Raw genomic sequence first — 110,896 nt, forward strand, 5'->3', positions numbered from 1 at the left:
CATGAGCGGCTGTGAGGGCGGAGGAGGAGGAGGCAGAGGGTGGCTAGCCGGCCCCATGAGCGGCTGCGAGGGCGGAGGAGGAGGAGGAGGAGGCGGAGGCAGAGGGTGGCCAGCCGGCTCCATGAGCGGCTGCGAGGGCGGAGAAGGAGGAGGAGGAGGCAGAGGGTGGCCAGCCGGCCCCATGAGTGGCTGCGAGGGCGGAGGAGGAGGAGGCGACGGAGGCAGAGGGTGGCCAGCCGGCCCCATGAGCAGCCGCGTGCGCGAGGGCGGAGGAGGAGGAGGCAGAGCGCCCGTTGGCCTCATGAGCGGCTGCACGCGGCCATTCACAGGGAGCACGCAAGGGCCGAGGTGGAGGCGGAAGTGTGTGGCCGGCCAGGTGCATGAGCAACCACAACCATTAGGAGGGCGCGCGCGAGGGTGGAGGAGGAGGAGGGTAGCTGCAGGCAGGACAAATCCCGCTTTTAGTGCTAACCAGACCGGGACCGGGCCAGTACCGCCAAAAGCAGGATTGTCCCGCCTGCAGGCGGGTTATGGCATTCCTATCTTAATGTCAACCCCCCCCCCCCCCCGCTTTGTCAAATCACAGAAGGCCCAAATCCAACTGGGACTCTGGTGCGGGCAACATGTTCAAGCCTCCCTCTTACCATAGTCTTAATCTATTTGCATAGATGCAGGTATCTGATTATGGCTGCATCCACACTGCAGAAATAATCCAGTCCGACCCTGCTTTAACTACCATGGCTCAATGCTATGGAAATCTGGGGTTTGTAGTTTTGTTAGACATTTAGCCTTCTCTGTCCAAGAGTTCTGCTGCCACAACAAACTACAGTCCCCATACTTCCATAGCACTGAGCCTTGAAATTAAAATGATGTCAAACTGGATTATTTCTGCAGGGCAGATGCAGCCTAAGAAGATCTATATAAGGCTCAGTTGCATGAGCAATATGTCTAGCTTGGCCCTGTGTATACACAGACAACTACAGGTTAAGTAACACTTATCTGAAATGCTTAGGACCCAAAGTGGGTTTTTGATCCCCCCACCCCTCCGTATTTTGGCATATTTCATAGAATCATAGAGTTGGAAGAGACCCTAAGGGTCATCCAGTCCAACCCCCTGCCATGCAGGAACTCTCAGTCAAAGCATCCCCGACAGATGGCCATCCAGCTTCTGTTTAAAGACCTCCAAAGATGTCTTGGAGATGAGACCCAAGGCTAAAGATAAAATTCATTTATGTTTCTTATACACCCTGTAGATACAAGCCCCACATGTGGGACATCCAAGTCTTATGTACCATACTAGGTCTAAGAGGACCAACAACTTGCTTACTGCGACTGGATGTCCCAACATACTACATGATATATTTTACAAGGCTGTAATATCAGTTTACCATGAACACTGATGAAGACTTCTAGTTGAAACGCGTTTGGTCGTTGTTAGTTCATTCTTTCAATTGTAATGGGCGTACTGTGCTAGCCCTTTTATTTACCTTTTGGGAGATGTAAAGAAATTTATCTGCTATTGCATTAGCACTTTGTATGTTTGACACCTCCTCATGTTTGTTATACTATTTGAGATTTGCAGTTCTCAAGCCTAGTACTTCTTGGCAACACTAGTCTTGTTAACATTAGGGTGTGGCATACAGGCCAACACAAGCCTGTCTGTCCACAGGATTGCATACATTTTATCTTCTCTTATTCCTCTTGCTTCCTATTGTTTCATTTTGTTTTAATAAAATTACTGAGCTTTCCACTTTTATCCCCCATAGACTTTTTGTCTCCATACTTGTTTTTTTAGGTTTAGGGTATCACCTCTTAGTTTTCCTCTTATACACCCTGTACACATAGCTGAAGGTAATTTTATACACAATATTTTTAATAATTTTGTGCATGAAACAAAATGTGTGTACATTGAACCATCAGAAGGCAAAGGTGTCACTAACTCAGGTATCCATGTGAACAATTTTGGAATTTGAAATATTTTGGATTTTGTAATTCCAGATAAGGGAGACTCAACCTGTTTACTCTGTCATGTGCGTGATTTTATATCTGAACATCCCATTGGCTTATCCAACCTATTACTGTCTATTCTAGTTAGCAACAACAGACCCCTAAGGTGGTTGGTCCCAAGATGTTTTGAGCTTCAACTCCTGGAAGCCTCCACTAATGGTAAGGGATCGTGGGACATGTAGTGAAAAACATCTGGGAGGTCAAATGTTGTTCCTGCCTTCATTAAGGTCTCTCACCCATTTAATTTAGCAGGAAAAACACTACTTTCTGAGCACATTCATATAAGCACCATTGCTTACGGTATGTGAAAGTGACTTGCAGTATAAACCCTGTGACTTAAGATGCAACTCTCTCTGACATTTTGGCTGTTTTTTACTGTTCCTTGGGGCCAGCCCAAGACATTTTGCTGCCTGAAGCATCCCCTTTACATGCCTGTACATCAGCGTATGTGACACTCAAAGCTAGCCAAGCGCTTTTGGCACAGTGGGCAAGAAAAAGATCTCTCAACAAATAAAAAACCTGTTAATCACTGAGTGACCTTGGGCAAGTCACACTCTCTCAGACTCAGGGGACAGCAATGGCAAACCCCCTCTGAAGAAACTTGCCAAAAAAAAACTCCAAGAAAACACCTTAGGGTTACCATAGGTCGGAAACAACTTGAAAGCATATAACAACAACAACAAAGTAAAAATAGAATAACAACCTATTTTTTAAATTTGTCCACTAATGTGCAAACTTATAGAACTGGTGTGGTGTAGTGGTTTGAGCACTGTACAATGACTCTGGAGATCAGAGTATGAATTACTCCTGGGCCATGGAAATCCACTGGGCAAGTCACACACTCTCAGCCCCGGAAAACCTTGTGATATGTGATCAGTTGGCCTTAGAGTTGCCATAAATTGGAAATAACTTGAAGGCACACACAACAACAGGTATCAATATATTTCAGAATATCTCTTATTTGATTATTTAAGGAAGAGAAAAGGAAAATATAATGGCCACATAAAGGAAATAATCTGGAGGGACAAGTCCAATTTTTAATTGAAAAAGTCAAAGTTGAAAAGGGGCACACCGAAGTTAGGGAAACTATTAATAAGATATTCTACATTGTAAGTACTGGGTACTAATTTACAGCTGGACCTTCGTATCCATGGAGGATCTGTTCTAGACTCCCCCATGGATACGAAAAAGTGCAGTCTTGTTGTCCCAAATGGCTCAATGTGCATGCCCCACCACTGGGGACAACAGAGCATGCCATCCACGGATGCTTAAATCGGCGAAAGGCAAGCCCATGGATGGCTAGGTCCCACTGTACTTAGTGATAGCCATTGGTGCAAGAGGAGAGAGGGAAGAGAGGTATTGAAAAGTATGTTGCGTAATAGTTATAACATTTAGAAATAATTTATTATACTGTATATGTTGTATGGTATTACGGAGCATAAAACAAATAAATGATGTATTAACCAACAATAACAACCATAATTTGCTATACTTTCACAGCATCCAGAAGCTGCCTGCCTGTGGTAGATCTCTCATTCTGCCTACTGGTTGTGCCAGCTGTGGAAATGACATTATTTGCCATTGTGCTCACCTTTCTGGCCCACTTGCATTCTATTCCCACCACTGGTGTCCGCACCACATCAGCATCTTCTTTTCGCCTTGCTTTGCTGCTTGTTTTGTGTCTTGAGAGTCCCAGCCTCCTTGGACTGTTGCTTCAGTCCTTCCTCCTTGGGTTGACTTTGTCCATCTCACCGTTATGTCCAACTACGCCCCTATTTCTACACGGGAAGCCACCACCACATCCTGCTCTTGCTGTGGCTGCTGCTCCATGCGCAGTGTTTGGTTCGCAAAAGCCACCCAGATCTTTTTCTCATGTCAAACTTCCGTGCATCTCGCCACCCACGCATCCCAAAACCTACTAAAGGAGGAGGCAGGTGTGGGAAGCTTTCTCTTCCCTTTATTTGCTCAGCCTTCACTTTCTGAAGCCACTTCTCCCTACAAAAGTTTCAAGAACTACAGGGAAAGGGGCTTCAGAAAGTGAAGGCTGAGCAAATAAAGGGAAGAGAAAGCTTTGGGCCTAGTTCCTCACTGGGTTTTGCAATGTATTGTTTACAGTTGTTAAACATCAGGGCCTCGCCCCGAGTCTCCAGTTTTCATAGGCCATCTCCAGACCAGTGGCGCCACTAGGGTTGGTGTCAGACACACACCCATTGACCTCCTCTCATTTCACACCATGCAGAATCCCTAATCATGCTTTTTTGCACTAATGTTACTCATAAAATCGTAATTCCCATATACCACTGAATGTAAGGCTAATTAGTTGTGACATAAACAACTTGCAAAATTAAAATTATACCTTCAAATTACAATATCATACGCACAACCTAAATGTATTTACATATACATAGTGAAGATTTGGTTAAAATGTGATGTTTTAAAAGAAAAAATTAAAAGAATTTTAAAAATTTAAAAATAATTTAAATTTTTGAACATTTAAAATTTTGAAATTTGAAATTTTAATTTTAAAAAATTCTAGGGCTTGTCCTTTCTTCTCCCACTGAGCTTCACCCAACTCCCTCCATCTCTTAAAGCATATTAAAGGGAAGCAGGTGAATGTCACTGCCCGGTTCTGCCAAAGGGTAGGTGTTTGAGGAGCAGTGGTGTCACCCCTCCTTAAGGTGTCACCTGGTGCACTCCGCACTCTCCGCACCCTCCTAGTGACTCTGTTGCTCCAGGCAGTTGTTGTTGTTGTTGTTGTTGTTGTTGTTGTTGTTGTTGTTTTGTTCCTTCAAGTCGTTTCTGACTTATGGAGACCCTAAGGCAAACCTATTATGGAGTTCTTCTGGCAAGTTTCTTCAGAGTGGGTTTGCCATTGCTTTCCTCTGAGGCTGAGAGTGTGTTACTTGTCTAAGGTCACCCAATTTTTTTTTAAATGCTGAATTGGGATTTGAACCTGATCTCTCAAGTGTCCTATGCAGCAAGGGTGCAAATTCTCCAGTTTTGGGGGGCTCAGCTGCTGGTATCTACAAATCCTCAACTTGCTACATTTTGCTTCATTAATTTCTTGCAGCACATCTGTGGCTGAATCTGCAGTGAAGAAATAATGCAGTTTGACACTTCTTTAACATCTATGGCTCCATCCTGTGGTATCCTGGGAACTTTGTTGTGGCACCAGAGCTCTTTGACAAAGAAGGACAAATGTCTCACCAAACTACAAATCCCAGAATTCGATAGCATGGAGCCATGGCTGTTAAAGCAGTGTCGAACTGCATTATTTCTGTCTATGTATTTACTTATTGCTAAAGCCCATTGCAGAGATAACACAGTTCCTCTCTGTGTGCCTATTTAAATTATAAGCTGTGAGCAACTGTGGTTAATATTTAATGCATTATGCATTTATGACATAACCAACGGCCGCCCCTCAGTCTCAGGTTTTGTCTGAGTAACATCAGGTCCTGGGATGATCCTAAACCAACTCTAATTATTATATATTATTATGTATTAATCTATCAAGTATTATCAGCTGGAGTTTTGGAGCATCATTGCTTTGAGTTCTGTCCAAGAATCTAGGAATCAGTAAGATATAATTGGGTAATGTAGCCCATCCAAAACACTGTTGATTTTTTTATAATTTTTCTATCATTTTCTATAATTGGACTATTATGATCCTGTCTATGTGATTTAATTCAAACGTTATGGAGTGACCAGGCAGGCCCAGCTCCATCAGGGCTAGCCTGAAGAGCCCTCCCTCCCGTCCATCTGCCTTGATCCAGGCCTCAGAGGGAGAGAAGAACCACTGGACCTCATCCCCTTCCCCACCACCATTCCCTTCTCCTTTTGTGTCGTGTCTTTTAGATTGTAAGCCTGAGGGCAGGGAACCATCTAATTAAAAATAATAATTGTAAGCCACTGTGATAGCCTTTAGGGCTGAAGGGTGGGGTATAAATATAAATACCATAAATAAATAAATACCATAAATAAATAAAAATAAATAAATATTGGTCCATTTGAAATTGCTCCCAGATTACTATTGGAACCACCATTAGGTTCCCCCCTCCCCAGAATTACTGAATCTCAGTTTGTAAATTTCACTCTTTCATAATCTTTTCCTTCTTGTTAGGTGTAGGAGTGGGAAGAGTAGCCATGGAAGAACCAAACAAGATGCTAAAGTGTAAAGGTATACAATTGAGCACTAAAGTAAGATTCATACAAGCCACTGTATTCCCTTTCACTATGTACAGATGTGAGAGGGGGACAGTGAAGAAAGCAGACAGGAAGAAAATCAACTCCTTTGAGATGTGGTGCTTCAGAAGAGTGCTGAAGATCCCGTGGACAGCCAAGAAGACAAACAAATTGGTCCTAGAGCACATCAAGCCTGAAATCTCTCTGGAAGCCAAGATGACAAAGTTGAGGTTGTCGCACTTTGGCCACATCATGAGACAATAATGCAGGAAAGGTAGAGGGCAGAGGAAAAGACAATAATGCAGGAAAGGTAGAGGGCAGAGGAAAGAGAGGAAGACCACACAGCAGATGGCTAGACTCAATCAGGGAGGCCAGGGGATGAATTTGCAGCACCTAAGCAAAGCAGTGGAAGACAGCAGGTCTTGGAGATGTCTCAACCACCAGGCCACCATAAGTTAGGTCTAACTCGACAGCAGTTAACAACAACAGGGACAACAACAGTGTGAGATTGAGTTTACTTCCTTGCTGTTGTTGTTATTCCTTCACATTTTCCCCACTTGAAATGTGGAAGTACACGTACTTACTTTGTTGTGTGCCTTCAAGTCATATCCGGATTATGGTGACCCTAAGGCTAGACTTGATTCAAAACCTGCTCCTTTTTCTCCCCGACCTGCTCCATCCATTTTGTAATCTTCTTCTACAGTTCTTCCAGGTCCAACACTGAAGGAGGCCTCCTTGGCATGCCTTGTCAAACCATTAATAGGAAAGGGGAGACATGCTTAAACAGGCACAGTGTAGATTGCGAATTGGCTCAGCGAAGAAGCGAATATAGGAAGCTGTTTTGTACCCAACGCCAGAGGATCTGTATTACCTGCTATGATTGGCAGTGCCTAGCGCAAGCCTCAGGCAGAAATGTGAATGGCACTGCCCTGACCCATCCCCGCCAGTCAAGGTGCATGGCATTCAATGGTACTCAAATTATTTTGGCACCTGAGGCAGAAACTCCCACAAACACCTCTCCCTGGGAGTAAAAAAAAATACAGTAAAAATAAATTGAACAAGTTGTAATTTGCTGGCCTCTCATAACTTTCAGAATCAGCTGCCGGAGGCATCCACTTTACTCTGTCAAATGGTACAGCAGGACCTGCTGACTGGCTGGCACTGACTCTCCAGTTTTCCCATCAACCAGGGCTGGTGATTTTAAACAGGAGACGTTAGGGAATGAACCTGGAGCTTTCTGCAGAAGAAGCGTTTGTCCTGTCACTCTCTAAATCAAGAAAGTAAACAGCACAGGCCCAATTGAAGTTTTCTTTGGGCTTAATCTCTACAAAGTTGTCCTCCACAGACATTGGATTACAACTCCCATCATCTTCCAGCCCACTGGGGAGCTCATGCGAACTGCAGTCCAACACTTCTAGATGGCAACTGGTTGCAAATGACTGCTAGATTTCACTTCTCCTATTTCCGAATGTTGCCAGGTTTTCAAAATAGCAATTAGGGAGCAGATATGTTTCAGATTTCAAATTTTCTTTAGGATTTTGGAATACATGTATTTGCATAATGAAATATCTTGGAAAAGGTACCCAAATCTAAATTCATTTATGTTTCATATACATTTTCAACACTTAGCCTGAACATAATTTTATACACAATATTTTTAATAATGTCACATGAAACAAAGTTTGTGTACATGAAACCATAAGAGAGTAAAGGTATCACAATTTCAGCCATTCATGAAAAATGTATTTCGGATTTCAGTTTTCAACCCCATCCTATCATGGGGTTTTCTTGGCAAGATTTGTTCAGAGAATGTTTCTCCCCATACATTCCGTCCCACACCCTCAGAACCTCCGGGCAGCAACTATTTAGGGTTCCGGGGGCTAGGCTTACCTCCACTACGAGGAAGACATTTTCCATCGCCGCCCCGGCCCTTTGGAACACGCTGCCCACAGAGCTCCGCTCGGCCACCTCCCTGGCCCAATTTAGAAGGGATTTAAAAACCTTCCTTTTCCACGCTGCATTCCCCGATTAAAGTCCTATTAGGCCTCCCTTCCTCTTTCTTGGCAAGGAGACTGGCTAACGGGGTTTTTATTCTGTTTTTATTGTATTGTGTATAATTTTGATGTATGTTCTGTTTATTGTACTGTTTTTAATTATGCTGTTAACCACCCTGATCTTTGGAAGGGCGGTATAAAAATAAAAAATGTATTTATTTATTTTATTTTAAGATAAGGGAGACTCAACCTGTATTTATTTCATCCAAAATTCACAAAACAGTGATATCAGTGGAGCTTCGAAAACTTGCATCATGTATTTTGTCCATTTTGGTTTATGCATCCATAAACTACATGATGTTGTTGTGTGCCTTCAAGTCATTTACCACTTAGGGCAACCCTAAGGTGAACCTATTTCTTGGCAAGTTTCTTGAGAGGGCATTTGCCATTGCCATTCACTGAGGCCGAGAAAGTATATATACCCAGGGTCGCCAGTGCATTTCTGTGGCCAAACCAGGATTCAAACTCTGTCCTCCAGAGTCATAGTCCAGAACTCAAACCACGACATCATGCTGGCTGTCTATAACTACATAATGCACACAATAAATATTTTTTTCCTTTATGAAGGCCCCACACCCCAAAATACAGAAATTTATGTTTTTCCCATCTCATTGAAACAAACCCTGAGTCCTTCAAATAGGGGGTATCCCTAAAAATAGGGGATCCTTGGCAACCCTATAAGGAAGAAGTTTTCTGGCCTTCATTAAAGGACATCCCTTAAGATACTGGGCAGCCCTACCATTACCCTAGACGATTAGGAACATCAGAAGAAAAAGGTGTTACGAATAAACATTATTATTATTAACTGCACTGGATCAAAACAAAGGCCTAAGTCAGTGCCAACCAAATGCCTTTGGACAGCCCAGAAGCAGGCCATTAAGGATAAGAGTGCTCTCCTGTTCATATTCTCCACCATTTGTGATCAGCCAGCTTTACATTTTCAACATTGCACATGTCCCAAACATGTTGCCATGTTGTTCTGTTTGTACCACCTGTGGGTCTGTGTGGGTGGATGAGGGAATGGCTGTGGACCAACTTCACACATACCAGCCCATAAGACACACATGCAAGACTGTGTGAAATGGCGCACTGGGCTTAAACTCAAAAGTCGCAAGCTTTGGTGTTAATGTGTGGGCTACACAGCTTAATTCTGGCTTTGACACAAAATACTCTGGCAAGTAGCCTGGAGGTCAATTGCTGGCCAGGCTGTTTTAATTCTTCTTTTTTTCTAGTTCCCTTTTGCAGTGTGCTTTTTGTTTCTTCTCAGAAGGAGGATACTATAAAAGCTGGGTCTTACCCCTGGGATGCATTTTCTCCAGCACTGTGTTAAATTTTAATGAATATACCAGTCAAGGTGAGCCAGTGTGATATAGTGGTTTGAACCTTGGACTCTGGAGATCAGGGTTCAAACCCCTACTTGGTCATGGAAACCCACTGGGTGACCTTGGGTGAGTCACACATTTTCAGCCTCAGAAAACTCTATGATCGGTTTACCATAGGGTTGCCATAAGCTGGAAACTACTTAAAGGCACACAACAACAATGGTGAAGGTGGCAGAAAATTCGGTTGCAGCACAAAACTCGTCCTTCTGTATCCATGGATTCTTTATCCGTGGATTCAACAATCAATGGTTTGAAAATATTTTTTAAAATATATAAATTCCCAAAAGCAAACTTTGATTTTGCCATTTTACATAAGGGACACCATTTTACACTGCATTTAAGGGGACTTGAGCAGCCACAGATTTTAATATCCACAGGGGAACTAAAACCCAAGAACCCACTGTATGTAAAACTGACACAGAGCAGGTGGTGTTAAAAGATTTTTCAAATAACAAGGAATCCAGAATGATTTCTGTGTATGTTTATGAATGCTGGACAGTGTAGAAAGCTGAGAGGAAGAAAATAAACTCATTTGAAATGTGATGCTGGAGAAGATTTCTATGGAAACTGTAGACTGCTAAAAAGACAAAGGAATGGGTTTTAGAGCAAACCAAGCCTGAATTCTCACCAGAAGCCAAGATGACTGAACTGAGGCTAACATCCTTTGAACATACAGGTTGTGTCTCCCTTATCTGGAATTCTGAAGTCTGAAATATTCCAAAATCCAAAATGGTCCACATGGGTGGCTGAGATAGTGACACCTTTACTTTCTAATAGTTCAGTGTATGCAAACTTTGTTTCATGCACAAAATTATTTAAAATATTGTATACATAATTATGCAGATAAGGCATCTAGGAAACATACATAAATGTTATATTAAGACTTAGGTCTCATCTCCAAGATAGCTCATTATGTATATGCAAATATGCCAAAATCCAAAAAATTCTGAAATCTGAATCACTTCTGGTCCCAAGCATTTGGATGAGGGAGACTCAACCTGTACTGTTGGTATCTGTTGAAGTTTGGTTCTAGGACCCCCCCCCCCGCCATGAATACCAAAATCTATGGCTGCTCAAGTCCTGTTATATATAATGGAGTAGTAAGATGGTATCCCTTATATAAAATGGCAAAATCAAGGTTTGCTTTGGGGAATTTATATATGTTTTGAAAGCTTTCATGCCATGGATGCTTGAATCAGTTGATAAAGAATTGAATCAGTGGATAAAGAATACATGGATACGGAGGACTGACTTCATCATGAGATGGTGTGACTCACTGGAAAAGAGTTCTATACTACAGAACTATAAGTTGAAATTTTTACATCAAAAAAAAAAATGCTGGGCTGTGGAGGATGAAGAAGGGGGAACTCTCACACCTCAAGACTTATTTGCCACCTGGCTTTCTCCTAAGTAGAAAGGTAGGTGGTGGAGGAAAAGGAAGAATGAATGCTTATCCCTCAAGATTCCTTTGCTACCTGTCTGCCCACTCTTGGGTGTTTGCAACTGGCCCACTTGTCTCCTTCTCCTCCTCCTCGCCACCTTGTGTGAGGAGATAAGTGGCCGGCTGCAAACAACTGAAGGTGGATTGGTGGGCAACAAATCAGGACCATGCTGTGCTCCAAGTTTTGCCCTCGACTTACCCACAGGTCATGCTGAATTCTATTATTTTGGCTCCAAAATCTGCCCTCAATTTATACATTAGGTCAACTTATAGTTGAGTTTATATGGTAATAGTTGGTAGTTGTTATTAATAACTGTTGACGTGGAAGGCAGTAGGAAAAGAGGGTTACTGCACTACAGTGGGATTGATTCAGTCAAGGAAGCCACAACATTGGGTTTGCAAGATGTGAGCAGAGTGTTTGGTGACTGGTGGTGCTCTTGATCATCATTAAGCTGAAGTCAATTGACAGTGAATAACAATAAAGACAAATAAAATGAGTTAACCAAGGAAATTGTGTCCTGCATCCCTCTGGAGTCATTCACACATCGTTATTTTTAGCATGGTGATGCGAATAATCTCATTCATGCATTCTGGGTTTGTTATTTACACTATGGTACAGCATCTATGGGCATCTCTGAGAGTTCAGTTGCTCACACGTGCCAGCACTCGAATAAAGATGGTGTCAATGATGTAGATGTATTCAAAGCACGTTCAAGGCATTCAGAGTTTTAACCCAGTTTGTCCTGGGTCTATTCGCATCGATTATTTACACAGCCAACGATGCAAATCTTTTAGAAAATTTAGAAAAAAAATGCAAGGTCAATTGTTCCAGATTAAGCAGGGTTTTGACAGCTGCCCCCCAACTTAATTGGATGCATTTGAAATGCATGTGAACAACAAAGATTTAACCTGGATTTTTTTTTTTCACTGTCTGAGTAACCTCTGTGATAGCAAAAGCTTCACCTGTTGAATTTCTGGTCTGATGGACATTTGATCCTGTTTTCAGCACAGCTTTGTCTCCACAACTGGAGCTGAGAGCAAGCCTAGAAAAGATGGCTCAGGCATCTAGAAAAGAGAGAAGTGTGTGTGAAGACTTATTGCTTCGGCTGCCCAGCCCACCCAGACTCCCAGCCAGCTCCTTCATGTGAAGGCACTGTGGGAGACAATGCGTGTGGCTGTAGCCAGTTGGTTTGTTTTAAAGGCTGACATCTGTGGGCGATATTTTCCGTCACAGCCTGGAACCAGTTCCTGCCTTTGTCCTATTGTAAATGCCCAGACAGTGCCCCCTTTCCAGGCGCAAACGGCATGGTACCTCCTGCCAGAAGCAACACCCTCAAATGCCAGTGCACAACTGCCCCCCTCTCTGCTCACCCAGCCCCAACTATCCTGGCCTTGTTTCGGGGTGGGGGCAATATCTCCCCATAAGGCCCCTCTATCCCATCCCAGGAACCCTGAGAGTGACAATGGAGGGGTTTGTTCTGTGGGGGAGATGAGGAATCCTAAGAGGGTGGAGAAGGGACAATGGAGCCCTGTCTGAGGCACTCGCCTTGTTGGCGGGTATGGGGTCGGGGGGCTGTGACTCATGCCAGGAGATGAAATGCCAGGGGGCATCAGCCAGAGGTGGGTGGGGGCTTTGCTGCTACTGCAGGGGTGTATGGATGCCATCCAAGAGAGGTGGGGACTGCTTGGTGGTTTCACATCACACACAGGACACACATACAGAAAGTCTAGCTGGAATGCACAGACAGAGTTGACAGCCATCAGACTGAAGTTTTTTGGGGAGCATTCAGATACATAATTGGGAATAACCCAAAGCTGAGACAGAGCAAAAGAAACAGGTACACTGTGTGCATGTATTTGTGTGTGTGTCTATGAAGGCAGGAAGAAATGTGTTGTGGTGTGTACTAAGATAATGTGTATATGAAACAGAGTTTGGGGAACTTGCCTTAGAAGTTTTGAAACAGAGGCTGGACGGCCTTCTGTCAGGAGTGCTTTGATTGTGAGTTCCTGCATGGCAGAAGGGGGGTTGGACTGGATGGCCCTTAGGGGATCTCTTTCAGCACTATGATTCTATAATTCTATAACTACAACTTCCAGGATCTCCCACAGTGATCTTCAGCGTTGTATGCAAAGGAATCTTGCAGCATTTTTGAGACTAATGGAAAACAGAAGTTGGTTGCATGAGTTTGCATATATATGAGCCTACTTTCTCAGATGTACAGTCAGCCCTCCTTATCTATGGATTTTTTATCCACGGATTCAAGCATTCACTGCTTGAAAATATTCCAAAAAAGTATAAATTCCAAATAGCAAACCTTGATTTTCCATTTAGTATAAGGAACATCATTTTACTATGCCATTGTATTTAATGAGACTTGAGCATCCATGGATTTTGTTATCCACAGGGGTTACTGGAACCAAACCCCAGTGGATAACAAGATCTCACTGTATTTGGAGCTGTAGTTCAAGATGGTAACTTTGATGTAAAATGCACCGAACCTTCCAATGCTAGTACAGTATAGTATCTTACAAATAATGCTGTTGAAAGGTTGCCACATTTTTACAGCCACCTGTGCTTCTGTGTCTTTAGCCACAGCTTGACAGAGACAAAAAGCGTATGTAGAAATTTTTCCTAGCCTGCAGAGAAATGATGGGGAGGAGGGAAGCTTTGGATTTTAATCTTTTCTATGTGTCAAGGTGCTGTGCAGTGCAAAAGACAGAAGGACAGCGTAAAAAAGATGTCAGTCCTTTTTACGTATGTTGTTTGATGTTGTATGCATTCAAGTCATTTCCAAATTATGGCACTCCTAAGACAGGGTGTTCTTGGCGAGTTTTTACAGGGAGGGTTTGCCATTGCTGTTTTCTGGGGCCGAGAGAGTGTACCTTCTCCAAGGTCAACCAGTGGGTTTGTGTGGCTGAGCAGGGGGTTGAACCTCAGTCTTTAGAGTTGTAGTCCAAGCCCTCATTCCCACTAACTTTTAAACCAGATCGCAATTCGGTTTGAACCAGTTCAAACAATCCTGGTTCCCACTTAAGTAGATTTGCTGAAGCAATTAGGTGAGGAAGGCCATGCACCACAGCCATTTAACTCGTGTCTTTTGATGCTGATTTTTTTTCTGGATCTTTTTCACCAAATCAATTCAACACAAGTGGAACCACAAGTGGATCAGAATCAATTCAAATTTGCCCTTCAGCCGGCTGGAGCTGAATAATTTTTGAATCGATTCATTCATGAATGCAAACCACAAGTGGGTTATTTTGATGCCAGAAAATGACAGAAAATGCAATCGGGGCAAGTGTAGTGTGAACCACGATCTGATGTCGAATCGATCCATAGATTCAGATCGCACACCTATTTATCTGTGAGAATGAGGCCCAAGTAGAAATGTGAGGGAAATTTGGATGAGATTGGGTCCCCCTCAACTCTCCTCATATACAGATTTTGAAATCTCCCCTGATGAAGAGTCCTTTCATTAGGACTATCAAAGATAGATAGATAGATAGACAGATAGATAGATAGACAGACATCTCCTTTCTATTTTTTAGCAGTTGTGTTTGTTCTGCAAATTCTGAAGTTATGCTGCCTTACTTGCAAATTTGTGCCCTGTTTCTCATTCTGGATCATCTAAGACAAGATAGGAAGTTCTATGACTAAAGAGTTTGGGAGCCTAGGAGACCTCTTAGTAATTGTTTCTTAAGTAATGTGTGGAGGGTGGGTGAGGAGGGAGGGAGAGAATGTGGTGGGAGTGTGGCTCCAGACTCTCCAGCTTGCTCCATCACACTTAAAGCTTCCTCTTCTTCCCCACAGCTTCTGAGGTTTAGACCCTTTTCTGCCCGCCTTGAGATGGGGAAACTGGGAGTTGTCCTCACAGCCTTCCTCTGTCAGCAACTCTTCATTGTCTTCCTCCTAAAAGAAGCAGCTGGACAGACAAAACAACCTGAAGGGTAAGGAGAGTGGAACTGGAGGAAAGCAAGGGTTCACAGAACTATTGAATCATGGCAGAGGTTTGGTCTAGTTGACCTTTGTGTTCAACTAGTCGAACCCTCTAGTTCAACTCAACAAAGGTCAACTAGTCTAACCCTCTGCCATGCAGGAACACACAACTAAAGCACTACTGAAAGAAGACCATCCAACCTCTGCTTAAAGACCTCCAAAGAAGTAGTTTACCACATTCTGAGGAAGCACTTACAGTCACGAAATACTTCGTAATGTTTAGGTGGAATCATTTTTCTTGTAACTGGAATCAATTACTTTGTATTCTAGTCTCTGGAGCAGCAGAAAAGAAGCTTGCTCCATCTTCTACATGACATCCCTTCTTATACTTAAAAGACAGCTATCGTGTCACCTTTCAGTCTACAGTGGTGCCTCGGGTTACGAAATTAATTCGTAACGCGGCCGCTTTCGTAACCCGAAAAGCCTTCGTAAGCCGAATTGCCATAGGCGCTAATGGGGAAAAGCCGCGATTCCGTGCGAAAAAGCCGAAAAAAGCACCAAAAGTTTTTTCGTAACCCGAAAAAACATTCGTAACCCGAAACAATAATTCCCTATGGGATTTTTTCGTATCCCGAAAATTTCGTAACCTGGGTATTTCGTATCCCGAGGTACCACTGTCCTCGGTTCTTGTTGTTGCATGTCTTCAAGTCGCTTCTGTCTTTGGTGCCTTTGGCCAAAGACAAACCATCTATCATGAGGTTTTCTTGGCAGGGTTTGTTCAGAGGAGGTTTGCCATTGCCTTCCCCTGAGGCTGAGAGTATGTGACTTGTCCAAGGTCACCCAGTGGATTTTATGGCCGAGGCGGGACTCGTCTTTCAGGCCTAATCCAACACTCAAAACACTACACCATACTGGCTTCTATACTTCAAGCAAAACTTACCCAGCTCTCCCAGTCAGCCTGCAGTAAAGCAGAAGAACAGGCTCAATAGCAAAAAAAGTGTAGATACCTTAGAGAAAATTTATTTATTTATTTATATAACACCATCCACATACGTGAAGCTTTACAACAGAATAAAATGCTTTGAACTGCTTCAATAATATAAAATATTAAAAAGCAATACTACAATACAATACTAAAAATGGAATACAGTAATAAATGTGCAAATAGTCTTTAAAAGAATGGCAATTTGGAGATGGGAAGTTACAGAATAGGAGGTATTTTGAACAGAGAAAGTGTGAGGAAGAGTAGATGCTGTATTGGGCATTTCTGCAAAGCTTATCATTCTGAGTAAACTAAAAAGCAGTTAGGAAATCATATGACTAAAGAGTTTGGAAGTCTAATGGGGGTTGCCTAAACAATTGAAATACTCCTTGTGCTAGTTGAATAGAATGGCAGTTACTGCAATGCTACAGGTTTGCAGACCAAAGGAAAATTTAATTGACATGGCAGAGTTCTTACTCAAGGGAGTAATGCCCTACTTTTGCTCCTTCATAGCTGCACCCCTGAAAAAAAATCTGTTTGTTTGTTTGCTGAATTTCTATTCCACCTTTCTCCCAATTTGGGACCCTCGGGGTTATTTTTACTTCTTGTATCCACAGCCGAGTCTGTGCCCGGAACCTATTACGGATTCCCTTAATCTACAATGAGACCTATGCCAAGCCACAGCATCATCCCTACTTAAAACTGTGCCCTGGACCTCGGGTATGCAGCACCTACAGGTATCTATGAAGCCCTCCATTACATGGGTTGAAGAAAACATGAGAATGGAGGCAGGGGTATATGGATTTCTCTGCGCCTTTTGGGTCTCTTCCAACTCTACGATTCTATGATTCTATGAAAGGGACTGAGGCCCAGGATGGGTGAGAAATTTATTTCACTTCATTACTTGATAAGAATTGATTAGAAATCTACATACAAATGTACATATTCAGGATGGGAAGAAATTATATTGGAAATATATTGATACAGGTTATACAAATGGATATATAAATGGAATATAGGATATACAAATTGGATATATGAATGGATATAAGATATTGGAAATACAAATGGGGGTGTGTGTGAATGAAACCAAACAGATGTGTTCTTGCAATGCTTTGACATTGTTTAAATGTTGAAACTCTGGATTTGGATCTTTGTGTATTCAAACATGTTGGTGCTAAACTAAGGATGCCACCTATTTTTTTTTCCTGATAGATAGTTTATTTTTTCTATATGGGAAGGCAGTACAGTGAGCCCTTGGTATCTGCTGGGGTTTCATCCCAGGACCCCTCTGTGGATACCAAAATCTGTGGGTGCTGAAGTCCCATTAAATACAATGGATAGTAAAGTGGTGTCCCTTACATAAAACTATATACATTGTTTTTTGGAATGTATGTAGTTTTTGAATATTTTCAAGAAGTGGATGCTTGAATCCATGGATAAAGACTCCATGGATATGGAGGGATGACTATACAATATGGTCCTTTGCATGTTGGGATTAGCTATCATTGCTGGCCATTTTTAGCTGGGTTAAATGAGGGAGAATTTCATTACAATTTGTAGCTGAAAAATTAATCAAAAACTGTATTGACTGAAGTGGCTGTGGCTTTGACCATCAAATGCTTGAAGGTGGAGTAGAAAGCCAACACAGCAAAGCCAGTAGCCAAGTAGCCAAGGCCAAGTGAAATTGAAAGCAAAAGACTGATTCTTCATGATGATGATGCAGTGGTAGACAAAAAGGAACTAGTGGTTTCAGCAGGAAGCCCCTATGGGATTGCTGGAGGTGGGCAGGGCTACCTCCAAAATGCTTCTACTAAGTTCTGGAAGGTTCCAAATGGTGCTCTGTGCAAGAGTAGGACCAGTGGCATCCCTAGAGTTGGTGTCACCCAGTGTGTGTGTGGCGGGGGGGAATGGAGGCGGACTGCCATGGACTCTGGAGGGCCGTTTGGGGTCCAGTGTGGCTTCAGCCATGACTGAGTCCAAACAGAAGGCACCAGTCCCCCCAGCAATCTCTGCTGCTAGAATGGGCAATGCTACGACCTTCAGAGGGACGTCTGGCATCTGGTGTGGGGTCTGGCAGCCATGCTGGAGCCCAAACAGAAAACACTGCCCCCCAGCAGCCTCCACTGTGGAAGAGGGGCAGTGCTCTGGTGTGGCTGCTGGGCAAGTGAGAAATGGATGCAATGTCCTTTCCTGCTCACCCAGCAGCTGTGCCAGTCCTACTAGATGTACCACCCCATCAAATGTACCTCCTCTGGAGTGTCACCCAGTGTGGTCCACATCCCCCACACCCCCGTAGTGATGCCACTGAGTAGGACAACCCATTTTTATGAGCCACAGAGACCATGAAGGAGAAGCAAAAGACAGATTTCCCTATCCTTAATTGAACCTTATGAAATCAGATGTAATGTTATGTCACACAGTGTGAGCTGTGATGTTTACATTAGATTGTCTCCTCTCTTATGAGAGCACCAGGAATTCAAGATGTTCAGAGGAGGCCCTGTTGTGCTTCCCAACACCTTGTAAGGTTAGGTTGGTGGGTACACCTAAGAAGGCTTTTTCTGTAGTAGCACCTCGAGTGCAGATCTCCTTATCCAAGGAAATTAGGCTGCTGGCGCCATCACTTTTAAGTGTATGGTGGGCAGCCAAAAGAGTGTCGTTCCAAGTGGCATTCGGTGTCTGAAATTGCCTTTTCAACTGTTTCAAAACTGTGTTCTAGGATTGTTTTAAGGCTCCTTTTAAAAGGATATTTTCATGTATTTTTAAAATGCTTTTATCTCTGTATTGTTACAGTTAGTTTTTATTTGTTCTTTGCCTCAGAACTCCTTGTGGGCTGGAAGGTGACACAGAAATACCTTAAATAAATAAAAAATGTAGTACTTAAATGGATCGTAGAGTCTACTGCTTCTTTCTGCCTCAGCTACTAAGCTGCAAGCAAAACTTCAAAACGTTACTTTTCAGATGACAGCTCCCAGAACACCACTCCTTCCCGCACGAGCTCTAGGACTTGTAATCCATAAAAGGAGTGTTTCCTAGCTCTGGCTGCAACACAGGATAAGTGAAGGTGGAAATCAAGATGTATCTCATAAGTTAGGAAGGAATCATAGAGCCACAGAGTTGGAAGAGACCCCAAGGGTCATCAAATCCAGCCCATTCTGCTATACAGGAAGACATACCATCCAAGCACCCTTGACAGATGACCATCCAGCCACTCTTTGAAAACCTCCAAAGAAGGCGATGCCACCACTTTCCAAGGCAGCATTTTCCAGTGTCAAACGGCTCTCACCCTCAGAAAGTTCTTCTTAACGTTTAGGTGGAATCTCTTTTCTTGTAACTTCCTGAGGGTAAGAGCCATTTGATAGTGGAATATGCTGTCGCAGAGTGGTAGCATCTCCTTGTTTGGATATTGTTAAACAGAGACTGGATGACCATCTGTCATAGAGAGTGACTTGATTCAGTCTTCCTGCATGGCAGGAGGCTTGAACTAGATGTCTCTTGTGATCTCTTCCAATTCTACGGTTCTATGAATATTGCAGAATATCATCTTCATAATACAGTACTCACATAGAAACATCCATTTATATGACTCCATGCTGACAGGACTCTGCCATGAAGCGTTTACAGTTTGAAATGAAACATAAGGTTTGGCAACAGAGGGAACAGAATATAAGTGAGTGTCAGCAGGGCAAAATACATGTCTGCCTGAATTCAGTGGGAGCTACCTCCCACAGGACTGCAGCCAAAGCTGAGGAGTGTAAAAAGAGAAAGCAAGCATGTAATAGACCTTTGAAGATCCATCTGTTCCAAATGGCTTTTAAGTGAAGGAATTTTCTTGGCCATTAGATATGCTGCTTATCATCTACAATCATTGCCATGTATGTGTCATGTATGTACACTAATATTATTTTTCAGATTGACTGAATGTTGTCTTAATTGTGGTTACTAGTTTTTGGTGTTTTGCAATCTGTACTTTTTTAAAAAAATCATTTTGTTGTTATGCTATTTAATTTTATGATTTGGTATTTCTTGTAGACCACCTTTAGAGGACTTGTTCCAAAATATTACATAAATCTGTGGATGCTCAAATCCCATTATATACAGTGAAATAGTAAAATAGCTCCCCTTATATAAATTGGTGAACAAATCAAAGTTTTGCTTCCGATAATTTTAAAAAATATATTTTCAAGCTTTGGTGGGTTGAATCCATGTATGCCAGAACCTGTGGATACAGAGGGCCAATTGTACAATCAAAAATAAAACACAGATTGAATCTCCCTTATCCAGAATTCCAAAATCCAAAGTATTTCAAAAACCATAGGTGGCTGAGAGAGTGACACCATTACTTTCTGATGATTTAATGTATGCAAACTTTGTTTCATGCACAAAATTATTTAAAATATTGTATAAAACTATCTTCAGGCTCTGTGTATAAGGTATACAGGAAACATAAATTAATTTTGTGTTTAGACTTGGGTCCCATATCCAAGATAACTCATTATGTACATATATGCAAATACAGCTATTCCAAAATCCAAAAAAGTCCAAAATCCAAACCATTTCTGGTCCCAAGCATTTCGTATAAGGGAGGCTCAACATGTAGTAAACAAAAAAGGTACAGGGTTGAGGGCACTAAATTCTGGTCCCTTGGCTATGGGTAGAATGAGGCAAGACAAGGACATTTGGGTTCTCTCTTGTAGGACTACCTATCGAGTGGCCACGCGCCAGGTACGAAAAGAGATCCTGCAGACCAACGTCATCTGTTGCCAAGGATGGAAGAAGCGGCACTTGGGAGACACTAAGTGTAAGGAAGGTGAGTCCTGAATCATATGCAACACCATGGGAAGCCCAACAACAATCAGAATGATGTAGTGGATAACCTCCTGCTGTCCCAGTTTGGCAGGGACAGTCCTGATTAGTCCCCTCCCCTGTCACTTTTTATGATTATGAGAAATCCAGCTGGCTTCTCTCTCCTCCTCCTCCTCCTCCTTTTCCCTTAGTCCTTAGGTTACATCATTTGCTACAAACTGAGAACCAAAACACACTGCAAAAATAATCTAGTTTGACACTGCTTTAATTGCCCTGGCTCAGTGCTAAGGGAGTCTGGGAATTGTAGTTTGTTGTGGCACCAGAGCTCTTTGACAGAGAAGGCTAGATGTCTCACAAAACTACAATTCCCAGTATTCCATAACATTGAGCCAGGGCAGTTAAAGCGGTTTCAAACTGCAGCATGTTTTGTCCCTGAGTTTAAAGTGCAACAATAGTTTGCATTCTGTTAACTCAGCAACTGAGAGAGGAGAGAAGGGGGAAGAACTGTGCCCTTCCCAACAGGCTTGGGCAAAAGCAAACTGCTGCAGCCTCTCCTGGCTCATGTCTTCTTCCTCGTTGGTAACTTTTGCCATTTTGATCCTCACCCATGTGTCCTGTTTTTTGCCTATGAAACGCTGGAGGTTACAGCAGTGATTAAAGCAGGGGTGTTGTGGAGCCAGAGGCTGCAAGGTTGGACCCTTTTCAGACTTTTTGGCATGAATTTTGGCACCATCCACCAGCCCCCTTGGATTCTTCTCTGAGTTTAGCTGCAGTTTCACAGTCAGCTGCATTTTCTAAGCAAACATGCATTGTGGTGAGCTATCCTTGTTGTAATCCTTTTTGAAGGGCTTGGCCTTGAATCAGTGAGACTTATTAGCTTCACAAAAGACTTGCTCCAGGCAGAGATAAGAATTTCTAGTGTTGTTCTCCCCCCCCCCCCCCCCCCATGTACTGATCAACACAGCCCTTTGCATTTCTGGATTCTCCTGGGTTTGTTGCTAGGGGAATTCAATTACATACCCTGCATGTACTGTGTTACTGGTTTGAGTGTTTGGACTGGGAAAGGAGAAGAAGCCTGGTTGCACTTGAGCCAGTCACTCTTTCCGCATGACCTTCCTATCCCCTCCCTCCATGTTTCATAGAACATAGAATCGTAGAGTTGGAAGAGACTTTGCGGATTTGATTATTTATGATGTTATATTAGTTTGTTAGGAATACCTCTCTAGGTCCTCCAGCATAACTCTATGGTCAACTTTAACCCAAAATTGCACTGAGAACCTAGAGAGTAGCCTTCCAGGCAATCTAGGGTCAATATCTGGCAAGAGATAGAATCTAAGATTCTAGAGAGGGCTCTCTCAGGTATAAAACATAGTGCTTTTGTTTTTTGTAGTTTTTCCACATTCACTGGGTCCTGTGCCTCTAACCCAGCTGTGTGGAGGTACAAGTGTATTGTGAAGATAAAAAGGGGAGAAGGAAAATTAATGCACAAGGCTTCGAATTCATTGGAAGAACACTGAAAATGGATGTAACAAAACAAGCTTGCAGTTGCCTCAGGTGGCAGATGACGCAGTGCCAAGCAGCACAGAAAACCGTGCACACACAGCTATGGCACCCTTTCTATGGTACAAAAAAGAACTGCTTTTTGTAGCCTCTTTTGCGCCACGGAAAGGTCAGATCAGGGCGGCAGCATGTAGTTGCCATGGCCACGATTCGGCAAAGACAGAGGTGGCTGCAAGCCACCCCTTAGAGGTGGTCTTTTAGCCCCTGGTAATTTTAAAAAGGAACTTACAGGTTGGGGACTCCCTAATTCAACCAGAGTCCTGCCTAGCTCAATTTTCCCTCGTGTAAAATAATTGCAAGACAAGGTTTATCAATTTCTCTCACCAGCTATTTGCCACAAGCCATGTCAATGGAGGTATTGTGCCCAGCCAAACCATGCCAGTGCCAACCAGGATGGGGTGGACGGTATTGCCATGTAGGGTAAGTGCAAGCCAGGAATTATGCTCCGGTGGTTGAGGAGAGTATTTCCAATATGCGGCCTCAGAGTGTGGTGGAGTCTCCTTCTTTGGGGTTTAATATGTTGGAAGGACTTTGTGCGTTCCGAGCGGCAGGAGGTTGGATTGGAGTGTCCTTGGGTCTCTTTCGACTCTATGATTCGTATGAAACCCTGTTGTCTCTAATCTCTACCAACTCTCACTCCAGTTCGTGGATCTCATTCTGTCATGCACAAAGCGTAGCTGAATCCATTACATTCTCATGGCATTGCCAGAAATCAATCTATGGTCTGATAAATGAAAATGTCAAGTTAACAAGGATGGAGACCAGCTCCTAGCCCCTAGATTGGCAGAGAGTGTTAGAAAACTGACAGCGCAGGGGCTCCATCAACATCGTCATCATCATGGTCATAATCATAATCAGTCTTCCAACATATTATGTTATAATATCAATTCATATCTCGCCATTCTCCTGCTAAGAGTCCCAAGGCAGCTTACAAATTTAAAATAAAATTCCAGTAAAATTGACTATTACAAAAGTTTTAAAACATTAAACTCACTACTTTAAAAAGCACGTGCAACAGTGTAAAAGACATTTTAAAACACACTTATTGTGTAAAATCATTTTTTACTGACAAATTACTGCCAGGCGGCCTCCTCCGGGGTGTCGGAGGGGCGCACCTGCGCACCGCCCCGGGAGAGCCGCAGGACTGGAAAGGGGACTCTGTTTGTTTGGCCTCAGCGTTTGCGGCAGCCGGAAGAGGGCTCTTAAGGGACACCAGGGGGAAGCAAGAAGAGGCTCACTGGTGAGAGCGGTGAGCATAAAAGCCGGTAGAACCGGACCTTCCTGCCACGCCCCCTTTGCTCCTCCCCCTGGACCACACGCTGCCAAAGCCGCGTTCTACCGGCGGCCTCCTCCTGGGGTGTCGGAGGTGCGCACCGCGCACGCCCCGGGAGAGCCGCCCACGGACTGGAAGGGGACTCTGTTTGTGTCTGGCCTCGGCTTTGTGCGGCAGCCGGAGAGAGGGCTCTTTAAGGGACACCTTGGGGGGAAGGCAAGAAAGAGGCTCACTGGTGAGAGCGGTGAGCATAAAAGCCGGTAGACCGGACCTTCCTCCACGCCCCCTTGCCTCCTCCCCACCGACACACCGCTGCAGAGCCGCGTTCTGCTGGGCGGCCTCCTCCCGGGGTGTGGAGGTGCACACCTGCGCACCGCCCGGGAGAGCCGCCCACAGACGGAAAGGGACTGCGCAGCGCTACCACACGCGCAGTTGCAAAGCTGCGCAGCTTTATAGGGCTTAGGGAGGCTGTGTGTTTAGCCATAGAGCAGAGGATGCCTGAGGGGCTAACCTCTGCTCTGCAATTGCTGGGAGAAGGGTGGGGGGAGGTATGGATGCGGGGATGCATGGGCTGGGGAAGGGGGGGGAATAACATCATTACGAGCGGAGCTCCTATTGAGGTAGTGGTGGGGCAGGGGGAGGTATGGCGGCGGGAGAAGGGACTTGCGTTCCAGGGGAAGGCGAGATCGATGCATCAGATCTATCCCCCTTCCTGTCCCCCTCCCAACCTAGGGACCTGAGGGTCACTCCAACCGTGCCACAAACCCTGTCGCTGCTCCTGTGCAATGCCAGATCGATAACAACAGTCCCACATCCTCCATGACTGTTGGAGGATCATAACCGATCTGCTTGCATACGAACCTGGCTGGGCCTGAGAGGAGACGCGTGTGGGCTCAGGCCCTGCCTGCTGGGTTCTCGGTTAAGGACCACCCAGTTTTAGGTGGGCGGGGGGTGTGTGGTGGCCTTGATACATAGGAACACCTGTCCCTCACCAGGAACCACATCTGACAGATGCCTATATTGAGTTATTTACCTGACCCTAAAGGCTAGGGCAGTCAGGGATTCTGTTGGTTAATCGGCCACCCGTGCACTTCGGACTCCCCTTAACGAGTGACACAGCGGTCGTGAGCTGATGCTGGAGACCCCAGGCTACTGTCTGGGTGACTTCAACATCTCCTCACGGCCAGCAGTTTCCATCCGGTGCGGCTCAGAATTCATGGATACCTGGCAGCCATGGGCCTGTCCCAGCTGATTTGGGTCCTACGCATTTTGCGGGTAATACCTTGATTTGGTCTTCTGTTCGGATGCGGAAAATCCGTGGGCGGAAATAACTAATATTTCCCCCTGTCATGGACGAATCACTTCCTGGTGGAGGCAAAAATCAAGGTCTCTACCCAGATCCCCCCGGGGTGCGGACCTATTAGGGGTCCACCTCAAAGGCTGATGGAACCCAAAAGGTTCCAAGAAGCTTTAGAGGGTTACAGGTTGGAAGTGACGGCGACTCTGTTGATGCCCGGACCGGTATCTGAATACCAGTCTCTCTAGGGCTATACACGGTATCGCTCCAAGCGCCCTCTTAGGGCCCGCTTCCAAGCGTAAGCCCTGGTATAACGGAAGATCTCCGGGCAAGAAGCGGGAAATGGCGACGGCTAGAGTGCCGTTGGCAGGAAACACCTTCGCTTAGACACAAGGCTCTCCTAGACCAAGTGTTAGAGGACTACGGAGAGGCGATACGAGCAGCTAAGAACTCGTTCTATGGTGCTCGTGTTGCGTCCGCGGAGTCGCATCCAGCAGAGTTGTTCAGGTGGTCAGGGAGCTGACTCAGCTCCCTCCCGCCCCGAACCAGATCTTGAACCTACTAAAGGCCTGCTGTGACCAATTTAATAACTTCTTCGCGGAAAAACTCTCATAAGCGAAGTCTATTACGCCGACATCGTGCAGAACCTAGGGTAGAGGCATCCAGAGCCGTGGACTCCATTAAACTGGATCGGTTTGGTTGGTAAGTACCGATGTGTGGACAAAATCCTCGGAAGTGTTCGGAAGACAACCTGCTCTCGACCCTGTCCCTCATGGCTAGCGGTTCAGGGGGGACCGCGAAACTTTAGGTTACGCCGGATTATTAATACATCCTTGAGGGAAGGGCAATTCCATCTGATCTAAAATTGGCCATTGTAAAACCTTTATTAAAAACCCTCCCTCGACCCCCTGGTACTAATATTACGGCCAGTTTTCGCTGCTGCCATTTTTGGGGAAGGTGATCGAGGGGCGGTTGCAATCCAGCTTCAGGCGGTCTTGGATGAAACGGATTATCTGGACCCATTTCAAACTGGCTTTTCGGGCGGGCTACGGGATTGAACGGCATGGTCGCCTTGTCGAGACTCCAGCTGGGCATCGACGGGGGAAGCGTGTTCCCTGTTGATGCTCTTGGACATCTCAGCGGCCTTTCGATACCATAGACCATGGTACCTTCTGGGGCGCCTGGCAGAGGTGGGAATCGGGGGCACTGCGCTCCAGTGGTTCCGGTCCTACCTCTCTGGGAGGTCCCAGTGGTGCAGTTGGGAGACGTGTGCTCCGATGAGAGGGTCCTAAACTTGGGTCCCTCAGGAGCATTCGGTCTCCCATGCTATTTAACATTTACATGAAACCGGGGAGAGATCATCCGGAGACATGGGGCACGGGGTTATATACGCTGATGACACCCAAAAATTTTCTCTATGTCTCCGACTGATGCAGTGACCGAGGATGGCGTCTCCTCTCTCCGTGGCGTGCTGGAGTCATAATGGGGGATGAGGGAAAACCGACTCAAACTGAATCCAGAGAAAACGGAGGTACTTGATAGGTTCCCCTGGTCCAGGAAGGCGGTGGTTCCACCTGTCCTGAACGGTGTCACGGTTCCTGTGAAGGACTCCGTGCGCAGTCTGGGGGTGCTCTTGACTTCACGCTTCACCTGACTGCTCAGGTGATGCGACGGTCAAGAACACCTGCTATCAGCTTCGGCTTATTCGCCAGTGCGCCCATACATGGCCCAGAGGACCTTGAAACTGTGGTACATGCTCTGGTAACCTCGAGATTGGATTTCTGCAATGCACTCTACATGGGCAACCCTTATACCAAACCCGGAAGCTACAAATGGTACAGAATATGGCAGCCAGTGGTCATGGACTTCCAGGGCCAGCCATATACACGGTGCAAAAGACCTGCATTGGGCTGCCTATTCGCTTCTGGGCACAATATAAGGTGTTGGTTGATTACCTATAAAGCCCTAAATGGCTTGGGCCCAGATACCTGAAGGACGCCCTCCCTACTTCCGTCCCGCACCTCAGAACCTCCGGGCAGCAACTATTTAGGGTTCTCGGGGGCTCGGCTTACCTCACTAAGAGGAAGACATTTCCATCGCCGCCCCGGCCCTTTGGAACACGCTGCCCACAGAGTCCGCTCGGCCACCTCCCTGGCCCAATTTAGAAAGGATTTAAAACCTTCCTTTTCCACGCAGCATTCCCCGTTAAAGTCCTATTAGGCCTCCATCCTCTTTCTTGGCAAGGAGACTGGCTAACGGGTTTTTTATTCTGTTTATTGTATTGTGTATAATTTTGATGTTGTTCTGTTTATGTACTGTTTTTAATTATGCTGTTAACCGCCCTGATCTTTGGAAGGGTGGTAAAAAATAAAATTTTATTATTATTATTATTATTCAACAACTAAACCAACAAAGAACAAAAATTAAAAACAAACCTAACATATAGTACACCTATCCCCCCTATCCATTAAAATCACTTTCCTCTGACGGTATTTTATAAACTTAAATGTATTAATATAATGTAATACATTTAAGCATAATATGTATTATTTATCCAATTTAAACCCTGCCTCTCCTGCCAAGCTGTATTTTTCTATTTTGCCCCTCCGTCATGAGCGCCTAGCATTGAGGCTTGGTTTGCATCTTAAGAGAGGTGTACAACTGCTTAACATGAAATATACACATCAATGACAATAATTAGGAACACAAGCCCCCAGAACTAATAGTAATGCACAGAAATCCATAGAGCTCCAATTGTTACCCATCTCAGATGTGGATGTAATGCCACGCACCATCACCTTCTGTCAACATCGTTGTGTGTCAACACGCAGGAGCTACCACTGCCAATGCAACCCTGGCTATGCCGGAACCAGATGGCAAAAGCTGCCAAGTACTTCCCACAGCCAGGCAGCCCCTTTGCTTGGCAGCAAAGGTGGGTATCACTGGATGGCGGGAGGTGTTTAGAGTAAGAGAAAGTTATAGTGCATATCATTTTAGAGCTTAGCATAGTTATTTCCAGAGCCTTTGTGATGTATGGTTTGAGGGTTGACTACAGGTGATCCATACTGCAGATAAGCAGTTTGATACTACTTGTCTTGGACCAGTGCTGTGGAATCCTGGGATTGTAGCCACTTGAGTGTCAGAAGGTGTGCTCAAGCTGCCAATACATCATTCTGCAGTTCAGTAGACTATGAAGACTGTCAACAGGAGCACCGGCACTCCAAAACTTAGCACCATTTTGTCCCGGGTTTGGGTAATATTGGGCTGGAGGGGAATAAACAGTCATCTTCACATATTTGGGATAACAGTAACATTGATGCAGGAAAATATGTATTTTCTTTGTGGCTCCTGGGGATGAGCAGTGGTTTCAAAACACAAGAAAAGAAATGTCAACTAAATAGTGAGAACTCCCTGTAGTAAACTGAGGAAAACTGGTGCTTCATAAGGGCTTGTTCTGCACAGGACTGAATATCCAGGTAGCTGGAGTATTCTAGCCCCAGAGGTGCCTCAGATTACCCTGTTACTTGAACCCTGGGTTGCAACACCAGGTGGCTTTTGCACATGCGTCCACTGGTGCACTTGGGTACGCCATCGCTAGTGCACATTGCTTACTCGTGATTTCACAACAAGGTGCCCAGCATCATTCACATGGCTGGGCACTTCATTCGAGTCACAGAGAGCAGCACACCTAGTAGTGCCACCGATCGGGCAGAACAGCAGGACACAGTGGCAAATAGCTGCCCAGCATCACAACAGAGGCTATGAGCTTCTGGGAGTTTGTAGAGCACAAGGTGAGTTTTCTAAACTTGGATTTGGTGCTGAACTGGCTGGACATTGTCCAGACATGTGAAGTCAAAGAAATTTATGGAAGCGCATCCATATTTTTGTGTTTTTTCTGGGCTATGTGGCTGGTTCTGGAAGAGTTTATTCCTGATATTCACCAGCATCTCTGGTGGCATCTTCAGAGATACTGGCTGGAAGAGAGTGAGGTATATATCTGCGTGACCCTTGGCTGAGAAGAAATGATTACATGTATCTGTGTGTCAGTCTGTGTTGAATGGCCAAGGCCCAGGGTGTCTATATTTAGTGATAGTGAACAGGGTCGGGAGTTTTTCCCAAACTCTTCCAGAACATGGCCACATAGCCTGAAAAAAACCCAAAAAACCTTTCTCCAACAGACTTGCACTGAACTGGGGATTGGACCAAGAGGATTGAGGAGGACATTGTATTTGGCCTGTGTGGACAACTCCAAGGGGGTTTCCTGCACAGAAGGGTTTACAGGAGTAACTAGATTGCTATGAGAGCCAATAGGTGTACTGCTTTGATTTTGGACTATGACGCTAGGATCAGGGTTTGATTCCCGGCTCAGCCATGAAACCCACTGGGTATTCTGGGCAAGTCACTTGCTCTCAGCCTAAAGGGAAGGCAATGGCAAGTTTCCTCGGAACAAATCATGGTAAGAAAAACCCATGACAGAGTCACTAAGAGTTGCCAAAAGTCAGAAATGACTTGAACACTCACAACACACACTAGATAGCCCTATTAGGGCTGTTGCAGCTGTGGCATTCCTGATGTGGGGGAATAGGTGTAATATGCCTGTTGGATATTATGGGGTTTTCTTGGCAGGATGAAGGTGTGTATTTGTGTGTGTGGTGTCAGGTTTCTTCTGAGCCTGAAGAATGATTTGCCTAAAGTCAGCCAGTGGGTTTCATGGCTGAGCAGGGATTTGAAGCCTGCTTCCCTGAGTCATATAGTTCAGCACCAAACCAAGACAATATGCTTACTGTCATATACCTAGAGCTTGCCCTATTTTTCTTTTATGCTTTTTTCTGTTTATAGCATCTGCAGTGCAGATCGTGTGAGGTTGAATATGTGTATTTTGCTTAGAGCGCTGGTTGTTGCCATGAGTGAGAGGGTGGTGTATTTAGTTACCACAGTTCCTTGTCTCTTCTTACAAACAGTTATAAGAATTTCAAAGGTTACAGAAGTAGTAATCAGGGTGAAACAAATATGTGCATTCACAACTGCACTGTTGTTGTGGTTTTAAACCTTTCACCTGTCTGCTGGGGAGAGCGTTCAGCATCCCAGAAACCCCCAGATTCCCTTGCAAAACCAGGTTTCTAGCCCTTTAAGGCTGTGGTATAGAGCCATGGTTGCAAGTTGGTCTAATCACACTGCAGAATTAATACAGTTTGACACTGTTTAACTTCCATGGTTTAAACCGCCATGGATTTGCAGTTTGTGTGTGGCAGCAGAGGTCTCTGCCAAGAAGTCTAAACATATCACAGAACTGCAAGTCCCAGAATTCCACAGCATTCAGCCAGAGTTAAAGTGGGGTCAAACTGCATTATTTCTACAGTGCAATTTGACCATGTCATGGTGTCTTACTTCGTCTGAACCTTCTTGGGTTAAGTGTTTAAAATAAGGTGAAGCTGGAGAAAAGCAACAGAATTTGGGGGGGGGGGATGGCTAGATGTTTGTCTCCTGAAATTTGCGATAAACAATATCAAGATGGAGGATACAGGCTTGAGGAGTCTTAAGACATCAGAGGAAATCAGTAAAATTTTTAACAGAACTTAGGAAAAATATTTTTAGAACTAACAGCTTTCAGAATCATCTACTAGCCATGCTTCCTTGTTGGAGATTCTGGAGTTATAATTCAAAGAGATCATTTCCCAGGCTTTGCCTCTGATTAAATGTTAGGATAATAGTTTAACTCCCAGCCCAGCTCAGTTTTCTATTAGGACTGGAGGTAAGGGAGAGAGGTACCATATGAATGACTAGAATATTAAAGACTAATAAGGTTTTTTGGCATAACCCTCTTGTGGATTCGGCCCTGTATGGCTGGAGGTTCAGACACTACTGAAAGACCGTATTCCCCACTGAACCTGTCAAAGTTGTTTTATTGACAAATATTTGTTCAGAGGGGGTTTGCTTTGCCTTTGACTTCTCAGGTCACCCAGTGGGGTTTCCATGGCTGAGTGGAGATTTGAACTCTGGTCTCCAAATGATAGTTTCAACGCTCAGACCACTATACCACTCTTTCTCCTCCAAAGCTGAGGCCCTGGCTCAATTTATCCCCCTACAACATGTTTAGGATTAAGAGCCACCGTGTATTCCAGCTCATTCACACTTCCCCTCATACCCTTCTTTCAGGTCAAGCTTAGCAATTCAAGAGAACGATCCCCAATGAGATTCAGGAGCGTCAAGCAGAAAGTGGAGAAGCTGGAAGAGGTGAGATCCTGACCCCAAAGCCATTTACAAGGCGCTTTTTTTCAGAGGAAGGAAGGAGCTGAAGAGCGATGATGGGTTCTTCTATGTGTTTGTTTTTGCTGCGTCTGTGCCTTCAAGTAGTTTCCAATTTATGACACCTAAGGTGAACCTATCATGGGGTTTTTTGTGGATTGAAAGTGTGTGATTGCTCACCCATCTACGTTCTAGTGGCCAAGTAGGGAAGGAACCCTGGTCAGTGTTTCAAACCACTTCATCACAGCCAAACCATAAATAAGGCAATTAAACATAATATTTGGAAAGGTGGGGAACATCAGGCCATAGGGCTGAATCTGCCCCTCCTGGGCCCAATCTTGCCTCCTTGGCTTACCCCAGTTGGCCACATCCTCTTTCCAATTACATCATGGTTTGGTAGTTTTCCAACTTTCATGTAGGGTTTTCTCTGTTCTAAAGGTTGAATATCTTTGTCAATGTTTATCCACTGGGGAATAAGACTTTAAGATAAACCATGATGGAAAACAGGGGAGACAAAGTGCACTACAGGTGGAGGGACTCAATCAAGGAAGGCACAGCCCAGAGTTTGCAAGACTGAGCAGGCAGTAGATGAACAGGGATCTTGGAGATTGCTCATCTCATAGAGTCGTCATAACAGTAAAGGGCTGTTCGACAGTGGAAATGCACTCCCTGGAGGTGAATAGAGTCTTTCCTTGAGGTCTTTAAACAGAGGCTGGGATGGCCATCTGTCAGAGATGCTTTGATTTGGATTTCCTCCTGCATTGCCAGGGGTTGGACTGGATGGCCCTTGTGGTCTCTTCCAATCTACCATTCTATGATTCTATGATTCTATAAGTTGAAGTTGACTTGACAGCTAATAAAAAATCTACCACCATACACGTTACATATCCATTTTGTACCTTGGGCACATACAAAAGATAGAACACTGCATATTACAACCACATAGACACAGTTGCACTGGTTAACAGTAGTTTCCTGGTCACCGTCAAAAGTCAGGTGATTGATACTTAAATGACTTGATGCAAACCTCCTCCTGTACCATCCTGCTTGCACCCAAGATTTCACAGGAAAACCCTTACTGTATCCTGTTCCCAACACAAGAGACAAGATGTTTGGGCATGTAGCTGAACCTGTTGTTGTTATTGTTGTTGTGTGCCTCAAGTCATATTGGATTCATGGTGACCCTAAGTTTGTTTGGCCCATGTAGCTGATCTGTGGTTGTTGTTGAGTACCTTCAAGTCATTTCCACTTATCATGCAGTTTTCGTTGACAAGTTTTGTTCAGATGGGTTTTTGGCCATTGCTAACTCTGAAGCTGAGAATGTGACTTGCTTATGGACCTTCATTGTTATAAACTTTCTGTCGGGTGAAGACAAATTAGTTTTTAGTCAGTCACATCGCTTTTCATTCATTTATATAGCATGTGAAGAACAACACTGAGAGGCTGGGGAACCACATTGCCATTTTGTTTTGAACTTGAAATGCACTTCTGGAGGCATGAGAGCTGCAAAAAACAGCAAACAACACAGGTTGCCCACCCATGATACAGAATTAGGCAATCTTTTCTATATCTGACAGGATACAAAACATTGCAAAATGGGGCACAGACAAATTGGGCATCTTCCAGCTCTGTCTGGTCCCTTTACACCTCATCCAGTAGCCAAATTGGCTGGGATGATGGGACCATTGATCCAGCACCTACCAAAAAACCAAAAAACAAACAAACAAACAAATACCCAGAAGGCTTGGATACATATCTCATAATTCTATGCATTTGACAATTAGGTTGTGGGCACCCCCTTTTGCAGTGTTTTTGTGTTCCTATTGAAAAAGAAATGTCATGGAGGGAGGGTGGTTGGAGAAGGTGTGCATTGGTTGGCAAAACTTTTGTTGTTTCAAGAAAAAGCTGGCATTAAAATGCCCCTTCCCGTTCACCCACAGCGCCTAGAACGTGCCATCTCTGTCCGGCCTTCACCCCTGGAACCCACCCAGCTTAAGGAGTTGGGGAGTCGCCTTCAGTACCACGGACCAGGTGGAGTCACTCAGCGACCAGCTCCTATTCCTTGAAGAGAAACTGGAGACTGTGAGTATCCAAAGGACCATGGAGTATTAAAAGGTATTGAGTCGGGCAGAACTTGAAAATTCCAATTTTTTGGAATGCTGCTGCTTAAAGAATTCTTTGGATGCAGGGGGGATTATGGGGATAGGTTGGAGGATTTTAGTCTCAAATAAATAAATAAATAAATAAATATCATCATCATCATCATCATCCTCATTTTCAAGTCTTAGTCCCTGGTGGAGTTTGGTCCCACACTACCACCTCGCATCATGTGGTGTCAGAGTTGGAGGTAATATTTAATTTCAGGCACCTAAAGGTAAGCTTTAAAGCACCCTGTGTGTGTAGTGACAGTGTGTAGTGGCTAGTGGTGGCCTAGGATTTGGGAGATGCAAGTTCTAGTCCCTCTCTGAGGGCTGAATGTATCCCACCACACACCATTTGGAGACATTGAGGCTTTCATCATTTGGTGTAATGGATTAATTTTTGGCAGAGTCAATGCAAATTTGTGCAGTCAAGTGAAGACAATTAAATGTGCAGCAATTTGCATAATACACTTACATGGAGACTACCCTGAGCCATAAACCTAGTGATGATTTTTGGGTCGTCATTGTCTCTTTTTCTTCAGCCCAGCCTATCCCACAAGGTTGTTATTGTGAAGAACGGAGAAAGGGGAAGTCATAGAATTGGAAAAGACCACAAGGGCCATCCAGTCCCAACCCCTGCCATGCAGGAACTCTAAATCAAAGCATCCCTGACAATGGCCATCCAGTCTCTGCTTAAAGAGCCTCCGGGAAGGAGACTCCACTATCTCCAAGGAGTGTGTTCCACTGTTGAACAGCCCTTACTGTCAGAAAGTTCCTCCTAATGTTAAGGTGGAATCTCTTTTCCTGTAGCTTGCATAAAGTGTGACGCATGAAGCATGACGATAACCACCATGAGTTCATTGAAGAGAAAGCAGGATATAAATCCAATTAATAAACAAATGCATAAAAACAGGAGCGGAATCTTACATAATCTTTATATAACATAACTTCATGTATGCAGTTTGAATATACTCATCGGAGGACCTTCCAAACTAATAAAAAAAAATGGTCCACATTAGTAGTTGAGAGAGTGACACCTTTGCTTTCTGATGGTTCATCACACAAACTTCATTTTCATGCAGAACATTAATTAAAACATGCACATAAAATTACCTTTGTGTTATGTGTATAACGTGTATAGGCCTGTTACAGACAGCCAAAATAAAGCTGCTTCGAGTCACAGTGGAGGTATGGTCTTTTCAATGAGGCGGCACCTAAGAGCCAGAAGTCACACCAAGCCATGCTCCAGAGCTGGAGCATGGCTTTGGTGTGGCTTCTGGACTTTAGACGATGCATCATTGAAACACCATACCTCCACTGTGACCGAAGCAGCTTTATTTGCTGTCTGTAACAGGCCAATGAAACATAACCAAATTTCATGTTTAGACTTGGGTCCCCTCTCCAAGATATCTCATTATACAGATGCAAATATTGCAAAATAGGGGGTGGAGGGGATCAAAAACCCACACATTTCTGTTCCCAAGCATTTTGGATAAGGAGACTCAACCTATAGGGACTTACAATTCCTCCCCCCCATTCCCTGATTTTATTAATTTATGCTTTAATAACTTTACTGCTGGGCTTTGGTTCTAAGGCCTCTGTGGATACTAAAATCCACGGGTGCTAAATCCCACTAAATACAATAGGGTAGTAAAATCAAGGTTTGCTTTTTTGGAATTAATATCTTTAAAAGACATGGATGCTTGAGCCGTGGTTTTAAAAAATCTGTGGATATGGAAGGCTAACTGTATATGCAAATATCCAAAGTCCAATAAAAAAAATAAAATATGAAATCCCAAACACTTCTGGTTCCAGTATGGATTCGGGAGTATTTCAGAATTCCAAATAAGGGATACTCAAACTGTAGTGTCTCCTTCTCTGATGTTTTCAGAAAGAGGCTGAACAGCTACCTGCTGGGGATGCTTGTAGTTGCAGATCCGTGCTGTGGTAAAGGTTTAGACTCAATGGCCCATCCTGCTTTCTCTCCAGTGAACTAAAGGCCCCTTTCAAACTATGTTTCTGTCTTGTATAGAAGGGCTCTTGCGGCTTTAAGGGAAATTAGACAAAGTTGACAAGAGGAAACCTCTATTGTGGAGGAAGCATGTCTCTCCCCAATGGCCAGGTCAGCAAGAAGGGCTTGTTGTGTCCATATTCTCTTGACAGCATTCCACAAGCAACTAGTATGCTGGGGCACCATCTGTTCAGAATGCTGGACAACACAGTCATTTGCTCTGATCCTGCATAGCCCACCCTATGTTCTTAAACCCTTCTCTACTAAAATAATGTAAATTCCTGTAAGATTCATAGACAAGCTTCCTTCCAGCATCCAACATTACATAGGAGTGAGCATCTATTTCGTGCTTCTTGAAACCCACATTTCTTCCATGCCTTTACTCCCAGTGCCTGTCAAAATGGTAAAAATGGCTTCGGTTATACATCGCCCCGGTGATGCCTGCATCCTTGGACTCAAGAGCGGGATTGATGGCAAGCCTGCCTGCCTGCTGACTTCTAACTCCATGCGATGGCTGCGCGTTTTCAAAATTCATGTTAATGCCTTAGTTATGCTAGTGGACACCCATCACTAATGAGAGCAAACCACACAGAAGGGGAGGATCGTAACATGTATGTGCCTTCCAGTTGCCTGTTGAATTTCCTGTGGTTTCTTAACCAAGGAATACTCAGATGTGGTTTTGCGCTGTTCCACCTCGTGAATATAGCCTATGACACTGGTGTTTTGGGAGTCTCCCACCTAATTACTAACCAGGGCTGACCCTGCTTAGCCTCCAGGGTCGATAGGATCTGATGCCTTTAAGATATTAGGCCTTTACAGGGTTAATTAATGCATATGCTGGAAGTGCATCATTCACATCCAATTCAAAAAGGAAAGAAAGGAACCACAAGGCACAATGGTTAAGTATTTTAGGTGGCACAAGATTACAATCCTTTATGTATGCTCAATAGCAACACTATACTGTAGCGAGAGAGATCTTGCAGCACCTTTGAGACAACTGAAAGAAAGAAATTGGCAGCATGAGCTTTTGTAGACTTCCATCTACTTCCTCAGATGCATTTGGTGGGGTGCATCTGAGGAAGTTGACTGAAGTCTAACGAAAGCTCATGCACCAATTTCTTTCTTCAGTTAGCCTGAAAGGTGCTACAAGATCTCTCCTAATGTATAGATTCTACAGACTAACATGGCTATATCTTTTAATTCTATACTGTATTGAGTTTCACAGGTGTATAGGATTGCAGGTGTTTAGTTTGAAGATCTAAAAATGAGTAATTATAGCTGAATTGTATCCCATTTTAAAGACATGAGATGCCCTGCCTAAAGTGTTATTTAACTAGCCATGCTGTTTCTTTAGTGCCCCACACTACCTGTGGTTTCCTTGCCAAAATGTATATTTCTTTGTGAAATTTCGTCCCCCAAACACACTGCCTCTCCTTGTAGTTGCTCAGCTTTCCCCCCCCCATCACTCTGTGTAAATGGAACTATTTCTTCTGATGCAGCCAGACATCCTGTTAAGGTAACTCAACCCGTAGTTCCTCTTTAACTCCTTCAGTCTGAAAGTACCATGCTCTTAGACATTTCTCTCCATATCCTACGCTGTCTCTGTTTATCATATTTATTTAGCTTTAGACTCCTGGCCAGAAAGAGGTTCTCTATAACTCTTCCAGCCACTCATGAATAACTAGGAATGCACCATTATTGGCTTTCAAGAGTGTGCCCATGTGCTGAGACTTTTACTAACCAGCAAAGGACTGCAGATGGGGTGGGAAATCTCTGACCAAACATGACCTGCAGTAGGCCCTATATGAGCCAGTATGGCATAGTGCTTTGAGTTTGGACTATGATTCTAGAGACCAGGGTTCAATCCTGGCTTGACCATGAAACCCATTGGGTGACCTTGGGCAAATCACACGCTCTCAGCCTCAGGGGAAGGCAATGGCAAACCTCCTCTGATCAAATCTTGTCAAAAAACCCCATGAGGTGTCACCTTTGGGTTGCCATAAGTCCAGAACGACTTGAGGCACACAACAACAACAACAAAAGTCCCTATACAGCCCACTTTTTTTTTCTATTTATCCCACTAGCCCTGAACTTCTCGTATGAGTTTATCACACGAAGGAGATCGGGAGTTTATCCTGTGAATATCCGGGAAAAATTGCGTAATTACGCAAAACATGACATTGCACAAAACCTGCCTTAAAGTGGTCACAAAGAAACATTAACAGCAATTTTGCTTTTTTGAGATTTCAGTGACAATGCATTTTTGACATCACTTTATTTGCACAATTGCATGTGATCATCATTTGTGCAATTACCACATTTTCACTTTATTTGTGGGATGCTTTAAATGTACTTTAATCTCTCTTAATGTCAAATTACCCCAGTGTGATAAACCCCTTACTGAATCAGCAGCGGATCAAAAATAAAAAAATATTTCCCCTTTTATATTCAGTTTAAAAAATTGCATCAGACTGGAGAGATGGCTACTAGAGAGGACTGCCCTACTAAAAATTGATTCTCCCACAAAAAGGTCAGGGAAAATATCATAGGCAGCTTTTTAAAAGCTGTACGCAGAAAGGAGGGCATGCAAGGTAACTCCTGAGGAGGAAATGGCAAACTCTTCCCTCTCTAGCACTGCAAGGCCCTCTCAGAAAGTTGTCCTTTCCATCTGGCAGCCAGTGTTTAAAAGCCTCCATTTGTGCCAAATGTGATTGGCCCATGCCCAACAGTGACTTTTTAAAAGCTGTGCATACTGTTTACCTGTCTGCTTGGGCTGCATCTGCAGTGCAGAAATAATGCAGTTTGTACACGACGCTTTAACTGCTGTCGCTCAGGATATGGAATTCTGAGATGTGTAGTTTGGGAGTTATTGAACCTTCTCTGTCAGGGAGCCCTAGTGGCACAATGATTAAATGTTGGCACTGGGCACCACAAGGTTGTGAGTTTGACACCAGGGGACTCCAAGGTCCACTCAGCCTTCCATCCTTTCGTAGGTCAGTAAAATGAATATCCGTTTGTTGGGGGCAATTGGCTTACAGATTGTAAAATACTTAGGAGTGCTGACTGCACCGATAAGTGGTATAGAAGTGTAGATGCTATTGCTATTGGTCAGAGAGCTCTGGTGCGACAAGACATTACAAATCCCATGATCCATAGGATGGGAGCCATTTAAGCAGTGTTACACTGCATTATTTCTGTGGTGCAGATGAAGCCGGGCCTGTAGGCTGTTGCAGCAAGAAGTGTGCTGCGACAACTGAAAACTGAGCAGTTTATTTAACGGCAGAGAAATACAATAAAAAACATGACCAAATGCTGGGAGGGAAATAGGAAACACTCGCCATAAGGCAGCTGGACAAGAAGGAGGGCTTGGCCTGATGCTGCAGACACAGTGTCCAGGATCCTGTTGAAGTGTTGCTTATTACACTTGAATTGAAGTTGGTTTGGGAAAAGAGGTAGTTTGGGTTCTGCTGAAACAATATGTATACTGCATGTTTGGATCTAAAAAGGATTGTTCACTGGAGACCGTTTTAGACTGGGATTTCTTTGGTTACTTACAGAGCTTGGAAAACTTATTCTTGAGAGCTGGGAAAAATCTGAGTATGGCCGGCAAACAGAAGCAAGCCCTCCCCTGTTTAAAGCTAACAATAGTTAGAAAAGGAACTTTTACATTCAGTAGCAGTTTCCCTCTTATGCTGGGACAAGTAAGGGATGGTGATATTTGTATTGCTAGCCTGAGGGCACAGGCCTGAGCTTATGAAGTGGTCAGTGCAGTAAGACCGGAATACATTGGCAACACCTCTTTCTGGGTTCACAAAACAAATTATTCTTCCATTAGCTCCACTCTCGAAATGCAGCTTCTCCCATTTTTCTTGCTCTGTTTGCTTTACCTGCACGAGGTCTTCTTGTTCCACCCTCTCAGGCCTGTGGCCTCCTCCAGTCCCTGACCAGGCATTGCAGACTCCAAAACTAGATGAACGACGCTCAATCTGAACCCATGGCTACTGTCTTGTGACCTTAACTCCGACAAGCACTGTGAATGGAAAGGCAACAGTAGCTCCCAGGATGGCAGGCAAGCCACTTTGGAGAATAAGAACCCAGAGCTTGGGACATCACTCTTTGAGACTGTAACACCCAGAACCTCAACCAGCATGATTTTGAAAATGAAGTCCAAAACATTTACTTTTCTAACTTCTGTGCTGGCTGACGGCCTAGTGCTGACTTTCTTCTAGAGCGTGTTCAGAGGAGAGCAACCAAAATGGTGAAGTCTGGAAATCATACCCTATGAGGAGCCATTTTTGTGCTAACCCTTACTTCACAGGATTTTGTGGGCAGGCAAGCAGTGAGGTGAAAATCCAATCATTTGTACCATTCCTGTATGACTTGAAGGCAAAGGTGAGACAGACATGTAATAAATCGATTCTAATTTAACATCTTTGCCTATATAATGGTTCTGAAATCTCTAAAAGTGAAGTTTTAGTTAATCTTTCACCTCCAAATATGCTGGAGGTGGCAAGATTTTGTTCTGAAGGGCAACTGAAACCAGCAGACCAATTTAGTACAGGCCTGCGCAACATAAGTGGATGCATCCCTAGGCATCTGAGGAAGTAGGCTCAAGTGTATGACAGCTCATGCTACCAGCTTCTTGTTTTCATTTAGTCTCAATGGTGCTGCAAGATCCCTTTCATAAAGTGGATGGTATGTTTTGGAAGGAAGCTTTACAGGCATGGAGGTCAGTACATCCATGGATCAGAGTTTGGATGAGTAATTTTTTTTTTGAACTACAATTTTCTAGTTCAAGATAGTTTACCTGGAATATTCTGTTCAGTTTCGGGCACAATTCAAGAAAGATTGGGACACTTGAGTTTGTCCGAGGAGAGCGACCAAAATGGTGAACGGTCTGGAAGCCATGCATGTGAGGAGAGATTAGGGAGCTAGGTATGCTTAGCTGGGAAGAAAAAATTAAGGGGGTGACATGATAACCACACTTAAATATATGAAAGGATATATTGGAGATGGAGCAGGCTTGTTTTCTGCTGCTCCAGAAAATAGGACCTTGAGCGATGGATTCAAGGTACAGAAAAAGTAATTCCACCTAAACTTAGGAAGAACTTCTTGACCGAAGAGCTGTTCAACAATGGTACACACTGTCTTGGAGTGTGTGGAGTCTGGAGGTCTTCAAACAGAGGCTTGGATAGCCATCTGTCAGGAATGCTTGACGGTATCTTCATGATGGCAGGGTGGGATTGGACTGATGGCTTTGGGGCCTCTTCCAACTCTAGGATTCCATGAATACCCCAAGTGTGGCCAATGGTCCAAAGGCTGCATTTCCTCCTCCCCAAACAGTACATTTTCTAAGCTCTGACCATGGATACGAATCACAAGATTTCTATGCAATCCCAGGTTAGAAACACCAAAGGCCTGTAGGTGCCCATTGCTTGGCAACATATCTGCCAGCACCACCATACCATGTGGTCTTCCCAGAGGAATCTGTCTCTGACGTTGTGACAAAGTAGATATTGAACTCAAAAACATTTGGCCTGCTTAACCTGCCAGATGTTCGATGCTGTTCATCAAGGCAGCAAATCTATGTGTTTGGGCATACAACTCCCACCACCTCCTGATCCACTATTGAAGGATCTGTGAGAGTTGTCATCAAAATATTGGGTGGTGGAGGTTGAGGTGGCAAAGTTTCCAGCTATTGTTACACAGTCATCCATAATTGAGGAATCTGTGGCTCTTAAACTGAGCCTCAATTCCAACAGGTTAGCGACATGACCACTGGTTGGTATGATGGGGAGTTAAAGTTCATCTGCCAGTGTTCACCACTCTGCTTGTGAATTACAACGCTAAACCAAAAACGGGGTATTACAGTGGGCCGCCACATTCGTGGGGGTTAGGAACACATGACCCCTGTGAATGTGGAAAAACCACAAATATTTAAAATTAACCTGAGAAAACATCTCTCTAGGAATCTCTAGGCCTCCAGCAGACTCACATCCACCAGAAGCTGACATAGAGTTTTGCTGGTGGGCCTACAAATGCCTAGAGAAGTATTCGTTCTAGTAATTGCTGTCCTCAGCACAACCTCTGGCAAAGTTGGCCACGAGATTGAACTGGAGGACCTAGAGATCCATAGGAACATATTGATCAAATCTGTGAATAACAAATCCACAAAAGTCATAGCTGCAAATGTGGAGAGCTGAATGTACTTTATTAACACCACCCCACCCCGAAATCTTCTGCAAAAGAGACTGTGGAAGAGGCAGTGCAGGAGAGACTTGTTTGAGGGTCTTTATTAAAAGCAGGAGGTCATAGAACACGGACTTGGTGATGCCCCTTTCGGTCCTCATCCCCCCCCTCCCCATGTCAACACTCTCCCTCTCATCTCCCAAGGAAGAACATCAGGGAGGAGAGAGCACTGGGTCTCCAACTGGACAGAGGATAGAATAGCAAGGGCAAAATTCTCATAAAGCCAGAAGAGAAGCAGAGGCGTTCCCCATCCTCCTAAAACAGGGATATTTGGCAAAACCTCAGTGCCTCCCTACTCTAAGGATAGCTCCATCCCAAAATGGCTTCTCAGGCACTCCGTTTCCCACAACAGGCCAATCCCTTCTGCTCCACAAGGCACTAGCATCCCCATCTGCCACTCCCCAGAACCCTCTCTTCAATCCCAACAGGGACATAGCCAGGAGTTTAGGAAGGGGGGGGGTCCAGACTAAGTGCCACCATTATAATGGGGCTTGAGTGCGGCGCGCGCAGCAGCAACACACCATCTTTTTTCTAATGGAAGGGGGGGGGTCCGGACCCCAAGAACCCCCCCCCTTTGGCTACGTCCCTGATCCCAATGTCCCATTCTCAGAAGAAGCAGCAGACTGATATGGGCTATCACTCTGGGCCACCTCAGTAGGAGGTTCATGGGCCATCTAGGAGCCCTGGCCTCTTTCCCTCCCTCCATCGGGCAAGATGTAGGACCACCAATGTCTCTTCCCATTATGTTACCCCACCAGAAAATCTGGCCTAGACCCCTGCTCTGTCCAACTCAGACCCACGTGCCCTTCCCAATCCTGTTATCATCCCAAACTTGATCTCCAGAAGTGGTGGATTACAACTCCATAACCAAGCTGGCTGTGAGTGTCATGGGAGTTCTAGTCCACACCTTTCAGGGTGTGATGAACTAGAGGCTGTCCTTGCATCATCCAAACCCTTCCTGACTTTCCTCCCTCTCCTCCACTGTCTACCAAAGGGGGACACATGCACCCACTGGCCAAAAATGGGGAAAGGGGAGTAGGATATCCCACCATCTGCCTTCTGCCAACTTCAGTCAGGCAAAGCAGAGAGGTTGCTACATTGATCCAGTTCTCATTAATAGGTGCATCCTTTCCCACATTTTCAGGGGTGAAGGCTCTTCACCAACACTGAGATGACTGGGGCGAAGTGAATGTTCCTCAAGAAGCATGGCTGTTGGGCAAGATAGGCATTCCCTCCACCAACTCTTCCTTCTCCTTCTCAGGAGCCCTAGTTTCTGTTCCTCCCCACACCCCAAAGGCCAATAGTAACCCCCTAAACAAGGCTCAGATGGGGCAGTCAGCATGATCTCATCCCCATCAATGTCCAAAATAGTTGCTCCCCGTCTATGTGGGAGTCAAAAAAGAACCCGCATTCTCTCAGTCCACCCTTCTCTACACCATTAGGCCTCCTTGGCAGAGGGGAAGCAATTCCATGATTATATTGAAAGTCTTCAGTCATTCAATCTTCAGGGATACCCCACCAGAAACCACCCGTCTTCAGGGGGTTTGGGTAGCTCAGTCCAAGCTTTCCCCCTCTTAAGGCGGCTGGAGGGCTTCATTCCAAGTCCAGTGTTCCCCATCCCACCCCTACTGGCAACATGGAGCAGATCCCTCAATGACACCCTTTCCTTATGTCCCCCCAGCTACTTGCCCCTGGGGTTGAAAGGCTGGGGTGTCGCCAATTTGAGACATCGCTCGACTTCACATTCCAAAATTCACAGTGACTCCAACACTGATGTCCACCCCCCCTTCCTCTGTGTCTCATCTCCTCCCTCTCCTCCAGAGGCTGAGGATGAGCTCAGTCCACAGCTCCTTCTTTGAAGATTCAAGGAGTGCTTCAGTTTTTGTACAGTGCCTGTCGAACAGCTCCATAATATCCTTCCCCAAGACGGGGAGTGGAGTGGTTGAGTCCAAGAAGCTCAAATGGAACAGTTCACACCGACAAAATGCGGAACGGGGGGAGAGGAGGAGGAGGAGGCAGCAACAAGGAGAAGGCTGGGAAGGACCGTTCCACTTACACAAGAGGACAGATCTGGGATGGGAGGAGGAAGACCAGGAAGGGAGATGAGGCTAGAATTCTGGTTCAAAACTCAAGATGGCAACGGGCGTGGCTGGGACCAACTCCGCTCACGTGGCTCCTTGTGTGTTTGTGTGTGACCAAGTCAAGCCCCACCCACCCCCACTAGTGTAAACCAATCATCATCACCATCATCATTTCCTCCTCCTCCTCTGCCATGCTTGATTGTAGTGTGGCTGCTCCCCTCGCGCTGCCCAGTCCATAGCTCCTGGTCCTGCCTCTGCAACTGGGGTAGGTGCATCACCCTCTTCCATCCGGACCCCATCTCCGTGGCCGCCTGTGGGCGTGTGCTGCTCCCAGTCCCACCCTGTAGCACTCTAGGGCCGGAAGTTGGAGGGAAAAGGAGGAGGATGGGGGGTCACTGCGGGGCACCCAGCTCTGCCGAGAGCCCTTCGAAGGCAATGAGCATGGCCTGGCGCACCCGATCTGTCAGAGCCGGCACGTCGTCAACACTGAATCCTTTTGTGGGCATGGGAGGCAAGATCTGGACCGTGCAGCGCCCTGCGTCACAACAGAGAGGAAGCGGAAACGGAAGCCATGGCAAGAGACCCATTGTAATGGGGGCAGGGGAAAGAGAGAAAGGAAAGAGACATGACCATAAACATTTTGCAGGAGTAGCCACATTGATCGTAAAACAAAATCCAAAATCGGTCTTGTAGTGATACTTTTATTATGTGAGCCAAAAGGCACAAAAATTGTCATTTTAGCTTTTGAAGATCATAAGATACTTCATCAAGTGCAGGTAGTGAAAAAAAGCATGCAGAGAAAGGGCAAGGAAAGGGTGTTGGGAGTCACAGCACCTATATTTTTGCTTTGAGATGTCCAAGGGATACTGTAGAGCAGTGGTTCTCAATCTTTGATGCTCCAGATCAGTCATTCCCAAATGTCAGGTCCCAGAATTCCTGACATGTGATCAACATGGCTGGGGCTTCTGAGAGTTGAAGTCTAGAACATTTGGAGAACCAAAGTTTGCAAATCACTGTTCCAAATGTTTTAGGCTCCAGTTCCCAGATTTCATGACCACCATCCATGCTGTCTGGGACCTCCAGGGGTCCAAATGCTGCTGTTGACCAGTGCTTCCCAAACTCTGGTTCTGCCTTTCTTTGGGATTTCAACTCTCAAAATTCCTAACTATTGGCTGTGCCAGCTGAGTCTTCTGGGAGCTAATTTCAAAAAACCCTGAAGGACCAGAGTGAGAAGGACTGATATAGAGGAAGGAACTTGATAGACAAGAAATTTAGGCACACACTCTGTTTGCTCTCATGAATTGGCAAAGTGGTTGCCTACACCCTTCCCTTCTTGGCTGGTCACTTTCGGTGGCAAAGGACAGATAGGGCTCAAGACCCAGAATTTTTTGATGACAGCAGCTCCAATTCCCCAGACTTCTCTGTTCTTTCTGTTTAGCTGTCATCCCAATAGTTACTTGAAAAAATGGATTTTAAATCATGACTTTTTAATTTGTATATGCGCTCTTAAGAGTTATTTTAATGGTTTTATAGTATTGCAAACTGTAGGCTTATGTGTTTTTAATTGCGTTTTGTATTTTAACGTGCTGTACCCCCCGCCTCAAGCACTGAGAAGAGGTTGGAAAGAAATTTTAAAAATTACGATTATTTTTGTTCTTGTTATTACTAGCACTAGGCCTTCACTGCTGATGATAAGGCAGGTTGACAGAAGACAGAAGGCCTAAATTTTGGACTCACCTGTAGTAAAGCGTCTTTCTTTCTTACTGTAGAAATCTCGATACGATGAAATCACAACTGGGATGACCGGAACCTGAAGGGGACAAGGGGCAAAAAAGAGGAAAAGTTCAATATATAAGAAAGACAGGCTGCTCAGCAAACACTCAAACACACACAACACACGGGGGGGGGGGGACCTTTCAACTGAGACCCATTTCTATTCACCTTTACACCAAAGAGGTTGAGTTCTTTCAACTAGTGACCAAACACTAGAAAAGTACTAACTAAATGCTTTCAAGAAGAAAAACAAGTAAGAGTCACTTCTACATCCCGGTTAGATTACTGTAATGTGCTCTACATAGGGCTGCCTTTGAAGAGTGTTCAGAAACATCAACTGGTCCAAAGAGCTACAGATTACTAACAGGTGCTTGCTATGGGGAGCACACAACCCCCCTGTTGCAACACACGACTCCCCTGTGAATCTGGAACAGCATTTCTGGGCACAATTCAAAGTGCTAGTTATGATCTTAAAAAGACAAGTGTTGGTAACAAGCCCTTAAAAGATCATAGCAGCCTCCTCCCCTGAAATGTGCTGGACTACAACTTCCATCATACCAGCAGCATGGCCATTGGGGATGGTCAGGCCTGTAATTAAAATCGTTTGGAAGGGCCAGGTTTGGGGAAGACTGGCTTAAGAAATCACAAATATATGAAAGGAGCTGTAGAAATAACCAATATTCTAAAACTTACATGAAACACATATGTATGGCTGGTAGGTATTGAGTAGAGAGAATAGAGAAACCTTTCCCAAGAGCCAGGTGGGGAAATACATGAGCCTTCCCAAGAGAGGTAGGACATAAGCTTGGCAATAACTCATCAAATTTTAAGTTGTGTGCTCATTAGTTACTCTTTCCTTACAAAAGCTTAATGAGGTAAATGTGTTGGTGAAAAGCACTCACTGCCAAAGCTTGGAAAAGATTGTATGATGACATCTTTCCTGCTCCCCCGGTGACATTTAATTAAAAGCACCTAGGTTTCCAGATGTGTTGTGCTACAAATCCCACCATTCCCAGCCACCAGTCAAGCTACGGGATTTTTAGTCCAATGTACCCAGAAAGTGCTGGTTTGGGGAAAGCACTAACAAACAACACAAACAACACTATGGAAGGTACTAAAGATTATGAAGTTTATCACACAGGGCTCCAGTACGGACAGAGAATGGTCCAAAAGGAGCCTGGCAAGGAATGGAACGAGTGGGGGCTGCATTTTACCGCACACACAAGTCCCTCACTCGTTCCATTCCCCTTTCTTCCGCTCCCAATCCATCCTCTGGAATGGATGGGGAACAGAACGGAAGGAGCGAGGGACTTGTGTGTGCAGTAAAATGTGTCCGCCACTCGTCCCTCACTCATTCCGTTCTGTTCTGAGAGCAGTCCCTGGGAGCCCTGTGCAATAAAGTTCAAAATCTATGTATGGGTGTCACGCCATTCTCCTCATAGTTCATAGCAGCAGTTTTGAAAGAGACAGTAGCCTCTTTCAGTATTGAAATAGTCTCTGGGGTTTGGGAGGAGAATGGTCTTGTGACACTATAGATCTGCAAGCTGTTGTAAAATGTAAGGATTAAATTAATGAATTAATTATTGATGAATGCATCTACTCAATTATCTCCTTTCCAGACACCAAATGCATCTGAGGAAGTAGACTTAAGTTAACCAAGCTAGATGGACTTGTTGGAACTGAAGTTCAAAACACCTAGCAGACCAGGTTGTGGGAACTACTGTTCTAAAGGTTCCAATTCTAGCTTGGACTGCAGCTCTCACCAGCCCCTAACCCTTACAGCCAAGGGAGGGGACTGATAGGAGCTGCAGTCCAGCTGCACCTGCAGATCTGCATCTTGTCCAGCCTTGCTTTTGCGGTATGTGGAAGCTGAACACAAAGGAGTGCTATATCCCTGCCCATTTTTACCTGGGCTTGCACAGCCAAATGGAAGGCACCCCGCTTGAAGGGAAGCATGGAGCCACTGTGGTTCCTGGTACCCTCTGGGAACACCCAGACCCGAACCTGCAGAGGAGAGCAGAAGAAAGAAAGAAGCAGTGAGTCAATGCCTTCAGAAAACTATGGGTCACATACATGCAAGCTGGAGGGGTTTCTGCCCCTCGCTGGGGTTTTAGAAAGTTCTAAAAAAGAATATAATGACAGGAATATAATGAAGGAGCCATGGATCTATCCTACAGAATCCTGGAATATGTAGTTTGGTGAGGCACCAGCACTCTTTGGCAGAGAAGGCTAAAGACCTTGTAAAACTACAAAATCCCAGTATTCTGTAGGATGGAGCCATGACAGTTAAAGTGGTGTCAAAATGGCATTATTCCTACAGTGTAGATGCCCCCCACAGTGTCCCTGTGGATCTGAAACAGCATAAACAACACAGGCCAATAATAACACATAACATTGCTTCTTTATTGTTATTTTTATTGTTATTACCACCATCATATCACCTGTGACTCAAGGTAGACCTGTGTGAATCTACAGCTCTGCTTGATGCCATGGTGCTTTGGGCTGCAATCCTGTATGGACCTGAGTAGCACAGTAATTCTACATGTGGAACTATGCCATAGCTGACTATTCACTATTTGGGGGTCATTCACCCCCAAAGTTACCACAGAATTTCTGAAGCCCCCTGCCCACAGAATGGTCTGTGCCTAGTAGAGTAGGATTGGATAAATATTTGGCTATGTTCCAGCAGCCAGATGCAAAGGGATTACATCCTCTGCTGAGAACTCCAGGGGGCAGCAATGGACTTCAGTGAAGGATGTAATCATTTTGCATCTGGCTGCAGGGACAGAGCCAAATCCTTTCCAATCCCCTCCACTAGGCATGAAATGGCTGTGGCAAGGGCTGCAGTAACTTTTTATGGTAGGTCCAGAGAAGGGGCTTTGGAGTTGCAAAGGGAAGAAAGGAATACCAATTTCCAAAAGAGGCATATCTTGGGGCAAGGCTGACTTGAGCCTGCACATGCCACTAACAGGATGCCAGGTGTGGCACCAAAGCCAGGGGTGAAGGCAGTAAGCCCTGCTGAAACCACTGCATTTGCCAATTAAGCTGACTGTTGGCACCAGGCCTGGATCAGAGGCAATTGTCACCCTCTTAGTTAAGAATCAAGGGTGGGCACAGAAAGCAAGTTCTAGGGTGAATGGCTGGTGTGGCCCAACTGGAATGCTCCCACATACCTGCCTACTCACAGGATGTACAGAAAGATAGAAGTTCTTTATGGGAGCCAAATCCTGCCTTGGGCAAAGGCAGAAAGGGCAGAATTGGGCCTCTCCGCCATCTGCCCAGATTTGATTATGTCATAAAGGAAGCATGGATGACATAGCAATAGTAACAATGGCACACTAACAACAGAAACAATCCGTATCATCCACAAAATCCCACGTAAACTCCAAAGCTTGGAAATTCTGTTGTTGCTTTTTCTTTTTACAGTCTGGCTGGGGTAGTCTCAGAGTTATAGTCCAAATTCTGGCAGTCACCAACAATGCAGTCTTCATTGTACCACCGCATCAGAAATACATACAGGGGAGTAATGAGTTTCAGAAGAACCTCCACCTCATCCCAATCCTGCAGTGTCACTATTTTTCTGCAGTCTGAGAGAATGCAAATACATTTTCTTCTGCAGAGAGATCTTGGGTGTGTACTTTCTTAGGACAACGCCGGTAAAACATTTAGGAAACACATGTGTCTGAAAACACAAAGTTTCTGTTCATAAGAAATTGCTGCTCCCCAAACGATTTAGGAACGCTGAAGGTGAGGGGACAATTCCCTGACATTTAGGAAGTGTGTCAGGCTTTCAGACACACACATTTCCTAAATAGTTTACTGATGTTTTACTAGTGCTTACCCCACGGTGAGTGCTGATGTGAAAATCTTCTTTATCACACGACTCCCCTATTCTCACTGCAATCTCGTTAATTAAAAGAAATGCATTCATACTGGTTTCACACTCCCTATTGCACCTCTGTTCAATGGCACAACTGGGCTGTCACTAGTTTTGCATGCTCTTTTTCACCCTTGTCCTTAACCCCACTTTCCTATCCTATGCCCTACTCAGCATGCATTTTGCTTGTGTATATGTTTTATTTTTTAAAGCATTTCCGGAGTCATGCTAATACGATTTAACAGCAACAGCAACAACAACACCCATATGCACAAAAATAAAATAAAATAAAGTTTTTAAAAACCAGGCTGCTCTAGAATAATAAAGGGGAGAAGGGGGGAAAGAAGAGGAGACACAGACATGTCATGACCATGCAATCCCGGAACTCAGTGGCCTGTTACAGACTGCCAAAATAAAGCTGCTTCAGGTCTCTTTGGAGGTATGCTATTTAAATGATGCATGCACCCTAAGAATCCAGAAGCTGCACCAAACCTGCACTCCAGTGCTTAGGAATGGAGTGTGGCTTTGGCACGACCTCCGGACTCTTAGGACCCATGCATCATTTAAATAGCACACCTCCAAAGAGACCCGAAGCAGCTTTATTTTGGCAGTCTGTAACAGACCAGTGTGATTCACTTTGGAGAGCATTTAAGGGGCCAGGAGGGCAGCTTTTTTTCTTCACAGAGAAATGATTTCCTATGCTGCTTCCTCTGTTGTTGCAATGCTGGGGGCCCTTTTACTCCTTGGCCATAATTCCAAGAATCTAATACCATGATAAAGGCACAGAAATGATTTGAAATATTGTTCATCTTCTAGTTTTCTACAGCCAGTGGCATACTGTTGATGCTGTTGTATGCCTTGAAGACAACTCTTGACTTTGGTGGTGTCCCTGTCTTTGGGTTTGCTTGCAATGATTTATTCAGCAAAGGTTTACTATATATTTTGTTATTGTTAGCTGTCCTCAAGTCAGCCCCAACTCATGGTGACCCTTTGGATGAGAACTTGTTTTAATGGAATTAGTACAGCGCACCCACATTATATGCGGGCGCGCTATATGTGGCTTTGAGCATATGCGCTCAAGCTGCGGGGAGTGTGTCCCATTCAGATGAATGGGGTGCGTGCTTGTGGCGCGCGCATGCTGCCATAGGCAGAATTCGCCTTATGTGGCGGGGGTGGTGGTGGTGGCCTGGAACAGATTCCCTGCATAAGGCAAAGGTCCACTGTAGTTAAATTTTTATCATAAGTTATTATTGTATGTTGTATATTTTACTGGGTTGTGATCCCGCCTTGATCCATCTTATTAGAATCAAACAAGCCATTGTATTCCTTATAACCATGTATGGATATGAGAGATGGACAGTTAAGAAAGAAGATAGGAAGAAAATCCATTCGTTTGAGATGTGCTGCTAGAGAAGAGTGCTACGGATCCCATGGACAGTCAAAAGGACAAACAAATGGGTCGTAGAGCAGATCAAACCAGAAACCTCCCTGGAAGCCAAGATGACCAAACTGAGGCTGTTGTACTTCAGACACATCATGAGAAGGAAGAACTCATTGAAAAAGACAATAATGCTGGGAAAGGTGGAGAGAAATAGAAACAGAGGAAGGACACATGGCAGATGGACGGATTCTGTTAAGGGGGTAACAGGTTTTATGGGATTGCAGGAATGAAGAAGAGCAGTGGAAGACAGGGGGGTCTTGGAGATGTCTCATCCATAGAGTCGCCATGAATCGAGATCAACTTGGGGGGCAGATAACAACAACAAATTTACAATGGCCTGTAGATAAACTGACCCAGGTTTTTTGGACAATTTTTGACTGAAATTCCTAGATACGAAATTATACAATTATATGTGAGCATACATGGTATTTTTGCTCTCCTCTAAAACTGACTTGCCCACCTAGTTGTTTCCGTAACTGAGTAGAGATTTGAACCCAGATTTCCCAGAGTCCTAGTCCAACACTGAAACCATGACATCAAACTCGCTCTCACTTCAGTTGTCCTGTAATTAAAAGGCACTGTAATTGCTGCTTGAATCCAGTTCCTGTCAGCACAGACAATATGGCCAATTGCCAGGGATGACAGGATCTGCAATACAACAAGAGCTGGAGGGTATCAGAAAGTTACTGTCTGGACTACAGCTTCCAGAATCACCATGCAAGAATAGTCACCAGCTAGACATGCTGACTGGTGGTATTCCCACAGATGCAGTCCAAGAAAAGGAATTTTTCTTATCTTTCTATTACTGCCACACACTGCTGGTTATACATGAGTCAACCAGGTTGCAGTGGTGAGCTCCCCATCCCTTCCTGCTGCCTCCAGATCTCCCACCATTTCCTACAATACCCACTCCTCCAATGAGACTCACATCCTCACTCAACATTGTTTGGGCAGCCTCCGACATGACACTGATGGCATCGTCCGTTTTCTTGCGGTTAATAAAGATGATGCCCCCCAGCCAGCACGCCAACCCCACTGTGCCCATGTACATCAGCTCCTTCTTGGCAATTGGCACACACCGATCTGGAAGAATCTCCATCATCCCTGCAGGGGAAAAAAGAGAGATTACCTAAAGCAACATATGGACAAGAGACCCTATAGTGTTCTGGACTTAGGCAGAGTACGTTGTTGCATTTAGTACATAAAAAGCATAGATATGCAAATGAACTCCTAACCACTGCTGAAGTCTGAGCTTCCAGGCTCAGGGTTGAATCCGGGAGGACATTTTCCATTCTGGTTGGTCATTACAAGACCTATTCATTAAATTTAAGAACTGGTGCCTGAGGTTGCCTGTTTCTCCCCTCTTTTTCTTTTTGTGTCACGTCTTCTGACTGTAAAACTGTGAGCAAGGAAAATTTACAACATTTGACAGATTAAATATTCCTGAATACCTGTATAGATTTTCCTCCTTTTCCATACAGTTTCTTATTTTAACACAAATACTTACCAAAACCATAGATTGCCAGCACCAAATTTAGAAGAGACATTCCTTCTCTCGCTCCAGAGAGAAGCAAATGTCTCTTTACAGATATCACATTCACTCAACCTAACATCTGATACAGATTTTGCCAATCTGGCGTTCTTTAGGGAAGAACTTGGAAAACCTGTTACAGCTCCCAGAATCTCCCTGAAAATTTAGCCAGTGGTATTCTGGTATTTGTAATCCTCAAAAGTAAAATTTCCAAGTTTTCCTTGAGCAGCATTAACTGTGAGCTTTACAAATCCCATTACAAACCTGTGCTAGGTTTGGATGATAGGGAATTAGGTTCAACACCTGTGAAATGTTTCTCATCCCTTACATACTTTTTGAACTGTTTCTATGCAGATTAAACAGAAGAACCCAATAACCAAAATTAATACAGCCAGCTGAGGTTCTCTAAACCAATTGAAAGCTCTCAGGATCAGATAGCATTTTCAAAGCAAAGAAGTCTTCCTGTAAATGGATTGTGATACACACACATATGTAATATGACCTTCTGTCTCCTTACACTCCACCGCCTTCCTTCAGACATACCAAGCAAGTCTAGTGAACTCTGGTGGTTGGAGACGATCACATAAGGCTCCTTGATGTTGAAGCTCTCCATCCCCCGCACGTCAATCTTGATCCCGTACAGATATTTCACATGCAGCAGCATGAATCGGATTATCCTGGAGATTAAAGAGTAGAAAAGAAAACTCATTAACTGCATCCTGGATTTTTGCACCTCACTGTAGCCATAGAGGAATACACCACCCAGCTTCCTTTCCTAATAAACCACCAGCTAAACTCTTCAGACAGAGCCAGCATGGTGTAGTAGTTTGAGGGTTGGGCTACGACTCTGGAGACCAGGGTTTGAAAACCCACTTGGTCACAGAAACCCACTGGGTGACCTTGGGCACACCACACTCTCTTAGTGTTTGAGGAAGGTAATGGCAAAATAACCCATCTGAATGAATCTTGTCAAGAAAACCTGGTGACAGGTTCACCTTAAGGTCACCATAAATTGGAAACAATGTAAAGATGCACAACAACAAACTCTTTCAGATACAAATGATGTTAAGAATGCTAGAGCTCCTTCTAGACCAGTGATGGTGAACCTTTTAGAGACTGAGGGGCTGTGCAGACAACTCTAAAGGGATGGCCTCCAGCCGCCTCTTTTACAGCCAAATCAGGGCCATAGCAATCACACGCCACGGCCCCGATCTGGCCTTTGCAGGGTGCGATAGCCGCGGTGCCATAGCTTTATGGTGCTCCTTCGGCACTGCATCGTGTGGACGCAGCACCAGAGGAGTGCTGTGATGTAGTGCGTAGCATCATGGTGACCTGGGGGTGGAGCTGGGGCATGCATCATGTAGATGTTACTCCCTGACTCTGCCCCCAGGAAGCCCTTTCGCAGCAGTGTGCACAGCCTGAGTGCCCAATCTCAGTGGTGTTCTCACACTGGGTGTCACCTGCTGCCAGGGGCAGGACTTCCAGGGGGAAACCTAAGGCACGCTCTCTCAGCCTCAGGCTTGCAATAGCAACCCCCCACTGAAGAAAAATGCCAAGAAAACCCTTGATAGTTTCACTTTACAGCTCTTTTTTGTGAGTGTGTGTGGAAACAGTGCACTCTGGATAAAGTAGTCAGTGGTAGCAATCCTCACTCCCATTTCGCAATGCGTTCTCCACTGGGAAATGGGAGTGAGGATCGCTACCACTGTCTACATACCCAGAGCGCACCACTTCCACGCACACAAAAAAAGGAGCCGCATTCTCAGGCCTCCCTCTCTACTGCGCCGGGGTTTTGTCCTTGGCCGCATGCCCTCAGAGATGGCTTTGCGTGCCAGAGAAGGCACGTGTGCCACAGGTTTGCCACTATGGTTCTAGAGGTTACCTTCACTCACTGCAACTTGTACTTCTCAAATTATTGCTCATGCTATTTTAAATCTAGAACCACCCCCTCAAAATGAGCTTTGAGTCTTAGATCCATATCGGAAATCACTTCAAGGCACACAACTACAACAACAAACTCCTTTAAGTAGCTAAATGGTTTTGCAGCGCCTTTTGGGAGCTCTTTTGAATTTTCTTCTTCAGATGACTTGAGTGACAAAGCCAAGTTTTAGATATACAGTCCAGCTCCAGTCACTGTGGTTATGGGTTGAATGAGAGTGAAACAATAGGTGCAGAAAATGACTACTGTTTTATTAACACTGACTGTAAGTGATTAGCATAATATTCTCGCAATAAGCAAAGCAGTTCACCCACAAAAGCATCTGTTAACAAATACAAACATCTGCTCAGAAGTAGTGTCTTAGAAGTAGTAAAACTAGGAGTTCTGTGTGTTTGTTGGTTTAAAAAAAGTGTTTGCGAATCACTTTTTTTAAAAAAAACCAATTTTTGGAAGCTTTTCCTCCTTCCCATTCTCAGGACTCAGCAATCAAGAGAATAATTTCCAGGTTTCCTATCTTATAAAATCATCATCATCATCATCATCATCATCATCATCATCATCCCACCCTTTTCCCAAAACTGGGACTCAAGGTGGCTCACAATAATAATAATAAAAAAACAGTACAATTAAAGGCTTACACCAGTGGTACATTAAAATGGAATTAAATTATTACAATATTTAAAACAAATCACATGTTAAAAGAATAAAATACAATTAAAAAGATAAAAAAATGTGAAAAATGGATGCTGCCATGGCAGATAAAAGTGGTATCAAAGTGCTATAATTTCAGAGTGTAAAAGAGCCCCAAGTATAAAGGCAAGTTCTGATGTTCTTAAGGTGCCTCCATAGCAACCTTATCTTTACTTGACTTCAGCTACTCATATACCTTTCAGAAAGTTAAAAGCAATGGTGGAGTGGAGCCAGGATTTGCAGGGTTGAAACCCAAGACTGTTTTTTTTTATTTGCAGGGATTATAATATTCTCTCGTTCAGGATTCCCAGTACTCCTTAAATTTACAGTTGCCCCTCCATTTTTACGGACTTCAGATCCATGACCCTCGCTTACTAGCAGCAAATGGAGAGGGTTAAAATGGAGGACGCACCCATGTCACACAGCTGCAGCCACTCATGGGCACACATTCCCATTCAAGCCTATGGGACTTGAATATCTGCAAGTTTCCATTTTCACGGGGGAGTCTGGAATGGATTACCCATGAAAATGGAGGGCAGTCTCCACAGTACAGTAGCTAGAAGGGAAATGGATATTTCCAAAGAGCCACATACTGTATTGTTATGATCTATCCCTGTTGTAATCCAAAGTGTTTGTGTGGGCAGTGCTTTGGGTTTGCATCTTCAATAATATTCATTAGCTTTACAAAAGACCTGCTCCTGGTGGGAGGAATACTGCTAGAAATACATTTTTGTTTTTAAACGTAAAGCAAAACAGCTCCATGCATTTCTGGACTCTCCTTTAGGATGTAGCTACAAGGATTGTTACGATGAGGATTTGCACTCCCAACATTTAACCAATTTAAAGAGGTTCAGAATCATGGGGTGGAGGGAACATCGGAAATGGCCAGCTATTAAGAATTTAGTCTTGTTTCTAGTTAAGGATTGCTGGACTGCAACCCCCATCAGCTACAGCAAGCACAGCCAATGGTGAGGGATGATGGGAGCTGCAGCCCAGCAACATGTGGAAAACCACAGCTTGACCACATAGATATTTCAACACTGGGGCATAGGGAACCATTCAGGATAGACTCTCTGTGTGTGTGTGTGTGTGCGTGTGCGTGTGTGTGTGCGCACACACACACACATATATACCAAACAGCAGAGAAATGGGAGATGAGCAGATGAGGCAGAGAGAGAATAAAATTTAAATTCAATATATGCACTGGTACTTTCTTTACAAGAATCAGAACCTGCAACAAAATGTTGCCTTGTATCTTCCTGGATCCACTAGCAGGGGGAAAGAACAATCTTCTTTCTATATAAATAAAAATGTACCTTAAATGTTTGTTCAGAATCTTAAATCTCTGAAAGTTCTTCACCGATTGCTTTGAAATCTTGACACAACATTCCATTTGAATACACACATGTTTTGATATACATATACCTCCTATTATATAGATGTCACACCTGTGATAGGTAAAAATATGTGTTTCCTCCCCAAAACATCACCATCTGTTGGACATAACAGCAACACACGCGATACTAAATATTCGATTGGCGTTTACAATCACCATCAACAAACCTCAAGGCCAATCTTTAGAACTGTGCAGTTTAGATATAGACATGGATTACTTCTCACATGGACAATTATATGTTGTGTGTTGCAGAGCTGGCAAACCAGATAATCTCTATATCTACACAGAAAATGGTACAATAAAAAATATTGTATACCCACAAGCATTGTGAAATTAAATGTTTCAGAAACGTGCGCTTTCTCTTTTCTTTCTTTTCCATTTAACCAGACTGAGCTACCGCAACTCAGGGCCAGGTATAGCTAGTTTAAAATAAAACAAAAAAAGTTGTTGTTGTTTAAACTATTTTTTTAACATTTAAACTAGGGCTGGTGGTTTTTGCTTCGTCTTTTTCTTCTTTTTCTTTTTTTGTGCATTAATATGCTATTATATATTTTTAAAACACATCTCCAACTGATTTGATTTCTGGGAGGCAAGCAAATACTGTATTCTTTATACACATTTTTGGCCCTAGTTGCTGCAAAAAACTCCTGAGAGTTTTGTTGTTCTTGCGTGCCTTCAAGTCATTTCCAATCTATGTGATAGTTTATTATCTGGGTTTTTAAAGGTTAAAATGATTTTAAAATTATCAAATTTAACTGTATTCTGTTTTGAGTGATACCAATTTGGTTATTTATTTAAAAAAAACAAATAAATAGCAGGCAAGCAGATTCACCAATTCACAAACAAGACCCCCAGGTTTAAATATATTAAACATCTTCTGTTACATTCCTCTCTATTTACTTTTGAAGCGATCACTGCAACTGGACCCAGCCCCCATCTTGGGCAGGGCTTGGAAAAAAACAAATTATGTGTAACTGGTCCCTTCCCTCTATAATCTAGGCATAACTAAGTTACATCATAATTTTACACTGATTACGCCCAACTGTATCTCTACTTTCCATCTGACTCCAAGGAACCTGTTCAAGTACTGCAACAGTGTCTATTGTCAGTAATGGACTGGATAAGGGCAAACAAATTGAAGTTTAATTCAATTTGTGCTCCTGGTCAGTTGGAAGGAGGATCAGGGAACAGAGATTTAGCCAGACAGAGTTACACTCCCCTTGAAATCTCAGGTTTGTAGCTTGGGCATATTCTTTTGACTTAACCCTGAGCCTGGACACCTAGTTTTCAGAAGTGGCATTTGCACAATTAAAACTAGCATGCCATTCCTACACCCATTCCTTGAGAAATCAGATTTGGCCATGGTAACACGTACCGTGAATACATCTTGTTTGGACTACTGTAACACACTCCACATGGGGCTGCCTTTGGAAACTTTTCGGAAACTTCAGCAGATCCAAAATGTGGCAGCTAAACTGCTGACCGGGGGACTGGTTACAGGGAGCAATTCTGGAACAGCCATTCTCAGCCTGACCTACCTCACAGGGTTGTTGTAAATATAAAACAGGGAGGATATAAGCCTATAAGCCACCTTGAGCTCATGGGAAAAAAAGTAGGATCTCTTCAGAAACTTCAGTGGATCCAAAAAGCTGCAGCTAGACTGTTGACCGGGAATGGTTACAGGGAGCATATAGCTCCCTTGCTGAAACAATTTCACTGACTGCCAGTTGATTTCCAGACAAAATTCAAAGTGTAAGCCACCTTAAACTCATGAATGAAAAAGGCACAACTCCAAGTGTAAGCCACCTTGAGCTCATGGAAGAAAAAGACACAATTCAAAGCCACCTTGAGCTCATGGAAGTAAAAGTAGAATCTGTTCAGAAACTTCAGTAAATCTAAAATGTGGCAGCTAAGCTGCTGACCAGTAACAGTTATGAGGAGCATATAACTCCCATGCTGAAATAGCTTTACCAGTTATGGGTTGATTTCCAGGAACAATTCAAAATGCTTGTTATGACCTATAAAGCCCTAGAGAGCTTAAGTCCAGGCTATCTGAAGGACCCTATCTCTCTATATGAGCTTACTGGAGTTTTAAGATATTTAAAGGGCTTTCTCTTGGTCCCACCACCATCACAGACATGTTTGGTGAAGACCCAGGAGAGAGCCTTCTTGGTGACTGCTCCTGAGCTATGGAAATCTCTGCCAAGGGAGGCTTGGTTGGCCCCCTTCCACCTCTCCTTCTACCAGCAAGCTTAGAGCTTCCTTTTTAAATAGGCTTTCAGTTTTTAAACTGGTTGGGGTAGTGCAATTAGTAGATTTTAATGTGCTTGTGATTGTTTTAAACTAATACAGCCAGCCTACCACATCCACAGATTCCTTATCCACAGATTCAACTATCTATGGTTTGGGGAAATCCAAAAAGCAAACCTTGATTTTGCCATTTTATATTTATATTTATTAATTTCATTTGTATGCTGCCTTTCTCCCAGAAGTGACTCAAGGTGGTTCACAGACAAAAAAAAATGTTAAAAACATTACAAATTTTTTAAAAAGAGTTAAAATTATCTAAAACATTATAAAAATACGTTTAAATATGCAAAGGTTAAAAGAGTTATGTAAGGTGTCCCTTATGTAAGGGACACCATTCTACTCTGTTACTGTATTTAATGGGACGAGTATCCATAGGGGGTCCTGGAACCAAACCCCAGCAGATACCAAGATACTGTATTTTATTTAAGAGGATTGTATTTAATGCTTTTTTTTTTTTTTGTACTCCAGATTGTTTTTAGTTGGCCGAACTTGAATTTCAGGAAGCGTCAAACGTGGAAATATAAATAAATAAATGGTTAATTTGATAAAGGAAACTGCTATTGCAGTATAACAGCAACATCTTAATTACTTTTTAAGGTTGAAGGGCGGACGCCTCAGTAAAAGATGGCGGAATAATATCAGTTCAGCTGCAGCCTTGTGCTCTGTTGCATCTGTTGATGAGGCAATTACAACGTGGATGGGAGTGTTTTGTATTACAGGCCAATGGCTTATATCATCTTGGGGTGGCTTTTAAAAAGATACTTAACTAGCCTATTTGGGGCTTTTGGACTAAGTGTGCATGTGTTGTTTGCCTTCAAGTCATTTCTGACTTAAAGATATAAGATATTAAATATTTTAACAAGTTAAAACAACTTAAATCTGAGGCTTTCACGGCCAGCATCCATGGCTTTTTGTGAGTTTTTCGGGCTATGTGGCTGTGTTCTGGAAGGGTTTATTCAGAGAAGATGCCAGCCCCCGATGCTGGCAAAACATCAGGAATAAATTCTTCCAGAATAACCCAAAAGATCCACAAAAAACAACTTAAATCCCTTTAAGCCCTTGGGGTCTCTTCCAACTTTATAATTCTAAAATAATGTACATATACACACTGGAAGGAATCAGATCTCAAAGGCTTTAGTAAAAAACAAAACAAAACATGTTTTCACTTGATGCTAGAAGGCAGAAGCCAACTGGGCCTCTAAAGATTTCCTTCTGTGTACACTTGATGGTCACTTGTTAGTGATCCACAGACTTTTGCCTCGTCAAGAATGAGCTGCTACTTCTACCAATCCACCTCTTCATGATTCTTACATTTGGGAGGTCGATGAAAAGAGGGGGTGGAGGGGAACCTTCTTCCATACGAGAAAAAGGTAGCCTTATTTGTATGAGCCAAAAAGACACCCCACCATTCTGGTGTTGTCCTCTTTGGATAATTCTTGTACTGACCCCCAGTTCCGGTGCAAGCAGTCCAGATGACATCCAGCACATTCTGAACCAGAATTAGTGTAAAACCAGCTTTAAAAACCTCTGTTCCCATGCACTGGCAGCTGTCTGCATGGGTGTCTCACCGAACTGCCCACATCTGCTGCTACTGTAGGTCGCTCATTCTGAAGTCAGAAAAAGGTGCCTGCCATGTGATCATCACTGGGTGACTTCTTCTGACCTCAGAAGCGAGCAACCTACAGTGGGCCAGAGACCCTGAGTGGCTTGGTGGATGGCCATGCAGACAGTCACCACAGCAAGGGAACAGAGGGCTCCAGTTCTTCCTGGAAGATCTGGAGTAACAGAGAGGGATTTGTAGTTTTGTGAGATATTTAGCCTGCTTTGTCAGAGAGCTCTGGTGCCACAACAAACTACAAATACCAAAAATCCACAACACTGAGCCATAGCATTTAGAGTGGTGTCAAACTGAATTATCTCTGCAGTACAGATTAGACCAAGGCTTCCAATACTATGCAAAGGCTGTCCTGAGTCCTCTACATTTGTCAGCTCCCCCCCCCCTCTCTCTCACACACACACACTATTTATAAGCTGCCTTTTCTCCCAGGAGTGAGACACAAAGTGGCTAGATTTGTTGTCATTCTGAGCCTTCAAATTATTTTTTACTTATGGCAACCCTAAGGCAAACCTATTGCGGGAGGTTTTTATTTTTTTGCAAGATTTGTTCAGATGTGGTTTGCCATTATTTCCCTCTGAGACTAAGGGAATGTGACTTGTTCAAAGTCACCCAGTGAATTACCATGGCTAAGCAGGAATTCAAACCTTGGTCTCTTGGAGTCCTAGTCCAACACTCAAACCATTAGACCAAACTGACTGTTGGCTAGATTTGAGTCAGCCTCAAATCTGAACTTGGAAATGTGACTTTTGGGAGCTGCAGTTGAAACAAGAAGTTACTTTTCAAACACTGAAAGGCATGCTAAACCATTTCCATTGCTGAAGCAAGATTCAACTACCAGTTCAGTTGGCCAGCTTTGCCCACATGTAACATTATAGCACAGACAAATACCAAAGTATGGCTGAAGCTGTATGAACTTTTGCCTGTGGCCAAAGAAAAGGACACCCAACTCACTTCATGTTCTCCACATTGCGTCCACGGAGTGCGCAGACAGGGATGACAATGACAGCCAAGAAGAGGATGTAACTATTGTAGAATGCCATCTTGCAGAAGTATTTGAAGGTGGTGCTCCATTCGTAAAGAAGGGGGACCACCACCAGGAACAGGATGAGAAGCCATTGGCCCAGAGAGATCTCCATTGTCCCTGTCAGGAGAAGATGGAAGCAGTAAGAACATAAGAAAAAACATGTTGGATCAGGCCAGAGCAAAATAGGAGACAGAGTTCCACATATCAATAGATGGTCACTTGTTTCATTTTTTTGTTAAGCTAAAAAGCCCTACGCGTTTCAGCCTCTGTCAAAGTTGGTCCTCTTTGGAGGCTACACTAAAAAAAAACCATAAATTACATTGTTATACATGTCAAAGTGCTATACTTACATTTAAACAGAAATGTATGCTGTTGTATAACTCTCCAAAGAATTGGACCATTAAGCAAAGATAACTAGAGACTATCATTATTTACATATAGACTCAGGTAGTCCGATGGGGAAAAGTATATATTGCGTATACTCTTTTACTCATTAGTTGAATTCATGTATAGTCGAGGGCAGGTTCTGGGGCCAAAATTATTGATTTTGATATCACTCATGGATAAGTGGTGTAACTTAGGGTATGTAACAAAGGATCTAAAGCCTGAAACAAAGGAAAAACAATGTCAAAAGTTACAAAATTCCAGCAGGCATAACTGTTTGCATTCACACTAAAGCTGGATGGAGGAGGGAGCAGAGAGGGGTCAGTGCTTCCAGGACAGATAGCACTCTTGCCTTTCAGCAGGGATGGGTCCTTTTTTATTAATAGTCAAGTACAGTACTTCACTGACCCATGGATAAGTCAACCTAGTTATGGGGTTACATTTTTGACTAACATTTCTAGACTTATACATGAGTATATCCAGTTAAATATATGTATAAGAATACAACATACGTATAAAGAATAAAGAATGATAGTCTCTAGGCAAAGCACAAGTGAGTCTTGCTCTTGTCTTGAGTAGCCGCGGCCAGGGAACTGTCTAATAAAAAGATTGTATGTACAGCGCTGTGTAATTTAACGCGCTCATAATAAAGGTTAATAATAATAATATAAGAATAATAATAATATAATAATAAAAAGAGGTGGGAATCATGAAGTCCTCCAGATGTTATTGGACTACAGCTCCCAGCGTTTTCCATCCTAAGCTAGCGGCTATGGCTGCTGGACATACCAATCTAACACATCTGAAGGGCCACATGATTCCCACCCTTGGTCTACTGGATAGCCCTCCAGGTACTAAGGTATTACTATACCATCAAGAGCCAGCTGGGTGTACAATTTGAGGATGGACTAGGAGACCAGGGTTCAAATACCTGCTTGACTGTGGAAACCCACTGGGTGACTTTGTCACAACTCTTCAGTCTCAGAGAAAAGCAAATACTCTCAGCCACAGAGGAAGGCAATGGCAAACCCCTCCCAAACAAATTCTGTCCGAAGAACCCTGTTACAGATTCCCCTTGGTCACCATAAGTCAGCAAAGCTTGGGGCACACAACAACAAACCATGCCCTCGTCAACAAGTGTCAAGTATTAAACGCATGTTTGTTTTTTATGTGCTGAAGGGATCTTACATATGGAATACTTAAAGATTTTAAAGAAACCACTAAGAAACAACAAAGACAATAAACTCATCTAGGATTACACCTCCCTCCAGAACACAGATCGTAGAGATAACCGTTTGGCAGACACCCTGTTTAAAGCCCCAGCTGTGTATCTCCCATCTTGCAACATGGGATGCAACTCCAGGAAAGGAGATTCCACCTCAACTTAAGAGGAACCTCCTGACAGTAAGGGCTGTTCAAGACTGGAACACACTCGCTCCTTGGAGTGTGTGGAGTCTCCCCCCCCTTGGAGGTTCTTACACGAGGCTTAACTTTTGCAGATTTATTATTATTCACAGATTTGATTAATTTGTTTACGCCAGAAATATCTGGTTCCTCCAATATGACTATGGCCAACATCAGCCATAAGTCATGGTGAAGGACCTGGAGATTCTAGGACAGCACTTCTCTTGGCCTTTGTAGACCCTCTGCAAAATCTGTAGTCAACTTCTAGCAGATATTGATCCACACAGTTGTGCTGGAGGACAAGAGATTCCAAGAGAGGGGTTCTCTCGGGGGGAGGGATATAGTGTTATTGTCATTGCAGTTATTCCACTTTCATGGGGCCCTGTGCTCCTAACCCTAGTGAATGTGGACGGCCTGTTTTTACAGCAGGGCTGGGAATCAGGCAGCCTTCAGGAAATCCAAGAAGAATTGGTGACACCAAGCACCTTCAATTCCCCCTTTGTTCTCCACATTGTGTCCTCTGAGGCTGAGAGACTGTGACTATCCAAGGTCACCCAGTGGGTTTCCATAGCCAAACTGGGATTCGAAATCTGGCATCCAAATCATAGTCCAGCCTCAAACCACTACACCATGCTGGCTCACCGAGTTAAATCATGTGAATTTGGCTTAAATAGCATACATTTCCCCAGTATGCTATTCCAGGGGTGGAGACCTTCAGCCCACCAGATGTTTTACACTTCAATCCTAGAAACCTTGCACCTACAGCTGCGGCAGATTTTGTTTTCCAAATATTTGGCAGGCCCAGATTCATTTTTGAAATCTATTACAGTGGTCCCTCCACATACACAGTTAGGAGCAAAGGACCCCATGAATGTGGAAAATTACAAATAAAAAACACTATTCTTTCTGCCTAAGAGAACACATTTCTAGGAATCTCCAGGTCCTCCAGTGCAATCTGCAGTTGACATGTGCCGAAGTTGATCAAGAATCATGGTGGAAGACTACAAGTGCCTAGAGAAGTGTTTTCTCTAGGAACTTCTAGGTCTCCCGCCACTCTATGGTCAACTTCTGGCAGGTTGCGCTGGGGGACCTAGGATCCTAGGAGAATAATTAATCAATCCTCAAATAATCAAATCTACAAAAGTAAAGCTGCAAATGTGAAGGGCCTACTGTATAATTTTCCACTGACACCCCCTTTCGAACGTGTTATTCCATAAAATGAATTAGTCTCATAATAAAGACGTGACATATGCCGCTTCAGGAGAAGTAAAGAGATAAATGCCTAAGGGGGAGCAAAACCCTCCATCAATGGTTGTTGTGTGTGTGTTTTTCTGAATTATTTTCTTTCCAAATCATCTTTCCCATCTCTCCTTAAATCTGAAATCAAGATCTTGTGTTTTTTTTTCCAGGTGGACTGCACACCGTACTTCAAGCATGCTTAAACCAAGATATTAAAACCTTCGGCACCTTTGGTTTCTTCTTAAACACATAATGTATGGGAAACTATGCTATTAGTTGTCATTGTCCTCAACCTGGTATTTCAGTAATAATAAAGCCAAAGCAGTTAAAGTGATTTTAACCTGGAGTTATTTCTGCATGCGGATGCAGCCCTCATCGCTAATCGCTGCATCCAGAATCTTTTGGTAGTTTCTACACTACTATAATAAAAACCACTTTCCAAGTAAAGCTTTGATGGAATATAAAACATCTGAACTGCACCAAGTGTACCAGTGATGTTTTTCTCCTCGAATCAAATCGTACAGTTCACTATTTTGGGCTACAAAGGGGGGGAAGGAAGTCTTTTCCTGATATTACACAACTGCATGAAAAATTACACAAACGTGTTTTATTTTAGGTTTTGATTAGTTCCGCTACATTTGCACCGCTTTCCACTCCGTTTTGCTCAAGGCAAACTACAGCAATAATACAGATATAATAATTTTGAAGCTGAAGCTGGATAGCAATAAAACCAAGGACTCCACTGATCTCGAGCAATGGATGCAGAAAAATTTCCCTAATTTTCCAGAATAGTTCAGTAAACCAGCTGCATCTGCATTGCAGAAATAATCCAGGTTGACATCCTTTAACTACGTGGCTCAATGCTATAGCATTCTAGGCATTGTAGTTTTGTAAGGATATTTAGCCTTCTCAGTCGGGAGCTCTGATGCCACAACAAACTACAAATCACACGATCCATAGCATTGGCCATGGCCGCTAAAGTGGTGTCAACCTGGATTATTTCTTAGTGCAGATGCAGCCCTCATCGCTATCCCTACCCCCCATATGTTTTGGTCAAGTAAAACTATTGAATCAAATTGTTTAATAATGAGTCAACACTTATGTAAACCTACTGATTCATGTGTTGATAGCAGAACTACCAAGAGGAATATACTGCCATCTGTTTCCAAATCGCAAAGATTGGAATCATACAGCCTTCCTGTGTTGTTAGACTGCAAATTCCACAAGTCCTCTGTACATGCCAATGATGGGAATGCCGGGAGATGTAGTCCAACAACCATGACATGACATGATAACCCTGTTCAATATGTGAAGGGATGTTATATTGAGGGGGAGCAATCTTGTTTTCTGCTACTCCAGAGAACAGGACCTGGAGCATGGATTCAAACTACAGGAAAAGAGATTACAGTCAACATTAGAAGGAACTTTGACAGTACAGTAGAAGACGATGTCTCAGAGTGTGGTGGAGTCTCCTTCTTTTCAAATCGAGGCTGGGGTACATCTACATCAATGGTCCCAAACTTGGTCCTTCAGGTGTTTTGGACTTCAGTTCCCAGAATCTTAACTGTTGTCCAAGCGGCTGGGGTTTCTAGAATGAACATGGTGGACCAGAGTTTGGAAACCACTGATCTGACTTGAAATAATGCCTTGACACACTTTAACTGTGATGGCTCCGTGCCTTGGATTTGTAGTTTTGAAAGGCATCATCAAGCCCACTTTGGCAGAGAGGCTAAAGACTTTGGAAAACTAGAAACCCAGAATTCTATAGGATGGCACCATGGCACTAAAGTGGCACAAAACCACATTATTTCTACAGTGTAGGTGCAACCACGTATGGCCATCTGTCTGACTGTTTTGATGTGTCTTCCTGCTGGCCTTGTGATGTCTCCCAGCTCTATGATTTTGCAACCACCTGGAAGGCTGCAGTCCACATCAGATGTCATCCCAAAAGAGAGTGACACACGGTCAGGCCCTTCTCCCTTGGTGTCCCCGCATTAGCGCCCCTGAAAGACACAAAACACACACACACACACACACACACACATCGGGTAACACTGGAATTCACAAATGCATTTCTATTTTCCACCCTAATTGGCCTTATGGGAGTTCTTTTATTTTATAACCCACCCTTGTCTTCCTTAGTGCCACTTCCGGACACTGTGGCTTGGCCATCAGACTGGTCACAACTCAGACAACAAAAATAGCAATGCACAAACCTCCCACATGGGTCAATGATGCTTTTGCTGGCTGAAGGGAACCCTCTTGTCTGCTGGCCAGCTGCCAAGAGCTGAGATTTTTTTTGAACGGCACATTAGGAAGTAAAGTATTTTTCCCCAATCTAGGATGTAAAGTTATTTTTCCAGCCTACTCCAGTGACCCTATGACCCACAAGGAGTGGGCTTGCAAGTTGTTCCTATGTCTCATTGGCTCTTGTTCCTCGCCCAATTCCACACAGGCTTTGGGCTTGCATTATGTTCACAGAGAAAAGCCAGCAGAAGCTATTTCATTCATGTTGTGTACTCGGTTTTTGCTCCAGTGGGAGAAAAGACCCAATACAGTACTAGGAACACAAACCAAATTATACAAATGAAATCATCATATTATAAAGTACTTCAATTCTAGGAGGAAGCCATACAGTTTGTGCTCAAATAAAGGCTGTATGGATGAGAGAACAGAGGGGTCCATGATCCGGACAGATTACATTTTTGCCTTTCACCAGGGGATGGTTCCTTTTTTAAGAAGAGTTTAAAGTACAGATTGACTTTGACCCATGGAAAGTCGCTCAGGTTTTTTGGGTCAATTCTTTACAACATCTATACTTATGCGTATATAAGTTGGGCCTAATTTTCACGGGCAAGGGGCATAGGATCCCACGAAATTAGGAAAACTGCAAACACGGGATGCTATTTTTTTTTAGTCTGAGAAAATACTCTCTAGGGATTCCTAGGTCCTCCAGAGCATGCTAGAAATGCCTAAGAGAACACTTTCTGGCATTTCTAGGCCCTCCAGCGCAATTCTATAGTCAACGTCCATCAGTGGAGGTTGGGTATAATTTCACTTTCATGCATGGTTCGTTCGACAGGATCTGGGATCTGCAGTTTAAAAGTGGGCATATAGAATCTAATCCAGGAACCTTTAGTGCCTTCCCAAAGACACACCTGGTGCACGGAGTGTTTCCCATAACATTAATTAGAACCATCTGGTAAACTGTGTCTGTGAAGGACCCCAGGTCACCTCAGATATAAAGGGAAAAGCAAAATGTGAACACACACACATGCCACTTTTAGGTTAATTACTGATATAATGAAGGATTAGGAAAAGAGGAAGACTGCATATACAGTTGGTTGGATAGATTGAATCAACTAGCCAAGGCTGCGTCCTTGAATTCAAATGCCAGGGCTGCATCCACACTGCAGAAATAATCCGTTTGACACCACTTGAGCTGCCCTGGTCTTAATGCTAAGGAATTCTGAGAACAGTAGTTTGTGAAGCAATTTAGCCTTCTCCCCTAGAAAGCTCTAATACCACCACAAATCAAATCCCAGGATCCATTGGATGGCGCCCATGGCAGTTAAAGTGGTGTCAAACCAGACTATTTCTGCAGTGTGACTGCACGACAGGAGAAATAGTGGAGTGTCACAGGTTTATTGGTGACAGGCTTCTCCCACACGCAGAAATGATGCAGTTTGATGTCACGTTAACTGCCATGAGTCCATCCATGGAATCCTGGGAGTTGTTGTGGCACCAGTTGCTAACAGGGAAGGCTAAATATCTCAAAACTACTAATCCTAGAATTCTACAGCATTGAGCCATGGCAGTTAAATAGTGGTCAACTGCTTATTTCGGTAGTGCGACGCAGCCTCAGTCTTGAGTTTGCAAGATCTTTGCAGAAAGTATGATAAAGGGTGACTGGAAGCCTCTCTTTCTTGTGGCGGCCATAAGTCGAAGCCGACTATAATTAATAATTAAATATCAATGTTCCAAAAAGTAACATTCCAAGCCTACACTATCCCACTGATGTGAAGACATTGTCAAACTTGACCTAGATCTTCCATGACTTTAATTTAGACCTTTTCTATCTTGTTTGTTTTCAACTGCCGGTTGGCTGTTATCTCTATGACATTAAAAGCCAGAGCTTTGTTTTCTCAAAGCTTGCAAGCCGAAGATCAGGGACTGTCTTATTTTTTATTGATCTGAAGCCAATCTGGGAGCCTTTGAGTCTAAGAGCAGGTAGAAATGGCTTAAATAAATAACATTATTATTTACTTATGCCAAAATAAAATGCAGCTAACAAAGAATGACCAAAGAAAAAAAAGAGAAGAAGAAAGCCCAATACGACAAGTATTACATGAAGAAAGGCAGTTTTAAGATTCAAAAACAACACTTTTAAAGCAAGTGTTGGGAAGTGTGGCCTTCCGGTTGTTGTTGGACTGCAGTTCCCAGGCATCCTCACTGAGCTGAAGGTGATGGGAAGCTGCAGTCAGCCACATTTGAAGGATCACAATTCCACAATGGTGAAGAATCTTTTTGTCTACCCTTATTAAAAACACACATCCTTGCAGGCAAATCAGGCTACGAAATGACCCACACAAGATCATCAAGTCAATTTCATGGATCAGGAGACTTGAACCCAGATCTCCCAAGTCCCACCTCAACACTTTATCAATCTGTACCACCCTGGTTCCATTATGCTGCCTTTTTTGCTTAAACAAAAACCACCTCTGAAGTGGTCTCTTTCCAGTTAGAATTTTGACTCATCTCACTTCGGCACATCTGCACTGCAGAAATAATCCAGTTTGACACCACTTAATTGCCCATGGCTCAGATCTAGGAATCCTGGAAACTGTTGCTCTCTGACAAGAAGGCTCAATGTCTCACAAAACTACATTCCCAGAATCCCATTGCATAGAATCATGCCAATTAAAGTGGTGTCAAACGGATTATTTCTGCAGTGCAGATGCAGCTTAGCTGTCCAGGATTTCAAGCAGAAGATCCGGATCCTACGTCATTAATGCCTGTTAATATATGTTGGGGTACTGAATTTTTAAAAATACACAATAAAATGTTGTGCCACACAAAGTCTTTCACAAACGGTATTTTTTTCAGTACATTTGTTACTAACTTTGATTAAGTGGGGACTATGATGTTTCCAGGCAATTTCTTTTCATGCTTTTGAATGGATTTTGGGATCCATGTCACAAATTAATGTGCTTTTAAAGTCTATTAGATGACTTTAACCCCTCTCTTCGGTCTACTCACACTGCAAATATACAGTTTGAGCTGCTTTAATTGCTATGGTTCAATGCTATAAATTCAGATATTTGTAGTTTTGTGAGATAAACCTCCAAATCCCTGAATTCCAAAGTACTGGCCCATGGCAATTAAAGTGGTTGTCAAACGCTTTATTTCGCCATAGTTCATTAGTCCACACATCAATGAGTTGCAAGGTAGTTAAACATGGTGTTCGTTTGTAGACAAAGGTATTGTAAACTAGCTTTTGTTGTTTGGTGGGGTATGGGAGCTGCAATCCAACCCTTTTGCTAATTAGCTTACTTGCTGTTCACCGGATGATCTTTGGAATAGCGGTATATAAAAACAATATTATTATTATTATTATTATTATTATTATTATTATTATTATTATCTGAGGATAGCCCTTTCAAGGAAAGCTGGTTCTCAGATGCCGTCCAGGCAAAAGTCTTGTCCAGGGTTTACCATGAAACCCTGCAGGTACTCGACCTACAATCTTTGCATGCAAACATTTGCTCTCTGCTAAGCTCAAGGCACCTTACAGACTCACTTCCTTCCTCCACTATATCCTATAACATCCTGTGGACAAATCAGGCGGAGAGAGTACGACTCCTGAGGGTTACCTAGTGAATTTCATGACTCAGTGGAGACTGGAGCGTGGATCTCCCAAGCCCTATCCATAGATTTTTTTTAATTCCAGGGATTTCGCACCATGGCTTAAATATATATGCAAATCTTGATTTTGCCATTTATATAAGGTGACCATTTTTACTATTATTATATCATGAGACTTGAATATCCACAGATTTTGGTATTCATGGGAGTCTGGAACCAAACCCCAGTGGGTACCAAGTCCCACTGTGTTATTTTTTCTTAACCAAGCAGCCTCCGCCGCTGGCATCCCCAGGAGCCCAAGGGAATGTGCAACGGTTCAATGCCAGACATCAGAGAGAGATTCTCAGGCGTGTTCGAAGACCAACAAAACAGCAGATTAGCCAGGCTTTTCAGGAGATACCCCTTATGATCGGAGGGAAGGAACATGTTTCCGGAGAAGAAACAGTTGTGGTCAAAAGGAGCAGATTTAGTGCGATCGATGGCATATCAGAAAACAGTAATTGCAGCCTCTCACCTCAGATAGCCTCACAAGAAACTGTTTTGTGCCTATGTGCTTCCGTTTTCTTAGGCAAGGATACTCAGAGTTGGTTTGGCCAGTTTCTTCTCTTGAAATATTGCCTACAGAACTCGGTCTGGACTGCTTACCTTCCAGGATCAGATGGGTCTGTTACCCTTTATCACCTTTTTAAAAGTTTTTAAATCTGATTTCTTGAAATAGTGGCACAGAAAAAGTTTATGGGCCAACCCTAACAATAGAACAGATAACATTCTTAGAACGATTTTTCTTTTAATGATTGGTTCTTAATGGTTTTAAAACTTTTCGTTATTTGTCTCATTTGTTTTAAATTGGGTGCAGAACACACTATTGTTGTTGTTGCTATTATACTAATAATAATAACTAATAATAAAATAATAAGATAATAATAATAAATAATGTTTATAGAACACCATAAATTTGCATGCCTCTTTACAGGCATCATCAAAACAGCATATAAGCTGCCAATGCCGTACAATCTAAAAGTCATAAAATACAAACTATACAAAATTAAGCAAGTTATGCAGTTAAAATACAAACTGTAAAAACAACTAACAAATGTAATCAAATATAAAATTATAATTTTTTGTGGGTTTTTCGGGCTATGTGGCCATGTTCTAGAAGAGTTTGTTCCTGCCATTTCACCAGCATCTGTGGCTGGCATCTTCAGAGAATGCTGGCATGGAAGAGAGTGGGACACACACTGTGTGACCATAGGGAGGAGTGATTTCCATCTTCACCTGTATATTGTTGTTGTTGACTGGCAAGGCCTCTGGGTGGGAGGATATGCAAAGAGGATTAGTGTCTGTTTAATTGGAGATCCATTGTCTGCTGGGAAAACCCCTGACCCTGGGGTGGTTTTCATTTGCATTTTGTAGGGTCTTAATTTTAGTGTTTTTCAGAACTGGTAGCCAAACTTTGCTAACTTTAAGGGTTTCTTCTTTCCTATTAAAGTTGTGTTAATGTTTGTGGATTTCAATGGCTTCCTTGTGCATTCTGACCTGATAGTTGTTGGCATGGTCCAGAATTTCAGTGCTTTCAAACAGTATTTTATGCCCAGAATGGTTTATAACATGTTCTGCTGCTGATGATTTTTCTGGCTGGCCCAGTCTGCAGTGTCTCTCATGTTCCTTGATTCTTGTTTGCACACTGCGTTTGGTGGTCCCTATGTAGACCTGTCTGCAGCTTCACGGTATGCGATAAACTCCTGCGTCTGTGAGAGGGTCTCTCTGGTCCTTTGCTGAGCACAGCATTTGCTGGATTTTCTTCGTCGGTTTGTAAACCATTTGCGGGTTGTGCTTCCTCACCACTTTGCCTATTCTGTCTGTGACTCCTTTGAAATATGGTAGAAATACCTTCCCTTTGGGGTGGCTGCTTGTCTTCATTCCTCTGGGTTTTTCTGGGCCTGGCAGCCCTTTTGATGTCTGAGCTGGAATAACCATTGGCCTGTAGAGCCCGGTCCAGATGCTTCAGTTCATCTTCCAAGAAGTGGGGTTCGCAGATGCATTTTGCTTGGTCTACCAGTGTTTTGATTGTGCTTCTTTTTTGTCCTGGGTGATGGTTGGAGTTCTTGTGCAGGTATCGGTCTGTATGTGTGGGTTTTCTGTATACTGACCCAAACATTGGTTCGATTTGTGGATGACAAGGACATCCAAGAATGGCAGTGTTCCTTCCTTTTCTTTTTCCATAGTGAATTGGATGTTGGGGTGGATGTTGTTCAGATGGTTCAGCATTACGGCCAGGTCTTCTTCTCCATGGCTCCAGATGGTGAAAGTGTCATCCACGTATCTGAACCAAGTTGTGGGCTTTTTCGGTGCTGTTTCCAGGGCTTGCTTTTCAAAGTGTTCCATGTAAAAGTTTGCTATCACAGGGCTCAGAGGGCTTCCCATGGCTACCCCATCTCTCTGTTCATAGAATCCATTGTCCCATTGGAATAGCTGGGGGTGAGGCAATGTTCGAATAGGGCTGTCATGTCTTCCAGAAAATTTGTTTGATGAGTGCCATGCTGTCCATTATGGGGACTTTGATGAGCAAGGAGACCACATCAAAGCTGATTAGTATAGCTCCAGGTTTAGGAGACACTGCAGACTTGGTCAGTCAGAAAAATCAGCAATAGCATAAAATGCTATTTGAAAACACTGAAATTCTGGACCATGCCAACAGCTATCAGGTCAGAATGCACAGGGAAGCCATTGAAATCCACAAACACCAAGATAATTTCAACAGGAAAGAAGAAACCCTTAAAGTTAGCAAAGTTTGGCTACCAGTCCTGAAAAACATGAAAATCAAGCCTTCTCTGTCAGAGAGCTCTGGTATCATGATAAACTATAATTCCCAGGATTCCCTAGCACTGAGCCAGAGCAGTTCAAGTGGTCTCAAAATGAATTATTTCTGCAATGTGGCTTGGACCTTTGCACCATGTGCCACTTCGACTCATATTGAGAGAAAGGAGGGATAAACATTACTCTACTGCCAAGATCCTGGTCCATGCTCTAGTGGTCTCACAAATTGATTACTGTAACATCCTCCTGGCTGGGCTTCCTCTTTCTCACCTCCGTCGTTTAATCTCTGTCCAGCATTCAGCTGCACGCATTATCACTTCCACCCACCGCTCTGACCACATCTCCCCTGTGTTGGCATCCCTTCACTGGCTCCCCCTCCCTTTCCGCATTCAGTATAAGCTCCTGCTGTCGACATTCAAAGCCCTCCATGGGCTGGCCCCTCCTTACTTATCAGACCTTCTTTCTCCTCACCTTCCCACCAGGGCCCTCCGTTCTGGTAGTCAAGGTCTGCTGTCTCAGCCCAGGATTTCCTCTGCCCCATCTCGGATTCACCCCTTTTCACTCGCTGCCCCTCACTCCTGGAACCTTCTTCCCCCGCGAGCAAGAGCCATCACTTCTTTAACCAGCTTCAAAATGGAGCTGAAGACCATCCTGTTCACAGAAGCGTTCCCAGGCATTGCATGATTGTCACTTGCTATTGGATGTTCTTTTTGTTGTCTGTTTTATTGAACCATTTCCTGTATTGCTATGTATTTTATATGTATTATCCTATTATCTCTTAGATTGTACGCCATAGGCAAGTTTACTCCTTTATATTTATTGTTTTATGTACAGCGCTGTGCAAATCTACAGTGCTATATAAATAAATAAATAAATAAATGATAAATATAATAATAATAATAAATTTGCCGTTCAAACGTGGTTGCCCAGATTAGGCCTGTTTTAGGCCAAGACGCATTTTACAATTCTGTTTCTAATCAGTCTTTTTCTTCGCTTTGCTCAAAACAGGTCTGAGGGCAAAATGGAGTTTGAATGGCAAAACTATGCCCCCAGAAACTTCTCAGAGTGTGAGTGGCATCTGGGTGAATCTTTTTAATGCTATGGGGAGTTACCTGGAAGGCTTCAGCTGACACTGAGGTGCTGGTGGACAACACTTTACCAAACTCTGCATGGCTTGACAAGAAGTAGGGCTTAAATATCCTAAAGGCACCAAATGTTGTCTGATCCTGGAAGCTAAGTACAGTCAGCCTGGGTTAGTACTTGAATGGGAGACTACCATCAAATCTGCATTCAGAGATAGAAACTCATTGGGTGACTTGGACAAGTTATACTCTTTCAGCTTCGAGGAAGGCAAAGGCAAACTCTCACTGAATAAATCTTGCCATTAATGTATGTGACTTCAAGTCACCTCCATGAATTCCATAGGGTTTTCTTGGGCAAGGAAGACTCAGAGGTGGTTTTACCAGTTGTTGCACTTATGTGCCTTCAGGTCATTTCCAACTTACAGCAACCCTAAGGCAAACCTATCATGGCATTTTCTGGGGCTGAGAGTGTGTGACGAGATCAAAATCGCCCAGTAAATTCCCATTGAATTGAACTCTGTTCTCCAGACTCATAGTCCAATGCTCAAACCACAATACTACACTGACTCTCGCCTCAGTGGTTGCTGTAGGGCTGGCATAAATTGGAAATGACGTGAAAGCACAACATACCAGCAACAACTTCCAAAACCACCACTGACTCTTCCTTGCCTAAGAAAACCTTATGAAATTTATGGGGTTGCCATAGGTCAAAAGGTGACTTGAAGTCACATATACATACAATGCTACTGCTGCTCTTTGAATGAGCCTTTGCTCTCCTTTGCAAATGTCCTGTTACCCAAGAAAGCGCCTGCCAAAAGGCACCTCACTGCAATTAGATATGCAGAGATAACATTTCGAAAATACTTTGTGTATGTATGTATGTGTGCCTTCAAGTCACCTGTCAACTTATGGCAACCCCATGCATTTCAAAGGGTTTTCTTGGGGAAGGAATATACAGAGGTGGTTTGGTCAGTTCCTTCCTCTGAAATCTTATGTCTTATTTGTCCTTTTAAACTGTTGTTTTAGTTAATGTGTTTTAAACAATGATGTGCATTGTTTATTTGTTGTTGCTGACTTGATCCATAGAGAGAGGCAGGTAAGAAATAAATACAGTACTGTTGTTGCTGTTGTTATTGTTGCTGTTACCTATTTTATCCGGCAGCATGATTTAAATGGCTTTAAAAAAAACACTCCTGTTTTAAAAAATTGATTATTCTTTCTTTTCTTTTTAAAGTCTGGCTATTATTACTATTTCCCAACCTTTTTATTGAATTAAAAATGACTATTTGAATTGAAACATTTTAACTGTAACAGTTTATTGGCAGTAGTTCATTGTTAGACCACTATCCAGTGCCAGTTATATCTTTTATTTTATAGTGTAGTGCAAGAAATGCCATTCAGAAACAAATCCTTCAGTCAGCATAACTTCAACCATAACCACTTGCTTATAAAGAGTGTTTTTAAAAAAAGAGCAATTATTATTTAAGATGGTGGCCATAACACTGAATTTTACTGCTTAATATTCTGATTTTCCAATACTAGTGTAGCCCTATACTCATATAAGTAATAAGTAGGACTAATGCTTAACAGTAACTTATTCATATTTTCATCTCTTTCTGAGAGTACTTTGTATGTTAATTATGTAAAACATGTATGTCTTATTATTTGTTTAATATATTCAGATTAAACAGGAATAATAAGCACTTAAAAATTAGTCGTTTATTGAAAGATGTAGATCGCAGCAAAGCCTAATAACATTGGATTGTTAATGTGAGAAAGCATTAAAACATGCTTGATCAAGCTTTCTAATACATAAAATAATGTTTCACGGGATTAATATAAGAAGCGGGGATCAATTTTTTCTATTAAAATATTAATGTAAAAAAAATACCCTGATTTAAACAACAAAAAAGGTTTAAAATGCCTAAAATTGGGGGGGGGGGGGGGGGGGGAAGGGTAAACTTTTTTTCAAACCCTGTAGCACTATAAGTCCCAGACTCCTAAAGCTACCTGGGAGGTGTAGTTCCCCAGAAAAGCAACTCTGCAAAGAAGCACTTAGCACAGATTATGAACCAAAATATACTCTGCAAGGAGGATACGGACAAATGCATCCATCAACCAGCAACATTTTGTATCGTTTTTTAATACTGTAAGCCATCCTGAGTTTCAGTTTTAGGAAAAGGGCATGATATAAATAAATATAATAATACTAATGATAACATTTTTATCATCACATCAGCACATACCTGGATGCCAGTGGGTGGCCAATGCAAAGTGTCTGGCTGACTAGTCGCATAGAAGGAACTGCTACTCGCCTATCCAGAAAAGCAGGGAACGGATGCCCAAAAGGCTGGTCCAACGCAACAGAGAGAAGTGACCAGATCTCCAAGAGGTCAAAGACTAAGACTGAAGAGGAAAAGTCTTGCAGCCAGAAGACTGCCCAGAGGTGGGGCCGTGGCTACAGAATTTTGGGCTGGCAAAGCCAGGCTCCCAAGAAAGAGGACTCTGGGAGTCCAAAGAGGCAGGGCTGGAGGTCAGAAGACCAGCCTTCCAAATGGCACAGCTTTATCTAACAGAGAAGATGAAAAAGCAGCACACTTCCTTTGGGCTCTTGTGCAATCAGAATTGGAAAATCACTCTGGCAGGATCCCAAGAGGCAAGAAGAAATGAGAAAGGGGAAATTAAAAAACAAAACAACAACATACAACACAAAGCAGAACAAAGAAAACTTCACATCAGGTTAGAAAGCAGGGAAGAGATCTGGCTGATTTGCTCCAGAGCATGCATGAGTTCCACCCTCTGATTTCCTGCCCACTGGAAACTTCACAAAGATGCCTCCAGTCGATTCATGTCCAGATTGCCCAACTATATCTGAATCGCCTATCCTCTGTGCCATCTAGGCAAGTCCCAGAAATCCAAACTATTTTCACCCATCTCCGGAAAACATAAGTACAATATCATCCAAAATAATAATAGCAATAGCAAGTACATTTCTGTACCGCTTATCAGTGCACCAAGGGGTTTACAAAGTGTAAGAAAACTGCCCCCAACAAGCTGGGTACTCTCTTTAGTGACCTACAGAAGGAGGCAAGGCTGAGTCAATCCTGAGCCCCCCGCTGGTACTGAACTCACAACCTTATGGTTTGTGAGAGAGTGGCTGCAGTACAGGCATTTGACCACTGCACCACTAGAGCTCTCCAAATTTTTTTTACAGCACCCAGTATTCCCAGGTGGTCTCCCACCCAAGTACTAACCGGGCCCAACCCTGCTTAGCTTCCAAGATCAGAAGAGATCAGCCATGTTCATGGTGGTATGGCCCCCACAAAACAGTGATGTCTTTTTGAGGCCAAACAGAACTGGGCTTTATTGGGCCAGCACCGTCCAAACAGATTTGGACCACAACTCCCACCATTCCCAGCAAACAATGTATGGTCCATGCGTTGGAGATGGTGGGACCTGTCATCCAACATTTTATTTTATTTATGTATTTCAAGGATTTATATCTCACATTTCTCTGACAATGGGATTCAAGGCAGGTGGTGAAGGTGCCAGATTAAGGGAAACCTATAGTGTTTGTGTGTGTGTATTGGTTGGTTTTTGTAAGCCACCTTGGCGTTTTAAGACTCCTTAGGCCTGAACAGACAGGCCAAAATAAAGCTGGTTCGGGTCATTTTGGAAGTATGTTATTTAAATGACACATTAGAACTGGATCATGGCTTTGGCATGGCTTCTGGCCACTTAAGACACATGCGTCAATTAAACAGCACACTTCCAAAGTGAACAAAAGCAACTTTAATTTGGCCTGTTCGGGCTCCTTGAGTGTCATATTAGGAAAAAGCTGGAATACTGAATTGAAATAAATACACAAGGGACTTAAGGGTTAAAGGTACATGTTTTTCACAGTGGCAGCTGTTGTCCAAAACATCCAGAGGACACCAGGTTGCCTGCATCTGAAACAGGGAATAAAGAGACATGTTTAAAAAATTTCCTTGTTCCTTCTTACACTTGCTAATAGCCCATGCCAGGCACAATTCAAAGTGTGGGTTATAACCTAAAAAGCCTTATATGGCTAAGATCTAGAATATTTGAAAGCCTGCAATTCTATTTTCTATTTTGTTATTTTTGTTGTGCTTGTTTTTATTAATTTAATCGCTTTCTATCCTCTCTATTTTGTGAATTAAGAGAATCAAGAGATTTGACAGCTAAATACACTGACCAAATTGAAAACGGCAGGCCTATCCAAATGATTTTTAAATTGTACATTTTAAATGATGGATTTTTAAATGTTGATTCTTTTGAATATATATGTATCTTGTTTCTTCTGTTAAACTGACATGTGTTTTTAACTGTTTTTGTATATTGATCTATTGTGTTTCCCACCTCAATCCATGAGGAGAAGCAGGTAAGAAATCATTATTATCATCATCATCATCAATAATTTGTTGTAAGCCACTTTATGTCCCAAATTTGGAAAAAACAGAAATAGTCCAAATGGGACAAAGAGGCTGGGAGGAATATGGGCCTTTTGGCCCATAAGGGCTGCCCCATTGAAGCAGTATTTTAATTGAATCAATGATTCAGTGCTTTTAAAACTTCTGTATCGCATGCTGATTTCAGTATTTTCTTTTAACTTATATTATAAACCGCTTGGATTTCCCTTTTGGGAGAAAAGTGGGATATAAATCAAATCAGTTAAATAAATAACATTACCAGGAGTGGCCCTTTTTGCTTATTCAAATTATCTCGCCCTTCCTATGGTATTTTAAGAGAGCATCTTGTGTTGAAGTTTTGGCCCAGAAATTAAGCTGGAAGAAGGCAGCTGACCCACCAGTTAAAATTTCTTATAAACTCGTTGGCAGTTCTTATTATTCACATTTCAGTGAAAAGAAGAAAAAAACAACAACTAATTCAATGCAACTAAGATACAGCATTTATTATCACTCTTTGGAGCATTCAAAATACTCTGCATTTATGCTATTTCTGCTCTTTTCGTGATCTCTCCGTAAAAGAGGTCAGCATCAATTCCCCATGTTGCAGATAAGTGGATGCTGAGACAGATATGGGGCCTGAGGCCCAGAAGAAAAGTCTTGTCCCCTGGCATTTACAAGATGTTGTGGCTGAGGTGAGAGTCAAACTGGCATCTTCCTGGGCTACAGTCAACCACACAAGTCAACCTGGACCAACCTGGCAAGTTTGCATTCCTGTGGAGGTCCACTGCATGCCAAAAGCAAATACTTGTGTGGGAGGAGGAGGCAAAGCAATCCTAGGACTTGACTACATGGGTGATTTACCCCAAATTCCCTCTGGACTCACTTTTACATGTTTACATGAAGCAGGGCCAAAATCCCGAATCAGGCCCAGATGGTCTTCACGATGCCCGCATCATATTCATTGCTCATTGTTGTTGCAGTGTGCCTTCTAGTCATTTGTGATTTATGCCAACCCTATGGCAAACCTATCATGAGCAAGATTTGTTCAGAGGAGGTTTGCCGTTGCCATCTCCTGAAACTGAGAGAGTATGACTTGCCCAAGGTCACCTTCATGTCCAATCGGGGAAGTGAACCCTGGTCTGCAGAGTTGTAGTCCAACACACAAACCACTACGCTACGCTGGCTCTTACTTGGACAGAATTACATTCTATCAGATTATGAAAACTGAACTGGAAGGGAATCAATTTATTTGAAATGTATATTTATTTATTTGTTTGAAATTTTTTGCCACCTTTCTCCTAGATTGGATCCAGCACAGCTCGCAGAGGATGTGGTGCTGAAAGAAAGCTCTAGGGATTCCATGGACTACCCAAAAGACAAATAAATAGATCCTAAAGGCATCAGATCCTATCTGATCTTGGAAGCTAAGTAGGGTCAGCCCTGGCTAGTACTTGAATGGGAGACTGCCAACAAATACCCTGTGCTGTAGGCTATATGTTAGAGGAAGGAACTGGTCAAACCACATCTTGAGTATTCCTTGCCTAAGAAAATCCTCTGAAATTCATGAGGTTGCCATTAGTTAACAGGCAACCTGAAGGCATATTTGTTGTTGTGAGCCATCAAGTTGTTTCTGACTAATGATGACCCTAACCTGAATCTATCATAGGGTTTTCTTGGCATGTTTCTTCAGAGAAGTATGTAGAGAGATGTTGTAGCACCTCTGAGACTAACTGAAAAAAAGAAACTGGCAGCATGAGCTTTCCTGGACTTCACTCTACTTCCTCAGATGCATTTGATGGAGTGGAAAGCCAGGGATAGACCTATATATGTCCTTGGTATGTGACAATGTGAATACAAATTCAAACCCCTTTGAAAACTGGACTTGCCACTTCATTTTCATACACAAAGGATTTTAAATTTGAATTGACATTCTCACATACCAAGGGCATATATAGGTCTGTTCCTGGGTTTCCACTCCATGAAATGCATTTGAAGAAGTAGACTTAAGTCTACGAAAGCTCATGCTGCCAACCACTTTCTTTCAGTTAGTCTCAAATGTGCTACATCTCTCTACATCTCGATTCTACAAACTAACCTGGCTATATCTTTGAATTCTTCAGAGGAGGTTTGCCATTGCCATCCCCTGAGGCTGAGAGAGTGCGACTTGCCCAAAGTGACCCAGTGGTTTTTCATGGCTGAATCAGGATTTGAAGCCTGGTCTCTAGTCCAACACTATAGATACGCACATATATATATATATATATATATATATATATATATATATATATATATATATACACACACGCATGTATACACATCAAATCAAGTCTGAACATACTCTAGAAACAAGATGACCACATTGAGGCTATCATACTTTGGACACATTACGAGATGACTCATTAGAAAAGACAATACTGTTAGCCACCCACATTTGCAGCTTTGACTTTTAGAGATCTGATGATCTGCAGTTTTGATTCACATGTTCTCTCTAGGAATCTCTAGGTCCTCCAATACAACTCTGCCAGATGCTGGCCATAGAGTTGTGCTGGAGAATGTGAAGTTCCTAGAGAAAACACTTCTCTAGGCATTTGTAGGTCCTCCAGCATGATTCTATGGTCAACTTCTGGCAGATGTTGACCACAGAGTTTCATGGGAGGACCTGGAGATTCCTAGAGAGCTGTAAAAAAAGTGTTTTTTATTTGCTGTTTCCCCACATTCATGGGGTCCTTCACCTCTAATCCCAGCAAATGTGGAGGGACCAGTGTAATGTTTGGTCAGGTGGAAGTCAGTAGGAAAAGATCACATTACAGATTGATTTAAACAATAAAAGAATTTGCAGCCCTGAATTTATTAGACCTGAGATGCTGATGACCAGAGGTCTTGGAAGCTTGTCATAGGTTCAACACAAGTCAAAGCCTACTTAGCATCAAATAAAAACAAAAGCCATTAATGCTACTATCATGCAAAAGGATGAGATAAGCTAGGAGTCCTGGGTTCTTTGAGAAGGAAATGAAGCAGTGCTAGAACCTTTAGATTAGAAGATAAATATGCAAAACCCAAAGAGTTTTGGATTCTTTCCATCCCATGCAGCTCTCTGGATAGAATTTTCTAGTTCTACTTTCCAGGTCATTAAAAAAAGGTGGGGAGGCTTAGCAGAAGTGGGATGCTGCAAGCAAGCATTCATTGACTTTATTCTAAGAAGACACAATAGAAGGGCAGCTCTTTCTTGAGCAACCTCACAAAGAAGTCGGTTGCTTGACCAGTTTGATCAAATTCCTGAGGCTGGCAGAACCACGGAGCTCACAGAGGATCTGCTTTCCTGAAAGTCTTCATATACAGTAGGTCTAATCTGCACTGCAGAATTAATGCAGTCTGACACCACTATAACTGTTATCACTCAACACAAAAAATACAATACAATATCAATACCAATACAAAATGTTGTCACTCAATGTGATGTCATTCTCGGATCTGTAGTTGTGTGAGCTGTATCACTTTCTCTGTCAGAGAGCTGTGTGCCACAGCAAACTAGAAATCCCAGAATTCCACAGAACTGAGCCATGGCAGTTAAAGTGTTACCAAATTGCATTATTTCTGCCATGCAGATGCAGCTCACATCTGTCTTAAACTGTGCCTTAAATACCCGCTTTACAGAAATTGTTGTTGCTATGTACCTTTAAGTCATTACTGACTTATGGCGACCCTAAGGGGTTTTCTTGGCAAAATTTGTTCAGAGGGGGTTTGCCATTGCTTTCCTCTGAGACTGAGAGAGTGTGACTTGCCCAAGGCCACCCAGTGGGTTTCCACAGTTGAGAGGGGATTCAAACCCTGGTCTCCAGAATCCTAGTCTAGCACCCAAGCCACTGCACCACATACAGGCTGCCAATATGCTTCTGGTTTGAATTCAAAGTGCTGAAAATGATATTTAAAGCCTTAAACAGCCTGAGGTCTCAATACATGAATGGCCGCCTCTCCAATATATGCCAGCCAGATTGCAGTCTGCTGGTTGGGACCTACTCTATGTCCCACCAGAAGGAACAAAACACCGCAGGAGGGCATAGGAGAAGGCCTTCTCTCCTGTGCTGGATCGAATACCCTCCCCTTAAAAGACTCAATTGGCACCAACATGTCATTCTGGTGCCATGTAAAAACAAGACAGTTTGTTAAAGCCTTTGGGGCCGAATTGTTTTTTTATAAATCTGCACACGCACAGTTTTAATGAGCTTTAATCCATCTTCATCTAAGTTGTTATAGTTCAATATGTTTTCAGCTTTTCAAAATCATTTTATTGTTTCCATTGTTCAAGCTGGTCAAGCTAAATTAATTGTATAGCCCCCTGAGATTTTTAGGAAGAAGGTAAAATATACAGTAGTCCCTTCACATTTGCTAGGGTTAGGGGAGAAAGATCCCGTGAATGTGGGAAAACCATAAATTAAAAACAAACAAACACTATTTTTTTTAACCTAGGAGAAGACTTCTCTAGGACTCTCCAGGTCCTCCAATGCAACTCTGTGGTCAACATCTGCCAGAGGTTGATCACAGAATCATGCTGGAGGACCTACAAATGCCTAGAGAAGTGTTTTCTTTAGGAACTTCTAGGAGGTTCTCCAGCGCAACTCTATGGTCGAAGTCTGGCAAATTTGCACTGGAAGACTTAGAGATTCCTAGAGAGAACATATTAATCAAACTCGCAAATCATCCAGTCAGCCAGAAATATATACTTATTTATTTATACCCTGCTCTTCAGCCAAGGCTATCAATGCAGCTTACAATTTGGTAATTAGATATTTCCCTGTCCTCAGGCTTACAATGTAAAATTTTACAATTCTACAATTTTACAATCTCAGGCTTACAATCTTACAGACTTATGATTTATGGATAGCTTTAATGTACAGTTTTGTTGTGGGTTTTTCGGGCTATATGTCCATGTTCTAGAAGAGTTTGTTCCTGGCGTTCTGCCAGCATCTGTGGCTGGCATCTTCAGAGAATGCTGGCATGGAAGAGTGTGTGTGTGTGTGTGTGTGTGTATATAATGTGACCCTGGGTAGGGAGGAGTGATTTCCATGTTCATCTGTATATTGCATATGTGGCTGGCATCTTCAGAGAACATGGCCACATAGCCCGAAAACCCCACAAAAAAACTATGGATGCCGGCCATGAAAGCCTTCGACTCCACAGCTTTAATATACATTCCACTTTTCTTCCCAAAGGAGATCCAAAGTGGCTTACAGTGCATGATAAAACAAAATAGCTAAAACCACCTGAATACAACAATTCAAAAAGCTTTAAAGACAACAAGCCACTTAAAACATTAATTTAGGACTGTTAAAAACACATCATCATCTATTATATATTTAAAAAGCAGCACGCCTGTTATAGTGCCCCAACCAGTCAAAAACAGAAGGCCTCTTTAAATAAGGTCCTTGCCTGCCAGCCAAAAGAAAAGGAGGGAGAGCAACCAAGCCTATATCAAAGGAGAATTTCGGTAGCCTAAGAGCAGCCATGGAGAAGGCTTTCTCTGGAGTCCTTGAATCTCGAATCTTAAAGCCTGCAAAGATACCCTCAAGGGCCATCTAGTTTTAGTTGTGTATTCCTGAATTAATATTCTCCCTCCCTGACCATCTGTTATTAAACTGAGGCAGAAGCAACTAAGCAGATAATCACACTAGGGCCAATTCCACAACAATCACACTACTGGAAGATAATGGAAGCATAGCACTATAGCAATCTATAGTTCCACACCAATGCACAATCACACTGTAACAATGAAATAAAAATGCAGTGACATTCTGCATACAAAACTCAGTTGCATTGCTGCATCAGTTTAGTGATTGGATGTTTCACACATGTGTCTTTATTGCGCTACTGCGCATGTCTGAAAAATGTGGGTGCATCCCAAACACAACAAAATAAAATTTCTATATTTATGAACATGATACATATCCAATTCAATCCTTCTTTGGCGGTCTTTATACAGAGGCTGGATGGCCATCGGTCAAAGGTGTTTTCATTGTGAGTTCCTACATGGTGGAGGATTGGACTAGATGGCCCCCGAGGTTTCTTCCGACTCTATGATTCTGTGACCTGTGATCAAATAAAATAGTGCCCTATATCTCAAAATAAGACAGAAATCCACTCTGAAAATGATCCTAGCAATGAGAACATTCTGCCTGTATGAAAATGCAGTCTAGGAAAAGCTCCCCATAGTGCTCCTTAATAGTGAGACTGCATTGTCGTTAGCTTCCACGCCTTCATAATAGCTCGAATGAAGCACTATTGGCAAACCATCCATGGGGTTTTCTTGCTAACAAGTAGTTATGGAACAATTCCAGGTTATTCAGGGGAAAAGTACAGGATGAGCACGACGTTGTGTGAAAATCTTTGTGCAGTTGCGCTATAATGACAGGAGCATGACATGGAGTCAACTACTACTACTATCAATTTCTCATTCTCCCAGGTTTGACCGACTGGAGTTCTGAGCCATGAACAAATAAGTCATATTCTATGCAAGACTTTAGACCTCAGCAAGGTAGCGCCAGATAATGTGGCCTGTTCAAAGCAAGGTTGCCTTTTGTTATTGTGATCCTATCTAAGGTGGTTTCATGGTTTTTGATCTGTCTATTTGGAATTGCTCCCAGCACCCCTCTCAATGCTAGGACCACAAAGATTTTCTTTTAGCAGAAAATGTTGTTGTGTTGTTGTTGTTGTAACTATGCTATTGCAATCCTATTTATGGTGACTTCATTGTTTTGTCTGCCTATTTCGATTGCTCCCACTGTACCTCTATAGGCAGGCAGCCTGAGTCCTATTTGGGCTGGAAGTGAGATATTACATTACAATTATATTATATTATATTATATATTATTATATATTATTATTATTATTATTATTATTTTATTTCTGCTGTCGTGGGGTCCTGTACTCTTGACCCCAGCAATGTTGATGATGATGATGATGATGATAAATCATTATTATTATTATTCTCATTAATAATAATAGTCAGTAGTACCTCACATTCTCCCCAAAACTTTGGCTCAAGGTGGCTGCTTACAGAAATGTAGGAAATGTATATCCCATACAAGAACAAACATAAGAACCAAAGTTAAGTAAAATCAGTGAGATAGGTCTCCAGTGATGATGGTGGGACTAAGAGAAAGCCCTGACTTGACCCTCTTAAAACTTAGCTAGACTTAAAATTAATATAGTCAACAAGCAATTGAAGGAGGAAAGAAAAGGCAGAAATGACTGCTACAGCCACCAGCCCTCTCTGTTCTGCAGTATATCATTATAAACTATAAAATTTAGCCAGTTGAAATCATTTTGAGTCCTCACTGTTTTTCTAAACATGTAGGTTTGATGCTGTTTTCATTGTTGGTTGTTGTTGTATGCCTTCAAATCATTCCCGACTTATTGCAACCGTAAGACAAATCTATCATGGGGTTTCCTTGACACCGAACATTTTATTTTGTCTATATTACCCTCAAATCTTCTTTTTAGAAGAAGGCATAGTCTATCAATTTCTAAAAACAGGGTCTGGTGATATTCACATTAATGCTGATGCATTAATGCTAAATCTCCCAAGTTAATTTGCTAACATGGAACCATTCAGAAAATGTAATTCAAACTAATCTGCTGGTTTTAATCCACTCCTTCATTCGCTAAACTAAAAAGTATTAAAAATAACCCGCAATGAATTTTAGCAATGAGAACAAAAGTAACATTGCTGACTTTTAATGACGAAAATAATAAAATTTAAAATTATTGTTGAAAATTTTAATGAATTAGAGATAAGAAATGAATGTTTAGTGAATTAGTTCCAATCTCTAAAACAAAAGATAGACAGGTTAGGTTCATATGACCTGCCTGATGCCTTAAAGCAGTGCACAGGCCCTTCACATTCGCTGAGGCTAAGAGTGCAAGACCCCCATGAAAGTGGGGGGAAATGCAAACAAAACAAAAACAAAAAAACACTTTTTTAACCTGAGAGAACAGCTCTCTAGGAATCTCTAGGTCCTCCAGTACAACTCTGTGGTCAACACCTGCCAGTCACTAAGCACAAAATTGCGCTGAAGGACCTATAAATGGCTACAGAAGTCTTCTCTCTAGAAATCAGTAGGTCTTTCAGTGTGACTTCTTTTTTTTTATTGGGTTTATACCTTTCTCCCAGGATGATGGAAGCTGACCATAAAGTGCTCAGGAGGACTAGAGAGTCCTAGAGAGAACATATTAATCAAATAATCAAAGCTGCAAAAACCAAAGCCGCAAATATGGAGGGTCGACTGTATTTCAAGGTACTTGATATGGGAAACTGGTATTCCTTTCCACATGTATCAGGGACCAGTACCCTATTTGTGTCCATCAGACACAACCATTTCTTTCTTTCCTGGAAACTTGCTCAAGGCCGGCAGTGGATGGCTCATGGACCAGCACTCATCCATGGACCACCACTTTGAGAAGCGCTGCCCTAAAGTGTAGCCCAAAGCCTCTGAAAGAAGGTACTTTGATAGTCAAACTGGGAGAAGAACCTTTTCTGCAGTAGCACCTTCCTCTTGAAATGATCTTCCAAACATGTTTGGAAACTTCTGACATCAGACTGGGTTCAGCTAAATTTTAGATTGCTGCTGCATTATCATCAATAGAGTTACAAATACTGTATTTTGAAATAGCTGGCTGGTATTAAGCAAGTTTTAATCTCTTTCTCTCTCTTTTTTAACCCACATCATTGTTAACTGCTTTAGGACGTGTAATCTGGAAATGAAAGGGTGCAAGAGGAACAGATACAGCTCTTGCAGTTATTGTTGGTCTAGACAACATGCTTCCAACTCTATCAGAGCACAGAATCACAGAGAGGGAAGCGGCTTGTCACCATAAAACCAGAGACAAAGTATCCCCAACTGATGGGTGGCTCAGCTACTGTTTGAAGCGAGGGACTTCTACCCAACCACCTAGCCTTTATGAAATCAGAACTTGGAAAAAATTACCTCTTTTTACTACAGCTCCAAGAATTCTTTCAGCCAGTATGGCCTCTGGGAGCTGTAGTTTAAAAAAAGAAGAAACTTTTCAAACTCTGCAGGAAACTGGTTTCATTGCTGAATTGGCATTACAGTGCAGCCCTCGAATCTGTAATACCAGGACCTGCAGTTTCAGTTACCCACATCTGAGAAATATTATATATATATATATATATATATATATATATATATATATATATATATATTTTCCCCCGGCAATCCCAGATGGATTGAAGCAGGGGATTACAACCCGATAATATATACAGAACACAACAATAAAATACAATAACAATTAGCAAATAGTTCCATTAAAACAGATTCTATCAAAAAGTGAGAGTGGAATAGAGGTATACAGTTCTTGATCAAAAAAGATGGAACAATGCTTCTTATACAAAGTCAGGTGGGTAAGCCCACTGGAAGAGATCCGTCCTAACTGCCCTCTTCAACGCATCCAAGGAAGTAATAAGATGGATCTCTTCTATGAGGCAATTCCACAACTTTGGTGCTGTTACAGTGAAAGTTCTTTGGGAAGTTGAAGCTAATCTAGTCGTTTGTAATTCTAACAGATTCTTCCCAGATATTCTGAGAATGTGAGGCGGATTATGTAGAGAGAGGCGTTCCCGCAAGTAACTGAGGCCCGAGCCATGTAGGACTTTAAAGGTGATAACCAACACCTTGTACTGCGCCCGGAAGCTAATCTGCACAATATGTTAATGCTAAGAAAGGTTAAAGGCAGCAGAAAGAGAGGAAGACCACATGCCAAATGGATAGACTCTGTTAGGGAGGTCATGGGTATGAATTTGCAAGACCTAAGCAGAGCAGTGGAGTATAGGGAGTCTTGGGGATGTTTCATCCATAGGGTTTCCATGAGCTACTGTCGGCTTGAGGGCAGTTAACAAAAACAACAAAATGCATGTTCTAGGAACTCCAACACAATTTTGTCCCAATTCTAGAAAGAACATCTCTCTCTAGGCATTTGTAGGTCCTCCAGCACATTTCTATGCTCAACTTCTGCCACAAGTCATTCACTCTTAAATAAGGTTCATTGACAGTTTCACATTTCCACAGTAGGTCCAGTAACACATCCCCAGTGGATACGGTGGTTGTACTGTATTTCCTTTTCTCCTGATGTTCAATCAATTGTCCCTCTTGGACACTAAATACCCTGAAAATATAAGTTCTGATTTGATTTTGGAAGTTGACTGGTGAGGCCTGGGAGGTACTTGGGAGGGATATTATGAAGGTATATAAGGCACTGTAATTTCTGTTTCAGAAAAATGCAATGGCAAACTACTTCCAAGTACTCCTTGCCCAAGAAAACCCTATGAAATTCATGGGATCTCCATAAGACAACAGAAGACTTGAAGGCACAACACATACAAAGATCCAGTCCTGGACTCTGACACTTTGGAGAAAAGTCTTTGCCCTCTCCTTGGTAATAACACTCAAGTCTTTGGAGAGTACAATAGTGTCTCTGCTCTGCCTTCTCTCTTGACTAGGCTACACACCCTGGGATCCTTCAGCCCTTCCTTATGGTATTTGTTTACTGACCCACCTTAGTTGCCCTTCTCTGAATATGTTCTAACCAAGCAGGTATGCATGTTTGCTACCTCCTACTGAAGTGAATTCCTTGTCCAAAGAACATTGAGATCTCCCTGTTGACCAACAATCACATCAGAAGATTCCTCCTCTGCACACCATTCCAGTTCCTCCGATTTAAGCTTCTCAGAAGCTGGTGCCCTCCAGATGTATTTCCTTCCATTTCCAGCCAGCTGGTCACCAGATTCGGAAATGGCTATGCTAGCTGGGGATGATAGTGGTGGAAACTTTAGTGCAACACAGCTGGATGGTGCGAGGTTGGAAAAGACTGGTCTCTATCTTCATTAAAATACAAGTTCCAGAACTGGACTCAATATACTGAACAAGTGAAATTGATCTAATGGTTGTATCTTCCTGTATTGCAGGGAGTTGAACTGGATGGCCCTTGGGGTCTCATCCAATTGTATAATTCTATGATCACCTGCGCTTGGTTTATCAAATCTCAGGTTGAACTGAGATTTGGTCACGCTTCATGTGTGTATGACAAGGTCAACTTCCCTGTTTAGTCTCAAGTATACCCAGCAAAAAAGGGGGAGAAGAATGAAGGACAAAAAGCAGGAGTGGTCAAGATCAACCTATTGCACAGGACTAGTTGCCTGTTTGCATGGTTTGTCATAAAGCCAGATTCTAATATTTTTAGTCCAAGAGGTCTTAAACTCAAAAAACTGCCCAAGATTAGGGTCATGTTCTTAAGACAGCTTCTCAGTTTGCCCAAAGCATGTAACAAGGAAAGTCACAGGAGAAGCTTAGGCCTCACTTCCCTACAACAGATCTCCAGGGCCATGCTCTCTCAAAGCACATCATAACAGCAGGTAAGATAGGCAATGGGCAAATGTGATGGATCCAGGAGTCAAATATACTGCCAAAAATGGAGGAGATGATGAATCAAGAAATGTCTGAAGGAAGGGAAACGTGGTCAAATCCCACTGCTCTACAACAGACAATGAGGAGCAAGTGGTCTCAAAACAAATATTGCTTGAAGGAAAGTAGGGAATCCAGACGATCTGTCAGGGAACAGACAATACAAGTTGTGTCCCCCCCCCCCCATTCTAAATGCTTGAGACCAGAAGTGCTTTGGACTTTGGATTCTGGAATATTTACATATACATAATGAAATATGAGATATCTGGGGGACAGTGTGGTGTAGTAGTTTGAGCTTTTAACTAGGACATTGGTAGACCAAGACTCAAAACCTGGCTTGACCATGTAAACCCAGTGGGTAACTGTGGGCAAGTCACACTCTCTCAGCCTTAGAAGATGGCAAAGGCAACCCCCCCCCCCCTTGAACAAACAGGCCAAGAAAGCTCTATGATAAGTTCACCCTAGGGTCACCATAAGTCCAAACTGACAGGAAGGCACACAACAACAACAAATAAGATATCTTGGAGATGGGAGCCAGGTCTAAACATGAAATTCATGTATGTTTCATATGCGCCTTATACACATAGCCTGAAGGTAATTTTAAAGACAGTATTTTAACCATTTTGTGCATGAAACAGTTTGTGTACACTGAACCATGAGAAAACAAAGCACTGTGTCAGCAACCTCCCTGGACAATTTTGGATTTTGGAGTATTTTGGATTTTAGAACTCCTGATAAGAAAGAGTCAACCTGTAATATATCCTCCTGAGTCACTAAAGAAAAGAGACAGTCCAAGCAAGAAAGGGAACAGTGCTGTACATTGGGACAAGAGCTTGGGATGGTGGCCGTGAGAGACAGTCTTTACATGTGAGCCAACTGTGTTGGAACTAATGTTGACTAGCCAGGAAGAGAGCTTGGGTGAACTCAATGAAAACATCAATCCAATGTGCAGAGAGGCAGCAGTAAAAAAATAGTGAGAGAAGCAGACAAGGGAGACTCAACACCAGGGACTGTCAGGAAAGGGAGGGAAAAGAGCCAGACAGTAACATAATGCCTTCTCGGTTATTGTGCTGCTGCCCAGAGGCTTTTGTTTGTTTGTCTGTGCCTTCAACTAGCCTGTCGACATACGGTGACCCCATGAATGTCACAGTTTTCTTGGCCAAGGAAGACTGAGAGGTGGCTTTTCCAGTTCTCCCCTCTGAAATATATAACCTACAGCAACTGGTATTCGCTGGCAACCCCCAATTCAAGACCCTGCTTAGCTTCCAAGATCAGAGGGAAGTCCATTGCCTTTAGGGGGATTTGGTACTTTTAATTATTGTATATACTCAATTATAAGTCGAGGACAGGTTTTGGGGGCTAAAATTATGGATTTTGAGATGACCCATGGATAAGCCGAGGGTAAAATTTAGGGGCATGTAATGAAATTAATTGGCAGTACACTCAGGATAGACAAGAGAACTGGGAGTACTTTACACCTGCTACTATTACACCTGCTCCATTCACTGCTGGAAGGCATTTGAGATCGGCAATGATGAATGGACAGTTCATGGAGGAAATGCCTACTTGGTCAGTTAGCTAGGAGATGTAACAGAATATCAAGGCACAAAAGTAGTGTAGCTCTCAATAATAATAGTAATAAGGGATACAATAACAACAACAACAAAATATATTAATAATTGACATATTATTGTTATTATTATTAGTAGTAGTAGTATCCCACTTTTTCCTCTAGAATTGGGACTCAAAAAGGCTTACAGTTTAAAAGCACAATACAATGAAAAACTTACACAAGTGACAATTAGAATTAAACTATTATGATATTAAAACAAATCATTTGTTTAAAAACAGAATACAATTAAAAATATAAAAGTACTTTAAAAACACACACTTTAAAATCTCAACCACAGATGGAAAAAGGATTCACCGTTCTTTGATTCCTGGTGAACACGCACACACACACATGCACACATGCACACAAACAAACAAACACACACACACACACACACACACACACACACATATATGGGTTTCCTGTCTTGCAGGAAGAATAACACAAGAGGCAAGGATGTTGCACAGTTTTGCCCGGTAGCCACACAGTGCCAAATGTTTCAAGAAATTATTCTGCGAAGAAACATTTACACACACAAAATTTCACTCTTCCATGTCAGGATGAATATTTTTTGCAGTTTTCTCCCAGAAAATGATGATTTCTCTGCACTTTTTGCCTAGCATTCACGTACCCCAAAACACATGGTGTGTGTGTGTGTAAACATCATATTGTCAGGTTAAATCCACCAATTTTCCACAGAAAAAGCCTTCCCATGTACTCCTACACAGAATAATTTCCTCAGACATTTTGGGATGTGCAATTACTAGGTGAAAATTGCACTTAAATATTTGATGGCAGTTGTTTTTTTCTTGTGGGGGGTGGGGTGGGACTTCAGAAATTACAGTCCAAGATTTGTCTTTACACTGAACAAAAGTTTAGAAAGTTTACTACAGTATTTTGGACGTTAGCTCACACCCACGAGGAAAAATACATTTTTTCTACTCTCCTCAAGGGCAAGACAAGAATAGGCTCACTTTCCAGAATTGGGAGATTTCTTATATATCAGATTATTATTATTTTCCCCTCTGCATTTGTGGCTTTGACTTTCATGGATTTGATCTGAACCCCAGTGAATATGGAGGGATCGCTGTAGTTCAAATGGGGGACCTATTCCTAAAGAACTTGACAAATTTGGAAGCTGTTTGTTTCCAAAAGTATTTCCACTGTCTAGTAGGACTGATTGCCTGAGGGCCAAAACCTACTGCAGAAATAATCCAGTTTGAAACCGCTTTAAATGCCCTGGTTCAATGCCAGGGAATTCTGGAAACTGTAGTTTTGTGAGACATTTAGCCTCCTCTGTCAGAGAGCTCTGGAGTCAGGACAAACTAATTCCCAGGATTCCTCAGCATTGAGCCAGGGCAGTTAAAGTGGTCTCAAACTGGATTCTTTCTGCAGTGTGTTTTGGCTCTGAATGCTTGACTCAGCATATGAAAGGCAGCTTCCACACGTTGCCAGAACAGGCCCTTGACTCAAGGCATACAGAGGATTAGCTTGAGCTCCTTAAGGAAGCTTCCCAGTTAATCAAGTTAATCAAGTTTGCCTCCAAGTCATTTCCAACCTATGGCATCCCTAAGGCAAACCTATCATGGGATTTTCTTGACAAGATTTGTTAAAGGGAGGTTTGTCATTGTCTTCCCCTGAGGCTGAGAGTATGTGACTTACCCAAGGTCACCCAGTGGGTTTCATAATCAAGCTTCCTAACTCAGAGCAAACAACAAGGGAAGTGCTCAGTTCTACCTCACTGCCCAATAAGAGCCAGCCAGGACTAGGCTTCCTCAAATTACATTGCTAATAACAAGTAGGATATGTATGAGTGACAAAAGAAAGTCCAGGGACCAATTTTCTAGATTGGAACTTGCCATGGGTTGAATGGAAAAAGCAAAATTAGACTTACTTATTCAAGCAGTCCTTTGGTGTATAGTTTATGTGGCAAAAAGAGCTTTTAATGGCATGGCTATTTATCTGTTCTTAACTTTTCTTTTCTTTTTCTTTTCCTATAGTGGGCCCTTAGTATCTGCTGGGGTTTGATTCCAGGATCCCCATGGATACCAAAATCTGTGAATGCTCAAGTCCCATTATGTACAATTATGTAGGAAAATGGTGTCCCTTATCTAAAATGGCAAAATCAAGGTCTGCTTTTGAGAATTTTTAAAAAACATTTTCAAGTCATGGATGGTGGAATCCATGGATGTAGACTCTGTGGATACAGGGGGCTGCCTGCATGTTTAAATTCTGTGTTATGTTGTTTTAACCTGGGTTTTTTTAAAAACCAAACTGTCATTTAATTGTTCTTTAGCTTTTGTAACTGCTGGAAAAGGAAGCCAAGGAGAGGAAGCGAAGATTAATGCATCATAAGATCGTACTGCATTGTTCCTGGAACAATGGAGGTGCCTCCATTTTAAATCAATATGGTTGCAAATGTGAACAGCAACAAGGTTAAAATAGCACAGAAAGATTTGATCGCAGTAAACATAGTGGGAACACTGAACTGATTCTGAATCAGTTCTGAATCGGTGCGGAGATGTGAATCTCTTCGTTCAAAAAAGTAAGTGTGAATGACCCCATAGTGTTGTAATTGCACAGTATGAAAGGGGGCACTACATTTCACTTTCCCCCCAGCTATAGTGTTCAGCTGGCCTGCTTATGTTTCAATCACCCATTGTGCCATTACGCTAAGCCCAGGCATGCACGAATTCCCAATAACAAGATAATGTGAAGAACTAGACGGTATGTTTGAGAGCCACACAAAAAGGAAGCACTATGGCCCAAGGCAACTGGAAAGGGATGCACAGCAGACAGAAGACAGAGTGGCATTGTGCCAAGAGTGGCAGGTGCCCATGGCATTGCCCTAGTTTAAGACTACCATGTTTACAGGTGGAACACAGGCAGAACATAGTGCACACGTCTCCTTTTCTCAAATGTGGTTTCTGACACTCAAGCACATATTAGAGAGCCCTGTCAGGCTGTGTGGCAAGGAACAAACACTTTAATAAATAACATATAACAAATAAAGTGGTCCACAACATCAATGACAAATCATTACTCTAACCCAGAGGTAAAGCAAAGGTGGTCCAAAGGCCGTATATGGGTCCGCTGGCTTCTTATGTAGGCTCCAAAAGGCTACGGTTGCCAGATTTGATGCAGAATGTGACTCCTGTTATTTTCTAACTTTTAACAGATCTTGGAATAGGGCAACTAGGGTTGCCATACGGCTGCAATTGGGATACAGGTGGTACCCCGGGTTACGATTTAATTCGTCCGCCGCGCGTTCGTACCCGAAATCCTTCGTAGCCGAAAAGCATAGGCCATGGGGAAACGCCCGATTTCGTGCCGAAAAAGCGCCGAAAACCACCAAAAATTTTTGTAACCCGAAAACCTTCGTAACCCGAACAGTTCTTTTCCCTGGATTTTTTCGTAACCCGAAATTTCGTACGGCGGCGCATTCGTATCCCGGGGACCACTGTATCCGGTTTTGGTGGCCCCGGCCCCTCCAGCCCCCCCCGCCCTGGGTGCCACCAAAAACTGGGACAAACCCCTAGTTGCAAGCCGGGTTGCGGTGCTTGACCGCGCTGCCCTCCTCCTCCTCCACCGGTGTAGGACAAAGAGGAGGGCCGCGTGGGCAAGAGGCGAAGGGGGAAGCCCTGCGCCGCCCTTCCCCACCCTCCCACGCCACCCCCGCCACCCACCATCTCTCCTCTGCCTCCTCCGCGCGGGCGCATGGAGGAGGAGAGGAGGCAGGAAGAGGAGGAGGGGGGAGCAGAAGGAGGAGGAGGAGGAAGGAAGGGGGGAGCGGGAGGAAGAGATGAAGGGGGAGCAGAAGGAGGAGGCGGTGAGTGGCCAGAAGCCTCAAGGTTTTTTTAACTTCATTTTGTGTGCTTTAATTGCTAACAAGTCTCCCTTGCTTTGACAATGATAGTGTGATGATGAATGATGATGATGATGATGTGATATGAGTCAGCTTCGAGACATGCAGGCACTATTTCGAAGCCAAGAGAGTGTCACCTTCCAAAGTGCTTTTCTTGTGTTTTTTGGATCTTTAATGGTGATATTGATATCAGCAGCCTCTGAGGCAGGGTCAATGTAATGCTGGATTTTTACAGTGAAGAAAACCAAAGTCCCTTGCCCAAGTACACACTTCTGAGAAGTAAACTTGGTGCAAGACTGTGAAACACTGACATGTCAATATGCCATATCCATGTTAAACATGCTAAGGGTTAAACCCAGAGGGGTTTGGTTATGGAATAAGCCCGCTGAAATATGGCAAGAGGCCACTAAGTAAAGCCATGTCAATGCCCCAATGTGCTGTCGTGTGGTGTTTTGGAATGGATCCAAAAAGGAAGTCAATTTCTGCCATCTGTCTAGGAATAATGCCAAAAGTCTTCCCATTTTGATCATGCTTAAGAACAGCATGCTGTTATTAACATTTTTTAAAAAAATCATCAGTTTTTTTTTCGTGGTGTCCTCAATCTTAAAACTGGTGTCCTACATTTGAAAATGTTGTCCACATTGTCCCGGTTTGGAGGTCCTGACTTATGGCAACCCGAAGGGCAACGTACACAAAGCTATGTCCAATGGTGGGAAAGTACCTGCTCTCGCACACCTTTCAAATTCCAATTTTCAACCAAAGCTACCCCCCCTCCCAACATGACTAGGCCCCCCAGTGAAAAGTCAAAAACAATACAGAGTCTAGCTCTGTTTTCTTGCCAACAACATGACTCTGACAGAAAATTATTGCCATTGAAGAACAGAAACCAGTGATCCTGGGGTATCCACGGAATTTGCTTCTAGAACCCCCTGTGGAACAAACCCATGGGCTGCTCAAACTCATTATATACAGTGGCATAGTAAAATGGTGTCCCTTATAGAAACAGAAAAATCAAAGATAACTTCTGCTTCTTCTTCTTCTTATTATTATTATATTATTATTAATTTTCAAACAAAGGTCGGTGAATCCATGGAGACAGAATAAGTAGAAATAGAGTCCAACTGTACAAGAACCAAACTCTAAACCACTTCTCTCCTCCACCAGTAAGGAATCATCCTTTTGGGAGGGAGAAGCTGCAACTGGAAGTTGGGTTTCTGACAAGATGAAGGAAAATAAGTACCTTGATTCTGTTTATGGTAACTTAGCCAGCTCCAAGACTGTTAAGGATTAAAGTTACAAGAGTCCTGTCCCAGATCCAATCTGGCAGTCCAGCCAGGACACACCTTGCAGCACAATCAAATTTTTGTTGTTGTTTATTAAGGTTGTGGGGGGAAGGTCCTTCTGTCTGCTTGTTGTTGGGCTACTGTCTTCAAGTTGTTTCCGACTATGTGAAATCTTAAGGCAACCCATCATGGGTGTTTTCTTGACAGGATTTGTTCAGGAGGAGGTTTGCCATTGCCTTCCCCGAAGGCTGAGAGAATGTGACTGCCCAAGGTCACCCAGTGGGTTTCATGGCCGGCTGGGAATATAAACCCTGGTCTCCAAAGTCATATCCAGGGGTAGCAACCGTTTTGAGCCAGGGGCCGGGTTGCTGTCCCTAGACAACTGGGGGGGCGAAGCGAAGCCAAAAATAAATAATTAATTTTTTAAAAATAAATAAATAAACCGTGACAATTTGGGACAGCATTTTCACATGGGGACAACTTTTTTAAAAAAAAGTGGAGGACACGCAAAAAAAATTGCTGATTTTTTAAAAAATGTAATATAAATGCATGTTTCTGAGGCGTCTATAGACAATTGTCCCCCTTGCCCCCTGCGCGCGAGAGGCCAAAGGCACGCGGCATCGGTGGCAGGACCGGGCTGGGGCCGGTCCCAAGGCCTCGCCGGGCCGCAGGGTGCCTACCCCTGTCATAATCCAACACTCAGTCCACTACGCCACGCTGGTCTGCTATCACATGCCTAACTTCAACATTTCCTGGAGCCAGCCCTGGTCATCTCTCATTGTCCAGCCATTCGTAAAGAGACATGCTGTAAGGCATGACAGACAGAATATTTTATGGGGTAGCTCCTTAAAATTTTCAGCATCCTCCCTGAAGAGATCCACCATTCTTTTCTTTTGCTGGTCTTTATATAGATCCATCTGTTTCAACTGGTCTCTTGAATTCTACAAGTTATGGAGAATCTTTTGCAATCTGATTTGCTGCTGCTCATTTGAATAAATTGCACATGTCTGAGCCACATTTCAATCATGACACTGTATACAATGTTTGGATGTAAGTGCTGGTTGCATTGAACTAGAATGCAAGGAGCTAATATCATGGAGATGAACTAGAATGCAAGTAAGCAAGGAGCTAATATCATGGGAAGAAGGAAAGCAACAAGAGCACCACTACTGCCATCCACACATCTTCTTTTAGGCTGGCTGAGGCTACCTGGTATTTGCTTCTCTTTCCCTCCCCTCAGAACAGTGGCCTGAAAAATCAACTGATCTGAGGCGTGGTGCTGGAGAAGAGTGCAAAGGATGCCATGGATATCCAAAAAGATAAACAAATAGGATTTAGAACAGAACAAACCTGAACTCTCCCTGGAAGCCAAGATATCTAAATTGAGGCTGTCATACTTTGGACATATCCTGAGAAGAAATGATTCACTAGAAAAGACAATAGTGCTAGAAAGGATGGAAGGCAACAGAAACAAAGGAGAGCCATATACTAGATACATAGATTTAATGAAGGAGGCCATGGTCCTTAGCCTGCAGGACCTCAACAGAATAGTGGAAGATGGAGGCTTGGAGGTGTTTCATTCATGGGGTCGCCACAAATCAAAGTCAACATGAAGGCAGTAGACAGCATAATACAGCAACTGGTCATGAAATTTGCTTTATTTCCTTTTCTCACTCATCTTTTTAGCATCATGCCTGTTAAATTGTATGGCAGTTAGGAAGAAAGCAGCTCAGAGAGTTGGAAAAAGGGGAAGGGAGGGTGGGATGGGGAAGACACAGCCTTGTTTTTAACAATTGTTGGGTCTGTCTGGCCCCAGAATATTCTGGCCCCAAAGCTGCCCATACGTCCCCCTGCTACCTGGGCACTCCAGAGTGGCGGTTTGCATAAGCATCCCACTGTGCTGCCCGCTACTACCGCAGTCAGCGCAGGTCGCTCCGAGGCTGAAAATGAAACATCCAGCATTGAGCACACTCCTGGCTGCCTTGTTCTTGATCTCAGAGCAAGTAACTCTATGGAGTGCTGGTGGCAATGGTGAGGATGCATTCTGAACAGACATCCCACTTCCTACCAGAGGGCTTCAGATCTTCTGGGATCATTTGGGGCAAAAGGTGAGTTTTTAAAAACAATTTTAAGGAGGGTTCCAACTCTATGATTCTATGAATTTGGGGCTGAACTGGCTTTTCACATAGTTCACAGCAGAATCAGGGATTGGGCCCTGCATCACTTGGACCAAATACCATGTGTGATTTGGCCCCATGCAGATATGGTAAATGTTCTCCTGCTCCTGCTCCCTCATCACATGTAAGCAGCAATTTAATGTCAGTGGGTGAGTGGACTAATACATCCTACCTCTGCATTTCAGCTTGGTTTCTTTGCACAGAAATGCACAAAAACTAAGGGCCTGTATCCAGAGGCCAAAAGGCCTGTGCTCTCCCCTGACCTTAAATCGTCCTGTCCAGACAACGCTAATGCCCGGCCAACATCAGGCAGATCAGATGCAGAGCTGGTGAATCTGGCCCAATCCCCAACCCAAAGAGGCCTTAACCTGGTTTAAAAAGACTGGCTGTTTGTCTTGGAATTTCTAGGAAACTCCGAGGTAACATAGTTTATTTTGGGTTTTTTGGGCTATATGGCCAAGTTCTAGAAGAGTTTATTCCTGACGTTTCACCAGCATCTTTGAAGATGCCAGACACAGATGCTGGCTAAACGTCAGGAATAAACTCTTCTAGATCATGGTCACATAGCCACAAAAAACCCCACAAAAAACTATGGATGCCGGCCATGAAAGCCCGCGACTTCATATCAGAAGTGACAGCTGGCAAACCAGACGGCCCTACACACCCCGTTCCTGCCTCTGCCATCATATCTGCTGAGAAGACACCTATGTTGGCCTGTGACGTCGGATGGAGCCACAGCAGGGATTTTCTCAGCAGACGTGATGGCAGAGACAGGTACAGGGTGTGTGGCAGTAGCCTCCTGTTGCCATGCCAGCCTGGAGACTCACCTGGCTCAGGACCGGGGCAGGAAGCACAGGCTCAATCCAGGTTATCCTGCCCATCTACATAGGGCCAAAGTCTTTCCTTCACAACCGGCACTGAAGCACATAGATCTTGTAAAACGAGACAGTAGAATGGACGTATCACTCTGTCCCTGCTCTGCCCATCCATTTGGTGGAAAGCAATTCAATCACATTTGTTATTGGTCTGGAAAGAGAATGGTACCCCATATCAGCTAGAAATCTCTTAGCAGAATAATTAAAAAAAAATAGAATCAAATAATGCTAGTAGGTTTAGTGGGTTTACACTCAGCCCTTCTTATCCACTGATATTTTTATCCATGGATTCAAGCATCCATGGATTGGAAATATTCCCAGAATAAATAAATAAATAAATAAATAAATAAATAAATTGCAAATAGAAAACCTTGATTTTCTATTTTATATAAGGGACACTATTTTGCTATGCCACTATATTTAATGGGACTTGAGCATCCAGATTTTGCTATCCACGGGGGATCCTGGAACCAAACCTCAGCGGATAACAAGGACCCACTGTATTAACAAGGTTTCCTGTAAAACAAAAGCCCTCCCCACTATCTCACTGTTCTTGCTTTCCAGCCCTGCAGGATTTTAAACAAGGAAGTCTGAAATCCAATTTTTCAAGGCCTTGCCAAATGTCCAGTCAGCATTTGCCAGCTGGGGCAATTGCTCAATTTGTAGAAGGAACAATCCCAATTCCAATTAAGTGCCCATTGACACAAAGTCCCGAGGGGAGAGACACAGAGGGCGCATGTTGTAATCACGGCACATCCACACCCCAACACTCATTGCACACTCAGGTAGCATCCCTTACATAAACTTTGTGAGGAGACAGTGTCATCACTCTCTGGCATGCAACGTACAACAGGGACACCCACCCACACCATCCTGCGTCTCACACCCATCTCAGGGAGGCACATTCCCAAAGAAGCCACAGTAAACAAAAGCCCCATGTGGCTTCCCACAGTCTCTGGTAAACACCTCAAGCCATAGTCCTCCCACACTGACCCTGTAGGCCAACTGGCTGGCTAGTAAGTGCAAACTCAAGGCCAGGAAAGAGTCTCTACTAAGTGAGGAAGTTCCGCCACCATTTTGCGCCATCATCTCCGAACCCAATGGCCTTGAGAGCGTCACTTTCCCCTCGGCCCAAACTCTCAAATCTATCCAAGCTATAAAATAAAAATGACACTGTTCAATAACTTGGCCCCCCGGGTGGCTGTGAAGATGAGAGGCGGATGAAACATTACACATGATGAAAAGTGTTCTGTGGTTAGGGGTAATGACAGTAATCGTTACGCCTGTCAGCAATCACAATTACAAAGAGCAATAATCATAACAACAATATGACCTTAACTAGAGGTAATGTACTGGTGACGTCCCAAATATGAAATTCCATACACCTCCATGTCACAGTCAGTACCAACGCTTATCAGAAAAACCCATCAGGATGTCTTCTGGTGACCTCAATACTTGTTGTGGCTAAATGATAACTCTTCCTGAGCTCTGATAACATGGGATAACTTGATTCTTCTTGTGAAACAACTGTGTGCTTTAGTTATTTTTATAGTTAGGAGTTGGGGGGGGCTCACACCATAGTCAGTTTTTCTTTTTAACCATGGCCTAGGAAACCACTTCCACCAGGGAAACTGGTGCACTTGGAGGCGATAAACAAATACTTTTGATTGTTAAATAAATAACATTTTTAAAAGATGTAAGTGAAGTTTATTTTGAATAAAAATAATGGAATTTTAAAAAAAGGTTAAGTCTGACAGTAAAATTTCAAATTTCATCTATAACCATAACTCTTTGTCATTGTCTGCTTTCCACTTTTTAAAATATAAGTTCTTTTGTCCCTCATTCAGTTACTTTTAGTTACTTTTCAGAGAATAAAATACCTTTGGATTGATAAGAGAATGGCATGTGTGTTGTGTACCTTCAAGTCATTTCCAGCTTACAGTAACCCCAAGATAAACCTATCCTGGGGTTTTCTTGGCAAAAGATGTTCAGAGAAAGTTTGCCATTGCAGTCTCCTGAGGCTGAGAGTGTGCGACTTACCCATGATCACCTACTGGGTCTCCAGGGTCAGAGTCCAACACCCAAACCACTATGCCACACTGTCTCTCTAACCATAACTCTATTGTAACTATAATGGTTAAAACAGAATTGTAACAGTAACTAGCAAACAATCAAGAACTTTCATCCCAGGCATAGCTAGATAATTGCCACAGAGAACCGGGATCCGGAACACATAAACATATACATTCTAATATAAATATGCAAAATGATTTAATCACATAGAAACTGATACAAGACAGATAAACACAGCAGAACAAAGCACAGTTCAATACAATCTTCATTAATGGCATGGAATACAACTTAAATAGAAAATAACAAAATGCGAACAATGAAGCTGACTGTAAGATACATGAAAAAAAGACAGTGCAGTGGTCCCTCCACATTCGCTGGGGTTAGGGGTGAAGGACCCCTGTGAATGTGGGGGAAATGCTAATAAAAAACACTGTTCATTTTACCTAAGAGAACACCTGTCTAGGAATCTCCAGGTCCTCCAGTACAATTCTATGGTCAACATCTACCACAGAATCAGGCTGGAGGACCTACAAAGGCCTAGAGGAGTGTTTTCTCTAAATACTTCTAAGCACAACTCTATGGTCAATTTCTAGCAGAGTTGGATTAGAGGACCTGGAGATTCCTAGAGAGAACATATTTATCAAAACCACAAATAATCAAATTTGCAAAAGTAAAAGCCATAAATTTGAAGGGCCAACTGTGTTTTTAGGTTCTTGAAGACTGCAAACTGTAATAATGACTGTTAAAAGTAATATTGTGGGTTTTGTTCCTTCCATCCTGTTCCTTACATGTCCAGAAAAAAATCCCACAGAGGCTACAGAGCTGAAGGTGGGGTCTTTCCCCTCACCGTGGAGAGTTAATATCCATTATGGTGGTCCACCAACTTGAGTCCAAAACAAACTAGGCCCACTGCACCATGCTAGCTCTCTCTACCATGCAGGAATTCACAATCAAAGCACCCCTGACAGATGGCCATCCAGTCTCTCCTTAAAAAACCCCAAAGAAGGAGACTTGACCCCCCCCCAAAGGGGGGTTTTTTCCTTTTGGAAAGTTTTTTCCCTTCGGGAATTTTTCCTAATGTTGAGGTGGAATCTCTTTTCCTGTAGTAGTTTGAATCCCTTGCTCTGTGTCCTAGTCTCTGGAGCTCCAGCAAATAAGCTTGCCCTATCCTCAATCTGACATGCCTTCAAATACTTCAACATGTCTATCATGTCATCCCTTAAATTCTCTGGATGAGAATTCTAAGTACCTTCCTTCCCTGAAACTGCAAATCCCAGCATTTCATAGGATGCTGCTAAGGCAGTTAAAATGGTATCAAAGTGCTATAATTTCGTAGTGTAAAAGTGGCCCCAGTATAAAAGGAGGTTCTGATGTTCTTAAATTGTCCACATAGTAATTTATCTTCAGCTACGCACATACGTTTGAGAAAGTTGAATGCAGTGATGGAGTGGAGCCAGGATTTACAAGATTTAAGCCCCAGGACTTTTTTTATTAGCAGGTATTATATATAATATCATCTCAATCTCAATCTCTCTCTGACACACACACACACACACACACACACACACCCACGGGGGGGTGGAAGAGGAGAGAGAGAGAGATGAGAGAGGGGGGGAGGGAGGGAGGGAGGGAGGGAGGGAGGCACGGCTTCCTGTACTCTTTTAAAGTTTCTGTGTGAGGGTGGTTGGGTTCGAATGTAACAAAACTCATTAGCATTATAAAAGACCTGCTCCAGGTGGGATGAACACTGCTACAAATATGCTTTTGGTTTTAAATGTAGACAACACTGCTGCAAGCATTTCTGGCCTCTCCTTTAGCATGTAGGTATAAAGGCTGTTACCATGAGGATTTGCACATCAGAATTTAACCATTGGTTTAAAAGGTTCACAATCACAGATGGACGGAACAATAGGTATGATCAGCTACTAACAATTTAGTCTGTTTCTCTCTACATCTTGATGGACTGCAACCCCCATCAGCCCAAGCCAGCATAGCCAATGGTGAGGGATGATGGGAGCTGCAGTCCATCAACGTCTGGAAAAAACCACAGATCGACCTCCTGTAGTCTAGATTTTCAACACTGGAGCATGGGAAACCATCAGAGATAGACCATATGTGTACATATGTGCGTTTATATAGACACACACACATATGCAAGGATAACAAAAGCAGGGACATAGGAGATGAATGGGCAAGGCAAAGAGAGAATAAAATTTAAATGTAACATTTGCATCAGTCCTTTCTTTACAAGAATCAGAACTTGCAACAAAATGTTGCCTTCTATCTTCCTGGCATGTTCCCACCAGGGTTGGGGGAAAACAATTTAAAACAGCAACAAAGTTTTAAATTGTTTTTTAACCACCAGTCCTAGTTTAAATTAAAAATAATAATAGTTTAAACAACAATAACAGCAACAGCTAAAGGTTTTTGTTTCTTCTCCCCCCCCCCCACTTTTTTCCCCTGCGCATTAATACTGTATATAGGACTATACCAATATAAGACTAAATCAGAAAATTTTGTAGCCAAATGCAGTTTTGTTCTTCTGGCCAATAGCTTAAATACTAATTTTTTTTCCTCTTTAAGAAATACCCTTTTAAAGCAAGTTGTTTTGGCTGAACTTACAATAGCTGAAGGATTTGTTTCTGAATGGCATTTCTTGCACTATAAAGGCCTGTTACAGACAGCCAAAATAAAGTCTGGAAGCTTCATCAAAGCTGCACTCCAGTCCTTAGGACTGGAGCGTGGCTTTGGTGCGGTCTTTGGACTCTTAGGACGCATGTATAATTGAAATACCATACCTCCAAAGTGATTCGAAGCAGCTTTATTTTGGCTGTCTGTAACAGGCCAAAGTGACCAAAAAGAAGCACCTGACTGACACTGGATACGGATACAACGGCCAATAAAGTTAAATTTAAAATGGTTAGATTCAGCCATTGCTGTTCCAGTAAAAGGGCTGGAAAATGATAGTAGTAACCAGACATTTTTGAAAAAATAAATAATCAATTTTTTAAAAAAAAACATTAATTTTTAAAAGCCATTTGGTTTTTAAAAACTTCTGGCAGATGTTGACCATAGAGGTGCATTGGAGGACCTGGATATTCCTAGAGAGGTGTTCTCTCAGATAAAAAGAACAGTGTTTTTTAATTTGTGATTTTTCTACATTCATGGGGATCCTTCACCACAAACCCCAGCAAAGGTGGAGGGACCACCGTATAACCCTTTTTCTTACCCCATTTTATTCACAACAACAGCCCTCTTGGGCAGGACAGGCAGAAATGGGCTTCAGGGCTCACTGGGGTCTAGAACCTACATTTCCCAAGTCCCAGCCCAATATTCTCAAGCATTCTGTTAACCATAAAACACCCAACATTTTCCAACTTTGGATTACAATTCCCATCATCCTGCAAGTTGGGATTACAACTCCCATCACCTCCAGTTCTCATGGTGCAGTTCTGTGAGGGAGGGATGGCTTTTTGCCTTTTTCTTTTAAATGTACAAACTTCTTTTAGATGTACTTATTTTTTAATTATTGACTGATTGCTTTTAATACAGACAGGTCTAATTCACAACCAAAGCAATAAACATTCAAGAGAGGAAAGGAGGGAAAAGGAAAAGAGTGCGTGTGTGTGTGTGTGTGTGTGTGTGTGTGTAAACTAAAAGTAGACTAGAGTCCAAAACAGACTGCAGAAATAATCCAGTTTGGGACTACTTTAACTGCCCTGGCTCAATGCTAAGGAATTCTGGGAAACGTAGTTTGTATTGGCACCAGAGTTCTCTGACAGAGAATGCTAAATGTCTCCCAAAGCTACAATTCCCACAGTTCCACAGCACTGAGCCATGGCACTTAAAGTGGTGTCAAACTGGATCATTTCTGCAGTGTGGATGCACGCAACTGAATACTAAAACTCTAAAACAAGAAACACAAGCTGACTAATACACAAAAGGGCTCTGACTGCCCTCCAATCCAAACTGTAATGAAAGAAAGAAAATCCAAAAGAAGAAATATATTGTTTTACCATTACTTGAGTTACTAGCAACCATAACCACAAGTGGAAGGAGGCTAACAACCACAACAATAACTGCAGATTATACCAAAAATTCATGGATGTTTAAGTCCCGTTAAATACAGTGGCCTAGTAAAATGGTGTCCCTTATTTAAAATGGCAAAATCAAGGTTTGCTTTAGGAAATTATATATATATATATATTTCGAATTACAATTTCAAAAAACCCACCCAAGCTGCACCCACACTGTGGGAATACTGCAGTTTTGACAACAATTTAACTAGCCATGTCTCGGTGCTATGTAATTCTGGGAATGGTAGTTTTGTGAGACATTTAGTCTCCTCTGTCTGAGAGCTCTGGTGCCACAACAAACTACAGCCCCCAGAATTCCACAGCATTCAGCCATGACAGTTAAAGTGGTGTCAAACTGGATTATCCTGCAGTGTGGATGCAGTCCCAAAATGCATATGTCAGGCACAAAGAACAGACGGGGCATTTCATCTCTCATCCACCAGCCTGCTTGCAGCTCCTTGTCGCCTAAGGCGACCATGCTGCTCTTTAAAATACTAGGCTGCGTTTAACCATCATCAACTGCACTACACTGTGTGGGTGTTAATCATATTTTTATGTGGGTTTTGTTATCTTTACGCCTTAAGATGTGTAGCCTAAGCGAAACTCTTCAGCAAAAGTTAAAAAGCAAGCTGAAATGTGTCCCTGTGGGCACTGGTGAAAATTTCCACTTAAAACACTGGCTTTTATCCTCATCCATATTGGGTGGGGATAAGACTTCCACACAGTTCCAGAACTTGCTAGGCTACTGGGAAAGTGGGCTTAGTGAACATAATGTTATTTTATTTTTTATTCATAGCAGTTTACAGAATGAGACATAGTAAAAATAATTTTATCAATTTACATTTGCAATTGGCCTTTCCGCCAAGAAGCTCAAGGTAACGTAAACAGCTCCTCCTTCTCCCATTTTATCAAGTGGCTCTAAGGACTTTATCACACAGGGACAGTTGGAAGTATAAATGGGGATTATCCCGTGAAAATCGTGCATTTTCAATGAAGATTTTCACGATGTTGCGATTAAACGGCCATTACCCTGGGGATATCCCATGAATATCACGCAATTGCGATCAAGCTTTTCACACAACATTGCATTGAAAAGCCATTAAAGTGGCGTTAGTTTGTGAATAACCAGGCAATAAATAGCAACAAATCATTCACGGGAAAATCCCGAAAGTGCTTTATTGCCTGATTATTCTCAGGTTATTCCTGGGATAATGGGTCTTTTATTGCATTGTGTCTGAAAATCTTAACTGCGATTTAATAGTAATTGCGTGATTTTCATGGGATAAACCCCGTTTAAACTTCCAATTTTCCTCCGTGTGATAAAGTCCTATGAGATCATTCAGGCTGTTTGCGAGAGAGAAAAGGAGGTTGAATCCTACAGTTAGAAGATACCTCCAAGGATCATCCAGTCCAACTCCATTCTGCCATGCAGGAACTCACAATCAAATCCCTCCCAACAGATGGGCATCCAGCCTCTACTGAAAAACCTCCAAAAAAGGAGACTCCACCAAACTCGGAGTCAGCATATTCTCCTGTTGAATCACTCTTACCCTGAAGACATTCTTCCTAATGTTATCTTTTCATGAATTTTCGTGTAAGTTGCCCACTGAGTTTCATGGCTCACTGGTAACTATAACTCACATCTCTTGGTCCAACACTCTGATCATTATACTATACTGTCTTTCTGCAACCCAAACCATTTTCCAGTATTCATCCAACTTCCCTTAATGCTGGTCACTGATTGTAATAAGAAAGACTGGATGATCACCTGAACGATGGTCCAAAACATGCTGCAGAAATAATCCAATTTGAGACCGTTTTAACTACCCTGGCTCAATGCTAGGGAATCCTGGGAATTGTAGTTTATTGTGGCACCAGAGTTCTTGATGGAGAAGGCTATATGTCTCACAAAACTAGTTCCCAGGATTCCCTAGCATTGAGCCAGGGGAGTTATGGTAGTGTCAAACTGTGCGGTTCGACAGAGATCAATATTGCCCCATACGCTTTACAGAATCTACATGGAGACACTGGGAGAGGTCATCTGGGGATTTGGGGTTGGATGTCAACAATACGCTGATGATACCCAGCTCTATCTCTCCTTTACAAGTGTTGCCAAGGAGGCTGTGGTAGTACTGGATTATTGTGCAGATGCAGTAAAGGACTGGATGTGGGTGAACAGACTGAAGCTTAATCCAGACAAGATGGAAGTGTTGCTGGTCAGTAGGAAAACCAACCTGGGATTGGGATCACAGCCTGTTCTGGATGAGATTGCTCTCCTGCTGAATTATCGGGTTTGTATCTTAGAAGTGCACTGGCTTCCAATTTGCTTCAGAGCTCAGTTTAAAGTGCTGGTGTTGACCTGTATTGTGTGCCTTCAAGTCATTTCCGACTTAGGTGACCTAAGACAAACTTGTCACCGTTTTTTCTTGGCAAGATTTGTTCAGAGGAGGTTTGCCATTGCCTTCACCTGAGGCTGAGGGCATGTGACTTGCTCAAGGTCACCCAGTGGGTTTCATGGGCGAGCTGGGAATCGAACCCTGGTCTCCAGAGTCATAGTTCAACACTCAAACCACTATGCAATGCTGGCTCTGACCTACAGAACTCTAAATGACTTGGGGCCAAGATATCTGAAAAACTGTCCTCCTCCCACAGGAGCCTCCAGAAATTTGAGGTCTTCAGAGGAGACCCTGTTGTGTGTCCCAGCTTCTTGTGACTGGATTCAAGGATTGCTTTTAGACTGCTTTTAGAAGTTTTAAAAGAGAATTTGAATGGGTTTTAAATATGCTTTTATCTTTGTGTTGTTTTAATCGGGTTTTTTGTTCATCACCTTGGGAGCTCTTGTGGGCTGAGTAACACAGGCAGCGTGTCTTTCTGAAATACCCATTGCTGGGAACACACAGGGGAGGATGCTATTGTGTCCCTGTTCTGCCTTTGGGAACAAAATGCAGGGCTAGATTGAACCTCTGGCCTGATCCAGTTGCGGGGCTTTTACAATCTTAACCATGGTCTGGTGAAATGTGGTTGTTGTCTTTTCCCGGAGTCAGCAAAGGAGAGTAAAATTCTCCAGCACACCAAACCTCTTCCAACATTTCTGAAAACTGGCACGATAAAAAATTCAACTTGCCATTGTTATTGCTGAGTGCATCCAAGTCATTTCCAACTTATGGCAACCCTAAGGCAAACCTATTACAGGGTTTTCTTCTTAAGTTTCTTCAGATGGGGTTTGCCATTGCCATCCTCTGAGGCTGAGAGTATGACTTGCCCAAAATCACCCCAGGGGGTTTCTATGGTCAAGCCAGGATTTGAACCTTGGTATCCAAGTCTCTTATCCCAACACTCAAGCCATAACACCACACTGGCCGTAAAACTCAGCTAGCCACCTAATATACTGTAATAAAATGAGAAAATAAATTCCAAATAGAAAACCTTGATTTTATATAAGGGACACCATTTTGCTATGGCACTATATTTAATGGGACTTGAGCATCCAGATTTTGCTGTCCACAGGGGATCCTGGAACCAAACATCAGTGGATAACAAGGACCCACTGTATTTACAAGGTTTCCTGTAAAACAAAAGCCCTCCCCACTACTTCACTGTTCTTGCTTTCCAGCCCTGCAGGATTTTACACAAGGAAGTCTGAAATCCAAAGTCTCCCTCTCTCCAATTGCTTCCTTGGGTATAACTCAGAGAAGCCCTGCAAGTTACTTTGAGCCATAGATCCAAAAGACACTGCAGAAATAATCCAGTTCGAGACCGCTTTAACTGCCCCAGAGCAGGAAGAGGGAGTGCCAGTATGGTTCAAAACCCACTGCTTTAATAATCCAGTTTGAGACTGCTTTAAATGCCCTGGCTCAGTGTTAGGGAATCCTGGGAATTGTAGTTCATTGTGGCACCAGAGCTCTTTGAAAGATTAGGCTAAATGTATCACAAAATGAAAGTTCCCAGAATTCCCTAGCATTGAGCCAGGGCAGTTAAAGTGGTTTCAAACTGGATTATTTCTGCAGTGGGTTTTGGACCATACTGGTATTCCCTCCTCATGCTCCAGGGTTGGGAAACAGTGTGTCCCTCCAGATGTTGTCAAGACTACAACTCCCATTATCCCCCACCACTGTCTGTGATGGTTTGGGCTGCTGGGACTTGCAGTCCAACATTATCTGACATGCCACACAATCCCAGGAAACTCGGTGCCAAAACCATACATATAAATTCCTGTTCGTCTATAACAACTCAGTCTCGGTCTCATCATCTGTAAAATGGGATTACGGGGGACTTCCTGCACAAAGATTCGGCAATCACAAACAAGCTAAAAACCCTTTCCACTTTATTGCTCTTAATCCCCAGTCTAGCCTCATCTTGAACATGGAGCAAACAGACACTGGCAAAGCCAAGGCTTCCGTTTCCAGTTCTCATAAAGCTTAGCACAATGCAAACTCACAGAGACCTTTACCTGCCTTGTCTCAGTCAAGCACCTTTTCTATGCCAACATCAAGAAACTGTGTTTTTGGAAACCGGGTCAGCTTAAATGAATATGCATGCCTAGGCTATATTCACATTTTATTTCCTTTTTATTTTTCTCCCCTTCTGCATCTTCTTTCTTCTTTCTTTGCTTTGTAAACACATGTTTTTATAAAATCATCCTGGTAAAAAAATACTGTTTTAAAAAAAGAGTAGGTGTGATTGAACTTGAAACTTCCCTGCAAAAAGCCTTCAAACTCACCTTACCCAACATGCTTCTTTCCAGTCTCTCTGGATTGCATCTACACTGTAGAAATAATGCAGCCTGACACCACTTTAATTGCTGTCATTCCATCCTATGGAACCCTGGGGTTTACCATTTTACAACATCTTTAGCCTTCTCTGTGCTGGCGCCTTCCAAAACTACAGATTCCAGGTATCTGTGGGATGGAGCCCCAGCAGTTAAAGTGACATCAAACTGTATTGACTCTACAGTGTAGATGCACCCCAGGGACACATTAATAGTGCTGAATTAATGAC

At 43.0% G+C, this 110,896-nt stretch overlaps 1 protein-coding gene and 1 pseudogene across 2 annotated transcripts; both read right to left on the minus strand.

Moving 5' to 3' along the window:
* Window positions 1-43,026: 43,026 nt before the first annotated feature.
* Window positions 43,027-99,722, minus strand: AGPAT1 (1-acylglycerol-3-phosphate O-acyltransferase 1). 2 transcript variants are annotated; one of them, XM_042450846.1, is made up of 7 exons: window positions 99,702-99,722; window positions 61,173-61,362; window positions 52,812-52,945; window positions 51,666-51,841; window positions 47,328-47,423; window positions 45,384-45,456; window positions 43,027-44,181 (listed from the first exon to the last, which is right to left on the minus strand). In XM_042450846.1, the coding sequence occupies exons 2-7, from the start codon at window positions 61,355-61,357 to the stop codon at window positions 44,039-44,041; spliced, it is 807 nt and encodes a 268-aa protein (XP_042306780.1). In that variant the 5' UTR covers window positions 61,358-61,362; window positions 99,702-99,722; the 3' UTR covers window positions 43,027-44,038. The 2 variants fall into 2 exon arrangements, with proteins under 2 accessions (XP_042306780.1, XP_042306779.1); XM_042450845.1 differs by lacking the exon at window positions 99,702-99,722 and adding an exon at window positions 76,283-76,471.
* LOC121924591 lies at window positions 77,242-77,360 on the minus strand (annotated as a pseudogene).
* Window positions 99,723-110,896: the final 11,174 nt, after the last annotated feature.

This window comes from Sceloporus undulatus, chromosome 2 (assembly GCF_019175285.1).
Source record: "Sceloporus undulatus isolate JIND9_A2432 ecotype Alabama chromosome 2, SceUnd_v1.1, whole genome shotgun sequence".
NCBI lineage: Eukaryota > Metazoa > Chordata > Lepidosauria > Squamata > Phrynosomatidae > Sceloporus > Sceloporus undulatus.

Coding starts and splice junctions, on each gene's coding strand:
- AGPAT1 (XM_042450846.1), bottom strand. CDS start 61,357: ATGGAGATCTCTCTGGGCCAATGGCTTCTCATCCTGTTCCTGGTGGTG. Junction 45,457..47,327: donor ATTTGGCTGTGCAAGCCCAG/GTAAAAATGGGC, acceptor TGTCCCCTTCAG/GTTCCGGTCATCCCAGTTGT. Junction 44,182..45,383: donor AGAAAGACGCTTTACTACAG/GTGAGTCCAAAA, acceptor GTTGTGACGCAG/GGCGCTGCACGGTCCAGATC.